The sequence below is a fragment of the Macaca fascicularis genome, chromosome 8 (assembly GCF_037993035.2).
Source record: "Macaca fascicularis isolate 582-1 chromosome 8, T2T-MFA8v1.1".
Lineage (NCBI taxonomy): Eukaryota > Metazoa > Chordata > Mammalia > Primates > Cercopithecidae > Macaca > Macaca fascicularis.
The window spans coordinates 12433827-12578005 of record NC_088382.1 but is presented as its reverse complement, the minus strand read 5'-3'; the positions used below and the strand labels follow the sequence as shown (position 1 = coordinate 12578005).

Below are 144179 nucleotides of genomic sequence, written 5' to 3'. Positions count from 1 at the left end.
CGGATTACTGATTCTAATCCATTGCATATAGCTATAGGTTCTCTCCTCTGTGCCTCAGTCTCCCCATCTGGAAAGCAGGGATAATAATAGTATTCAACTCATAGGACTTCTGTGAGGCTTAAATGAGTTAACAAATGTTTTATGCTTAGAAATATATTTATATAGCAACTACTATGTAATTATTAGCTATTATTATTTTCCCAGCTTTTTCTAATTCATGCTGTCATATCCTGGATTTCATTAGACAACTTAGTAGTTTCCACAGGTGACCTAAATTTGTTTTTATCTTTCTAATTTTTGCCTCCCTACTTCCTGTGTGAGGATTATTATTTTTTTTTTTTCATCCTTCCTGCTTTTGTTGAGCACTTTTGCAAGGATTCCTGACATGGTTGGTTTCTCCGTTCACATAGCTGCTGATCTCATTCAGTTTTTCCTCCCTGCTCTGGGCAAATGGGAGGGTAGGTGGTGCTTCAGGGGCAAATCAAGGACGAGCAGGAGTGAGTCAGGATCCAGGTGAGAGGATGTAGAAATAAATGATCCTGGAAGAGAAGAAGAGGCGGCGGCTGAAAAGAGAGTTCTCGATGCTCTCCACAGCCTCCTCCAGATTCACGGATGGAATGAGGCTTTCAGGACCCCTTGGAGAGCCCGGAAAGGGAAGTCCAGCACTGCGCCCAGCTCACGCAGATTCGGCTTCAGTGCGCTCTGGGCACCCTCAGCTGCCGTTGCTCTCCAAACGCCGCATGCTTCTCAAATTCTGGGCCTTTGTGCAGTTGTTTCTTCTTCCTGGATTGAGCCTCACTTGTCTTTTTGGGAAAACCATACTCCACCTTTCAAGACTCAGCTCAAAGCTTGGGCTTAATCATCCCCTAAGAAGTATCCCCTCCTTCCCGGTGTCCCCCTCTGGTCCCTGTTTCTTGGCCCTCTGTGCTCCCCTCTCATCAGGAGCACAGAACTTAGCTTGGGCTCTTGTGATGATGCGGGGATATTTCCCTAATGCCACTGGGAGCGCATGCAGGCTGGGACTTGGCACCCCTGTCCTAATAAAGGGTTTGGGACATGGTACTTGCTCAGCGGTAATTACATGCTGGATTCAATGAAAGAAGAAGAAAGATAAAGAGATACTTGACAAGAGGAGAGATTGCCAATGTGAAAAGAAAGGGCAATGGGACGCTGGTGAATTCCAGCGTAGTGAGTGGCTCGATGTTATAAGAGGTGAGAGTGGGAGGAGGCAATGGGAAGGTGGAATTCAATGGCTTTCCTCCTGTGAATGAGAGGAAAGGGCCTTTCACTGAGAACTGGGCCACTCGACTGGGCCTTACACTGAGAACCTATGTCTGCCTGGCTGGCGCCCTCCTCCACCTAACCCCCCACGGCTTGACCACGGTTGCGGCCAAGTCCACCACTCTCCATTCACCCCTCCTGATTGACCCTGCCTCTCCCAGTAGCATGAGGGGTGCTGAGAATGGTGTGGACCCAAGTATGTAAAAGCATGCCTGGCACAGTACATCATGCCTGTTACCCTAGCACTTTGGGAGGCCAAGGCAGGAGGATCGCTTAAACCCAGGAGTTTGAGACCAGCCTGGGCAACATAACGAGACCTTAACTCTACTAAAAATAAAAAATAAAAAAAACTTAACCACATGCGGTGGCACACAACTGTAGTTGCAGCCACTTGGGAGGCCGAGATGGAGGGATCTCTTGAGCTTAGGGGTTTGAGGCTGCAGTGAACTAAGATTGTGCCACTACACTCCAGCCTGGGCAACGGAGATATCCTGTCCCTAAAAAAATAAAAATAAAAATAAGATAACATTTGAACAAAAAGCAGTACTGTGAGAATCAAAGGCCGGCAAGCCCAGCTGATGTCCCTGCCTGCTGCAGGCCTGTTTCCCCACCCCTGGGCACCCTCCTGGATGATCTGCCCTGCTCATAGCAGTGGCTTTAGAACCCTGGGCACCGTGCCAGGGCTCCAGGTAGCCTCACTGTTCAGCCGCAGTGTGGGACCCCCACAGCCTCACCCTGGCCTGCGGCCTCAGGTCCATGGCCGTGGAGCCCACTTAGGAAGGGCTGTGCCACCTCTGTGGAAACTACTCTTTTTTGGGTCACAAACCGTATTCCACCATCAGGGTCACCATCATCTTCTCTCAGCTGCCAGAGTCTTCTTTTTGGAAGTGCCTCAAAGGAAAGATGAGGTCAAAGAAAAAAAAAAAAAAAACAGAATAAAATAAAATAAATGGAAGTGCTGAGCCATCGGTGCCATTTCTGAGCCAGCACTTTTTTTAAAAAAATTTTTTATTTCTAACCTATTCTGTTGAGAAAATGTGACTTTGCAAAGACTGGAGAGCGAGATCTCTGGAAAGTGCTTCCAGTGCAAAGCTCCCATTTTTCATGTCCCTGAATCAATATTTGTAGATTGACCCCATGTGCCAGGGGCAGGACGCTGCCTCCCATTGTCCACCTCTGATCGGATGCTCCCTTCCTTATGGAGGCTGCCGGTGCAGGTAAGGGTTTCCTTTCACTTGCTCCCAAGGAGCCCAGAAAGAGTGAACCCATCACAGAGCAGCAGAAAGTTTCCATTTGTTTGAAGAGGAGAATGTTGGACTCGCTGGATGAAGCCTTGCGCCAAGAGCCCTGCCCTGTGCCCTAGAGCGGAGCTGAGTGACTCACCCCCTGTTCTCTGCTGGGAGCGGAGGACCCATGAGGCTTTCCTCCCTTTCTTTCACCTGGTGTGCAGTTTTGCTCACGGCTTCTCTCCTATCCTCTGACTCATCGACCTTGACAGGGAGGGAGGGTTACCCGGAGGCATTCCATGAGGTTGACTTCAGCAGTCACCTCCGCCCTGGGCCACAGGGGCACTGGGGACACCAGTGCATGACCACTCCCGGCTTGCTGCTTTCCTTCTCACACCTACTTTCTAAGGGTAGGCTGTTTTCCCAGGAACTCAGCAAGTCATACCTTTCTCAGAGACTTCTGCAGAGCAGCAAGACAAAGCTTACTCAGAGGCACCCACAGACCAGGGAGGGTGGGTCCCTGGAGCAAGGCTATGGGGATCCTGCTGCACTGTTTGTGTCCTCTGTAGAGCAACAGGACATTTTCTCGCTCCCAGGCCCCTATGTGGTGAAAACAGGCTGCCGAGGGAGCCTCTGCCTTCAGCCAGGCTTGGAAGAACACCAGGAAAGCAAAAGGTGGTGGTGGGGACCTTCTCCATGTTCATGAGTCCACGCTGAAAATCCCAGTATAGATATGAAAAAAAAGAGCCCTCTTACGGGCAACGGAAAGGTTAGATTGATTCAGAGAACACAGTGAAGCCTACTGATTTAAGATGATGCTTTGAATAGAACACTGAAAACTTAGGTCTTTCCTTAGCCTCTGAGTTGTGTAAACCAGATGATGTGGGGACTTTGATGTCCTCCAGTTTCTTTCTGATTTGAAATGGAGCTAATGGTGTCTCCTGCCACCTCCCAGAAGGAAACAGAGGAAATATAAACACTGAAGTGGTGGTGGCATTATAGTAAAAAAAAGTCACGAGGGTTCAGTTCACTAAAGCAAGACTTGGAGTGACCTGATAAATGGCCAGGAAAGACCAGCTGTGGGAAATAAATTCCTCTCCAGACTTTAGCTGTTGGAGTTAGGATTTCCGGTTTGAAGCTTTACTTAGGAAGGTGAGTAGTCTCAGAAAATGCACAGCCGCCTTTGAGAGCTGGCCACCCAGACAGGGCGGCAGGCTCAGCTAGATAAAATTCCTCTGGATTAGGGGAACTCTGGGGGAGGGATTTGAATAGTGGAAATGTCTCCCCACTCATGGAATAATGGGTTCAAACAAAGAGCAGGTGGAAATCAAGAGAAGGCCAAAGAGGGTGAGAGAGAAAGATAATGTGAGAAGAGGAAAGATGAAAGGACCACTATCTACAGCAGAGGGCTCATTGTCAGGGAAAACTCATGCTAAAATTCAAGAAAACCTCCTAAAGTAAGCTGTTTGGCCATCTTGAGAAAGGCTTAGCCTCTGGAAGCAAAGTATTAGCTAAATACAAAGACTTGGTATAGTCTGGATGTGTGTCCAAGCCTCAAGTTGAAATTTGAACTCTAATGTTGGGCATGGGGCCCAACGGGAGGTGCTGAGTCCCGGGGGCAGATCCCTCATGAAGAGATCGATAACCTCCCTGCAGGGGCTTGTGAGTGAGTTCTCTATTAGTTCCTGCAAGAACTGGTTGTTAAAAAGAGCCTGGCACTTCCTCTCTCTCTCTCTCTTCTTCCCTTTCCGCATGATTTCTGCGCCCGCTGGCTCCCCTCTAACTTCCACCAGGAGTGGAAGCAGCCTGAGACCCTGACCGATGCAGGTGCCCAGACTTGGACTTTTTCAGGCATCAGCATTGTGAGCCAAATAAACAATTTTTCTCTATAAATTACCCAGCCTTAGGCCTTCCTTCATAGCAACACTAACTAGACTAAGATAACCCTGTAGATATTTCAGAAGGATGGTGGTAAGGAGAACATGACAGAGACTCTTCAGGAATCTTGATTGCTAGTGGTGACTATTGAAGATCTTACTCATTCATCTATTTGGTCATAGGATCTCTTGAGGCCAGAAGTTCAAGACCAGTCCAGGCAACATAGTGAGACCCTATCCCTACAAAAAATTTTAAAAATTAGCCAGATGTAGCGGCAGGTGCCTGTAGTCCCAGCTACTCAGGAGGCTGAGGTGGGAGGATCACTTGAGCACAGGGGTCTGAGGCTGCAGTTAGCCATGATTGAACCACTGCATTCCAGCCTGGGTAATAGAAGGAGGCCAACATTTCTATAAATAAATAAATAAATAACTTTAATCGTAAGTTAAAAGAACAGTTGCATCCAGTCATTAATAGTTCATCCTGTATCTTCCCATATTTCCCCAAGTCAAGGCCCTCACATCTCCTACAAAGCACAGAAAAAGCCAACTCAGATGCCACCCTGTAACCATCAAAACAAGGGGGCATGTCAGACTCCACCTGCCTAGATCCCAGTGTGAGCTAGCCAGGCTGGGAAGGGATCAACCTTGGTGCAGGCCCTTGGCTGGGTCTGGCTGGGGTTTGAAAAGAATCATCCCATCCAGTCCCTTAGAGGTTGGGCTGAGCCAGTTGTCCAAGCAGATAAACTTCCACATTCTGCCAAACTGCTCATATGAAGAATGCTAAGGGGCTAAAACTTGACAGGAAAAATAAATCTGTGGATCCCCAAGCTCAGTGCTCAGGTAAGATGATGGGACTGCAGCCATGATAAAGTTCTCTAACATCTGTGCAAGGGCAGAAACCTTCACTGCTAAAGAGACAGATGCAGTAGTCATTGATTTTTTTTTAAGGGAAAATAGCCTTAGGAGAATCATAAAACTGGAAATGACATGAAAGATGACCTTCTAATGTAACCCCTGGGCTGAATTTTTCCAAAAAGATATTATAGTAGAGCAATTATTTTTAAAAATTGTATTCATAAGTGATTACAAATACTGAAGTGGTGCTCGAGAGACAAAAAAATAAAAGCTGCAGTTTTAATCAGGCTTTTAGGAACTCCAATTAAATCCTACTCTTGGGCGAAAGCCAGCTCATGGTCTGGAAATCAGCCTTGGATGCTCATAACAATACGTTCCCATTCCCACCACAGTCTGCGTTTCCTCGATCTCTACCACATCAACTCCATCCTACCTTATGCATTGAAATCTTTACCCCTGAAAAGATTCGAGGGAGAGCTGGGGACCACAGTGGAGGCCAACCATAATATCAAGAAACCCCCAAAACCTTTCTTCTCCACACACGCTACCCCAACTGAAGGATGGTACATGGGGCCTTGCAGTATAGGAATTTAGAGGGAAATGAAGGGGATTTTAGATGCGAAGGCCAATAAGATGAAATATTTGGTGGGAAGGTAAACAGAAAGCAGAATTTTGTAAAAAACAATGTATGACATGAAACAAAATATTTAAAATATTTCATATCACCTCAGTGACTCTCTCCCAAAGGAATCACAAGAAATCCTTCCCCCAAACCCACATACAAAATACACACAAATGTGTAAAATTAAAATGATAAAGACTGGTCATGCCGAGTCACATAGAAGAACTGGAACTCTCATAGGCAGCAAGCAAGTATATATAATGGCACAACCACTTCGGAAAACTATTTGGCAGGTTCTAAAAAGTTAAGCTAACACCTACTTTATGACCCAGTCATTCTACTCCCATGTGTTTACCCAAGAGAAAAGAAAGCATGTCTACACAGAGATAACACAGAAATATTGTGGGTTCAGTTCCAGACCACTTCAATAAAGCAAATACCTCAATAAAGCAAGTCAAAAGTTTTTTTGGTTTCCCAGTGCATATAAAAGTTATGTTCACACTGTGCTGTACTCTCTTAAGGGTGTAATAGCATTATGTCTGAAAAAAATATGCACACCTTAATTTTAAAATATTTTATTGCTAAAAAGTGCTAACGATCATCTGAGTCTTCAGGGAGTTGTAATCTTTTTCTGGTGGGGGGTCTTGCTTTGATGTTGGTGGCTGCTGACTGATCAGGATGGTGGTTGCTGAAAGTGAGTGTGGCTATGGCAATTTCTTTAAATAAGACAACACCGCAGTTTGCACCATTGATTGACTCTTCTTTTTATGAAATATTTATCTGTAGCCTGTAAGAATGTTGTGTAGCATTTTGTCTACAGTAGCACTTTCAAAATTGTAGTCAACTCTCTCAAATCCTGCCCCTGCTTTATCAACCAAGTTTATGTAATATTTGAAATATTTTGTTGACATTTCAACAATGTTCACAGCGTCTTCACTAGCAGTAGATTCCACCTCAAGAAACCACTTTCTTTGGTCATCTATAAGAAGCAACTTTTCATCTGTTCAAGTTTTATTTTGAGATTGCAGCAATTCAGTCACATCTTCAGGCTCATTTCTAATTCTGGTTCTCTTATTGCTTCTACCACCTCTGCAGCTACTTCCCCACTGTAGACTTAAGCCCCTCAAAGTCATCTATGAGGGTTGGAATCAACTTCTTCAAAAACCCCTGTTAATGTTGATATTTTTGACCTGTTCCCATGAATAAGAATGTTCTTAATGGCATCTAGAATGGTAAATCCTTTTCATAAGGTTTTCAACTGACTTTGCCTAGGTCCATCAGAGGAATCACTATCCATGGCAGTTACAGTCTTATGAAATGTATTTCTTAAATAATAAAACTTTAAAGTCAAAATTACTTCTTGATCCATGGGCTGCAGATGGATGTTGGGTTAGAAGGCATGAAAACAACATTTATGTCCTTGGATATCTCCATCAGAGCTCTTGGGTAACCAGCTGCATTGTCAATGAACAGTAATATTTTGAAAGGAATCTTTTTCTGAGCAGTAGATATCAACAGTGAACTTAAAATACTCAATACACCATGCTGTTAGCAGATGTGTTGTTACCAGGCTTTGCTGTTCCATTTGTAGAGCACAGGCAGAGAAGATTTAGCATAATTTCTCAGGATCCTAGGATTTTTGCAATGGTAAATAAGCATTGGTTTCAACTTGAAGACTCCAGCTGCATTAGGCCCTAACAAGAGAGCCAGCCTGTCCTTTGAAGCTTTAAAGCCAGGCATCAGCTTTTTCTCTCTAGCTATAAAAGTCCTACATGGCATCTTCTTCCAAGAGAAGGTTGTTTCATCTACATTAAAAATCTGTTGTTAGTGAAGCCACCTTCATCAATGATCTTAGCTAGATTGTCTGGATAACTTGTTGTAGCTTCTATATCAGCCCTTGCTGCTTTCATTTTGGACTTAGATGTTATGGAGATGTTTTCGTTCCTTAAACCTTATGAACCAGCCTCTGCTTTCAACTTTTCTTCTGCAGATTGCTCATCTGTTTCAGCCTCCATAGAACTGAAGAGAGGGAGGGCCTTCCTTTGAATTAGGCTTTGGCTTAAGGAAATGTTGTGGCCAGTTAGATCTTCCACCCAGACCACTAAACTTTCTCCATCTCAGCAATAAGGTTGTTTCACTTCTTATCATTTGTGTGTTCACAGGAATAGCACTTTTAATTTTCTTCAGGAACATTTTCTTTGCATTCACAGCTTGGATGTTTGGTACAAGAGGCACAGTTTTGGCCTATCTTGGCTTTCAGCATACCTTCTTCTACCTATGGCAGTATAGCCTTATTAAATGTATTTCTTAAATAAAAAGGCTTGAAAGTTCTTATTATGAAACTAAGCTTCATGATTTCTAGCTTCTGATTTAAAGTGAGAGACATGTGACTGTTCCTTTCACTTGAACACTTAGAGGTCATTGTAGGATTATTAATTGGCTTAATTTTAATATTGTTGCATCTTTGAGAATAGGGAGGCCTGAGGATAGGGAGAGAGATGGGGGAACAGCTGGTCAGTGGCGCTCTCAGAACACACACAGCATTTATCCATTAATAATATAATATGAGCATGATTTCTTATGCTGCAAAACGATTACAACTGAAAGCATCAAAGATCACAGTGATTACAGATCAGTGTAACAGATGTGAAAGTTGATCGTAAGAATTGGGTCATTCTTGTCATACCCAACTAAAACAGAGCCCAGAAGCCAGGGAGGAAAAGGCACTCAGGGTACAAAAGATTGTTCCAAGAATGCAATTCTCTGCAAGCCTGACTGCTGTAACTGTTTGTGGTAACCTGAAACCAGTATTATCTATACCTCTGGCGATGACTTGCTGCAACTCTAGGACTAATTTCACCCACTGCCATTGCTCACAAATCAGAGTTTGCAATCTCCCCAAACACATACTAGCACCAATAAACTTTGTGAAAAAGCAATATGCAGCATTTCTTCTTTTTAATAAAACTTCTAACCTTCTCTTTGTTTTGTGGACATCCTGGAGACCACCTAGTCTGTGTGTATGCCCTAAACTGTAATATTTTTCTTCCCCAATAAAACTTTAAATTTAGAGAGTTGTCTCTACATTTTTATTGTGACCTCAATGCAGACATAATAATAATGAAAAAGTTTGAAATATTGTGAGAGCTACCAAAATGTGACACCAAGACGTGAGGGTAGCATGTGCTGTTGGAAGAATGGCATCAACAGGCTTGCTCAATGCAAGGTTGCCACAAATCTTAAATATGTGAAGAGCAATAAAGCAGAATGCAATAAAACAAGGCATGCCTATACAGAGACTTGTACGGAAGTGTCCCTAGTGGTTTTATTTATAGTAGCCCCAAACTGACAGCATTCAAATATACACCAAGAAATGATGAATACAGTAAACTATGGTATATTCATACAGTGGAATACCATTCAACAATAAAAAGGAATAAACTTCAGATATACATGACAACACAGGTGAGTTTCAAAATGTTTAATGCCAAATGAAAGAAGTCAGACAAAAAGGATATATATTATATGATTCTAATTATATCAAATTCTAGAGAAATACAAATTAATGTATAGGGAAAGTAAACATATCAGTAGATTTCTGAGGATGGGTTGGCAACAAGGCAAGAGGGAGGAATTACAGAGAACTACAGGAAACCTTTGTGGATGATGAAAATTAGCCAGGCATGGTGGCAGGCGCCTGTAATCCCAGCTACTTGGGAGGCTGAGGCAGGAGAATCGCTTGAATTGGGAGGTAGGGAGGTGGAGGTTGCAGTGAGCTGAGATCACGCCACAGCACTCCAGTCTGGGTGTCAAGAATGAGACTCCATCTCGAAGAAAGAAGAAGAAGAAGAGGAAGAAGAAGAAGAAGAAGAAGAAGAGGAAGAGGAAGAGGAGGAGGAAGAAGAAGAAGAAGAAAATGAAAATGTTCATCATCTTGATTATGGCAAAGATTTTATGGGTGTATATGTATGTCCAAACTTATCAACTTTTTATGTATCAAGTTTATTTACACTTACACATATGCTCTTTATTATGCAAAATAGCTGTTAAAAATAAAAAGTCCCTCCCAATCTTGTCCATCTTGTAGACTTCGAATTATCCTTCAAAATTCACCTTCAAGGCTGGGTGCGGTAGCTCATGGCTATAATCTCAGCACTCTGGGAGGCCAAGGTGGGTGGATTGCTTGAGCTCACGAGTTTGAGACCAGCTTGGGCAATATGACAAAACTCTGTCTCTACAAAAAAAGAAAAAAAAATTAGCCAGGCATGATGGTGAGTGCCTGCAGTCCCAGTTACTCATGAGGGAGGCTGAGGTATGAGGATGGCTTGAGCTCAGGAGGTGGAGGTTACAGTGAGCAGAGATTGTGTCACTGCATTCCAGCCTGGGCGATAGAGCCAGACCTTGTCTCAAAAACACCACCAACAAACAACAAAATTCACCTTCAATACAACTCCCTCTGTGACCTTTCCAGTTCCTCTTCTTATCCACCTCATGAACCAAAATTTGCTTTTTCTTCCTGTGTACTCTCCTTGCACCTTAGATCGCATTTCCATCATAGCACATATTTAAGTCACTAATACTTTTTGTGTTGCCTTTTCTTTTTAGTTACACTGGAACCATTCCTGTTGATGTTCCCATCAGCATTAAGATGCTTAGAAAAGTTTATGATAAAAATAACATCCTAAAGATTATATGACAAGCACCTTAAGCTTTTAAGCAGAAAGGTACAATAGAAATCTCATAAATAAGTCCTAAAGAAATGCTTAAAGCTAATGTTTCACTAAAGATAAGGCAACCGTCAAGACATCCTTGTAATGCCTGGCAGAAAGCAGAGGGAATCATGCAGTTTAATTAGCAAAACAGCAAAAGGAATAAAGAGACTTTGTCTTGTTCTTGGTTTTTTTTGTGTGTGTGTGATTATCTTTAAAAGTGGCTCCCCTTCAGACTGTCTTGTACACTTCAAACATTGATTAGAAATTGAAAGCTATGAAATACTTCATTTTCTGACTTATGTTCAGTCTAAAAGCCAAAGAACTCTATGAGGCTTCCACTTATACTCTAGGACTGGGAGAAAGAATATTGTAAATCCGAGATCATTTTTTTCTTCATTAATCTAAATCTTTGAGGTGATCTTGGAAAGACCAACTAACTTATTCTATTTCAATTTTTCCATCTACCAGTCTAATGAATTAAAAGTCAAAAGACAGGACTAGACCATCACCCCTTATACAGGTAAATCAACCCCTTGAACTTCAGTTTCCTCATCTTTTAAATGTGGACAGCAGAACTTGCTGCCTGGATTACAAGGTGAAAATACTTTAAAAACCTAAGGCATGCCCCAGTAATTCCTCTCCTAGGTATATACCAAAAAGAGATGAAAATAGATGTTTTTTTGTTGTGTTTTTGAGACAGAGTTTCACTCTGTCACCCAGGCTGGAGCACAGTGTTGTGATCTCAGCTCACTGCAAACTCCGCCTCCCGGGTTCAAGCGATTCTTGTGCCTCAGCCTCCTGAGTAGCTGGGACTATAGGCACCTACCACCATGCCCAGCTAATTTTTGTATTTTTTGTAGCGATGGGGTTTCACCATTTTGGGCAGGCGGGTTTCAAACTCCTAGCCTTAAGCAATCTGCCCATCTTGGCCTCCCAAAGTGCTGGAATTACAGGTATAGCCACCATGCCCGGCCGAAAATAGATGTTCATACAAACACTTGTATGTGAATGTTCAAAGCAATTTTATTCATGACAGCCAAAGAGTGGACAACTCAGATGTCCATCAACTGATGAATGGACTAACAGGCTACCCTGTTCCTTTTTAAGGAGACTGGACAGGTGGTACACAAACTGAGATTGAGAGTCTTACCTGGCTGTAAAAAGTGATTTGGGAAATCTTTCTGAGGTTATCATAGCTCTTAATAGCTGCACAAGGTTACAAATTTCTATCAACGAGAAAAGCAATGACTGAGGACGTTGTTTATAGTTGGGGACATTAAACAGTGATCACATTATAGCTCAGTAATTGACAAAGAGAAAGCATGACTTCTCACTCCAGGATTCTGGCTTGTCGTGTTTCACTTACTTTTGAATGCAGACCAATTTCCTGAGGAGGATTATGGATATGAGAACAAGTCAAATAGTAAGACTTACATATTTCTACCTCTTACGTGCTACTTTTAAAAAATCGAATTTTAGCCGACCTCAAGATCCCAGATTTTACACGGAACTAGATATTACCAACTTAGCCAGAGGCCTAATAAGAGGTTCTATGGCCTTTTGCCATACCCAGTAGCCTCAGCCCATTCTCAGAGATTTTCAGTTCTTGTTGATGGCCCTTGGAGAGATGGTTGGATTTCTTGTCTTAACTCCCTCTGATCTTTCTGGATCATGGGAGCCAGGGAAAAGGCATGGCAACCACAAATCTGCCCCGTTGCTGCCAGAAAGAGTCCATTGCAGGCAGCCCCCAGCTCTGGACATAGAAAATATTGTCAGTCACAGCCAAAATAAACAGTTCTCCATCTGGGAGCCCCACTGAACGACAAGTAGCTTTTGATGTCGACATCACTCCCCCAGAGAGCTATTTGTTTGGAGGCTGAGGAGACAGGGAAAAGCTCCTCTGCCAAGATGCTGTGCTATCATGTTTTTACTTCCTGCAATGCAAGCTTCATGAGTCTGGGCAGAAGCGATTACCCTGGCACTTTAACAGGAAAGTTGCTTCAGAAACCAGATTCTTCCTGGCAGAACTCAGACATGCCTTTATTGGAGCTGATGAAATAATCAGCCCAGGGTTTAGTTCACTCTGATAGACCCTTCCGACCAGAATTAAGAAAGAAACTAGGTCAAGGTCTGGGCCCTGCCAACTGTAGCTGTCAGGAATACTGGAGTAGGTTCCATAAGTTCTCAGGAATTATTTTGGAAAACCGAATTCCTGCTATAAAAACATAACATTAGGAAACATCTCAAAAAGAAGGCATCCATGATCCGTGGCCAAGAAGTGTGTCTTTTAAAGCCGATCCAAATTTGGGGAAACCTAGAGAGCGTTTAACCCTACATACATGGAATATTTTGCTCATGGACTTGTGTCACTATTCCCTAAGAATCACTGACAAACTTTTAAGTTATCTGTGTGTGTCTAGCATGCCTGTGTTAGTTCATTTTCACACTGCTGTGAAGATACTTCTTGAAACTGGATAATTGATAATGGAAAGACGTTTAATTGACTCACAGTTCCACATGGCTGGGGAGGCCTCAGGAAACTTACAATCATGGCAGAAGGCGAAGGGGAAGTAAGGACTTTCTTCACATGGCGGCAGGAGAGAGAAGTGTAAGTAGGGGAAATGCCTGATGCTTATAAAACCATCAGATCTCATGAGCATTCACTCACTATCATGAGAACAGTATGGGGGGAACCGCCCCCATGATCCAGTCTCCTCCCACCAGGTCTCTCCCTCAACACCTGGAGATTACAAGTCAAGATGAGATTTGTGGGGGGACACACAGCCTAACCATATCAATGCCTTTCAGCACCAAATCTTGCTAACCTGAGACCCCTGTAAGAGGTTCAGTTCCTAGTAGTGTAGGGACAGCCTCAGCATAAACCTGAGGTGGCTCACCAGGCTGGCGTTTCATTAACACTCAGCCTCAGTTTTTGTTTTTTTTGAGATGGAGTCTCAGTCTGTTGCCCAGGCTAGTGTGCAATGGTGCAATCTCAGCTCACTGCAACCTCTGCCTCCTGGGTTCAAGCAATTGCCCTGCCTCAGTCTCTTGAGTAGCTGGGGCTACAGGCACATGCCACCATGCCTGGCTAATTTTTGTATTTTTAGTAGAGATAGGTTTTCGCCATGTTGGCCAGGCTGGTCTCCAACTCCTGACTCAGGTGATCTGTCCACCTCGGCCTCCCAAAGTGCTGGGATTACAGGTGTGAGCCACTGCACTCGGCCCAGCCTCAGTTTTAAGGAGAAAAATCTTTTAATACAGATGGAAAAATAAGCAGCTTGGGAGGTGTGAGGACTCGCTCCCTTTCTGTCCTGGTAGTTTAGTGTAGAAAATGGAATGTGATGTTTTGTAGCAGTCTGGCAGCCGAATGGTACTATGCCTTTTGTCCACATGTCCTGCTAGAAATTGGACACCATACTGACAAACCTGAGGTGGGGGTCACTTGGGAAGGTGACTGTGGAGGCACAGCCACCTGCCTGCAGGTTTGCTGCCTGGGAGGATTGGGGGTGCAGCAGGTGGGCAGAAGCAGAGACTGCGGCAGGGCCTGGCAGGGGCTAAACTGGGTAAGCACCTCGGAATCCCCCACATGCCCACCTGACTAGCCCCACAAGACCTCTAAGCAGTGGGGCAGCTTGGCATAGTCCAGGCTTGGATGGAGCAGATCATCCATATTCTCCCTCCAGGATACCGGAAGGGCTTCATCAGCCTGGGACTGCCTTTAAGGTATTGCAACTGAAAATGGTTTTAACAAAGTTTGTGTGCATGTGCGACACACTTCATTGCTACATATTGCAGAGAGGTAGATAGTGTTTGGATGACATGCCCAAGAAAATAGAAAATGTCTCCGTGAACCTAAGTGTTAATGTCACCAGTAGAGCACTCACTACATAGTCACTCTTGCAGTGGAAGCCACTCAATATAGGAAAACTAAATACCAGCTTTAGTGCAAAAGACAGAGGCTGTGTGGATCCTGGGGTGATGACCAGGGCACCATTCATCAGAAACAGAGGTGAGGCTGTGCTGGGGTGGACAGAACATTGGGTTTGAATACTGAAGACCTTGGTTGCAATCTGAGTCCTGTCGCTAGCCAGTCATAAGGACTCTCTGGCAAGATGCTTTGTCTCTCAGAAGCTCCCTGTCATGCTGTACAGGTGAGGATGTTGTATGACTTTAGAGGGTTGTTGGGCGATAAGGAACATGAAAGCGTTTTGCCAACTGTAAAGCTCTGTATCATTTGTGGAACATCGTTCTTCTTAAGCGGTTGACACAGTCATTAACTAAAAACCAGGCATCATCATAAATGTCCTCAACACACTTATTAAGCACCTACTGCATACAATGCAGGGGACTAGGGAATGAGGAAGCAAGCGGTGTAGGACATTGTCACTGCTCTCGATCGTCCTACAGTCTACTCAGTGAGAAAGAATATACTTACGTTCAGATGTTTAAAAATCCGCCTGCCTCCCAGGTTCAGAGGGATGCAGTAGTGGACGATGGCAGAGGAGAAAGGGACACTAGCTTTCTTAAGCAGGGGAGGACTTTTTTATTTTTAGTAGTTTTTCTTTTTTATTATTTTTAATTTTGGGGACCACATAGTAAGCGTATATATTTATGGAGTACATGAGATAAATATTATGTGCAACGTGAAATAAGCATAAGCACATCATGAAAAATGAGGTGTCCATCCCCTCAAGCATTTATCCTTAAAGTTACAAACAATCCAGTGACACTCCCTATTTAAAAATGTACAATTAAGTTATTATTGACTATAGTCACCTGTTGTACTATCAAATAGTAGATTTTATTCTTTCTGACTTTTTTTTTTGTCCCCTTTAACCATCTTCACCTCCCCGCTGCATTAAGCCCCCTGTGACCCTTCTCAGCATCTGGTAACCATCCTTCTACTCTCTATATTCTTGAGTTAGGTGTGGCTTGAGTCAAACATTGAAGGACTGGCTGGGTGTGATGAGTCATGCCTGTAATCTCAGCACTTTGGGAAGCCAAGGTGGGCGGATCACCTAAGGTCAGGAGTTCGAGACCAGCCTGGCCAACACGGCAAAACCCCATCTCTACTAAAAATACAAAATTAACCGGCCGTGGTGGTGGGCACCTATAATTCCAGCTACTTGGGAGGCTGAAGCAGGAGAATTGCTTGAAGCTGGGAGGTGGAGGTTGTAGCAAGTCGAGATCATGACACTGCACTCCAGCCTGGGTGGCAGAGTGAGACTCCATCTCAAAAAAAAAATAAAAATAAAAATAAAAATTGGAGGGCAGGCAAGATGCTGATGGGTACCCGGTAAACACTGGGGTATACACATGGAGGTACAGTGTACTTAGTAGAGAATGGAAGGCATACAGCCTAGACTCTAGTCCTGAATTTACACTTCACTTATCAATTCACTTTTCTACACCTTAATTTCTCTTAAAATAGAGATTATCTGTTTAGATTTCTCCATATATCAGAGGAATGTTTTAAGAAGGTAAAATAATATTTCAAACAACAAGAGTTTGAATCTTGGAGCAGAGAAGTCAGGTAAACAGAGACACTCTTATTCTGTCATTCATAGTTTTCCAACATTGTCATCAGACACCAAACTAAAATCTTCTGTTCAAGCAACCCAGGGAGTCTTTGAATGACAGGTCAGTGGCATTAATGAATTCCTTTCTCAGTGTTCAGACCACAAGGATCTGTGAATGAAAATGAGACAGAGGACCCGGATGTAATGCCAGTCTCTGTTTGCTAAACTGAGTAGTGTCCATTTACAGAAACACAGATACCACGCAGAGCCAAGCTGTGGCCATTATCAGGGCTTGTATTATGCTCTTAACATCACTGCAGGAATATTCACTGTCTGTCTCCTGCATTATTTCTTTCCCTTCCAGATAACCTTAGAGTTACCACAAAGGAAACACTCCAGACCTCACTGGGCCTGTCCTACTGAAGGTCATGATTCCAACCCTCCATCAAACTGCTACCAGAAGCCTGTGCCCCAGTGAAAAGCCATTTTATGGGAGCACCTGTGACAGGTGTTATTTAGAAATGGTTATCTTGGGCTGGATGCTCACACCTCCAATCCCAGCACTTTGGGAGATGGAGGTGGGAGGATGACTTGAAACCAGGAGTTCGAGACCAGCCTGGGCAACATAGTGAGACCCCCAAGCTCTACAAAAAATTAGTCTGGTATGGGGGCATGAACCTGTAGCCCCAGCTACTTGGGAGGCTGAAGTCAGAGGATCACTTGAGCCCAGGAAGTCGAGGCTGCAGTGAGCTATGATCATATCATTGCACTCCATCTGGGCAGTGGAGCAAGGCTCTATCTCTGAAGAAAAAAAAAAGAAATGATTATCCTACCAAAAGAATAAATGGCTGTCATTGCCATTTCACGTTGCTCTTGGTTTTCTTCATTTTGACTTTTTCTCCAATGAACTGTTGACTTTTCAGAGATAAAACAAAGCGTTGCTGGGTAATAAGGCAGGGCCCAGCAGCTGGCTCCAGCGAGGCCTATCTGCAGGATGAAGGCTGCGATCAAATGTGTGACTCATGGTTGGGAGGCGGCTGCCAACCCCGGCTGCAGGGCACAGCTGGCACTGGCCGGGAAGGCACGCTGATCTGCACCCTTGTCTGCTTCCTGTGCTAGGATCGCAGCCCCCACCCCACCTCATTCCCCCAACCCTATCTCCACATGGGATTGTTCCACTGGCTGTCACCCAGGGAGCCCCTTCTTTCTACCCGTGTTCAGATGAGTACTCGAAACAGCACATGACTCATGTTGTACTCAGCCAAGACTAAGAGCATCAGGCTTTTATTGTTCAAGAGCTGACTCCAAGTTCCATGAACAATTTCAATGAGTGGAGTCCTTGTTGCTTACATTGCCGCTCTCTAAAGTCATGGAAAGAAATGACCACACTGGAGCCACAGAAAAGCCAAGGCACAGAGTAGCACAACCTTGCTCTTCCTTAAACACCATCTCTGGAAGCTCATTCTGAAGCCTTTTCCTTGGAGAACCAGCCATAGCCACTAGGTTGGGTTTGCTGCAAGGGACCAATACAGAGCTTGTCAAAGAAGTGTTGAGTTGCAAATGCAAAGACTAGCAGAGTCACTCCAGGGACTAGTAAGGTCCTAAGGGTGAATTTTATCATTAACTCAGGGCTCTGCTGCAAATGCTAACTGCATTTTAGAGCAAGCCTCAGGATTTCCACCTGGGAAGAAAAACAGTCTGTATCTCTCAACGAAAATTAAATGAGTTGTCCTAAGACCAATAAACAAGGACCAAAAATAAGGGATCATTAAAATGTTGATGAATTAATGCTCTCCAAGCAGTGTAAATGATATTTTAACACCTGGGTAAAAGGTGATGAAACCTGTCAATTCTCTGACTCGGGGGAGAAATCAAGTCACTTCTTCTCTTTAAGAAAGTTCCAGCTAGGTGCCGTGGCTCACACCTGTAATCCCAGCACTTTGGGAGGCTGAGGCAGATGGATTAGCTGAGGTTGGGAGTTCGAGACCAGCCTGATCAAAATGGAGAAACCCATTTCTGCTAAAAATACAAAATAAGCCGGGTGTGGTGGCACATGCCTGTAATCCCAGCTACTCGGGAGGCTGAGGCAGGACAATTGCTTGAACCCTGGAGATGGAGGTTGCGGTGAACCGAGATTGCACCATTGCACTCCAGCCTGGGCAACAAGAGTAAAACTCCATCTCAAAAAAAAGAAAGAAAGAAAGAAAGAAAATTCCTCTTGACATACTGCTAAGTGAGGAAAGCAAACTGCTCTCCCATCTCAGGCATGGTAACTTCTGTGTAAGAAAGAAGGATACACTTGCATCTGCTCATCTGTGCACAAACACAGGAAGGATCAAGCAGAAATTGGTGAGTCCGATGACCACGGTGGGTGGCTGCTCACAGGGGAAAGGAAGGGAGAATGGCATGGAGTAGAAAGCATGGAGGATTGATACCTGCTCTGAGTATCCTTTTTTTCTTTTTCTTTTTCTTTTTTTTTTTTTGAGACAGGCTCTCTCTGTCTCTCTGTTGCCCAAGCTGGAGTGCAGTAGCATCACTGCAGCTTTGATCATTCAGGATCCAGTGATCCTCTCACCTCAGCCTCCTGAGTAGCTAGGACTATAGGTTTGTGCCACCATGCCTGGCTAATTTTTTTGTAGAGACAGAGCCTCTCAATGTTGCCCCAGGCTGGTCTCCAACTCCTGGCCTCAAGCAATTCTTGGCCACCCAAAGTGTTGGGATTATAGCTTTGGCCTTCAAAAATGCTGTTACAGGCATGAGCCACTGTGCCCAGCCCAGAGTATACCTGTTGGAGAGTTTTATCTCTGAGTGCCATGTTAGGGTTTGCCTACTCAAATAAATAAAACCAACAAAGCTGAGGGGTAGGAAAAAGAAAATCTGTTTCTCTTTTAGGAAAACCAGAACTTGCTTATATCATCGTGGTGATGGGAATGGCCAGTAAATAAAGGATTTAAATAAAAGCCTCAATTGTTAAAGTCTTTCTGACTTTTTTAAGGAATCTGCTATAAGTTCTGAAATTGAACTCTACACAATCTAGAAAAGAGGAAATGGTTATAGCTTCCTCATTCCTGGAAATCTTTGAGAGTAGACATACAAATGTCTGTGTAATCCTAGTAAAGGAAGGAAGGCAAGATTATCCTTTAAGGATTGTGGGAAGTCATCAGGGCTGAATCCATGCATATGATATTAAATTGGTGCAAAAGCTATTGCTGTTTTTGCCATTAAAATTAATTAAAAAGTAATGGCAAAAGCCACAGTAACTTTTGCACGAACCTAATAGTGCAGGTAGTTTGTCTCCGAATCTTGTGTTCTCAATTCCTGCCTTGTCTTCTCTCCTTAGACCTCCACATTCAATTCTCTCAACCTGTCTCCAGGTCTGCTCTGCCCTGATAAGGTAGCAAAGCAGAAGTCTGCAGAGTAAGCTTGAAGTTCATTACAGTGCACGAACATCTTAACAATCTAAGCCCATCTGGTGTCTAGGGCAGTATTTTTTTAGGGAATAGCTGTAATCACCTCTGGTATAGGAGCTGGAAATATTCAAATTTAACATTTAGAATATGTGACCAATGTCTATGTTCAAACCCCACTGGGATAATCCAATACAAAGTCAGCCTGTTGACACGCAGAAAAATCTCGAGTAAACGTGACTTTCCTTCCCCAGTTCCATAAGCTTGGCATGGATGTAGTCAAGTTCTGGGAGAAAAGATCCAGATCAGACAAGACTGAGTATCCTGGATCTGGTAAGGATCCAGATTGGTCACAGATGTTCTGGCCCAACCCCAGAGTCCCCTAAACCAACAATATCACTTTTGAGTGAATTTGGACTCTTTTTCTGAAACCCTAGAATCCATCGGGCTACCTCCTGACCACTTTCCTGGGGTGCAATTCCTCCCCCAAGGATGTCTTTTACAGGGAGGTTGCCCCATTGCCTGCATTAATCAGCACTGGAAAAAAAAAAGAAAGGGTAATTTGTCAAGACAATCATCCCACGGTACTTGTTCCAACCATTTTATTCTTGCCTTTAATTTTTTTTTTTTTTTAATTTTCAGCAATGACACCAGCTGGGTTAAACTTTGATTTCTAATAAATAAATTCCATTCACATCGCCCTCTCTTAAAAATGGCAAGTTGGTTTTATGTTACAAATCTACTACTTTTAGTGAGATTTGGTAAGCTAATCTTTAGATCTCCAAAGATTTTCAGATATTCAACAGAGCAGAAAAGGGCTGCCTCATTTATTGACTGTGTATTTTAAGAGCAAATTTAGAACTCACTAAAGTAACATGTCTTCTCTTTAAAAAATCTTTATAATTATTTTGTGTACATGCGTACATCTCAAAAGAGTTTTTTCAGCCCTAAGCTCTTGGAAACCATGAAGTGTTATACAAAGTGGTAACTACAGCTCCCCAGAACCAGTCTTTTCAGATCTGAGCCATATGTTATGATAAATAAATAATCCCTAAAGCGCTTATCTGGCTTCTGGCAAGGATGTAACTATTTAGATATGAGGCTTTATAATGCCTACATTTAAAAAAATTAGAAGAAAAATGATTCCACATCTTGGCATGAAAATGAGAATGGCTTACAAACAACAAAAATTACATATGTGGAAAACATAATGGGGGTGACTTCACTCAGAGTGGGAGAAAGAAAAACTGGAGATTTAAATACCAGTAGTTGGGTTCAGAGCCAAGAAAAATGGGAGATGAACTCACTGATAACAGGAGTATTAAATTGCCAGATGCCCTGCAACTGCCCTTGTACAAAAGTCCCTGATTATTTCTGAACCCCAGTCCTGCAGAACAAGCTATTGTTTCTGGGCATAATGGATTTCATGCTAGAGCCTTCTGTGAGATAAAGCCATGCAGCCTAGGTGTATTTTGAAGTAACAAAAAACCAGTTATATTGAACCTCTGAATTTAGTGTGACTGAAGTTGTTTGCTAAACCTAGTATTTATAGCCACATGACTAATCGTTTATGGAAAAGGCCAATCCATGGAGAGGAATGGGTGGCAATCATTTCCAGAGAATTTGAGGAAACTAGGTTTTAACACTCCATATTTAAATTTCACCAATGGTAGAGATTTAAAAATGCCCTATTGTATAGAGTACCCTTGACATAACTAACTCCATCTTTGAATAAGTCTCCATTTTATGTTTCACAGGGCACTCTGCCAACAAGGATGTTTTGTTTAATAAAAAGATAAAGACTGCATCCAATCAGATAAAGACACAAACAAGCACACTCATCCATGATCGGTTCTCACCAGAGGACTCTGTGACTTTAAAATGTCAGACTTTCAGCAGCTCAAAACGCAGCTGTCTTAACTGACACTGTCTTGCAGTCACTCACGATACGAACTTAGCATCTGCTTCTGCCACCTCAAACACTCTTCCTTGCAAGACCGACCTGCTTCCGCTGGACTGGTTCCTTAACCCTTTCTCCTATCTCTTTCTCCTCTTGATGTTCAATGCTACTTTGTTTATTGTGGAATGTTTAATCTGTAACGTGTATATTGATTAAGCATACTATTATGTGTGATTTGCCATATTGACTGGCTTGTGGAGTGGCTCAAGCCTGTGTGCCTGCGGCTCTGACTACCAAGAGAACAGGAGGTACTAAAGAGAATTGCCTCCTTGGGAATTCCATGTAACTCCTGGCTTTTGTGACTGAATTAGCATCAACAAAAGCCTGACATTGTGGAAAGACACAAGCATGTGTGGACCTCGTTATTTTTAACCTGGCATCGCTCATGACACCTATCTTCAAAAAACGCTTTTTTTTTTTTTTCTTTTTAAAACTGCTATTGGGGCATTATTCAATGTCTTCAAACAAAGAATCCTTGACAAATTTCCTTCAGAACCAAGCACTGGGCAAAAATTTCTTCCTCCTGACGAACTCTTTCCTAAAATTGCACACAAAAAAGAATTCTGCAGCCAGTTTTCTTTTTCTAGGTTGGTGGGCAGCTCAGAAGTAAGTTTCATATTTAATTGCTCTTATTCCTCTCATTCAGAATTTATTGCTAATGTTTCTTCTTTATCCTTTACTTTTCGGTTCATGTTGGTTCTTAAAACTGTTTTTACAACCTCGTTTTTTTTTTCTCAAGTGGGTGGCATAAAAAAAGTTGCAATTAATTCAGGAATTAAAAATGTGGCTCCTAAGACTTTCTTTCTTTTCCTTCTTTCTTTCTTTCTTCTCCTTCTTTCTTTCTTTCTTCCTCTTTCTTTCTTTCCTCCTTCCTTCCTTCCTTCTTCCTTCTCTTTCTCTCTCTCTCCTTCTTCCTTCCTTCCTTCCTTCCTCTTTCTTTTTTTTTTTGATAGCATCTCACTCTGTCACCCAGACTGGAGTGCAGTGGTATGATCTTGGCTCACTGCAACCTCCATCTCCTGGGTTCAAGCGATTCTCCTGCCTCATCCTCCCGAGTAGCTGGGATTACAGGCATGTGCCATGACACCCGGCTAATTTTTGCATTTTTAGTAGAGACAGGGGTTTCTCCATGTTGGCCAGGCTGGTCTCGAGCTCCTGACCTTAGGTGATCCACCTGTCTTAGCCTCCCAAAGTACTGGGATTACAGGTGTGAGCCACCACACGGGGCCTTATTTTCACTGCATTCCCCTGGCAGAATATTTGCTCCTCCTTCTCCATTGTTTATTTACTTGAAGTGAAAAAGGACAAAAAAGCAAAAGACAGCAAATTGAGGGCAGAAGGTTTGCCTGGAAATTTACGAGGAACAAAGAAAGACCTGGCAAATAATGCCCCCTGAAACAGGTCCTAGGGAGAAATATGATTTCCACGTTTGCAGACTCTCTTTCTCTTGTACAGATGGGTTGGGAGCTGGTTTTGGTTCAGTTCTTTCCTCAATACTCAGGAAACAATTGAAATTACAAATGTGCCCCAGGTGCTGTCTTCACCACCGATGCATGGAAATATGAATGTGTTTACATGTGGTTAGGGGCTGGAAGGTGGAACTTACAAAAGGATTGAAATTAATATGCAGAAGAGGACCTGGGAGAGTTCCCTATCCTTCCTGCTAAGTGCATCCCCAGGTTTCTAAAACATTCATTCAGATCTTTCTATTTGTTTTAATTTGTCCAGAGTTATTAACAAGATTTTAGAAATTAATTAGTTATCTAGTTGGAAGATTACCCATTAGGTAGAAATACAAGAGTCTTGGGGCTATTTCTCTTCAAATAGGTAATTTTTGACTTTTGTGCATGTGTCTAGTTTTGAGGAGGAAAGATCTGATGTCTCCTAATTTTCTTTGTGTGTTTTTAAAGGCATAGTAACAAATATTAACTATAGTAAGTAGTAGGTGCCAATAGATGTGTTAAATGAGGTTTTAGAAAAGGAGACTTGAAGGAGGCCTGAACGGCAGAGGGAGTACTGGCCTGGAAGTTGAAACACCTGAATTCTATTCTTGCCCTGCCAGTATCCAGTACAGTAAGAACAGTGGGCTGTTTGCCACCTGGCATCCCATGCATTCTCTACCTCCTCCCTGCCCCTGGAGGCTGATCCTTCAGACTGCATCACCCAAGGTCCCTTGCTGTCTGGCATCCTATTAGGTTGGAGATGACAGATGGGAAACAGAGACTCCATCTCTGGCTGTAGAGATCTCAGTGCAAATACCTCCTGTATGTTTCCCTGTCCCGCTGTTCTGGCTCTTGCTTTTGTCCTTGTCACTCTTTGTTCTCATAACCCTGATCACACCTAGCTAAGTGGTCCCTTTAAGGTCTTTTCATCTGAGCCATCTGGGGTGGACTCTGTTTTCAGGCACGTCTCTGAATGATACAAATGGCAACCAGCTTTAGCAAACTGGAAATGGGTTTGAATTCCAAACCACTGGGATCACAGCGACTGTGTCTGGATTCTTTCCAGGAGGCTTCCAGGTGGGAAGAGAAACAGGGAAGATTAATTGGTACCCACTTGCCTGGTCCTTTGTAGACTGCTGCTCTATCTCCTGAAAAGCGTAAGACCAAAGACAGGTCCGTTTTACCCACCAAGCATATGAATGCACTCAGGCACTTAAGGATAAAGGGCTTTGCTCATGACTCAACCAAAAAAATTTTTAATGGAGTTTTCTTCTTTTTTTTTTTTTCTTTAAATAACAATTTGACAAAAGGGTGAAGAAATCCTAAACAAGGTATGGAGGCCAGTGTCCAGGCTGCATTCTGTTCACAGAACTGTCCTCAGGACGTTGCATGGAGCTAGAAATGTACATAATTACGGAAGAAAACAGGGAGGACTTGGTGCAGAGAGACCAGTGTGGACGGGCAACAGCATCCTTAGGCTTTCATATTTATATATGGTATATGTATTTTCTATATATATATTTATATATTTTACATCCAGGTATACCAGTCATCTGTACCATTTCCCAGGGAGACATCGGCGCTTCCAAGGCAAGACAGGAAAGGGTTAGGCAGGGAAGGGGCAGCGACAGTGCAGGCTGGGGCTTGGCTCACAAAAGCTGCAGGAGCTTCAGCGACTGTAAAAGGGCCCCGGGCTCCGCGGACGCCAGGTACTGGCAGCAAAGCCAGTCCTCCAGCTCCACGCCCCGCCTGCGATCCACTGCCTTCTCCGCAAACTTCATCATCATCAGGGCCCGCTTCATGTCGATCCAGTTGTGCAGCGTGCCGCACAGCGCCTCCTCCGAGGTGCCCGGCTGCTGCACCAGCTCGCGCCGGGGCCCCCACAGCAGGCACTGCAACACACGCTTGGCCTCGCCGATGCGGATACGCTTGATGGGGTCGGCCTCCAGCAGCAGATGTGCCAGCTGCTGCAGACCGGGTGAGTAGAGGGACAGCGCAGGCAGCGGCGGCAGGTCCTCCTGCCGGTAGTCCCGCTCCCGCAGCTGGGCGCGCACCTCGAACGGGTTGGGCTGGTGCAGCAGCTCGTAGATGAGGATGCCTGTCTGGAACTCATCGAACTTGCGGTACTGGGAGGCAGACACGATCTCGGGGGCCAGCCGGGCCTGGCTCTTCTTCTGCTGCAGGTTTGGAGTGCCGCCTGGCTTCTGCTTGGCCTTCAAAAAGTTGCTGATGATGAGTCTGGGCAGCTGCTTCTCCCGGGGCCCTTCTGGGGAGGCGGGGCCGGCTGCGGGGCTGAGAGTGCCACCAGCGGGCAGGGCGGCAGAGGAGCAGGGAGGCGCGGCGGTGGCGGGGGTGGGCCCAGGGGCGGCCTGGGGGGTGCAGTGCACCAGCAGCAGGTTCTCCAGGCACAGGTCCCGGTGGATGATGCCGTGCTCCTTCAGGTGCTCCAGCCCGTTGCAGAGTTGCAGTAGCAGGAAGCACACGCGCCGCTCGTACGCCTCGGGTTCCGCCTGGTGGCTGGCCGCCGAATCCCGCACGAAGTCGGAGGCGGTCTGATGCGGCACCTCTCGGGTGATGACGACCACGCAATCCTGCTCCTGGGCAGGGGGGTGTGCGGGCAGGGTAGGCACGGGGTCCTTGGGCGCGTCGGGGGAGGTGAGCATGCTGGAGGGCACCGAGGCGACGAAGTGGCCGCAGTCCTGCTGGATGTTAAAGTGCACGGGCACGGACGGGCTGCAGTAGGAGACTGTTTTGGGCTCAGGGGTTTTGCAGATCTGTGGGGAGAAGGAGAAGTGAAATCAAGAGTGGGGCCCATGGTTCTGCCCAACAAAGAGTGTGGAACATTTGAGTATCTATGTGCAATAAACCTATCCACATATGCTTGAGGGTAAGAGCAATCCATACACATGCTAGAAGAAAACATGGGACAGAAATTTTGGGGCCTTGGGTTGGGCAAATATTTCTTAAATACCACACCAATAGCATCGTTCACAAAAGAAAAAAAATCACAAACTTAACCTCAAAGTTCTAAACTTTTGTGCTTCAAAAGGCACCATTAAGAAAGTGGAAAGACAAGTAACAGACTGGGAGAAAATATCTGCCAAAATGTATCTGATAAAGGACTTGTTTCCGGAATTTGTATATAAAAAAACCACTCTTTTACAACTCAATAATACAAACAAAAAAGGATACAGAATCATGGCATAGAGAAAAAAGAAAAAAAAAATGGGCAAGAGATATGAATAGGCAATTCACCAAAAAAATTTGTAAATGGCCACAAGCATGTGAAAAGATATTGGACATCATTAGTCATCAGGGAACTGCAAATCAAAACCACAATGAGATATCAGTCCATGCCCACTAGAATGAGTTCTAATAAAAGACAGTTCCTAGCGTCTATGAGGATGAGCAGAAATGGGAATCCTCACACATTGCTGGTGGGAATGTAAAATGGGGCAGACCCTTTGGAGCAGTTTGTCAATTTCTTAAAAAGTTAAACATAAAATGACCATACGACCCAGTGAGTGGGGTCCCTGCTGAGCAACACACAGTGTGGTAGGGAGGTATTGGTAGGAAACATCCCTTTGTGCACAGTGTGGACAAATTCTCACAAAGCCGAATAGCGTTTATAAGAAAGCAGCCTCACTTCCCACACACTTTTCCTCCAAGGTGAGTCACAGCAGCTGAAAGAAACCAGAAAGTTCTCCAGGGAAGAGGGGACCAGAAGGAACCCTCAGAGGAACCCCAGGGCACCCTCTGAGATGAAGGTAGGAAAAACAAGATGGAAGATCTCAAGCTCCTCTGTGGAAAGGGCAGCTGGGGATCCACACAACTGTGTCTTTCTCGCCTCCTCCATCTCTTCTTACACAAATGACAGTGCCAGCCGCCTGGGGACCTCTAGCAATCCTAGTCCACATCTGGCTGCCACTCAACTAGAGAGTCTTGAACCAGCCATAATGGCCCTCTGTCAGGCCTCAATCTCCCTGTCATTACCCTGAAAGGGATTGAAGTCTCCCTTCTCAAATGAATATTATGATGCAACCTCACCCAGGCTTTGTAGAAAAACAAAGATCAGATGTGAGAAGAAAGGCATCTCACATCTACCCATAAAATATTATCCTGCAAACACTCCCAAAATAACCCTGCCTTCAGCCTGCAGTGTTGGAATGATGATGAAGCAGTGTTTTTGAAGTGCCTCAGTGCTTACAGGCGATACTTTTAGAAGTTCTATTGCAAGCACCTTTTCACGGAGATTTATTTATATTGCAGCTGTACAAACCTTCTCAGCATGAAACCTGGCATACAAGAGCTCAGCCTCCAAGAGATGTTTTTAAAGCTAATTGTGGGGAATGGTGGGTAACACATTAATTTAGTAATCTATTATAAAAGCAGAATGATAATAAAAGGGAAAGACATTTACCCCAGACATTGCTTCCTATTACACTAACAAAAACTATTTTGAAATACATGTCTAAAAGGCATTGTTCAGGCTCTTTCTTATTCTGGCCTACTCAACAGTACTCGGTTTTTATTTATTTTTTACTTTTTGAGACAGGCGGGAGTTCAGTGGTGCAATCACAGCTCACTGCAGTTTTGACCTCTCAGTTTTAAGCAATTCTCCTGCCTCAGCCTCCTGAGTAGCTGGGATTAGAGGTGTGCACCACCATGTCCAACAAATTTTTGGAATTTTTGTACAGACAATGTTATCCCATGTTGCCCAGGCTTGTCTTGAACTCCTGGGCTCAAGTGATCTTCCCACCTTGGCCTCCCAAAGTGCTGGGATTACAAGCGTGAGCCACGGTGCCTGGCCTGCACTTGGTTTTTAAATGGCAGGCTTCTGGAGCACTATTAAACTAAAGGAAATTTGCGGCAATGGAGGGGGTCCTCAAAGAAAGCGTCTTGCATGTATGCAGCTGTGTTGTCAATGGAGATGTGGGAAGGACATCACTGTTATTGTCTCACCCCTAACACATACAGATCGGGCTCTTGCATGTGCAAGGACTGTGCCAATGGTGAGGGCTCCATGCAGCATCCCATTCGATCTCATTAAATCCAAGGAGGAAGATGCTATTACAGAGGAGGAAACTGGGGCTTCCAGCGGTTAAATTATTTGCTCCAGACTATACAATGTAGAAGTGTTCCAGAGGTCAAAAGCACGGGCTCTGCAGTGAAAAAAGGCCTAGGTTGAAGTATTAGCTCTGTAACTGTTGGCAAGTTACAGGGGATTTTCATTATTTGCAGAAGTTATGTTCTATGAAGAAGCCATAAACACTGAATTAGTGAATAGAGAACCATTGCTTAGGGGAAATACAAGGTAAGTTTCCTGGGAACTTCTGGTCACAATATTTTCATTAACTCACCAGTGTTCAACCTTGTTTCACGTGTGCTTCTGTTTAGAGATACCTTGTTTAATACACATTACATGTTTAAAATACATTAACACGTTACATGTACATTAACATACATTAACATGTTAATATTCATTAACGTGAATTCACAGGCAACAGCACTAGAGCTCATCCCTGAACAAAGCTTATTTAACACACACGTTTTTATCCGTGAGGCACATCCCAGCCTTGTGGTGGCTGGGTACGCTAGACAGCACTTCAGCCCTATGCTGGGACCATTTTATTTTATTTTATTTTATATATATATATATATTTTTTGAGATGGAGTCTCTCTGTCACCCAGGCTGGAATGCAGTGGCACGATCTCGGCTCACCGCAACCTCTGCCTCCCGGGTTCAAGCGATTCTCCTGCCTCAGCCTCCTGAGTAGCTGGGAGTACAGGTGCCTGCCACCACACTCGACTAATTTTTTGTATTTTTAGTTGAGACAGGGTTTCACCATGTTGGCCAGGCTGGTCTCGAACTCCTGACCTCAGATGATCCAGCTTCAGCCATTTTAAACAGCAAAATCAACAACACGTAAACCCAAAAATAAAATTCTAAGGCCTTCCAACGATCTGAAATGGACCCTTCCTCTCAGCCAAGGGCATTCCAAAGTTAATCTAAAAAAATGAGTTCAGGCCATGATGGGAAGGGGGAGCTGGGCATGCTCATGCTACCCTCCTCCCTGTTAGAATTACTGATAGAGCAGACTCTTCAAGTCTGATAAAAATAGTTACAATTTGTTCTCACTGAACCCTGCCACCTGGAGGCTTCATCTGTATGATAAAGCCTTGACTCCATAACCCCTTCTCATAGCCCAGACATTCCTTTCTAAGGATAATAACTCAACCAAGTGCCAATCAGAAAATCTTTGAATCCACCTATGACTTGAAAGCTTCCCCTGGCCCCCTCAGCTTCCATGTACATCACACGTGTATTGATTGACACCTATGTCTCCCTAAAATGTACAAAACCAAGTTGTGGCCCGACCACTTTGGGCACATAGTCTCAGGATCTCCTGAGGGCTGTGTCATGGGCCACAGGTGACTTATATTTGGCTCAGAATAAATCTCTTCAAATGTTTTACAGAGTTGGACTCTTTTCATTGACAAACAAAAAGCACATCAATGTGAAAAACAAGACACTAAATAGACTGCAAAAAAACGCCCTTGCTTCCAGGATGAGGGCTGAAACAAGATGGGAGACTGTCGCCTCATTCCCCTTCAGCTGGAAACATGCACGTTGGGTGATACAATTTGGCCATGTCCCCACACGAATCTCATCTTGAATTGTAGTTCTCATAATCCCCACGTGTGGTGGGAGGAACCTGGTGCTGTTCTCATGATAGTGAGTGAGTTCTCATGAGATCTAATGGCTTTATAAGGTGCTTTCTCCGCTACCCCCCACTTTTTTTTTTTTTTTTTTTTTTTGAGACGGAGTCTTGCTCTCTTGCCCAGGCTGGAGTGCAGTGGCACATCTTGGCTCACTGCAACCTCCTCCTCCCGGTTTCATGTGATTCTCCTGCCTCAGCTTACTGAGTAGCTGGGATTACAGGTGCCTGCCACCACACCTGGCTAATTTTTGCGTGTTAGTTTTTAGTAGAGATGGGGTTTCACCATGTTGGTCAAGCTGGTCTTGAACTCCTGACCTCATGATCCACTTGCCTCAGCCTCCCAAAGTGCTGGGATTACAGGTATGAGCCACCACACCTGGCTGCTTCTCCCCTTTTGCTTGGCTCTCCTTGCTGTCACCATGTGAAGAAGGACGTGTTTGCTTCCCCTTCCACCATGATTGTAAGTTTCCTGAGGCTTCCCCAGCCATGCTGAACTGTGAGTCAATTAAACTTCTTTCTTTTATTAAATTACCCAATCTTGGGTATGTCTTTATTAGCAGCGTGAGAACAAACTAAAACATCAGGTGACTCACATTTTTCTTTGCCTTACACATATCCAGAAATCACTGGAAAGTGCTTCGAGTATTGATTTTGGAATTACAAATAAATTTGAGCGGGTAGATGATTTTGCAAACACAGAATCCATAAATAATGAAGATGGACGGTATTTATCTCAAAGCATGTTTTCTCCTCTGAATGACAGGGGCAGGGATAGTACTTCCTCGTGGGGCCATTGTGAGGATCAGATGAAATGATGCAGGCATGGCTCTCAGCGCCAGGCCCAGCCCAGGGCCAGGCCCAGCCCAGGGCGAGCACAATGGGAAGGGTTGCTATGGTGACTGCTCTTGCCATCTCGGCTGTAGCCCTCTGGTGGTGCGGAGGCATCCAGAGCTGGCTTGCAGGTATTGTGCAAACCCGAAGAGCACAGCTGCCCAGGGGCCTGGGAAGAGTTTCCATGGCCCCTTTTTCTCAGGGGTATGAAAGGCCCGGGCCCAGCAAACACTTGAGACCTGGAACTCCAGTCAGGCTGCTGACATTTTGCACAGAGATGTAAATGAAGGAGCAGAGTAAATGGCAACTGGGTTGGATGCATTTCAAAATCAGTGCAGTGGGCCTTTGGCAAGACCCGCAGCTTCCTCAAAGCCCAGCAACGGAGAGGGCTGCGTAGGGCGCATGCTAACCAGCCCTGTGAGTGAGCTCTGGGCCCTCGCCGGAGATCATTCTACAGTACTGGATGGGGGAAGAGGCGGTGGTGGGGGGAGTGGCTGCTTCTCCATCTCCATCTCCCTACTCCCCGCCCCCACCCTCATTTCATTTTCAGGGGGCCCTGCACTCGGATTTTTAGCTCTAGAACTCTACATAGACCCTTGGTTCAGCTCAAGTTTCAAACGTTTTGCTGAGCCAGGACTCATTTAAACTTTGGAGTCAGGGCCTCATTCACAGGCGAAAGTCTGGGCTAAATCATGTCTGTGAAATAAAAAAGGCCCAGCAGCTTAAAACGGGTCCCTAATCACCAAACTAGAATTACTGTCTAGATGGCTGAGAAATGAAACTGCTTCGAAAACGCACACACAGCTAATGGTTTTTTTGTTTTTTTTTTCCCTGTCACCTATTCATGCGGTGGAGCTACAAGAACCAGTTTTATCTCCTCACTGCTGCAGGGTGCTGAGCCCAAGGTAGTAGGTTCCAGTATCAGCAAGGAGCAGGTGTGAGCCTGCTATTGTTAACTGGAACTCCGCAATCGCAAATGAGGCTCCGTCTGCCTTCAGTGCCGGCTCCCTGCTTAACATGCGCAGATGAAATGCGCTCAGTCTCAGACAGGCAGCAGCTCGCTGGCTGGGAAGGGAGACCCACTCCCCCTCTTGCGGATCCCCAGATGACTGTATTTCGTCTAGACTGGAGAGCTAATGAAGTGGAACAGCTGCCCGTGCGAGATGATGCTCCAGGGCCCCCACGGCCCACCCCCCAGTGACCAGGCCAGGCACATTTGCAAATTGATACTGTTCCTGGTAACCTCGTTCCAAGAATTACCATCCTCTGCATATTGGATGCTAGTCTCCAAATTTCCTTTTTCACGTGGCACAGAGATGGTCCTTGAGCTACCAGTCTCCAGCAAATTCAAATAGGAAACCCCTGCAGCTCTTGTTTAGAGGGCTAAGGCTTATCTTTTGGTTTCTGTGTGGCTTCTATTGCTAATGAAATAAGGAGCAACACTTGTTTTTAACATTCTTAAGGAAAATTAAATTTCTTTTGTGTTGTTTATTAGAGAATGCGGCTAATTCTGCATGAATATATGGGGCCCTAGAATCCAAGCTGCACAGCACAATTATTTACGGATGTGAAAAACAAAACTGTGGCGGGGCACGGTGGCTCACACCTGTAATCCCAGCACTTTGGGAGGCCGAGGCAGGCAGATCACAAGGTCAGGAGTTCAAGACCAATCAGGCCAATATGGTGAAACCCCCATCTCTACTGAAAGTGCAAAAATTAGCCAGACGTGGTGGGGGGCGCCTGTAGTCCCAGTTACTCAGGAGTCTGAGGCAGGAAAATCGCTTGAACCCGAGTGGTGGAGGTTGCAGTGAGCCAAGATCACACCACACACTCCAGCCTGGGCACAGAGCGAGACTCTGTCTCTAAATAAATAAATAAATAATAAAAAAGTAAAAACAAAACCATTTGTCCCAAGGGCTCCTTCTTGCAGAAGGATCACCTCATTTTCTATCCCATGAGCAAGAGAGATTCAATCCCTTCCACCAGGCTTTTTCCTCTTCCAAATAGAAAGGCCAGCTCTCTCTTGATACTGAATAATATTATTCAGTACATATTATTTATAATAATACTATTACTACTACTATTGATAATATTCAGTACATATAAATAATAATTATAAATATATAATGAACATTAGTATTACTACTATTAATTATAATTACTATATATTATTTATATATACTGAATAATATTATTAATAGTAGCAATATTATTACTTAAATATCATTTAATGTTATTTTTTAAATGTTAGCAATATTATTTTAGAAAATTGTTGGTAAGCAAGCTGCCCCACCAAGGCCATTTCAAATTAGCTTATTCTTCGCACTTTTCTAACTGGAAGAAAAAGGATGTCTTAGGACAGGGGATGAGAGAAAACAGCTCAGGGTCTCCCTCCTGACTCCCAATAAAAGCCTACATTTATAGAAGGGCCAGGGTCTCAATAGGTAATCAAGGAACAGCAAAAGATGAGAAATAGGGCCACAGGAAGGACTGGAGTTCATGGTAGAGACCCCAGTGGCCCAAATGGGTGCAAATGGCTCAACTAGTTCACACAGAGCTGCACTCTGACAGGGCAACGCAGTGCGGGTAGCAAGAGGCCTGAACCAGCATCAAAGGTTAAAGAGCTGTGCTGCCCTCAGCTAGTCACTTAATGTCTCTGAGCTTCATTTATCTTAACTGGTAGGGACATAACTTAGGCTTTGGAGACAAACACGCCAGAGCTCAAATCCTTTCAGTCACCAACTAGCTATGGGCAAATTACTTAACTACTTTAAGCCTCAGATCCCCCATCTGTAAAACCTACCTAACCTGTAGGATTACTGTTAGGATTAGAGGTAAGAGTCTAGTTGTAGAGTGAAGGCTCACACAAATGATATTATTACTATTATTGTTTAAGATGATTCCTAGGTCGAATGCTCCTTCTGGATCTAACATTAGAAGAACGACCTCATTATCCATCTCCCTCACTACATCATAGCTCTATAAGGAAGCTTATATTCACCCCTACATACTCAGATTATGGCAAAGTACCTGGCATATAGTAGACACTCAATAAAAACCTGGTCAATACATGAATAAACTCTCTGTTGCACTAAAAGGCAACTGTTTTCTTAATTCAGCTAAAGCACAGAATGTGTCTTATATTGATACTACAAATCTCATTGCACCATGTCCTGGGGCAGAGAGAGAGTGAAATTGTTGAGCACTAAGTGTTAAAAGAATGCTTAGGGGTCAGGGGTGGTGGCTCACACCTGGAATCCCAGCATTTTGGGAGGCCAAGATGGGTGGATCATCTGAGGTCAGGAGTTCAAGACCAGCCTGGCCAACATGACGAAACCCCATTTCTACTAAATATACAAAAATTAGCTGGGCATGGTGGTGCACACAGATAATCCCAGCTACTCGGGAGGCTGAGGCAGGAGAATCGCTTTAACGTGGGAGGCAGAGGCTGCAGTAAGCCAAGATTGTGCCACTGCACTCCAGCCTGGGCAACAAAGTGAGACTCCTTAAAAAAAAAAAAAGAAAAAAAATCTTAAAAAAAAAAAAAAAAAAGAATGCTTAGGAATCAACTCCCCTCCTAATGCCCAGACAGGAGAAATGACTTGCTCAAGCCACAGTTCTGCCCAAGCCAGCACCAGCCAGTGGCACAGCAGAATGGAAAGAGGGAGTGGTACCTACTTTCACAGCATAGGTGCTGCCGGGGTCCTCAGAGCAGGTGGCACAGTAATAAATGGCATCCCCCGAGTCACAGCAGGGTTTGTTACAAGTCAGCTTGAAGAGTGACCAGTTATTCTCATTGAAGTGGAGCTCTTTTTTCTGGCCGCCCATGAAGAGGTCCTCACATTTGGCTACAAGGCGGGCCAGGGACTGGGTGTAGAGTCCCCCCAGCTTGGCGTAGGTGCCCTCCTTGCTGCTGATGTTGCTTAGGAGACCGTGCAGCTGAAACTGGGTGCTCCCGGTGGAGGCTTGACTGGACACACTCAGCTGGGAGGACGAGGCGGATGGGGTCCCTTTGCACTGCAGGCCAGGGCTCCCACAGCCACCTGTGTTGCCCGCCAGCCCTGCTGCTGGAACCCAGTGGCCACTGCCTTTGAAAGCTTTCTCCAGAGGATCAGAAGAGGAGAAGACAGCATGGTGGCGGTTCCCGGGGCTCAACGAAGAGCTAAAGTGAGACTCGTCGTGGACGTTGGTTTCTGAGTGGCTTAGATTCAGTTTGGGGCTTGCTGTTTGGGGCTTGGGGGAGCCTTGGGTCCAGAAGAAGCCATCCGGCGAAGAGGCTGCCCGGCTCACTATCTTTTTCTGGGGGAGTGGAGGGGGTTGCCGGGGTCCACTGGGGGACACATCCTCAGTGGAGCCTGAAGGAAATGGAACAGGAGCAAAGAGCTTCTTCCCACTGTTGGTGGGCGAGTGAGCCAGCTCAGACGAGGGACCTGAAGAGGAGAGACAGAAACCATCAGGCCAAGCAATGCCACTCAATTCCAGGATCCTGCAGACTTTTTTTCTTTTATTTATTTATTTGGTCAAAGCAATTGATTTTATTTTACTTCTTTTCTATTTCTCGAATAGACAATATATGCACAGTGGAAAAAGTGAAAATGCAAAAAAGGTATAGATTGACCATTAAGTCTTCCTCCTAGCATGTCCCTCAGCACCCAGCCTCTCTTATCAGAGGAAACCACTGCCAGTAGTGTTTCGTACATCCCTCCAACAATTCAAACAAATGTGCGCACACACACACACACACACACACACACACACACACACACACACAATTACATAGAAAAGAGCAAAGAGCGGCTACTGTTTGGAATAATGCTTTTCTTTCACATCTTGGAGAGACTTTTTAATCAAATATTCAGATCTATTTAATTATTTTAAACAGTCTTACCATAATATATCATCATATGTAAGTATCATAATTTATTTAACCATCCCTTTTTGATGGACACTTAAATTGTTTCCAATATTTTGCAAACAATGCTGCAACAGCAATAACAAACTTGAACATGTGTGGTTTCAGTGGAATTTTTTAACAGTCAGGTTTATAGAGGGTGTAATTGACCAATGGTAAAATTCTCCCTTTTGGCTGGGCATGGTGGCTTATGCTTGCAATCCCAGGAGGCTGAGGTGGGCAGATCACCTGAGGTCAGGAGTTTGAGACCAGCCTGGCCAACATGGCGAAACCCCCATCTCTATTAAAAATACAAAAACTAGCCAGGTGTGGTGGCAGATGCCTGTAATCCCAGCTACTCAGGAGGCTGAGGCAGGAGAATCACTTGAACCCGGGAGGAGGAAGTTGCTGTGAGCTGAGATCGCATCATTGCAATCTAGCCTGGGAAACAAGAGCGAGACTCCATCTCAAAAAAATAAAATAAAATAAAAAGATAAAAAAAAAATTCTCCCTTTTTAGTATGCAGTCACTGGAGATTTCACGCATACCCTGCTGGCTTAGTGAGTAAGGCAGGCCCACAGAGATTTTAGAAAGCAGGAAGGTCATGATTTTAGAAAAAGGAAATGGATCTTAAAGAAAAGTGAGTCTTTTCAAGGCCCCACAGTTTCCGGAGTGGTGCATACGGATAAAGAGTCTGCCTGGGCAAAGGCTCACTCAGGGCCACAGGTGTCTGCAGGGCATGGGGACAGTCAGAAAACCTTTCTAGGTAGCGCACAGAATGGTGAGATGAAGGTCCAGTCTCTACAAAGGTGAGGGCTGACCTCACTCTTGGCATCAAGATATAAAATAGTGGCTTCACAATGAAAGAAGAGTTTAAGTTTATATATATATATATATGAGATATACACTTTTTTATATATGTGTGTGTGTGTATATATATATATGAGATATACACTATTAGAGCCAAGGGCAAACTGAAATAATACTCATTTCCTATATTCTCAGGACAGCTCTAAGGTGTTATCTGCTATTTTAATAACAGCTTTTAGGGGGATAAAAGAAATAATAAATCATATTCATAGTCTGTAAAATGCATCCTATTATCTTGAGGGTTAAAATATGAAAGAAATATGGCTTGCAGACTGGGTGTGGTGGCTCACACCTGTAATGCCAGCACTTTGGGAGGGTGAGGTGGATGGATCACTTGAGGTCAGGAGTTTGAGACCAGCCTGGCCAACATGGTGAAATCCCATATCTACTAAAAATACAAAAATTAGCTGGGCGTGGTGGTGCGTGCCTGTAATCCCAGCTACTAAGAAGTCTGAGGCAGGAGAATCGCTTGAGCCTGGGAGACGGAGGTTGCAGTGAGCCAAGATTGCGCCACTACACTTCAGCCTGGGTGACAGAGTGAAACTTCATCTAAAAATAATAATGATAATAATGGGTTGCAGCCCTAAGAAAATACGTACTTAGGATGTGTACCCCTCATTGAGTTCTCCGTGCCACATCACCCTAATGGCAGAGCATGGAGTGTCTGTATGCCTTTCCACACCTTGGCAGTGGGGCCAGAAAACAAACAAACAAAAAGGCAGAACAAATGCATAGGAGCAGACAAGGGGTAGAAGGCCCCAAAGGAAGCAAATTATGAGTCTTGTGTCACCGCACTCAGGTGCACAGGACATTTCCAGGGCTTCTCCTGAACAGTTAATAACCTTCTAGCTCACACTGAGCCCTTCTCTGCTTTCTCTAACCCAAGAGGGAGCAGAATAGACCCCTGAGGCTCAAACACCAGTTGCAAGCCGCTCAGATGAAGACTGGGTCTCCCTATTTCTGCTGCTGCACAGGGAGGAGGGTCTCTCTAGGGAGCAAGATGGATGGCCATGGGCTGACATTCATGCCCCAGCCTCGGTGACCAAGGCTGCATTAGTGAGCGACGGCAGGGCAAAACCTTGAATGCAACGCTCACAGGAGGACAAACTCAGCACATGCAACCTGTTGAACACAGGAGCTGAGAACCAATGGGTTCAGGCAAAGAAAAGCGCTGGGCAGCTGAACAAGACTGTGGGGTCTCTGCACCAATATCCTCCTGGGCTCTATCATCTATCATAAACTCAAGAGGAACTGGGCACGGTGGCTTATGCCTGTAATCTCAGCACTTTGGGAGGCCAAGGCGGGAGGACCACTTAAGCTCAGGAGTTCGAGACCAGCCTGGGCAACATGGCGAACCCCCAACTCTACAAAAGATACAAAAATTAGCTGGGCGTGGTGGTGCACACCTATAATCCCAGCTACTCAGGAGGCTGAGGGGAGAGGATCGCTTGAACCCAGGAGGCAGAAATTGCAGTGAGCCGAGATTGTGCCACCACACTCCCACCGGGGCTACAGAGTGAGACTGTCGCAAGTGAAAAAGAAATTCAAGAGGGGAGCGCCGTGTTTCTTAAGCTCCCCTTGCCCACTTTCCCATCTGCAGTAAGCAATCTTTGTTTCCCTGTGGTTCATCAAGATCATAGGGAGTTGTCCTTCCCATTTGCTAATGACAGGCGGGGCCCCTGGCAGCAAGGCTGAGTGAATGATTTACACCTCTTCCAGGAGGGCTAAAGTTAATAATAAATCAAGCAGTGATGGTGCAGTCTGGACCAGTCACTTTTATATGTCCACGAATTTTCCCCTCAATAGTCAGAATGGAGGATGCACAAGAAATAGCAAGCCAGAGGAAGGAAGATCCAGATGGCAGTGATTTCAGCAGGTGCTGAAACCCTGCAGTCCACAGGTCTCCCCATCCCACGCTCCCCAGGAAAGCAACGGGGACAAACGGAGGCTAGGGCAGATGATTCACTTCCTCTCCCTCCTCCCTCTAGCAGAAGAGGCTGAGAGGAGGAGGAGGATCACTTGCCATCTCCTAGATAAAAAAGGGAGGGCAAGACCACCTACTTATGGGGCTCTCAAAGGACTGTAAGCCTCAACCACCAAACTCCCAGCCTGATGAGCAGGAGAAAAGGGAGTCGTGAGCACACATCCACTTCCTGACCTTTCTGCATTCTGGGCAGCAGAAACCGTCACCAGCGAGGCGTTTGATTCTCAATTTATCATCAACACGACAGAAGCTGAGGCTGGGGGATGGGAGGGGGGTGTGATCAGAGCCCTGGTCAATGCTTTCATCAGTACCCTCAGAGACAAGGACAACCTGCCTACGTTCAGGACTCCTTCCCATCCCCAGTCCAGTTGGTCAGGGAGGTTCATAACAGATTGGTTTCCTGGCTGGTCTCTTCTTTAGACCTTAGGCTTATCTCCCCATGTCTATTGGTTTTGTCTTCCTCGTCTTTACTACAAGGCTCTCCTGATGCCACCAGTATGCCCCTTTTTGCTTCTGCCCCAATTTGAGGATGAGCAGTGGAGTGAACACTTCCCCAGCTGTCAGCCTGCCCCGCCTGAGTTTCCTCCTTTAGAAAATGGCCAATGACATCATTGTGAAGGCCCCTTGCAGCGCTAATAGTCTATAATTTCAGCTACTCTCTCCATTTTCAACCTCTCTAAACATGCATTTTATCTCAAAGCTGCCCCTGAAATCAAATAGCTCTAGGCAGATCGTTATCTTGCTTCAATTGTTCTTCCTTCTATCTCTAGTTCCCACAAATTGCCACTGGTATATTTTTCCAATCTGTGAGGAGACCAGGGATCTTTTAGCAACATAATCAGTAACACTTCTAATTCCCTAGATGACCAAAGAGAATCAAGAGGTTCTGCTTTAGACTGTATGGTAGGTCTCAGCACAAAAAACCCTTCGTGTGTTCAGGCAGCTGGAAGGAAGCGATTTTCTCCTTCCTTCTGTTTTCTCTTGCTTTCCTGTGGGAGCTGTTAGTCAGTGACTTTGATCAGATCTATACCCTTTCACTACTTACCTATCATTTACTGGGTAAATCTGACAAGGGATACTATGTATTAGGAGGGAAGCTTGACTTCAAGGATTAGCACACGTGCTGATTAATTTTTCTTTATTTCTTAGATGGCTATGAGTTTGGGGCACCAAACTCAGTACTTGCTGCATTATGCACATACTCATCAGGGGCTAGCACTGCATACCCAAACATTCCCTACCCACGCCCTTGCCCAGCAGAAGTAAAGGCATGTAGCTACACAAACCTCATCAGGTGAAATACAGCTCCCTGAAATGTGGACTTTGCAGGGATAACTGGGCATTATCTACACATATTACGATTTTTTTTTTTTTTTGACGAAGTGTTGCTCTTGTTGCCCAGGCTGGAGAGCAATGGTGGGATCTTAGCTCACTGCAAACTCCGCCTCCCGGGTTCAAGTGATTCTCCTGCATCAGCCTCCCAAGTAGCTGGGATTACAAGCACCCACCATCATGCCCAGCTAATTTTTTATATTTTTAGTGGAAACAGGGTTTCAACATGTTGGCCAGGCTGGTCTTGAACTCCTGACCTTCAGGTGATCCACCCACCTTGGCCTCCTGAAGTGCCAGGATTCCAGGCGTGAGCCACTGTGCCCGGCCTATTATGATTTTTGTATTCAGAAAAGATGTGCCTGGTTCTATGACAAGCATACTACATTCCAACCTAATGCATCCTTCCTCTGAGCTTACAGATCCTTAAAGCTCTCCAGGTGTGGAATTACAGCTGATGAGAGGTCAGAATTCACTCTTGGAACCCCCCACCCCTGCCTCACCACCTCCAGGCCACTCCAGGCCTCTGAGGATCCTATAGTTTCTCAGGTATTAATATTCTTGGGGATACTTTGAAATAGATGCCAACATGCAGCCCTTGTAGATGAAACTGATTTCTCCTCTACATGGCAAATGGTAGCTGTCTTCTGTGGAATCTGAAGGCACTCCTAAAGACCTCCTCTGGCTGATTATCTTGACTCGTACCTGGGGAACTATCTCTCCATAAACACGGCCTTAGGCAACACAGCAGCTATGTTCTTACTGTCTGCAGCAGCTGCCACATTCTGGATTAGGAAAGCCGGAAAGAACACGGAACAAAAACACCCTGACACCTAAAGTAGTTCCAAATTCACAGGCAAACCACTGGTTCAGAAAAGTCTGCCTAAAAAATCCATCCACAACTTTAGCCAACAGCCCATATTCTTGGATGTCCCATGGGACATGAGACTAATTCAAACACATCCTGGTTTGATGCTGGTGTTGGACTGCTGTTTCCAAATTCTGCCTTACAATTAAGGGTGTAAAATGGGTAAGAGGGGAGAACATTTTTCTGGGACCTTGGCCTATGTCTCAGTTGCCTCATTTGTAGGTTTTTAATAATTTTGCATGCTAATTGGGCCAGAGGGCTCCGAACCCCAGGTCCTAAATTTTCCTTCCAATTTCCAATTCTGCATATAAAGGAAGTTCCTGGCTATACAGTACAACATGCTCCATGCCTTTAGTGAATGTGCTTCAGGGAAGAGAAAGCGTTTCTAGTGGGAAACTACGTATCACGTATGCTGCACTGGATGGGATCTTAAAAAGACCAAGGGAAGGTGCACTAGTTTGGTGTCATTATATTTAGAAAGCAGAGACGAGAAATCAGGATTTCAGTGGTTGGGAAGAACAGCTTAACCTCTCTGCAGAAATGCAGGCCAGAAGTTCAAAATGGTACTCTGAGGTTTTCCTTATTATAGAGTCCTCTCTTCTCGCTGGGTTTTAATAGGCACTTTCATTATTCTCTGCAGCCAAAATGAGAGCTGAGTTGACAGAGGAAGTGGTCAGTCCCGTTTTGGCTCTTTCTGCGCACAGCTCTGCTGTCTGATAGCAGCTGCGTCAGAACAAATGCAGAGGCAAAGAGCAGTGTCCCAACTAAGTTTCCCCAAACCTTTAGCTTTTGTGTTTGACCATTCTCCAACTTTAAGTAAGGTAAAGCAAGTGGAATATGGATGGAGAAAACTTCAGCCATACCCTGTGCCCTGTGGCCCTAGTGCAATTCCCTCACGTGAGAGGTGCGAAAACTAAAGCCATCTGCACGGGCACCTTCCAATATCACCCAGGAAGTGGCTGTCATGCAGGTTTCTGCCAACCCCAATTAACTATTCCTGCATCAGAGAGTATGAAGGGTGGGGCCGAGGGATGCTTTGGCTTTACATGGACTTGTTCCTCTGAAGGCAAGTGTTGCAACCTCTTATTTGGTTCCACAATCAGAGCAGGCTCAACATTAAATATAGAAAAAAAACAAAAACAAAAAGCAAAGCAGGCCGGGCTCGGTGACTCACGCCTGCAATCCCGGTATTTTGGGGAGCTGAGGCAGGCAGATCACCTGAGGTCAGGAGTTTGAGAACAGCCTGGCCAACATGGTGAAACCCCATTTCTACTAAAAATACAAAAATTAGCTGGGTATAGTGGTGTGTGCGCCTGTAATCCCAGCTACTCAGGAGGCTGAGGCAAAGAATCACTTGAGCTTGGAAGTGGAGGTTGCAGTGAGCTGAGATTGCACCACTGCACTCCAGCCTTGGTGACTGAGTGAGACTCTATCTCACACACACACACACACAAAAGCATTTCTTTAAAAGAAACCTTTGCTTTTTTCAAGAAACTAAACGTGTTCTGAAACTGGAAGCAGGTTATTAGCATTTTACAACTGGATGGAAAATGTGGCATTTGTGAGGAGTCTCTCCAGACCACTTAATCATCCCAGGAAACAATAATCAAGATGTGAATGTGATTTACATGCGAAAGAAGAGAAAGCTCTGCCTCACTTTGGAAAACAGGCTCTCGGTACCTCGAATGCCCTGCCTACAGCTCACATGTGGTCCTGGAATTGTGATCTTTCAATCTCCTGTTATAACATAATCATTAAGGGTTTTCTTCCGAGTTAGTAAAATTAAAAGTTAATTCAAAGCACTTTCCATGCCGGGCGCAGTGGCTCATGCCTGTAATCCCAGCACTTTGGGAGGCCGAGGTGAGCAGATCACTTGAGGTCAGGAGTTTGAGACCAACCTGGCCAACATGATGAAATTCCGTCTCTACTAAAAATACAAAAATTAGCCAGGCATGCTGGCACGCCTGCAGTCCTAGCTGCTGAGGCAGGAGAATTGTTTGAACCCTGAAGGTGGGGCTTGCAGTGAGCAGAGATTGTGCCACTCCAGCCTGGGCAACACAGCAAGACTCTGTCAGAAAAAAAAAAAAAAAAAAAAAAAGCACTTTTCAGATGCTGTGATGGAAAGTACATTGACATTTTTAGAGGATACTTTGGTAATATCTATTTAAAATACACATACAGTTTGATATGTCAGTTCCATTTCTTCTAAGGATTTATCTTATAGATTTGCTCACCAAATCATGCGAATGTATGACACAGAGTCTTACTGTAAGTCTTGCAAAAATCAGCCTAGACATGCATCAGCAAGAGAGGGATTTATAACCAATTCATACAATGAAAAAATAAGCAGCAATTTTGAAAAACGAGGCAGTTCTAGGGGTTCTGATTTGAAAGGCCTCAAGATATGTGAAGTGCAAACATGTGTAGAACTGAATTTTATATTTGACATATGGATACACATTTTTGGGATGATACAGAAAACAATCTTAAAAGTGATGGTAGGAGCTGGGACGGGGTGTCAGAAAACTGACTTTTCATTTTAACCTTTCTCCATTGTTTGAATTTTTATAAGAAATGTATTAACTTTATTGGAGCAATAATATATGATTTAAAATTCAGTTTAATGAGGAAGGTTTAAGTTAGGTTGAAGCTTCACTTCAGTGATATTATGGCTTAGGCCACAGAAAATTTTTTTAAAAATAAATGTTTTTTTCCTTTGGGGCACTCCTATCCCTCCCCACCCTGTTCCTGGCTTGATTTTTCTCCCAGCACTCACTGCCCCTCTGACCAGTAGCTACTTTACATCTTATCTTTCTTATTGTCTATCTCTCCCTACCAGAATGTAAGCCCCTTGAAGGGACTGGGAATTATTTCCATTACTGAAACTTCAGCATCTAAAATTGTACCCAGCACAGAGTTTACACTCAACAGTATCTGTCAAATGAATGACTGAATTAATATACATTTTTAAAAAATTTGCCAGTAGTAGTCAGCTTAGTGAGAAAAACCAGCTGACTACCGTCAATATATTTAATTAGTGTTCTGTATCTCTGGTTTGCCAGCTATAAAAATAAGAATGATGTCACTGCCCTGGTTCATGTATTCATGCAAGTGAGAATATCTATATGAACTGTATTTTCAGACCTCTTATCTATTGCTGGTGCCAATGGTTTCAGTTCAACAGAGAACTCTCTAATCTCCTCTAATCTCCTGGCATTCAGAAATGTTTGCTGAACTGTTGAACTGAATTTTAATGTTATCCTACATCAAAGAGGGAAATTATCTCAATGAGACATTAGGTTTGCATATTTACAAGTAACCACTTAAAGCAGAAGGGTCTCCTGATGACCATTTCTGATCATCATTTCCCTCACACATCCAACCATCCATTCCCTACAAAAACCTTCCCCTTGGCAGCCTTCATGGATCTGTCCTGACACATGCAGTCTGTCCCTCCTAAACCAAGCATAAACCAAACAACTGCTTCGACAAATTTTCCTTGCACTGAGTTGACTGGCTGTTCAATTGACTTGGACAAATGGGATAACAGATGCACTGGAGGAATATGAAATCTGATACAAGTATAAAGAGGTGAAATTAACATTGATACAAAAGTGGCATTTTGCCACTGTAACATTTAGAACAAACACCTGTTTTAAAAATGTAACAAAGTTAGAGATTTTGATTAGGTTTTCCTTACACAACTAAAACCATCCCCCCCCATAAAACTTGAATCACTAACTTTAGCCATTAACCCTGATACAAGTATAAAGAGGCAAAATTAACATTGATACAAAAGTGGCATTTTGCCACTGAAACATTTAGAATAAATACCTGTTTTAAAAATGTAACAAAGATAGAGATTTCGATTAGGTTTTCCTTATACAACTAAAACCTTCCCCGCCCTGCCACCACCCCCACCCTCCACTCCTTTGCCCCTCCCGCCATAAAACCTGAATCACTAACTTTAGCCATTAACGCTATTACATTTCCAAGAAGTTTACACAAACTACTATCATGATATGCCCTGTAATGACGTTTTCCTCCACTCATTCAGGGCAGCCTATACTGTGGATGGAAAAAGTCAATGAAACACAAAGTTTTCACTAGTGGATTCTTACTGACAAAATAAATGTAGAGTCTAATGGTATCTTTTGGCTTAATGTATAATATTAGAAAGGCAGACACTACATGCAAGTTTCAAAGAACTTCAGTGTGAACTGCTTCTGCTTCTATTTGGATCTAATCTCTCAGCTTAGGTGCTACATGCCAAATAGTAACTAAAGTTGCAATGGATAAATATTTCAGTTACAAGATAAAAGTGAGTTAAGGACCCATGGGACTGGAAGATAATTGTGCAATAACAGATCTAAGCTGCCTTGGTAAGCGGTGAGAAGTGAATGAAGGATTTCTCATATTACATGACCAGTAGTTCTGTATATTCTCCAGATTAATGATTAATGTTTAAAAGACATCAAAAAGAAAAGAGAGAGAGAGAGAGAGAGAATGTCATGCCTTTGGTCTTTTGCCAGTTTCAAAACATGGTTCCGGGTACAGAGCCATGCCCAGGGGCAGAAGATAGAAAGGTTGGCTCTCAGGGGCCAGAGTTCAGTGACAAGGTACATATCTTCTTGTTGACCTGGGAGTCCAAGTTTTGAAGTGCATTTCCACTGAACAACTAGCTTGTGATAAAGGAATACCATGGCAATGCATTCATTTTAATTCATGTTATTCAGAAATGAACATGAGAAAATGTCTGAAGAGGTTTCCCCATTGAACTCACAAACCTCCAGCATTGAAGTCACAAACCTCCAGCAGCTCTCTGTCTCCCATCTGCACAGATTGCTGTGAGAGTCATGTACAATTCAGCCCCTGCTTCCCACCAAGCTCATGTCCCATTTCCCCTTGCCAGTGTCTATTGAAGCGCGTCAGACTGGTCTCATCCTTCTCCCACGTGCACTGCCATCCCTGCGGCTTTGTTTCTCTTTTATTGTTTTCTGAACCTCTAAAGCCCTCTCCTCCTCACCCGCTATCTCCCCAGTTCTGGCCACATTTCAGATATGATCTCTAAGTCCCATGTTCTCATAAAGTCTTCCCTAAACCCTCCATCAGCCTTCATCGATTTCTCTCTCTTCTGGAAGCCTTTACAAGAAGCACTCATGTTCTGGGCTGCCCAATTTCCTACCGTATCCCATCCACCCATGTGCCATGTGTTTTAACCCTATCTTTCCTAGTTAGTTCTTAGGAACCCTGCGAGCAGACATCATGATTTACTGGTTTTGAGAAACAAAGTGGTGAAGCCATGAAGTCCAGTTCGCCTGACACCCGCTGGCTGGTGGCTGATGGTTCATTGTAGATCACTCCCCAGAAGTGGTTACAATCCCCAAGAGAGTGGATCAGAGCTGACCAGCACACGGGCTCATGGTCGAGATGCCGTGCGCTCTATGGAATAATCTGCCTGTTGAATTTGTTGGACAATGGGCTGGGAAAAGGAAGAAGATAAGAGCCTAGAAAAATCTACAGAAAAAGAAAATCTGTTGTTGCTACATTCCTCCCAAATCAAGACTAAGATATTTCCTGTTTTTAAGTAAGAACTGTCAGAGGTTTCTCCTCAGAACACACCACAGACTGCTTATAACACACACTTTTGTCTCAGGCAGTACCTATTGTTTAGGCGGAAAAATGTTGCTGACAGTAAATTTGCAATAGAACCCTCCACTGTGTCATTGCCTACTGAGAAGAAATACTTTCATAGAAGTGAAAAAGGAAGCCATGTGAGTACAAGTCTAAATCCAACATGCTAACGCATGCCTGAGAGAAACACAGGAGAGGACACATACACAAAGAATGCTGAAAGGGTGAGAGGGTTTAAATATGACCCATCCAGGCCACAACTATGGAAAAGCAAGAGTTCTTTTTTAGGGATATGCCCGATGGAGGACAGACCCCCCCATAGGCTTTAGAGCTTAATCCAAAAAGCAGACTAGATGGTAGCCTAATGAAGTCTTCATGCTTAATTCAGCAAACATTATGCAAACATCTGCGTGCATGCACATGTAGATGCAAAAGAGAGAGAGAGAGAGAGAGAGAGAGAGAGAGAGAGAGAAATGTGTGGTTTAGGACTAATCCTGAGGACAGAAGTAGAAAGCAGGCCTGTACATAGATGGCTCATTATGGCTCATTACCCAAGCGAACAGGAGCCTTTCAACCTCATCTTCCTCCCACCATGTTGCCACATCCACACACTTATAATTTGGAGAGGGCAATATGGATGGGTTGGCTTGCCATATATTCAGTAGATAATTTACCTCAACAGCTCCCTGGAAGAGTCTGCTTCATTGAGAAAGCAGGACCAAGACAGTAGTCCTTGCTCAGCCCTTCCAAATCCTGCAAGTAACCCACGACTGGTCTGGAAGGTCCAGGAGAATCTAAGCCTCTCCGTCAAGGTCAAGTTTGTTACCTCCATCGCTGCAGGTCCTGGAGTCTGAGGCCAGGCTGTCCGTGGAGCCGGTGGTGAAGCTGACGTGGACACCCCTGAAGGATGGACTGAGGCTCTCTGCAGAGCCCTGGCTCACTTTTTCCAAATCAGAGCTGCTCTTGTTCATTTTTAAAAGGTGCCTGGAAAAGGTAGGAACAAACAATACAAATAACTCATTCAGTTTCCATTCAGAAACCAGGCTGATGGATCATGAATCTACCATGCTCTTGAAACTGGCCAATGTCAGCAAGTTTATTTAAAAAAAAAAAAAAGGTTTTGGGGAGAAGGTAGAGGTTCTCTTCTGAGTCCTTATGTGCAAGAATGGCAGGAGACTTCCTGAGACTCCTGAGAGGTTAGGAGAAGCGAGTCTATTAAATTTAAACAAGCACCAAAATTCTTATATGGATGGAATTGCCTTCACATTCTGACCCCATCTGCCAAAACATTTCTGTCACCTATTATATCCTGTGTAAAATCTCTACAAAGAAAAATCAAGATATTATCATACACACCAATGTATAGAGATATACAGAGATTGGGTTGTTTTTGCAAGATGCCAGGACAAATGAATTGCAAACTAGGCCTTTACAAGTGGGATTTCTTTTTTTACCTGGTACTCTTTTGCTAAAGCTTCAAAGGGTCTAGGTTGTTTCTTGGAATTAAGGAAAACTTTAAATGTGAACCAGACTTCCAGTGACATGCTTAGATAGAACCAAGTTGACATAACCCTTATTCCAGAACAATGGAACCAACCTTTGCTTTTCTATGAAATCTTTTGTTGCATCTCTAAATAGCATCACCGACAGATCAAGGACAGAAATACCAACTTCAAGAGAAAAACACTCGCATTGGAGAAAACAGTTCTATTATTAGGTTGGACGTTTAGCTTATTGATTTCTCCTTCTCACTTTCCAAGGGCCACATGAATATTCATTTCTGATCTGATACTTTCATCAAGAAGGGAGACAGATCACACCAGGTCCAGCTCTTTCCCTGTTGGTGGAAACCCACATTTGTCTGAACTGATATTTCCTGATGACATTCCTGTTCCTACTACAGCAGATCCATATCTCAATATCTGCTATGGGAAATATACAATACAGTATTGATTTGACATCAGAATGGCCTTATTTCATGCACATGACCTTACAGTCAAGAATTTATTGGCTGTTCTTTGTGTTCAACATTGCCAGGCCTTGTTTTAATTTTCATAGGCACAGGAATCCCTTGTTTACTAACAGGAGGGTTTAAAGTTTGTTTGTTACCACAAAAAGTGCTCCTTAGAAAACACGTCCTTCTCCCCACTCCCAATCCTTAGAATTGCATTTTAAAAATGTGTTAAAGCTGTCAAATAAAGTGTGACAGTGACGGCAACGTTACGATGGCAACGTTACAACTAATCTTCACCTTTGTATCTCAGTGTCACTGTGGGAATCTTGGAAATATCAGTTCCTTAGGAAATGCTATGGCAGTAGCTGATCTTTATCTAACCTGCTGGCAAAATAAAATCAAAGACAGTTTCATACAATATTCTTATATCCACATCAGATCTACCACTAATAGTTTTCTCCAAGGGAAGCCAGGATATGAAGTCATGCATAACAACTCCTCAGTCTAGGAGAGAAGTCAGCTCTGTGGTTATCCCACTACGTTGCCCCCTCCAAAGTGGTCTCTAGAGTTTCTTGGTCTTCAGGCCCAGAAAATCACTAAGGGAGAAACTCCAGCACCATGGCTACGGAGCTGGCCCAGCTTCCCACTCCACAAACTTCATGAAATGGATGTAAATAGACAAAACGAAAAAATACATAGATATGTGTATGTATGAGCATATATATTCATATACATATGCACACACACACACACACACACACACACACACACACACACTTATTTAAAGTAACAGCCACGATTAAAAGAAAGAACACTTCTCAGGTGCCAGATACAGAGGGAATGCCACACACAGGCAGTACAAGGGATACTTCAATACTAAGTGTATGTTTACTATAGGTTTCAGTAGACGTTCTTTATCAGGCTAAGGATGTTTATGTCTATTTCAAGTTTTCTAAGGTTTTGTATTTCAAAATCATTTTTGGCTATTAGGGTTTATGAAATGTCTTTTCTACATCTATGGGGAAAAAATTGTATCATGTTTCTCCTTTACTCTGTGAATGTGATGAGTTATGTTAATAGCTTTTCTTAATTAAGCCATGCTTGCACATGTTGTATGAACTTATTTTACTACACATTGCTGGATTCAGTTTTATTAATATTTAGTTTAGGATTTTTACATTTACATTCAAATAGAGGCTAGCCCATAATTTTTCTTTCTTGTCCTGTCCTTGTCCAATTTGGACATAAAGGTTAAATTAGAATTATAAAATGACAGCTGGGTGCGGTGGCTTCCTCCTGTAATCCCAGCACTTTGGGAGGCAAAGGCGGGTAGATCATTTGGGCGGCAGGAGTTCAAGACCAGCCTGCTCAACAGGCCAACCCCATCTCTACTAATCATACAAAAACTTAGCCGGGCATAGTGGTGTGTGCCTGTAATCCCAGCTACTCAGGAGACTGAGGCAGTAGAATCGCTTGAACCCGGGAGGCGGAGGTTGCAGTGAGCCAAGATGGAGCCACTGCACTCCAGCCTGGGTGACAGAGTGAAACTGTGTCTAAAAAAAAAAAAAAAAAAAGAATTATAAAATGAATTGAGTAACTTTCACTTTTTCAATTATCTCATGTAGGTTTTTCTTTTTTTTTTTTGAGATGGAGTCTCACTCTGTTGCCCAGGCTGGAGTGCAGTGGCCGGATCTCAGCTCACTGCAAGCTCCGTCTCCTGGGTTCACACCATTCTCCTACCTCAGTCTCCCGAATAGCTGGGACTACAGGCGCCCGCCACCGCGCCCAGCTAATTTTTTGTATTTTCAGTAGAGACGGAGTTTCACTATGTTAGCCAGGATGGTCTCGATCTCTTGACATCGTGATCCGCCAGCTTACACCTCCCAAAGCGCTGGGATTACAGGCGTGAGCCACCGCACCGGGCCTTATCTCACGTAATTTTTATAAGATAAGCATTATGTGTTCTCTGGAAGATTGCAAAAACTTGCCTATAAAACCATCAAGGACCAGTTGCTGTATAAGTGAGATCAGTAAAGATCTGGTTCTGATAAACCTAGGACCAACATTTTCAAGACAGAGACCCAAGAAACAGACTGGAGGATTAACAAGTCAATTCATGGTACTCACACCAGCTATTTATGATGTGAAGAAAGAAAGTAGAGCCATATCTCATACCATAGAGAAACATGAATTTTCAACAGAAAAGAAACACCCATTAAATTTTAAATTCATCAGAAAAAATAACAGAGAAAACTTTATGAACTTGGGGTAGGAAATAACTTTTAAAATAAGGGCTAAAAACAGCAATATAAAGAAAAAGATAAATCTGACTACTTTAAAACTTAAAACTTCTGCCTGATAACATAAAAGGCACCGTTAAAAAGTGAAAAAAACCAAACCAAAACAAAAAAAAACAAACCTTGGAGTGGCCAACTCACATCTTTGCAACCCACATAACTAATAAAGTATTGGTATGCAGAATAGAAAAAGAGTGCCTATAAATCTAAGAAACAGACAAATGACCCCATATTTAAAGTGGAAATGAACAGGCAACTCACAAATGAAACATGAAAGGCCACTCAACACATGAAAAGATGATTAAATTTATGAATGATCAGATTATAAATAAAACAGGATTTCATTTCATACCCATCAGATCGGACGGGCAACATCAGATTTTGTTAAACATCTAGGGAACTAGGAACTCTCTCACACTGTTTGTGAGACTGTAGATTGGTAAGCTCCCACAAAGGACGACAATGTGATGAATCTTGCGAGGTTAAATACACACATTCCCATAATCCAATCACTCTGTTTTGGGGTATATATATTCTTGAGCAATGTCACTTAAATAACTAGGAATGAATGAATGGCTAAGTCACTTGAGTGGGTCACTAGCAGTTTATTGACCAGCAGTTTATTTTAACAAAATAGAACAGAACAGAAAATATGAAAATATATAGAAAGGATTTGTGAAACTTCGTTTTGTAAAACTTTTGTTTCAGATGTGTGTGTTTGTTGGGTCATGATATTAAATATATTTCTTACTGTTGGTCATGGTTTTTAAAAAAGGTTAAAAATTACTGCTCTAGAATATGAGTCAACAACCTTTTCCTTAAAGGGCCAGATGGTAAATATTTTAGGCTCATGAACCATAAGGACTCTGTTGCAACTACAGAACTCTGCTGTTGTAGCTGGAAAGCCACCATAGAAATTAGTGGCATGAGGCCAGGCGCGGTGGCTCAAGCCTGTAATCCCAGCACTTTGGGAGGCTGAGACGGGCGAATCACGAGGTCAGGAGATCGAGACCATCCTGGCTAACACGGTGAAACCCCGTCTCTACTAAAAAATACAAAAAACTAGCCGGGTGAGGTGGCGGACGCCTGTAGTCCCAGCTACTTGGGAGGCTGAGGCAGGAGAATGGCGTAAACCTGGGAGGCGGAGCTTGCAGTGAGCTGAGATCCGGCCACTGCACCCCAGCCTGGGCGACAAAGCGAGACTCTGTCTCAAAAAAAAAAAAAAAAAAAAAAGAAATTAGTGGCATGTTTTCTAATAAAGCTTTATTTACAAAAACAGATGGCTGGCATGTGGGCAATCAGTTACTGGTTGGTCTTGACCAGCCTTGTCCGGTAGAATTATAATGCAAGTCATATATATAATTTAAAATTTTCTAGTAGCCACATTTAAAAAATATAAAATAAATGGGAAAAAATAATTTTAGTAATATATTTTAACATCATGTATTCAAAATATTGTCATTTTAATCTGTAATCAGTATAACCTATATCAATTATTAATGAGATATTCCATATATTTTTTTCATTCTAAGTCTTTAAAATGTGGCATGCATTTTATATTTACACACATTGCAATTCTGACTAACCACATTTTAAACTAGTGGCTACCACACTGTGCAGTACAGAGCAAGAGAAACTCTTATAAGTGGAGAAAGGTGTTCACAACGTTACAAATAGCAAATAATCTTGTAAACTGTTAAACTGTGCTTCAACAAAAGAATGAACACATTGTGGTATAGTCTTTTAGTGGGATGCTTTATAGCAGTCAAAAAAAATGAACTGGATTTTAGGGTAGCAATATGAAAGAATATCTTAAAATGCTGAGTATTAAAAGTAATTTACTTTTAAAAGGCTCAAGTAAAGTGTGATGCCATTTGTATACAGATTAAAAACATGTAAGGATACATACAGATTTTATGGAGCATGTAATAAAATGTAAATAGTACTCATCAACTTCAAGACAGTGATTGCTCTGGGTAGCAATGGGAGGTTGAAATGGGAATTGGATAGGGAGGGATCTTCCACAGTAGCAGTAATAGTTTATTTTTAAAAATTCTGAGGCAAATGGCAAAATGTTAATATTTGAAAAATCTCAGGGAACACCAGGTCAGTTAAATTATTATCTGAACTTCATTGCATGCTTGGAATATTTGATACACTAAAAATGAAAATTTCTAGTGAGAAAGCAAATCACAGGGCCTGAATGAGGGCAGGGGGTGACTGCTCCTGTTGATCTGTTGTTGTGCCTCTGGGAGGCAAGGAACACACAAAATAACACAGTGGGATTTCCATCAGACCCCTGAGTGGGAACAGGTAGTCTCAACGAGGGTTGGTTTCACTACAGAGCACCGCTGTGGCTGGAAACAGTTGCATCATAGACCTAACTACTCTTTTAAGACTTGGGAGTTAACGCTTCTGTCTATAGTTATTATGAGGCAGAAGTCACCGCTGTCAAAACTCTCATCAAGTGAATGCAGACAAAATTAGTCTATCCCTGTAATTACAGGATAAATTATCCGCAGGGTGTGTGTGTGTGTGTGTGTGTGTGTGTGTGTGTGTGTGTATTAGGGAGGAAGGGAGCCTCCCAAAGTGGACTTTGGTAAATCTTAGTTTCTAAGCCACAACTGGAATTTTCATGACTTTTGGGATCTAACCGCTGCTTCTTTACTGGAAAAGCTCGAGAAATCCAGGTATCCTGCCAGGTCACTAAAACCCAATAGGTGACCAGGCATGGTGGCCCAAGCCTGTAATCCCAGCACGTTAGGAGGCTGAGGTGGGAGGATCACTTGAGCCTGGAAGTTTGAGACCAGCCTAAGCAACATAGTGAGACCCTGTCTCTATAAAAAAAGAAAAAAAGAAAGAAAGAAAGAAAAAGAAAATCAGAAATCAGTAGGCATTTGGAATGCTCTGTTGTAAATGGGGATATAACATGTCTTCTAATACACATGTAGGTGACCCTTTTGCTTAATAGCAAAATCTTAAGGCTGGACACAATGGCTCACACCTGTAATCCCAGCATTTTGGGAGGCAGAGGCAGGTGGATCACTTGAGGCCAGGAGTTCAAGACCACCCTGGCCAACATGGTAAAACCCCATCTCCACTAAAAACAAACCAAAAACTTAGCTGGGCATGGTGGTGCATGTCTGTAGTCCCAGCTACTCAGGAGACTAAGGCAGGAGAATCACTTGAATCCAGGAGGTGGAGGTTGCAGTGAGCTGAGATGATGCCACTGCACTCCAGCCTGGGTGACAGAGTGAGACTCTGTCTCAAAAATAAAATAAAATAAAATAAAACCTTACAACAGATGACTCTTTCCTATGAACTGCATTAAAAAGCATCTGCCCTGGAAACCTGTACAATCTGTACTTTTTGAGAACTGCCACTTTAATGAGGGCATGAGCAAAACCACATCAAATTTAAAAATGAAAAGGAAGCTTGCCATCAAAGCACAGACTTACAATCAAGTTGTTTTTGTGTCTTTACACTGCGTGTAAAACAGACTTCTTAAGAATCCCTGGAAAAGGCTTACTATTGCAAAGGTGACTTCTCTGAGCCCTAATGGATTGTTCTATCAGACGTGAAGCCAAATGACAATGAGTGTACTCAACACGGTATAGCAAGGCTACTTCGTTTTTTTAAAGGCACTTTTCCCTCATTAATAATACTTTGATCTGTCTTTCACAAAACTGGTGCAAACCATCTGCAAAATACTTCCACGGACAAAAACCTCATACTCCAGTCTTTTGTCTCTGGTTGGTGAATAACATTCTTATCAGCTACAGTGAGAGTACAGTCTCCACAGATGTCTTCGCTCACGTAGTGTGATAAAAGCCGTCTTGTGCTTAACCTCAAACTTCCTTTCTGCCTCCCACTGTTGATTACATACAGTCCAGGCGGGCAGGGTGAAATGTACAGGCCAGTGGCACAGCGTCCTCGGAGCCCCAGCCCTGCAGCTGCTGCCCAGTGTTTTGAGAATAGCTTTTCCCTCCATTGTCCTTAGAGAGAGAGGTCTTGCCAGAGTGGTCTCCATACTATGTTGGTAGAAAGCTGGAAAAAAAAGACTCCAGCCGGAAGAGCCATCTGCTAGACTTCCTCATTTGTAGGAACAAGCCTCATCTAAAAATACCCTTGAAGCTTTCAGAATGAGAGCTTTCAGAATGCCCACAATCCTTAACGGATGCCGGGCCCCAGTGTGCAGCAGAGAGTGAATCTCAGACTTTCCGTGGCTGCTAGAATCCTCATATGACAGCAATATTCAAAGTGTGATTGAGGCCAATTTTCATTCTCACTGCCCCTGACTTTTGTTCGGTGCACATACATTTGGCCGAGAGCTTTCTGCCACTGGAGCGGAACCTTTGAAAGCCCACACAGTGCCAGCGTGCAGTTTCAGACGGGCTCTCTAAATCCCAGCATGCATGCACACCACTGGCTCTTGGGATTGGTCAAATGTACTAGTAAGTTTAGCCAAAGGATCTGGAGAAGATCTAAAGGAAAGTTTTAGAGAATCAAATGAATGCTCTGAAAGCACGAACAAGCTTTGAAAAAATCTATACATGCTTTTTCAATTAAGAAGAAGAAAGGAAAAGACTGGTTTTAAACTCAAACAACCAATAATTGTCTTAATCAAAGACTTGAGAACCTCTTACCATTCTAGACTCGGGCCCGTGGTGCCATCCTCATCAGTGAGGCCTCCCCGGCCTTGTGACCAGCTGGGACAGTGACTTCAGGGTCCCAAGGGGCAGCCCTTGGGTGTGAAGAGCGAGCTTCAGAGGCAGCTGGAATGCTTCTCCAGGCTGCTGTGAATTCACCAGCTCAGAGCTCTCTGTTTCCCTTCAGTTCCTCTCTGACTTTTCTATAAAATGCACTTCCTGCAAAAGCACAGGAAAACAGGGACGGCTCTGCCTCTCTGACCTGCAGCTTTCAATCTCCAATTGTCTTATTCGGCTCCATGATTCAAAGCAATTCAAATATGCTCTAGAATACAGTAAGTTTCTCTCCATTTATTCTCTACTATTTAGCCACTCACTAAAGTCAAAATCGTTAAGCAAATCAAGTTTTCTTGGTGGATAAGAACACCCTGTTTTTAACTTATCATATGCCTGTATTACCTGCGGTGGATCTTCCTCCTTGTCTATCCTCAATACCTTTCCCAGATTTTTCAGCATTAAGTCTACTTTGTGCCAAGTACTGTTAGGTGTTGGGGATACAATGGTTAACAGAACTGACAAGATCCCTGTGCTTGAACAAACCTACAGACCTAGAAGAGAAATATTTATCAAGCTCCTCTAGTGAGAGACCAATTAACATCTTCTTTTTAATTTTTTTTTTTTTTTTTGAGGCAGTCTCACTCTGTCACCCAGGCTGGAGTGCAGTGGCATGATCTCAGCTCTCTACAACCTCTGTCACCCAGGCTGGAGTGCAGTGGCATGATCTTGGCTCACTACAACTTCTGCCTCCCAGGTTCAAGATATTCTCATGCTTCAGCCTCCCGTGTGGCTGGGACTACAGGTGCACGCCACCACACCCGGCTAAGTTTTGTATTTTTAATAGAGACAGGGTTTCTTCATGTTGGCTAGGCTGGTCTCGAACTCCTGAGCCGAAGTAATCTACCTGCCTCGGGTTTTCAAAGTGCTGGGATTACAGGCATGAGCCACTGAACCCAGCAAGCCACATCTTCAGAGGATATTTGCAACCTTGGTAAAATCACCCTGACTCAAAATCTTTGTAAAATACTGTTCTCATAATGATGGACGATCCTGTAAGAGTCGTACCTGGCACTCCTATAAGGATTCTCTCTAGCTTGGCCACCATGTTGGATTGACTCAGGTCCTCTGTAGTGGCAGAAACACACATCTCAAATTTTCTTTGACAATCTCAATTTCAAATATTCCCCCTATAGTCTATTCCTTCAATTGTATGCATTCCAACACATTCCTAGATTTCTGGTTTAGAAAACAAAGTATCACCATTTTGGTTAACATACTGCTACTTCCCCTCCTAACTCCTCTGTTCCAAGCAGCCTCGTCTTTGTCTTCTGATTGTCTCCAAAGCACCAAAGTGCTCCTTCTTTTTTAGAGAATCCTAAGCATGGCTCAGAGGAAATGCTCCTGTCTGCCTTTCAAACCATCTCCATCCTCAAGACCCAGCATCAGTTTCACTTACCTACAAATTCCTCCCCAACTATTTCAGTCTTCTCTGACCCTTCTCATCCTTTTGGAACTCACACTGCACTGAGTCTGAATCACATCACTGAGCATTTGGTTATAACCCTGGTTAAATTATTCTAATTGTTTGATGTGAAATAGACTTGTAACCATCCCAAAATTATAAATGGTTTGAGGAGCTGTGTCACAGTCGAGACGTGCTGGAACACAGAGTCATTATTAAATAGTTCTTGATTAAGTTTATCTGCCTCTGTTTTGAGGCCACGGTGACATCTGGGAGAATAAATGTTTCCTTTAAGAAAGAATTACACTTGCCCAGCAAAACTTGCAAAAGGCAGGAACACAGAGCAACTGATAACCATCAAGAATACTGGATTCAACAGCTGAAACTTCCTCATATCTACTTGGTTGGTGCAAAAGTAATTGTGTTTTTTGCTATTACTACAAAAACACCCGTTCTAACATATTCTGAATTTTCACAAATCTTGTAGTTTTAAAATGCTTTTTTATCCAGAAGAGAGGATGAGAAAGGCAGATAACTAAGCTGGGGAGGTTGCTATTATTATTATTATATTTATTTTTTTTTTGAGACGGAGTCTTGCTCTGTCACCCAGGCTGGAGTGCAGTGGCGCGATCTCGGCTCCACCTCCCGGGTTCACGCCATTCTCATGCCTCAGCCTCATGAGTAGCTGGTACTACAGGTGCCTGTCACCACGCCCGGCTATATTTTTGTATTTTTAGTAAAGATGGGGTTTCACCGTGTTAGCCAGGATACTCTCGATCTCCTGACCTCGTGATCCACCTGCCTCAGCCTCCCAAAGTGCTGAGATTACAGATGTCAGCCACCGTGCCTGGCCAGTTTCTATTATTTTTATCATTGGAGATTTTTGATGAAGATGCTAAGGGAGCTATTTTGCAAATGCCTAAATGCCACCTGAAAAAACTGATAGGGCCAATCTGCTCTGGGGGGATGTTTTCTCCCCGCTGATTTATTAGCATGCATAAAAATAGGAAATCAGTTTCATCTTTGGTCAGATGACCTTTGTGGTCCCCAGGGTGCAGGCCTGTTCATTTGCATTTTCAGTTAATGCACTAGTGACTCTTCTGGAGCTCTGCAAGTTTAAAAGCCCTTTGTTTCAACTTCACACTCAGTGGAAACCATTTAACACAGGAATAAAGTCATAGTTACATTAAAAGATAGGAAAATACACACACACACAAACACACACCACACAAACACACATACATGCACACATACACATTTGGGTTACTGGATGGTTTCAGTCAAGGATAAAAATTCTTAAATTGGTCAGATGGAAGTCTGCCCTGACTACATACAGATATACTTTAGCATGAGAGATACAAACAGTTTTTAAAGATGACCATTCAGATTTCAGAAAAGCAAGTCTTTTATTTGTGACCCCAGCCTACACAGTGGTGGAGTTTTCCAAAGAAGCGCTGGGCTGCCTGCTGCAGGAGTGAGGATGGCAGACGTTTAGGGGTATACAGGTGCGGAGGTTTCAGCTGAGGCTGCAGACAGGGAGAGGGAGCTGCTGATGAGCAGGTAAGAGAGTGATGAAGAACTCATAGCTTGGCTCCATCACCCTTGTACAGTACACTTTCATCTCTAAAATGATCACCTAAGAACAACGTGTTCCAACTCATGGCCTGGAGAGTCAAGGAGGAAACTCACATCTGTTCACACAAGAGGAGCAGATGGGAAGAGAAGGAGATGAAAAGAGAAAAAGTGGGAACTAAAGACAGAGTAACTGCAATCCACAAAAGGGCCTCTCCTACCAGCTGCCTTGCCTATAGGCAAGCACAGTGTCCCAGGGCCCTCAGGAGCTACTGGGAAGAACAATGATGCTAGTGGTTGAATAACTTCCTAGACGGATTTCAAAGTCACCAAGGATGGCCAATGGTGTGCTGGTTAAGAGCATGAACACTGCTGCTTCACTGCCTGGGTTCGGGTCCTGACTCACTGCTTACTGGCTGTGTGTTTTGGAAAAGGCCCTTAATCTCTCTCTGTTTCAGCTTCCCATCTATAAAATCTGGATAATGACAATACATACCCCATGCAGTTATGAGAAAGATTCAATGAGTTAATATTTATAAACTGCTAAAAACAGCACCATGTATATAGAAAGTGCTGGTTAAATGGATGGATGGATGGATGGATGAATAGATCAATGGGTGGATAAACAGGCAGACAGAGGACTTCTGCAGTCTCCAGTAAACTGAGTGTATTAGTTTGTTCTCATATTGCTATAAAAAAATACCTGGGACCGGGTAATGTATAAAGAAAATAGGTTAATTGGCTCATGGTTCCACAGGCTGTACAGGAAGCATGATGTTGGCATATGGTGGGCTTCTGGGGAGGCCTCATGAAACTTACAAACATGGCAGAAGGCAAATGGGGAGTGAGCACTTCACATGGCAAGAGTAGGAGGAAGAGAGTAAGGGAGGTGTCACACACTCTTTTGAACAACTGGATCTCATGAGAACCCTACCATGAGAACAGCACTAAAGGGGGAAATCTGCTCACATGATCAAATCACCTCCCGCCAGACCCCACCTCCAATACTGGGGATGATAATTCAACATGAGATTTAGGTGGGGACACAGATACAAACCATATGACTGAATAATCTTTTTGCTATCGACAGAAGCAGAAATCTTCAGATAGTCTAGAGGTTCACCCTACCTTGATGTCTCTACTTTTACTACAACATTTAAAAGATCTGCAAGGAAAGATAAATAGAGTGATGCTTTGAGGACATGCATTATTCTAAAATCACAAGAAAGAGTTGATTTGTCCATTGACCAGACCTCATTTTGAATTTCAAGAACTAGATAATTTATACTATAGCTCTAGATCCAGGAGTTGACATATTCCTCAGCTAATCAGGTTGTTTAGCTCTATCACTTCCCTTTCAGTATATGAAAATCTAGAAAGAGAACAACCTATTTAATTACATCAGCTTGCCTTCCCCTTGCAAAAAAGAATCTCCCATGAGTATCCTTAGCCTCCTAGAATTTTCCTTTCTCCCTTCACACCATCTCCTCATCCCCCAGCACACATCTACTTTGTTTAGTTAAAACTACTTTGTTTAGTTAAACAAAAACACTAGTGAGTTGTTACCCACTTGTGAGTCACTGCAGTCCTGGGCCTGATCGATTCCTATTGAAATCCCACCAAGATCTACTGTGCTTGACCAGAATCTTTGTGTTTCTAGACTAATGGTTTTGGTGACCTTGCTTTCAGAATTCTCAGACCCCACTTTTCTTGATTTGGTGAATATTTCAAATTCACTTTGTTGACCCAGCTTCAGTGTATTTTATAATAGACTTCATTTCTACCCACCTAGCTTGGGAGGCTATTTGGACCAAAGCTCTTAGGATGAGCTACTTTGCCATTCTTCATGCTGGGGCAGACTTTTGCCCAATAAGGACCAGACACCATCACAGGTTCTCTCCACACTCCCTGATCAATTCTTCACTCTCTTATCTGTATCTCAACAGGTCCAGCTCCCAGACTCAGTTGACCTCCCCATTCTGGATATCCCCAAGCATTTTCCATCCTCATTCCTGTACCAGGCAGCCCAGTGCTTCTCCAGGAAAGTCCACAACTATGCAGATTGGGGCCACAATTAATTCATACTAGCTCTCAGGGCTCCCTGGTAATGCTTGTACTTGACCCAAATCAGCTGTTCCAAGCATTCGTCACTTTTATTCATCTTCTTAGTCACCATACTCACCTCTCAGGTAAGTCCTCTCTCTATCTCTCCATGACTCATAGTTTCTTTTCCTGTTAGTTCTTAAGTGCAGAGAAGTGAGATGATCATATGTCTAATTAATGATACATTTTTACATTGGTCTGCATTATTTTAGTTTTTCCCTTCATCTCTAGCCCTACTCTAATTACCCACTTTCCCAATATCTCACTTTTAGGTATACACACTATATTTGGTATATCTGTTTATTTGTTGTATATCTTGAGTTTTTCTTTGAATAAAGATTTTATACCTGCTTACAAAAAATCCATTTTAGCTTTAAGGGCATGCATAAGCTGAAGGTGAAGGAATGGAAGAAGATATTCCATGTAAATAATAACCAAAAGAGAGCAGAGGTGGCAATATTTATATGAGACAAAATAGACTCCAAGTCAAAAATGGTTACAAGAGACAAAGAAGGGGATCATTTAATAATAAAGGGGGTAATTTATCAAGAGGACATAACACTTGTAAATACATATTTACAAACATTATAGTATCTAAATATAAAAGGCAAATATTAATGAACATAAAAGAAGAAATAGATAGAAATATAATTATAGTAGGAGACTTCAACACCTCATTTTCAACAATGTGATTGATCAACCAGACAGAAAATTAATAAAGAAATACTGAACTGGAATTAAACTTTAGACCACATGGAACTAAAAGGCATATATTGAACTTTGCATATAACAGCAGCATTCTTCTCTAACACATAGGGAACATTTTCTAGGATAGACCATATGTTGGGCCATAAAACAAGTCTTATCAAATTCAGGAAAATTGAAATCATATCTAGTATTGTTTCCAACCACAACAGTGTGAAATTAGAACACAATAACATGAGGAATTTTGCAAAAATCACAGATATGTGAGAATAAAACAACATGCTCCCACAATAACCAGTAGTTAAAGAAAAAAATCACAGAAATTAAAAAATTATCTTGAGAAAAATTACAATAGAAACACAATATATCAAAATGTATAAGATGCAAAAAAAGTAGTTCTAAGAGGAAATTTTATAACAATAAATGCCTTTGTTAAAAAAGAGAGAAAAAGCCGGGCGCTGTGGCTCACACCTGTAATCCCAGCACCTTGGGAGGCCAAGGCAGGCGGATCACGAGGTCAGAAGATCGAGACCATCCTGGCTAACATGGTCAAACCCCGTCTCTACTAAAAATACAACAAATTAGCCAGGCGTGGTGACAGGCGCCTGTAGTCCCAGCTACTCGGGAGGCTGAGGCAGGAGAATGGCATGAACCCGGGAGGTGGAGCTTACAGTGAGCCGAGATTGCACCACTGTACTCCAGCCTGGGCGACAGAGCAAGATTCTGTCTTAAAAAAAAAAAAAAAAAAAAAAAAAAAAAAAAAAAAGGAGAGAGAAAGATCCCAAATAAATAGTGTAACATTATATAACTCAAGGAAGTAGAAAAAGGACAAAACCAGTGTTGTGGCTTATGCCCGTAATTCCAGAACTTTGGGAGGCCAAAGCTGAAAGACTGTTTGAGCCTAGGAGTTTGAGTCTGCAGTAAGCTATGATTGATCCACTGCAGTCTAGCCTGAGTGACAGAGTGAGGCCCTGTTTCAAAAGAGAAGAAGGGGAAGAAGAGAAGGAGGAGGAGGAGGAGGAAGAGAAGGAGAAGAAGAGGAAGAGGAAGAGGAAGAGGAAGAGGAAGAAGAAGAAGAAGAAGAAGAAGAAGAAGAAGAAGGAGAAGGAGAAGGAGAAGGAGAAGGAGAAGGAGAAGGAGAAGGAGAAGGAGAAGGAGAAGGAGAAGGAGAAGGAGAAGGAGAAGGAGAAGGAGAAGAAGAAGAAGAAGAAGAAGAAGAAGAAGAAGAAGAAGAAGAAGAACTAGTAGTGGAAGAGGAAGAAGACCATCATTAGAACAAAAATAAATAAAATAATAGAAAAGCCACATAAGGAAAAAAAGTCAATAGAACTGAGAATTGCTTCTTTGAAAAAAACAGGCAAAACCAACAAACCCCTAGATAGACTAAGAAAATAAGGAGTGAAGACTCAAATAAATAAATTCAGAAATGAAAGTGGGGACATTGTAACAGATGTCTCAGAAATAAAAAAGATCATAAGGGACTATTATGAACAATTATATGCCAACAAATTGGATGACAGAGAGAAAATGGATAAATTCCTAGATTCAATATTGAATCAGGAAGAAATAAAAAGGTTGAACAGACCAATAACAAATAAAGAGATTGAAGAAGTAATTAAAAACCTTCCAACGAAGAAAACCCCAGGACCAGATGGCTTCACAGTTGAATTCTGCCAAACATTCAAAGAACAATTATTACCAATACTTCTTAAATTCTTCCAAAAAAGTAAAATAAATAAAGCTAGAGGGAATACTTCTAAATACATTTTATGAGGCCAGCATCACCTTGATACTGAAGCTTGACAAAGATACCACAAGAAAAGAAAAAGTACAGGCCAATATTGCTGATGAATAGTAATTCAATTCTCAATAAAGTATTGCAGACTGAATTCAACAATACATTCAAAAGATTATGCAATGTGACCAAGTAGGATTTATCCCTGGCATCCAAGGCTGGTTTGGCATATACAAATAAATCATTGTGATATGTCACATTAACAGAATGAAGGATAAAAACCACATCTAAATTGACACAGAAAAAGCATTTGACAAAGTCCAGCATCTTTTCTTGAAAAAAACTCTTAACAGCTTGGGTATAAAAGAAAAGTTCCTCAACATAATAAAGGCCATTTATGAAAAACTCACAGCTAATATAATAAGCAATGGGGAACAACTACACGTTTTTCCATTAAGATCCAGTAGTAGGCAAATACACCCACTTCTACCACTTCATATTCATCATTGTATTGGAGGTACTAGCAAGAGTAATCAGACAAGAAAAAGAAATAAAAGGCATCCAAATAAAAAAGGAAGAAGTAAAATTATCTCTATTTACAGATGACATAATCTTGTTTGTAGAAAATCCCAAGAATTCTGCCAAAAAAAAAGAACTAAAATGAATTCAGTAAAGTTGCAGGATAGAAGATCTACATACAAAAACCAGTAGCATTTGTACACACAAATAACAATCTAGGTGAAAATAAAAAATCAAGAAAACAATCCAACTTACAATGGCATAAAAAATTAGGAATAAACTTAACCAATGAGGTGAAAGATTTGTATACTGAAAACTATAAAACATTAAATGCAAGAAATTGAAGAGGACATAATTAAATGCAAAGATATACCATGTTCATGGATCAGAAGAATTAATATTGTTGAAATGTCCACACTACCAAAAGTGATATACAGATTTAATGCAATCTCTATCAAAATTCCAATGGCATTATTCACAGAAATAGAAAAAACAATCCTAAAATTCATATGGAACCACAAAAAAACCCTTCAAATAGTCAAAGCAGTATTGAAAAAGAAAAAAGAAAAGATGAATTTGGAGGCTTCATACTTCCTGATTTTAAATTATATTACAAGGCTATAGTAATCAAAAAGAGTATGGTAGTGGCATAAAACCAGAATCACAGAGCAATGAAACAGAATAGAGAGATCAGAAATTGATCCAGACATATATGGTCAACTAGTTTTTGACAAGAATATCAAAGGGGCACAATGGAAAAAGGATAGTCTCTTTAATAAATGGGTCTGAGAAAACTGTATTTCCACATGAAAAAGAATGAAACTGAACCCTTACCTTATATCATACACAAAAATGAACTCAAAATGGATAAAAGGCCTAAATTTAGGACTTGAAATCATAAAACTATGAGAAAAAAATAGGGGAAAATCTCTTTGACATTGGCCTTGACAATGATTTTTTGAATATCACACCAAAAGCTCAGACTACAAAAGCAAAAATAAATAAATGGGACTACATCAAACTGAAAACCTTCTGCACAGCAAAGGAAACAGTCAAAAAGTGAAAAGGCAACTTAGGAACTGGGAAAAAACGTTTGAAAACCACGTATCTGATAAGGGGTTAATGTCCAAAACTTATGAAGAATTCTTACAATTCAATAGCAGAGCAATAAGTAGTCACAAGTGGGAGAGCTTCATCTGCTTTTTCCAATTCAGGACATTCCCTCTTAAAATGACCTGGTCTCCCACATCTGTAACATCTGTCTTGCCACCCCTCTCTTCCAAGCCCAGGGCACTTTTTCTTCTCCTCTTTATTTTCACATCCACAGCCCCTATGGCACTTACCTTTACCTTCTCCTCTAAAATACTGACCTTGCCTTCTTTCTCTCTGCATTCCTGAATTACCAAACTTTCTCCTCTTGCCTCCTCTAGAAAATCTTACAGGCGCGGGTCTAGACTTAGCCCCCTACATCATCTGTCCTGGTGAATTCTGTCAAAAGATTTTCGCTTTCTGCCTTTGCCTTTCCTCATCTCTCCTCACATATACCTTCTGAGCTTCTCCTAACAGTTCCTCTATTGACTTATTCTTCCCATTCTCTAATTTTTGTAACTTCTTAGCAATGTCTGGCCAACTCTTAGTAACAAAGTGCAGTTTTAATATTCCTTGCCCAAAGGGGCTTTCTGGGTCTAAATCTGCATATTTTCTCATTTGTTCTCTTAGTCTATCTAAGAATCTCATAGGTCCTTCATCCTTTTCTTGTTGTATGTTAAATACCTTGGAAAGATTTTGGGTTCGGGGTGCTGATTCCCGAATCCCCCTAATTATTATTTCCCTTAAATCTTTCATATTATCTCAGTGGGCGGCATTATTGTTATCCCACTGCGCATCCTGAGCGGGGAATTTGTAATCTGCTGCCAGAATATTTTGGCCTGGAGGATGTTCACATTCCCAAATTGCCATAGCAGCTCTGTGGATTATATTTCTTTCTTCCCCTGAAAAGAGGATACCCAGAATGGACATTGAGCATTTACAAAGTCAATGTCCCCCTCACTGAGGAACTTCCCTCAAAGGAAAGAACGCTGAAGTTGACTCCTTAGTGGGGGAGGAAAGTGAGGATTCTGAATATCCTTTTTACATTGCTCTATCTCCCACTGAAGTCCTTTCTTTAAAGAAGGATATTTAGGGCCGGGCGCGGTGGCTCAAGCCTGTAATCCCAGCACTTTGGGAGGCCGAGACGGGTGGATCACGAGGTCAGGAGATCGAGACCATCCTGGATAACACGGTGAAACCCCGTCTCTACTAAGAAATACAAAAAAAAACTAGCCGGGCGAGGTGGCGGGCGCCTGTAGTCCCAGCTACTCGGGAGGCTGAGGCCGGAGAATGGCGTGAACCCGGGAGGCGGAGCTTGCAGTGAGCTGAGATCCGGCCACTGCACTCCAGCCTGGGCTACAGAGCGAGACTCCGTCTCAAAAAAAAAAAAAAAAAAGAAGGATATTTAGAATGCCCAGATTCCTGGAATTCCCAAGAATCTGGGTTATATGGTAGGGGGGAAATAACATGGAAGGGCCTGGAGTGGCAGTCAGGTCTGGGATCAGGTCCGGAAGGGAGTCCAGGGCAGCAGCAGCTGCCTGGGGAGGTGGTGGTGGGTTACTAAGAAACGGGGGAAGGTAGTCTAGAGGGTCCCATTTCTTATCGGATGAAGCAATCTCTGACTCTTTCTTGCTCTCCCGTCCCCCTTCACCTGTTTTCAGAGGGTAAAGAACAGGTTCTTGCCACCAGCATAGAGCATAATCAATTTCTTCTTGTGATACAGGACTCTTGTCATTAACATACATTATTAAAAGTTGACAGACCCAAACTTCATCTGACCCAAATTTTGGCCAAAAAACTGCTGGCTTGGGGATTGGCTCTTTAGTCCAAATGAAGCAACACTACTTAACCAACTACTGCTTCTTTTTGAATTTAGTTATTTCATTATCTTTCCAATCTTTAACGTAAGCCCTCAAGAACAACCAGGGGGAATCTGATCACTTGCATCTTTCTTCACTCCCGATTTACTAGAAACATTTCCCATATTGAATGCTGGGTACACTCAACTTCTTAATTCTGGAGACTTCTTGTCTATCCTGTTTTTCCCTGGCTTGTTTAAATTCTTAACCTCACACACTAGAGGTTTCATTTTCCCTGGGAAGGATCTTAACTCCTCTTCCCCCACCCCCAGAGGTTTCTTACACTCTTCACTCACTTTGTCCTACGTGACTGCTTCCCTCATGGGAATTTAGGCTCCTCTTAGCATTGGCATGCCAATATAAACCCCACGGTGGGATCCACCCTAAACTTATGAGGTGGCCATGGAACCACAGGTAGGACCCACCCACTCCATCCAGCAGGACTTGCCACCATCCACACAAACACCACCACATGGCTTGCGACAATTCACACACACTTTCAACTTCCAGAATATCTGGACCACCAAGGAAGTACTTTATCATGCCCTTGTGACATTTCTTACCTTGTTCTGTGCACAGAGTTTACCTGGTTGCCACAGCAGTGCAAGCCTGTCCATCCTTTCCTGGGTTGCTGAGAGTCTAGGTTTATTCATTACAACAGGTGAGTTCTGATTCCCAACCCCTGAGGCCACCTCAGCAAGGCACTGGGGCACCTCCCCTGGGGGAAAGATCAGAGACCCTGCCCCAGAGGAGAATGGGTGACCCTGGATGAGCCCCCAAACTGTTGGAAATAAATGCTTACTCCTCAGTGCCACAAAGAAGAATCGGCATTCAGACAAAAAGTTTTCTCAGTACTTTCTGCAGAAAGGGTGCTGCCCATCAGCAATCCTGCCACGAGAGCACACTGAACAAAGAGACACAGGAATATTCACCTCTTACATGTAAAGTCCCTATTGCTGTGTCCTGTCTCCATTGGCTGGAGTTGGACCTCACAGTCTAAGCTTAGTCTGACTGACTAACAATCTAAAACTTTCCTAAATAGGTAAAGACAATGTGGAACAAAGGAAAAGAGGAAGTTGCTTATGTAAAGGCTTATAGAAGCAATAACATTTCCAAATAAGGAAGGGACATAAGCTGTGAGCTGGGACATGCCTGAGCAAGCCAAAACTAATATTGTAGTTAAAGTATAAAGATATATATGTGCTTATATATATATATATACACACACATATATAATACGCTTATCCTTTTATACCTAATGACTATGTAAGGTTTAATGAAGAGTTATTGCAAAAAGCTAGTCTTTAAGAGAAACTATTAGTTCTAACACTTAGGATTTATTCCTTAATAAAAAGGAAACTTTGAAGAGGAACTTTTTACTTTTCACAACTTTGAAGATTCCAAAAATTTTAAGAGTTGTTTGCCAGGACAGTGGAAGAAGACAAAATATGTATTTCAGAATAATACAACGGTATATACATACAATGGAATATCACTCAACTTTTAAAAGCAAGGAAATTCTGACACATGCTACAAGATGGATGAACCTTGAGAACATTATGCTAAGTGAAACAAGCAAGGACAAAAAGACAAGTACTGCATGATTCCATTTATATGAGGTACCTAGAGTAGTCAAATTTAGAGACAGAAAGTAATGGTGGTTCCCAGAGGCAAAGGGAAGGAAGAAATAGGAAGTTGTTTAAAGGTGGAGAGTTTCAGTTTTGCAAAATGAAAAGATATATGGAGACTGATTTAATATACAACAAATGGAAAATACTACTAAACTTTATACTTTAAAATGGTTGTGATGGTGAATTTTATGTTATATGTAACATACATACATATTTTATGTGTATGTTTACTTTTAAAAACTACATAAAAGGTTAAGAATGCAGTTTTCCTTAAAAAGAGACATAGCGTTATTTTATGAATCTGTTTATATTTAATTTATATTAACTATATTGTGCTATAGATTTCATTCTCGCAGTTATTTCAGTCAATACCAGTATGAGGTTCACCCATGTTTCTGGACATATTTCTAGTTCATTGCTTCTGACTGCTATTAAATAGTTTATTTCATAATCATAACATTTTACTTACCTATTTCTCTAGAGATGAATACCTGGACTTGCTCTAACTCCCCACTACTATAATGTTGTGACGAACTTCCTTGTTTGTGTCCCCTTACTGACCTGTGTGAATATATACTCAGGAATGAAGGTTGTGGGGACATGATGTAGTCTCATACTTAATGTAATAGCTGTTTAATAGCCTTTTTCCTGTATTTTTGCTGAAATTTGGTATTATCCCACTTTGTAATTTTCATCAATCTGATTAACATAATGTGTTATTTTACTGTTAACTTTATGCTTCTCTGATTATTAATGAAGTTAAGTAGCTCTTCAAATTCTTGCCCTGCATTTAGCTTTTCTCTCCTGTTAACCGCCTATCCATGTTTTTTGCCTGTTTTGCTACTGGTTTCCGCATATTGTTCTGCTTGAATTACGAGAGCACCTTACATGTTAATCCCGTCTCAGTATTTGATACACTGCTTTAATTTCTCACCCATCTATTAACTGCCGATGGCATCCTCCATTTAACAGAAATCCTTAATTTGATGAAGTCAAAGCCATCATTTTATGGCTTACTCTTCTAAGGTCTTAAAAATGCTGTGAATGTTTTTAAATTTGCTGTTTGGTCTTATTTTTCTCATTTGGATCATTATTCCATCTGCAGTCCACTTTTACTACACTATATGACACTGTATGGTAGGATTTCAATTTTGTTTTTTTTTTTTGTTTTGTTTCGTTTTCCCCATATGGTCAACCAGTGTGTCAAAATCATCTCATAAGCAATCTGTACTTTTCCTACCAATATATGGTCATGGCTCCACCTGCAACAAGTCTTCAATATTTAGCGATCAAATGAGTGTCAAGATGGAATCTCAGACTCTGAACTGTAAGGATCTTGTCTATTCTGCATGCAAAGTCTTCCTTATCTTTCTCAGGTTTCTGCTTTTTGTAGGAAACACAGACAAGCATCGAGAGTGTTTGAGATCTTCACGTCTTGAAGATGACATGAATGTAGAGAAGATATTTTGAAAGATTTGAAGAAAGGATACCAAGGAAATACGACAGATCAACAAATGTCTCTGTCCTGGTTTTCTTCTATTTTCTCCTAGGGAGACATGATCTGTTTTCAATCAAGCATCTCTATAAAAACGATGGTCTATCTTTTCACCAGTGGAGAAGATTCAGAAAAACTATAAGTAGCATATGTTATGAAAACAATAGTTTTGTTTTCATTTTCCTAATTTAAATTTATGTTACATCACTGAATTTTCATTGTTAAACTATCCCTCCCAAAGATTCTGACACAGCTCCCGCATCTGCCACCTCACTCCCCAATCCTGGACACTGAAAATCAATACAAATCAATGAAAATCAATACACTGGGCACGGTGGCTCACACCTGTAATTCCAACACTTTGGGAGGCCGAAGCAGATGGATCACCTGAGGTCAGGAGTTCCAGACCACCTGATCAACATGGAGAAACCCCATCTCTACTGAAAATACAAAAAATTAGCCCGGCATGGTGGCAGGTGCCTGTTATCCCAGCTATTTGGGAGGCTGAGGCAGGAGAATCACTTGAACCCAGGAGTTTGAGGTTGTGGTGAGCTGAGATCATGCCATTGCACTCCAGCCTGGGCAACAACGATGAAACTCCATCTCATAAATAAATAAATAAATAAACAAACAAACAAATAAAGCAACAAGCCAAAGAGAATAAGGCTAAGCGGGCCGGGTGCAGTGGCTCACACCTGTAATCCCAGCACTTTGGGAGGCCAAGGAGGGCAGATCACCTGAGGTCAGGAGTTTGAGAGTTTGAGACCAGCCTGGTCAATGTGGTGAAACCCTATATATATATATATACACACACACACATATATATATATGCACACAAAAACTAGCTGGACATGGCATGCCCCTGTAATCCCAGTTACCTGGGAGGCTGAGGCAGGAGAATCTCTTGAACCCAAGAGGCAGAGGCTGCAGTGAGCTGAGATCACGCCACTGCACTCCAGCCTGGGCAACAGAGTGAGACCCTGTCTCAAAACAAACAAACAAACAAACAAACAAACAAAATAAGGCTAAGTGAAAACACATTGCTTAATAAGATTTAAGGATAGAAACAGCAAATTGAAGGCCTATAAAGGAAAATAATCCTTTAAATAACGGGTAATAAACTTAATAGTAACTGTTACTTACTAAAATGCAGAGTTCCAAAAATGGTTAAAATTCATGGGACGTTCATAATCACTCACTAAGAGGAAACAAGACATTTTGGCATTTCAGTCTAAAATCAGAGTCTGTATTCAAAGAGAATGGCCATCATCTGCCAAACAGGAATGGCACAGTGTCCCCCCACCACCCAAAGGTATAGAAATTCTTTTTTTTTTTGAGACGGAGTTTCGCTCTTGTTGCCCAGGCTAGAGTGCAACTGGCATGATCTCTGCTCACTGCAACCTCCGACTCCCGGGTTCAAGCGATTCTCCTGCCTCAGCCTCCCGAGTAGCTGAGATTACAGGTGCCTGGCACAATGTCCAGCTAATTTTTGTATTTTTAGTAGAGACAGGGTTTCACCATGTTGGCCAGGCTGGTCTTGAACTCCTGACCTCAGATGATCCTCCTGCCTTGGTCTTCTAAAGTGCTGGGATTACAGATGAAAGCCACTGAGCCCAGCCGGGAATTCTTAAACTCTTGAATTACTAACAAAAATGGCTATCAACCACTGGAAATTTTGCATTTTATTTTTATCTTTTTTTTTTTTTTTTTTTTTTTTATTGAGACATGATCTGATCTTGTCACCCAGAATGGAGTGCAGTGATGTGATCATGGCTGACTGCAGCCTTGACCTCCTGACTCAAGCAATCCTCCCACCTCAGCCTTCCAAGTAGCTGTGACCACAGGTATGTGCCACCGTGCCCTACTCATTTTTGTATTTTGTTTTAGAGGTAGTGTCTCACTATGTTGCCCAGGCTGGTCTTGATCTCCTGGGTGCAAGTGATTCTCCTGCTTCCCTAAATGGCTAGGATTATAGGTATGAGCCACCGTGCCCAGCCACATTATGCATTTTAGAAGATAAATTTTAAGTTTTATGGCGGAATCAGCAAATATCCAGCATATGACATGTATCTGCACCCCCACCTCCCTACAACCTGGAGACACCACGAATAGATCATGGCCAGCTTTCCTGATGCATGGGCTCCAAATGATCAGAATTGGCATGGAGGATGCAATCAAGTGTCCTCATGGTTCAAGAATATGCAGTCATAAAATCTTACCATCCTTTTGATCTGTACGTATTATAAGAATTACAGGTGGATCACCTGAGGTCAGGAGTTCAAGACCAGTCTGGCCAACATGGTGAACCCCATCTCTACTAATAATACAAAAATCAGCCAGGCGTGGTGGCAGGCACCTGTAATCCCAGCTACTCGGGAGGCCGAGGCAGGGGAATTACTCGAACCTGGGAGGCGGAGGTTGCAGTGAGCTGAGGTCGCGCCACTGCGCTCCAGCCTGGGTGAAAGGAGCAAGACTCCATCTCAAAAAAAAAAAAAAGAATTATATTAAGTGATGCCACCACTCTGACTGCTTTTAAAATTGGACTCTGCCTCCTTTTCTTCTTGACCTTCAAGGTCATAAGATCATATTACTTACTACTGTGTCAATTTATCTCAACTGTTCTTGTATGTATCTAGTGGGGTTTTTTTTGTTTGTTTGTTTTGAGATGGAGTCTTGCTCTGTCACCCAGGCTGGAGCACAGTGGCGCCATCTCAGCTCACTGCAACCTCCGCCTCCTGAGTTCAACCGATTCTCCTGCCTCAGCCTCCCGAGTAGCTGGGACTACAAGTGCCCGCCACCATGCCCAGCTAATTTTTTTGTATTTTTAGTAGAGATGGGGTCTCACCATGTTAGCCAGGATGGTCTCGATCTCCTGACTTCGTGATCCACCTGCCTCAGCCTCCCAAAATGCTGGGATTACAGGCGTGTGCCATGGCGCCTGGCTATATCTAGTGTTTTTTAATATCATTAATTTTGACTGCCATGTGGAGCTCATAAAGAGCAGAAGCTATTCTGAAGAGCTTTCTACAACTCAGGAACATCAAGTAATATCACCACCAGCTATGTGTTTAGGTTTTAGACTTTAGAAAACTTTTCACAGCACACGTATAAATTGCTATGAAATGGCTAAAAACCAAACTACTGGGAAGTCGGGGGGAACATTTAACCGTGATAGGTACTACTGGAGAGAAAATATCTGAGAATAAAAATTTTTAAAGTAGCCTTTGGCCTGGAAGCGCCCCTCTTCATCCAACAAAGAACAGCTGTTTATATAAGTCTGCCTGTCACAGAAGCGCAGACAAGAAGCCGTCCAGTGCATCGGACTGAAGCTAATTAAAGCAGGGAATTTTACAGAGTTGTATGGGAACAGTATAAACACTCCTAACGCCCAACATTTTCAGGGCTCTGCCCAAAAGTCAATAGAAAGAAATAATGAGCAACGCAAGCACACAGGATGCAGACCCTGATCTTTAAACTCTGAAACCTATCACTGCAGAAAGGGTCACAGGGTATTCTGTGTAGTTGGTCTATCAACCCCGATAGAAGGAAATGTAAGATCTTTAATGAGGACATTAACAATCCCAAAACAACAACAACAAACATTCTTTGTGCCACTAACAGAGAAAATTTCCTACCAATTGGTGAGTTTCACAACCAATTATGCAGATCAAATGTAGGCTGGCCATTCTGGGAACAAAGTCCCTCTGACAACGTGAGGGACAGAGGGGGACTGACCACACTGCCTAAGCTTGTATTTTGCAATGCACCTGAGAAAGCACGGAAAATCTATTCTCAGAGAAGCAAAACCACACCTTAGAATTCCTTGTAACTCTCTGGTGGAAAAAAAGGTGTTTAGATGATTACTACCTGAGAACATTATTTTGGCAAGAGAATGCCGGCTCTACACACCTGCTCAGGTTGGAAAAAAAAAAAAGCAGGGTAATAGAGACCAGCAGCAAGAGTGAAATGTATAATCATTGGAGAGTAATTAATCCATGAAAGGATGCATTGTGCCCACATGGTGTTTGCCCACCTTGAATCTTTAATAATGATTAACCTTGGCCTCTTAGCCTCTTTAACTCAAGGTGGTAATGTTCTATTGAGTGAGAATAGTTGCAGAATTACGATGGGTCCCCAGTGAAATATCAGGCCAGGAACTATCACATTTGTAGTTCACTCTGGCTTGCTTTTTTAAAAGAAAAATCAGTAATTCGCCATTGAATATCTACTACATATCCAACTCTGTGCTGAGGTATGCTATGGAGAAGTCAAGGAAGAATGTATGAGACACATCCCTGCACTCCCACGAGTTTATAATTTCTTGAGGAGATGCAAACGTGGACCCATTTTAATGTAATAAAAGATACACTGTGTTAACAGCCAAACCAGAGGCCTGAACAGAGTACACGGGCAACCTGGAAGTCTGGTTTTAGGATACACTGCATTCAAAGCAATTTGCTTTTTTTCTTCAACATTTCTTGAGCACCTGTTATGTGCAAAGCAAGGAGTCAGGTGCCTTTCTGGAAAATGAAATAAACATGGCATTGTCTCTGTCTACAACTGTCCATTTAACAAACATTTCTTGAGCATCTACTACATGCGATGCTTTGAGTTCCACCTTAGGAGTTGCAGATGGTTAAGCAAGCTCTTTACCTTCAAAGTGTATCTGGCCTATTTTGTAAAAAATAAAAGTTTTTTTTTTTTTTTGGTTTGTTTGTTTGTTTTTTACAAGCTTGTACTAATCCTGATCTTGGATCAAGTTGAAACAAACACAGTTAAGGGAGAGGACTATAAGGCACTCCTGGACACAGAGCTGAGCTTACCTTTGTGTTCCCTAAACAGAACAGAGGATGTGGTGAGAATCCAGGTCCTATAAGAACCTGTCTCAACAAAGGGAATCAAAGCAGGGGTCGAGCTTTGACAGTCATACTGCACAGCTGCTGATTTAATTCTTACCAACTCAATCCTGAGGATCGTTAAGGAACAGAATCCCAGTAACTGGCTTTTTAGCGCCTTGCACAGAGCCTAATCTAAAGTAGACAATTAATAGATAGCTGATAAATTAAATAAAGAATCTCTCATTGCCAGCCTTAGTCAAGAATGTAAGCTCAAAATTAGAAAGTCTTGTATGTTGAATACATATCGCTGTCAAATCAGTAATTTTTAAAGAAATTGTAGAACAAGACCCTAGGAATCAATTTCAATGGTCCCTGCTTACAGTATCATTAGATGTCCTGTGTTTCAAAGTTCCATCCCCATACTTATGGGAACAGGCCAACTATGAATTTGCCCCTGGCATGGGACAAAATATAAACATGCATTATTGGTACATATGCTTTGTTCTGTTTGCCATACGCTGTGTATCTGTGGGGGCTACTAAAATACGGCCAGTATTTATTCTCCCCTGACCAACTTGACCTCCAGCCTACTTATTTAAGTTTTGTCAAAACGGCTAAACACAGTCCATGACGATTCTCTAAATATAGTGCTTCCTAATACAAACTGTGATTTTCAAAATGCCACCCAGAAAAGGCAGTTATGCATCAAGAGTATGGGATTTCCTAGTAAAACATTGCCACCCAACTGTCATTCATTATAGTAGAAAGGGTCTGTAGAAGAAAACATTGGAAGCTCTAATCAGATTGGATGTGGAGACTGGAGACAAACACTCGTCTCACTCATGCTACGCCCATCCTCCTGGTTCATGCCCAGAGACCATGTTTCAAGAGAGACCACACAGTGAAGTCATGTCAGTTCCTCTGGTTAGTGATGTGGCCATCTCTGCGGATAGAAACGAACTCCACTCATGACACTGTCACTACCTGTCTACTGAGAAGCAGCTCAGGAGGAGAATTAAGAGTGAGCACAAGACCAGGCGCACAAGACCAGGCACGGTGGCTCACACCTGTAATCCCAGCACTTTGGGAGGCCAAGGCAGGTGGGTCACTTGAAGTCAGGAGTTCAAGATCAGCCTGGGCAACATGGCGAAACCCCATCTCTACTAAAATACAAAAATTAGCCATGTGTGGTGGCGTGCCTATAATCCTAGCTACTTGGGAGGCTGAGGCAGGCAAATAACTTGAACGCAGGAGGTGGAGGTTGCAGTAAGGCAAGGTACCACCACTGCCCTCTAGCCTGAGCAACAGAGATTCTGTCTAAAAAAATAAAAAATAAAAGAGTGAAGGGAGCAAAAGCCCAAGAATAGATTTAACCTCTGCTCCCCAGCAGCCCCACAGAAGAAGGGGTGAATTTAGCAAGTAGTGGGTTAAAATTCAAATTGGCATGAGTGATAACTTTAAAACAAAGACATCAGCTGGGCGTGGTCGCTCATGCCTGTAATCCTAACACTTTGGGAGGCTGAGGCAGGTGGATCATTTGAGCCCAGGAGTTTAAGACCAGCCTGGGAAACATGGTGAAAACCCATCTCTACAAAAATATAAAAATTAGCGGGACATGGTGGCATGCACCGGTAGTCCCAGCTACTCAGGAGGCTGGGGTGAGAGGATCACCTGAGTCTGGCAAGAGGAGTCTGTGGTGAGATGGCACCACTGCACTCCAGCCTGGGCAGCAGAGTGAGACTCTGTCTCAAAACAAAACAACACACAAAAAACAAAGACACGGCCCACTTTCTTGGGGAAATTTTCTTTTGATTAGTCTCACCTGGGGCCAGACCATTAGACACTGAAACCACATAAATCTGTCTTATTTCTTAGTCGCCTGTCACCCTCAATTCCACCTGGGCTCAGGCCTCTTCTTCTAATTTGAGGTTTCTTTGTGAAACGCTTGTCTGCACTAACCAGATGATTCTCTTTCAACTAACCTGGTCACCCAAAACTTGTTAAGTCATTTAAAACTGGGTTTGCATCTGTGAAAAAGCAAAAGGCAGAAAGCAATTTGGTTCTTTCTCATCTTAATTGTTTCCCCAGCTCTGCTGTTCTTGTTAATGTTGGCCAGGCTGGTCTCGAACTCCTTACCCCGAGTGATCCACCTGCCTCGGCCTCCCTAAGTGCTGGGATTATAGGCGTGAGCCACCATGCCTGACCAAATAGCCATTAAGTCTTAAGCATGACATTTAAACTAAGAGTCCACCTTTCTTTCCTGAAGTATTTTTGTTTCCTAACCAGCAGTACTTGTTGATCCTCATCTTATAATTCTGCCTTATACTGGGACAGGGGTGACCCAGAGACTCTGTGAGATCCATCATTCTCAGTAAGTGTGACTTTGCGGGTATAAAATCTTGCCTTGACAGCAACAGGAAGGAAGTATCCAGGCCTTGCCATACCTGCCTGGGGAGGAGGGTTGGGCATCCACTTAAACTCCTCCAAAGAAGAACTGTTCTGTGCATGAAATGAGCATGGAGAGCCTTTGTCCTGCAGGACATTCCAGCAAGAGGTTTCTCAGGAACACGAATGGGAGTTTACAAAGGTCAGTATCTCAAAAAGACAGATGAACTACTGCCAAACATTCAACACAGGACTCCAAGAAGCCAAGTCATTCTTAACATCTATTTTTTTTCCTCCAGGTCAGAATCAGTTTTGCAAAATAGGGCGATAAACAGAACAACAGGTAAAAGAGAAAATCATTCCCTGTTCTTCCATAATGGCCTAAGGAAGCCGACAATCTGTCTTTCTCACACCACGTAAGTGGAAAGGAACAGAGTCCCATATGAAGCAACCCCTTTTTCTAGAGGTTTAAGCATAGGTAACGCACAGAATGAAGCTGATCATTAGAAATAGGATCTATTTCACAAAGGGACCCATGTGAAGAAATCAAGTTGACCTTGTATGTTGCCTGAAGACCTTCCACGTTTTTCTATGTTGGAAAACTGACATCAGCCTGCCATAATTACCAGTGTGTACTGGAATTGGTGCCGGATCAACTGCTGGCTGCATTCTCACTGACACTCTGATTTGCCAACACCCTGACCTACTAGGTTGGAAGACTCTGGGGTTCCTGGCACTATCCCCAGGGGAGGTACGGAGTTCCAGAAGTAAAAGTCAGCATATGTTCCCAAGCCTGCCCTCTTATCTTCTCACAGGGAGATTCCAAAGATAATGTCGGTAATGCTTGAGAAATGAAAATGCTTCCCCAAATGAAAATATATTCTAGCTTATTTTAAATAATATAAGATGCTGTTCTTTTTCTGTGTTCTCTTAAGATAATTTTATTTTCTAGATTTTTTTTTTTTTTGAGACAGGGCCTTCCTCTGCTGCTCAGGCTGGAGTATAGCAGCACAGTCACAGCTCACTGCAAGCTCCGCTTCCTGGGCTCAAGCCATCCTCCCACCTCAGCCCCCAGAGAAGCTGGGATGACAGGTGTGTGCCACCATGCCTGGCTAATTTTCGTATCTTTTTTGGTGGAGACTGGGTTTCACCATGTTGCCCAGGTTGGTCTCGAACTCCTGGGCTCAAGCGGTCCGCCCGCCTTGGCCTCCCAAAGTGCTATGATTACAGGCAAGAGCCACTAACTCCAGCCCTTCTTTTTAATTCTTGTTTCTCCTCTAACTTGTTTATTTTTTAAGAGCTGAAATCTTGAACCTCCGATTCCCACCGAGCTTGAGTTATATGTAATCTAAGGGTTTTATCATAACAAACTGGGCCGAAAAAACTCTGATCTCAACCCAGATGCTAATTAAAACCCTACCTGAGTCATGTTGCTACGGTTACTGGGATTTCTCCAAGCCCTGAGATTCTTAAAGGAGTAAATTTTAGTTACTTCTCCAAGGCTTAGGGTGGAGTTCCTGGGATTGAGCCATGCTAGTTCCTATAGGGTGTGGGTGTCATTGTGCAATCAACAGCCCGGGTGGCTTTTGCCTACATCATAACTAACCTTTGCATTGGATTCCATTGTTTGTCTCATTAGAGGCTTTCAATAGCAGGGTGTTATCGAAGTACTATTATCATCTCATTTTAGAGAAGAGACTCCAGACTCTCAGTTTAGAGACTGACTGACTCTTCTAGAGTAGAGACTGGAGACTCAGTCACAGTGAGTGGCTTATGCAAGGTCACTCTATTTGTAAGTGAGAGAGAGGGAATAGGAACTTGGTCTAGTGCCAATATCTGTGCTTTCCACTAATTTACCCAGGACTGAGGCAGGCAGATACAATTTAGACATTTTACTCTCATGTTCTGCTCAATTTCCATGCTCCTTGATGTCCTATAGGTTCAGGAGGAGCGTAGACTTAGGATTCTTGCGGGTATGGCAGGAACCTTAGGCTGGTTACTCTAGCTCTCCATCTCTGCTTTGTCATCTGTAAACTGGGGCTGGCAATTCCTACCTCTTAGGGCTGTTCTGAGGATGAAATGAGTTGTTATGTCTAACTCTTTTAAATCCATGCCTGACCCATAGTGAGTGCTGTATAAACGGAAGCTCATCTTAGCTGCTGAATCTCTCATTCATTCGGGGAGTTCACGCGGCTGCCAAAGAGTCTGCAATCACCTCAGGATCTGGAAGACGTCTGTTCTGCATGGTGGGCGGCCAATGTAATTCCAGAACAAAGTAGTGGTCATGAGAAAAAAACCCACGTTAGATCCCATCAGTGCCTGAGACGCCTTGATGTTCAAAGTCAAGTGTCCTAACTGCTTCTCTCTGTGGTCAATTTCCTTGTTTCTGACATCAGCCCAGAGGCACATCAGCTGAAACAGAACCACTGGAAATGACATGACTCAAGCAAGTCTGTTCAGAAAGGCTGTAATTTTTTGAAAAACAGTAGGTTTCTCCTTTTCCTAACAGGAATCAGTTTTGTTCTAATCGAAAGAAATTTTTTTCCCCCAGCATTTAAGTCCCATCCACAGCTCAATAGCTTAAAAAAAAAAAGACCATTTATTTTTCTTGAGCCTTTAAAAGGCACTTTAAACTGGTAGGAGATAGCAGGGAAGCAGTAGAGAAAACTGAGTTTCAGCATGCTAACATGAAACTACATTTTTTTTCTCTAAAAACCCACGTCTGAGGGTTCCTAACCATGTGTAAAGCTTCCTATTTTCTGCTTTTGGCCCCAAGACCTAATCACCATTATGGTAACAGTTTATTGGACACACATTTATTTGGCATTAACTGTTTGCTTCCCCAAATCTTTTTTTTTTTTTTTTTTTTTGAGAAGGAGTCTCGCTCTGTCTCCCAGGCTGGAGTGTAGTGGCGGGATCTCTGCTCACTGCAAGCTCTGCCTCCCAGGTTCACACCATTCTCCTGCCTCAGCCTCCTGAGTAGCTGGGACTATAGGCACCTGCCACCGTGCCCGGCTAATTTTCTTTGTATTTTAAGTAGAGACAGGGTTTCACCGTATTAGCCAGGATGGTCTCGATCTCCTGACCTTGTGATTCGCCCGCCTTGGCCTCCCAAAGTGCTGGGATTACAGGCGTGAGCCACTGTGCCCGGCCTTCCCTCCCCAAATCTTTAAAAAATATTTTTTAATATTTTTTAAATCTCCCTAAATCTTATAGCATAACCTCCTTTTGCCCTCTTTTGCATGTTTAAATTAAATGAAAATATTCAGGACTTCCTGGAAAAAAAGCCTACTGAAGACACTTCAGAGAACTGGGCAATAAAAAGAGGACCAGACTATAAAAATGCAGGCACCAAACAAATGGCAACAGCTTGGTGGCGCTTCTTGGAAAGATTGATTTCAAATCACCAATCCCAAGCAGGGCCCCACATGTAGGTTTTTTTGCTGGATACAAAGAGGCCACAACTCCTGCTCTCCTGCTCTCCCAGGGCTGCACTGGGACCCTGGGGGAAATTTACATAAAGGCACAAGGGCCTTTGGGCAGATTCTGGGGCCCGGGTCTGAAAGCTTTCATGAGGGCAAAGGTTTCTGGAAGAGCCCTTTGCCCTGCAGAGAGAGTCCCAGGCAGACAATGGTACTCACCTCGACTTTGGAGGTGGAGGAGGAGGTGAGAATGTCTCAATCCCACTTCTGTCCTTGGGGAACTCAAAGGCAAAAGAGGCCGATTTGCTCATCCCAGTCCCAACTTTGCTGTTCTGCCCAGAGGAGCCATCTGTGGGGTGGAGACGGTGCCAGGTCGTGGAGTTTGAATGGTCCGTGGGGCCATTTTTGGTCTCTCTTCCCCAGCTGTGACTCAGCAATTCCTGCTCCACCTCCTCTTCTTCCTCTATCCGGCACTGACGACTCCAGGTGCCTGCCTGGAACCTGGGCCGCCTCTGGTCCAAGGCTGAGGTCACAGGCTGGGGACACCTGGATGGGTCACTGAGAGTGACACCGTTGGTCCGGCAGGGAGGAATGGGGTCAGCAGGGCCTCGGGATGGAGGCTGGGGCCCAATGCCGCTGCTGCCAGAGCTCCCATCACTGAGGTCAGCCAGCGGTGACACCGGGGGCCCTCCGGCAGATGGTGACACCGGGGACCCTCCAGGGCTACTCTTGGACAACTTGGGGGGAATGGCGGGCCTCTCCTTGGGCTTGCTCTCCTTGGCACTGTGAGTATGGCTTTCCCTGGAGCTCAGCCCCTGCCTAGCCAAAGTCTCCTCTTCACCCACCTCGGAGTTCTGGCTCCCAGGCCCTGGCGGCCACTGCACCCCCACGGCAGAGTCAGGGCTGCTCAGGTAGATCGTCCGATGGTCCTCTTCCGGGTGGGCCGCCATGACGGTGATGGTGGCTGCCACCTGGGGAGTTGGGTCTGGGCTGTCCTGGCCCCAGCCAGATGCTGTTTTCTGGGCCCAGGCATTACCTGTCCATACCTGGCCCTGGCCTTGACCCTGGCCTTGGCCCTGCGCAGCTGCTGCGTGTTCTGTCTTGGCCTGTGGTTTGGAAGGCAACGGAGCTGCCTTCTTCCTCTTGGTACTCTCAGCATAGATGGGTTCAGGCTGTGTAGCCTCCCTGGGGTGGGCCGGGGGCTGGGGCTCCCCCGTCAGCCCAAGGCATCTGCTAGAGGCCACCCCTGGGCAGCCAAGGTCCTGCTGCTTCTCTGGGGTAGGTTCCTTCATGAGGGAGCAGTAATCACTCTCGAGATGGGGGACGAAGGGGTTGCTGGCGCCGCTGCCGCTGCCGCTGCCACAGGCGAGGCCGTCAGAAGAAGTGGCAGCCTCCGAGGTGAAGGACGCTTTCTTGGGGCCCAGGCAGGATGGGTGGGCAGTGGGGCCCTGGCTACAGCACTCCTTGGGGAAGCTCAGGCCCCGCTTCTCCTGCTCTGTGGGCCCTGCACACTTCCCCTGCTCCCAGCACGTGGGTGAGCCGTCCCTGCCACTATGCCTGCCCCGGGAGCCTGCAGCCTGGGAGGCAGCCTTGGCAACAGGGCTCCCAGGGCAGCAATCCAGAATGGAGCAGTACTCTCCGCCCTCGCTGTCCCCGGAGGGCGAGCACCTTTGATCACCGTCATCCTCCGAGGGCAGGGATTCCCGCAGGGGCCCAGGACCCTGGTGACAGCCAGATGTGGTCCCAGCAAAGGCAGCCAGTTTCTGGCGGAAGCTCCCCTGGGTGGAGGGCCGGTCTTGGTAAGGAAATGAGGGTTTTTCTTTGTGCCCAGCCTTGTCGTCAGGGAAGCTCACTGGGTGGAAAGCAATGTTCCTCTCGCCGCGGGGCTCAAGGTTGTGCAGGCCAACCATGGTGTAAGCTGGGGGACAGCGAGGGGAGTTGCCGTCAGGGGAGGTAGAGGGACCAGCAGGCTTCTGTACACCTCGGAAGCTGCCCAGGTAGACAACGGGGGCATCCTCCTGCTTCGGGAGGGGAAGCTTGCCGGGCGCTCGTCTCCAGATGACCTACACACAAGCCCAACGCAAAAAGACTTATATTAGAACTTGTCATAGAAAAAAGAGAGAGAGGAAAAGTGAGAGGGAAGGGCAATGATACTGTAGATTGTCTTCTGTAGTGCAGTGCAGGGGCGCTGGGGCCGGGGATTCAGTGCACGCCCACCTTCTGATCTCCCTACCGCCCTGTGATCATTGCTGGGGCACCCGCTGAGCCATTTGTCTTCCCAGACACTGAGCCGTGCTTCCCACCCATGGATTGTAATGCTTTTGGCTTAAGTCTGTGAAGTAGGAAAAGAAAAATATAACTCTGAAAAAGGACACTTTACCTTCTTCCTCCCTTGCAACTTCTCTCACCCAGTGGAAAATGGAGCTTGGGGTTTTGTTTAATTTTTGCTTTGAGTTTGTGAGTTTTTTGATAACCCAATCACAGCGCATGCCTGAAGAAATCGAAGTCGTTAAGTGTTTTGAAAACACACGGGACACACTGGAGCCAGGCGCCGTGGCTCACACCTGTAATCCCAGCACTATGGGAGGCTGAGGAGGGCAGATTGCTTGAGCCCAGGAGTTCAAGACGAGCCTGGGCAACATGGCAAAATCCCATCTCTACAAAAAAAATACAAAACCTTGCTGGGCGTGGTGCTGTGTGCCTGTAATCCCAGCTACTTTGGAGGCTGAGGTGGAAGGATGGCTTGAGCCCAGGAGGCGGAGGTTGCAGTGACCCAAATCATGCCACCACATTCCAGTCTGGGCGACAGAGCCAGACTCTGTCTCAACAAAAAAAAAAAAAAAAGAAAGAAAGAAAAAAGAAACACATTGGGTGGGTGGGTGTGGGCAGAACAGGAGAGTGAGGGGTGGTTTCTGAACTGGATCAGGGTGAGCGGTGGCTTCTGAACTGGATCTGGGCTTCCTCGCTTCTTTCTGTGCTTTGCTTCCAACTATGCCAGAGGTCCTCTTTCTCCCACCTACAGCAGTGACCTCAGCCTGAGCCTGTGCAAGTGGTTGGACTCGTTGGGCTATGAGACAAAGATGTGGACTGGTCAATACCACCCCTGAAGTCACCGTTTCCTCCTCCTTCTGGTCTAAAGTCCTCCCTTACCCCCACTTTTAGAAGCAGCCTCAAAGCAGGGCCTGCCTCTGGCTTCTTTCCCAGGTGGTTCTGAGCTTAAAGAGTCCCCGGCTCAGGTTGGTGAAGGCTGAAGGTATTGAGAATGGCCTGGAGAATGGGTGTAATCAGTTTAGGAAAAAACAGAGCAGCCCGGAAGGGGACATCAAGTTCATCGCAACTCAAGGAAATGCCTTTCCTTAATGAAGCCTCCCCTGATTTAGAATTGACGTTAGCTTTCATATATACTCACAGCCTTCCTCACCTACTCGCCATATTGGTCAAGAAAACTAGAACAGGCAGAGAGGTCAAACAGGTAGCAAGCAGTTCCTAGAACATGTCTTAGCCACATAGCTTCCTAAATGTGTCTAAAGACAGCAGATGCCAGCAGCCCTGGGTTATGTGCCCTTTGACTTTGTAAAGGTTACCTGTAGAATGAGCAGAATGGTCTGGCCTCTAGGGTGTAACTGTTTTTAGTGACCCTAGAAAAAAAGCTGGTAAAATCCAAGCTTCAAAATTGGAAACAGGAGTACTGGCTGGGTATTAGATAATATTAAGGAATTACTGCTAATATTTCGAAGTGTGGAGCCAGGTATGGTGGCTTACGCCTATAATCCCAGCACCATGGGAGGCTGAGGCAGATGGATTACTTGAGCCTAGGAGTTCGAGACCAGGAATTTAAGACCAGCCTGGGCAACATAGTAAGATCCGATCTCCACCAAAAAAAAAAAGTAACCAAGCATGGTGGCATGCACCTCTAGTCTCAGCTTCCTAGGAGGCTGAGGCAGGAGAATCACTTGAGCCTGGGAGGCGGAGGTTGCAGTGAGCCAAGATCTCAATGCTGCACTTCAGCCTGAGCAACAGTGAGACTGTCTCAACAAAATAATAATAATAAAATAAAAATTAAAAACTAAAAAAACAGGCCAGGTGTGGTGGCTCACACCTGTAATCTCAGCACTTTAGGAGTCCGAGGTGGGTGGATCACTTGAGGTCAGGAGTTAGACACCAGTCTAACCAACTAACCAACATGGTGAAACCTCGTCTCTACTAAAAATACAAAAATTAGTTGGGCATGGAGGTATGCGCCTATAGCCCCAGTTGCTTGGGAGGGTGAGGCAGGAGAATCGCTTGAACCCTAGAGGTGGAAGGTGCAGTGAGCTGAGATCACATCACTGCATTCCAACCTGGGTGACAGAAAAAAAAATTAGTGGTGCCTCACGTCTATAATCACAGCACTTTGGGAGGCCGAGGTGGGCAGATCACGAGGTCAAGAGATCGAGGCCAACATGGTGAAACCTATCTCTACTAAAAACACAAAAATTAGCAGGGCATGGTGGCAGGCGCCTGTAATCCCAGCTACTCAGGAGGCTGAGGCAGGAGAATCGCTTGAACTAGGGAGTCGGAAGTTGCAGTGAGCAGAGATCGTGCCACTACACTCCAGCCTGGGTGACAGAGCAAGACTCCATCTCAAAAAAAAAAAAAAAAAAAAAAAAAAAAAAAAAAAAAAATTAAGCGTGATGATGGTATTGTGGTTATGTTTTTCATAAAGACTTTATCTTTGAAAGGTATGTATTGAAATGATGTGATATCTGGGGTTTGCTTTAAAATCATAAGGAAGAGGGATCAGTGCGGGGGGGAGGTGAAATGAGATTGGTCATGAGTTGATGGTTGCTGAAGTTCATATTGAAGGGTATTGGGTGCATGCGATTCACTTTGCAATTACTGCTACTTGTGTATATATTTAAAATGATCAATTAAGAAAATTTAAAACTTTTTTTAAAAAGCTTCATTTTTTGTCTGCCCTACACAGTCTGCAAATCACAGGAGGAAATTCTGGGGGACTAGATTAGCCTAAAGGGACAGAGAGAAAGGAGAGCAGCTACAGCGAATCCCAGGCAAAAGCCATCTCAGGGCCAGCTGACAGGAAGCCATCCTGCAGGTTTCTTGCTGGAACAGCCCTCCCTGGCTGCCAGCCAGTCACCAAGCGTTCAAACAGGAGCAGCCCCTGTAAAAATACCACGAGTGTTAGTCAGCCTCACCTGCGAGACTTCGGCACTCAGGCCGGCCTCTGTCCACACATCAGAGGCCTCGGAGCTCATCATGGTGGGCTTCACGGCAATTGTGGGCTTGGAGTAAGGTGAGCTGTTCACACCTTCATCTTCCAGGCGGCAGTTCTCAGGCCTGGGAGGCAGGCGCGGTGGAGGGGGCAGGCTGCCCGCTCTGGGCTGGGGAGGGCCGGCCACCAGCTGGTGGTCGCTCCGCAGGCAGAAGCAGTTCTTGCAGGACCCGGGCTTCCAGATGTGCTCCACAAAGTCACTGCACGCAGACATTTTCAGGCTCCCGGGTTTCAGGCGGAGGGTCTGGTGCATCTTGAGCCGACAGGCTGCTGGTTCATCTCGCGCCCGGCTCTCTGGTGTGGTCTTGCGGGATTCAGAGGTGGGTCACAGAGTGGCTTCCTAGAAAGGCAGGACACTTTCCTGATTAGAGATTTGCCATGCCAGACAATGGGTGCACTATCGATTACAATCTCATTATTTGATCAGGGAGGAGAAGGAGGAGAAAAAGGTAAAGATTAGGATCCCGTTTATTTTGTGGCCCTTACCCATCTGTCACAAGGCTCTTAGACATTCTCTGGTGGTGTGGCCTTATCAGAAGCTGTAAAAACTAAACACAGCCTTGTTGCTTTAAAAGAGTACATAAAAGACATTTCAGTCCCCTAAAATCCTGGGTGAGGAGTCCCCTAAAATCCTGGGTGAGGAGTCCCCTAACATCCTTGGAGGTTTGGGGCAGTTATGGGAAGAAATCACATAGGGTTTAAGATGAGAAGCCGGTACCTCATCCATGTATTCCCTGCCACCAGGGGCCTAGAGTCTGGGACGCTGACCCAGAGAAACAAGAACTATCAAGTAGTACAGCAAATAAAAACAATGGCTTTTGGAAAATAACCCACAATTTTTGAACAAGAACTGTGTGAGAGGGGAGGCAGGTCTAGGCCCTGAAATGGTCATTGTATTCCAGACTTCCAACCAGGTGGAGATAGGAAAGGCTGGGAAAGGGGAGAAGTGGGGTGCTGCCCTGTCCTCCAGACCTTGTGGAGAGGTCTGGCATCTTGAGAAATATTCCTTGCTTAATATACATTACTTGACCGTGTGCTGCTGAGGTCCACAATGCTGGGTGCTATAGGCCAAAGGAGCAAACCAATAGCAAGACAAACTCATGGTCAAAGGTGACTGGATAGATGATAAGAGAGAGAAGAGATTAACGAAGAGCTATTTCCCAGTGATGGCTCTGGAGAGAAGGCAATTGGCTTACTCAAAGAGTTCATTGCTTCTGAGAGTAAAACTGCAAGTGACAGTTTACACCATGGTCCCTTGTAAATCCACCATTGAGAAGGAGCTCAAAGGGTTGCAGTCATTAACCGATTACCTTGAAATCATTCCATCAGGTAGCTGTTGTCCCCATTTTACAGGTGGGGAAACTGACAAAAACAAGAACTTGCACCAGCCCATAGACACAGAGAGTTTGCCGGTTCTGGAAACAGAAGCCAACTTTGCAGGCGACTCCTCACTGCAGTGGTGATCTGCGTGTTGCTCCTGGCTCTTCTTAGCCTATTTAAAATGAACTGACTTCCCATAAGGAGAATGTTCAAGAGAAAAATCTTCCTTAAGAACGTAAGTTAAACAGGTTCTCATTATATAGGGAGCATTTTGCCTTAGGATTTGCTCTCCACTTTCCTCCCATAAGGATCTGCATGAAGTTTGATAATCTCTAAACTGTCAACAGGACTAACCAAGTGGAATGAGCCTGGTAACCCCAAAATCATTCCAGAGTGTTTGCGGGAAGTGCTCTCTCTTATCTCCACGCTCACAGACAGGGGCGTTCATTCAACAAGTGCTGAAGCTATAAGTGCCTCTTTTCCCTCCAAAGTGAAAAATGGGTTGGGGCCGGGCGTGGCGGCTCACGCCTGTAATCCCAGCACTTTGGGAGGCCAAGGTGGGTGGATCACCTGAGGTCAGGGGTTCGAGACCAGCCTGACCTACATGGAGAAACCCCATCTCCACTAAAAATGCTGGGCGTGGTGGTGCATGCCTGTAATCTCAGCTACTCGGGAGGTTGAGGCAGGAGAATCGAGGCAGGAGAATTGAGGCAGGAGAATCGCTTGAACTCAGGAGGCGGAGGTCGTGGTGAGCCAAGATTGCGCCACTGCACTCCAACCTGGACAACAAGAGTGAAATCTCTTTCTCAAAAAAAAAAATGGGTTGGAAGTGGTGGCTCACACCTATAATCCCACCACTTTGGGAGGCCGAGGCAGGAGGATCGCTTGAGCCCAGGAGTTTGAGAACAGCCTGGGCAACACAGAGATACCCTGTCTTTACAAAAATAATAATTATTAAAAAAATTATCCAGGTGTTGGAGTGCATGCCTATGGTCCCAGTTACTTGGGAGACTGAAGTAGGAGGATTGCCTGAGCCCTGATCACACCACTGTACTCTGGCCTGGGTGACAAGAGTGAGACCCTGTCTAAAAAACAAAACAAAACGAAAGTTAAGAATAAAGCCCACTGCATCTTTACACCAAATAAATCATCTGAAATAAAAGAAAAGTATCTTTTAGCAATCATCGTTAGGGTCTCACAGGTCCTTTTCTTTAAGAAGACTGTTAGTAGGTTCTTCTCCTCCTCCAAATACGCCCAAGTAGCAGGTTCCTTCTTTGCCAAGTTCTCCAGAAGAGGTCACACTGGGCTTCAACACGCTGAGGAAACAGCCAGGTTTTATAATCTCAGGCCACAGAGAACTATAGGCTTGTTGCTAAGTTTTGGGAGGCGGAAAAAGCAGAGGAAGTATTCTAGCCTTCAGGAACAGGCAGTAGGTTCCTTCCTGGGAAGCTGATGGGTGAACACTGCCTACACCTTCTAGGCCACAGAAAGGACACTGTCCAGCCCACCTCCACTGCAGGCAGAGGCTCCCATGCCTGCTCCATGGGATGGAGGAAGACAGCTTGGAAACCAGCCCTGTGTGGGCTCTACAAGTTCCCACAGCTCCTCCTGACAAGGGGCTATCTGAGGAGGTGGGGGCCCAACCACTTCCTCAGGGGCTACCACAGATTCACAAAGCAGCAGTTTTGCTTGGCGACATGTTGCCTTCTCAACAGGCAAGTAAGAACACAAACTTGTTATTGGGGAAGGGGCGACATTGGTACCACAGGCCCTACTTTCTAAGATTCCCCAACGTTTGCACAGCCCTGGGAGTGTGGAAGGATCTGGATTGCTAGCATGGGGGAAGTTTCCTTGAGAATGTCTCACCAGTTTACGAGCACTCTCCGCTCTGAAATTTCAGAGCATCCTCAGCTCTGAAATTCTTGGATGTTTAGACATGCAACTTTCATCACACGACTGCCGGGGATGGACGCAAAGATTTTTAAAGGGAAGTCATTGAATAAGAAGAGAACAAACGAAGCCCTGGGCTTCCCACTGTCATTGACTCACTGCATCCTGTTAAAACTGGTTTCTCAGTCACAGCAAACAGAATTTACCACCGCATGCAGCCAAAAAAAAAAAAAAAAAAAAAAGGCTGTTTTCCCGTTGCACTTCTGTGCTTGCTTGGAATTATCTCCTATTTGTTTTAAGTAAAAGATGGTGAGAAACACAAGTGGCACGAAGCCTTGCCTCGCCTTGCCTGGTGCAGCAGTGCCAGCTCTCCACAGCATGGGGAAGGCACTTCCCAGCCCACATTCCTTACCTCTGAGGGGAGGCGGCCCCCAGAATTATGCAAATCCCCCCATTTCAGTAGGAGGCTGCAGTGTCAGATTCAAAAAAAGAGCTCAGCATTCTTTCTGATCCAAGTCATGAAAAAAATGTCTTTGCCTCTGCAAACTTCTGCACTAGATTTGTGGCTACAGTTTGCAAGACTGAAGCTGTCAGATACACTCCCACCCCATTTCAAAAAAGAATCTGAAGAATCAAGGTGGCCAGACCTATAAGATTAAATATTTTGGCCCAAAATACCCCCTCAGACTTACATCAGAAGTTGCTTATGCCTTATCCTGAAGTGACAGAATTCCAGAAAACATTCACCTAAATTTTTTTTTTCTACATTTACAGTGAAATGAATGCAACACCAGAAAAAGGAAAGAAATGTGTGTGGAAAGTGTCTGAACTTCAGCACACTCCACTGGCCAGGGTTGACCAGGCAGAAAGGAGAAAGTGACAACTTTACCACCCGCTAGCCCCCTGCCTCCCCACTCACACAGAGTGTAAATTATGATATTCACCCAACTTTTCCTTTTCTTTTTTCTTCCTCCAGTGCTGTGGAATCTAATCTCAGAGGGAGGAATGCGGTTTTGCACCCACTACAGTCGAAACCAACCAGACCTCAGGAGAGCAAAATAACTGCGGAATTCCCTAGGGCTTCCTGTCAAATTTCCTTCTCAGAAAGGGAAGGGGGAGAGAAGTTGTTCAGGATAGTTCAGGCCAGTGATCAGGAAAGCCTTCTGAACCTGACTCCGGACTGAATGCATGGCAAAACTCCTCGTCCCTAGACCATTGGGTTTTGCTGTCGGCTCTGCAAGACCATGTGCAGGGTGAGCTTACTTGAGAGAAACGCACACACCGTGAGCTGGCGCTCTCCGCTGCGAATGCCCGGCCGCCTCCATGCCCAGCAGAGGATTCTGCGTTCTAAGTGTGTGTGTCCCCGGATACCAGCAAAGGTTAAGAACGTGCTCACAGCATGCGTTTCAGAGGGCTCAGCCAGGGCTTGGGGGAAAGGGCATCATCTCGTTGTCTCTGGAGCCCCGCTGCTGCATACCTGGGAGCTACCCTGGACCCCCAAACCATCCCCCCGGGTCCTGGTCCCAGCAGCCAGGCGGCCTTCCGTCTCCGCCCCTTGACAATACTCTATCGGTGGAAAGCAGTCCTCAAAGCGCTTCAGTCTCCCGCCGCAAACAGAGCAGCGAGACCAGAGAAACCATCCTAACAGTCGGTCCTCCCTCCTGGAACTCGTAGGAAAGTTTCCCCGTTTTAAAGAGCGCGATTCTCGAATGGATCGACAACACCCTCCAGCTCCCCGGTCCTCCCGGCCGGGCGCCTCCCTGCACCTCGGGCACCACCCCGGGCTCACGCGGCCCCGGCGCTACCCACTCCCCGAGTGGCCGCCTGTCACCCCAGGGGTCGCCTGCTCGGCGATCGCAGCGCCCCTCCAAAGCTCCCCTCTGCGACCACGCTCGCCAGACAAAAAGAGGCCGAATTTGGAGAGCGCGTCGCGGGCTCACCTCGGGGCTGCGCTTCCTCTGCCCCTCCGTCGGTCTCCAAGCCGCCCGCCGCCCGGCCGGAGCATTGTTCGCTGAAGGTCTGCGCGCGGTGCGTGCCCGGCCGCTGGCGGGTGGCGTCTGCCTGGGCCCGGCGGCCGGGTGGCAGCTGCGAGCGCGGCTCCGCCCCCTCCGCCTCCGGTGACGCCGCCCGCCCCGGCTCTCGCCGCACCTCCGCAGTCCCTGCCGCCGCCCGGCCCCGCCTGGACCGCGCGCCCCGCCGCCCGGCTCGCGCCTGCCGCTTCCACCCGGCGGGCTCCTACCCCCAGGGCCCCGACTCCTTCAAAGTCTCCACGCCCCGGGCCTCCCTCTCTTGCCCACCCTCCCGCCCCCGACCGCCAGGCTCCGCCCCCAGCCCCAGACTTGGTGCTGGCTGACCCCGGAGCTCAGCACCCGTTTGCACCCGCTCCTCAGTGGGGACCCTGCACAGCCCTGCAGAGGCGAGCTCTAGCGTTCCAATCCTCCTTTGGCCACCATGCATGTATAGGTGCCCGGCATCGCTTCATTCAGCCGGCCCTGCGGGACCCTGGGAAGAGAGGGAGAAGGAAGGGGAAACGAGGAAGTGAGGGGTCGGGAGTGGAATACCAGGTCAGGGTCCGAGGCGGGCTCTGAAAGCCACGTGAGCACAGCGAGCCTCAGCTCCCCCTACCCCTGGGAAGAGGGTGGCGCTGGAGGGAGCAGGGCTGGGAGTCCTGGTGGCGGGTTCCAGGTTCCGCTTAGTCCCTGGACTGCAGGCCTCTGCCAAATTGTTTGACCTCTTTGAACTTTAGTTTTCTGGATGTAGAATGCAAGCGTTGCACTGCAGGGAGCTGGCCTTCTACCATGCTGGGACATCCAAGTCTTCCGCAGCCCAGTAATACACCTGTGTTTACACCGTTTCCAGTAAGTGAGTCATTCACTGAGATAGAACGAGTTCGAGATAGTCCTTGAGCTAAAAACTCTTTTAACTGGGAGTATAATAGCTTAAGACCCAGTCAGTCCTGTAGCTTGACCTGGGTGTTTACTCGGGGAGCCAGGGCTACGGTCACCTCCTAGGGCCATGCCAGGTGGGTAGAATTCAGTGAAATGGAACAGGAAGAGGACCCTACCTCCCCCAAAAAATGCAACACCAGCGGCTTCTCTCACCCTTTCCCCCCTCCCCAGAAAGGCAGTTTATTGTGACTCTAATGAAGGTCCTCTGCCAGTGAGCCTGCGAGCCCCCACCTGCTGAGAGGAGGAAGATGGGCCCCCACCCCCACCCCTAGATCCCTGGCTCTCCTCCTTGCTGCTGTGGGTGTGGACAGAGAGGGAAGATGTGTATTTGAGGTTTGGCTTCTGCGTGAGGAAAGGGAAAAAAGGATCCAGGGAATGCTTCCTCATGTTCCAGTGACACCCATTCCTCCTAAGAGGATAGAATCTGGGGGAAGCTGTAGAGGGATGGGAATGCAATAGACATTCCTTAACGACCTACCCAGCGCTAAGCAACCCTATGAGGAGAGCATCATTATCCCCATTCTACAGATAGGAAAACTGAGGCTCAGGAGGCCGCACAATTTGCCAGGGTTCCTCAGTTGAAAAGTAGTAGTACTAAGGTAGGAACCAAAGGCTGTCTGGCTTTGCTGGTAGGCAAGTCTACTCTGCCACTCCGCCCTCGCCAAGTGCAAGTAGTCCAGCCCTATTCTTCTCTCTTCCTAAGTGAAGAGAAATCATTTGAACAAATACTGGCCGGGCACGGTGGCTCACACCTGTAATCCCAGCACTTTGGGAGGCCAAGGCGGGCAGATCACCTGAGGTCAGGAGTTCAAGACTAGCCTGGGCAACATGGTGAAACCCCATCTCTACTAAAAATACAAAAATTAGTCTAGTGTGGTGATGGGTGCCTGTAATCCTGGCTATTCGGGAGGCTGAGCCAGGAGACTCGCTTGAACCCAGGAGGTGGAGGTTGCAATGAGCTGAGATCATGCCACTACACTCCAGCTTGGGTGACAGAGCAAGATCCTATCTTTGGTTACACTTCATCAGCATCCGATAGAGCTGAAGGATCCAGACCCTACCAAGACTCAAGAGGGGAAGGTGTTGATAAACAGGTAGGTACAAAGTGGTCTGCACTGGAGAAATACAAAAGTGGCTTCAGAAAGTATGCAATTCATTTACACTGGGAGAGGGCAAACTAAGATGTTTGAGAAGTTCCTGGTTCTCGGGATTCAGGCTAAATGTTTCACTTCTTTCTCTGTAAGAGAGACACTGACCTCACAGAATAAAGGCCATGCTGAATACGTAAAAGAGGCACTTACTTTTGCACTTTATTTTCTTCTCTTTACCCAATTTATTCTTTTTTTTTTTTTTTTTTTTGAGATGGAGTTTCACTCTTTCGATCATGCTGGAGTGAAGTGGCAAGATCTTGGCTCACTGCAGCCTCCACTCCCCGGGTTCAAGCCATTCTCCTGCCTCAACCTCCTGAGTAGCTGGGATTACAGGCGCCCACCACCATGCCTTGCTAATTTTTCTGTTTTTAGTAGACAGGGTTTCACCATGTTGGCTGGGCTGGTCTTGAACTCCGGACCTCAAGTGATCTGCCTGCCTCAGCCTCCCAAAGTGCTAGGATTACAAGTGTGAGCCACCGTGCCCGGCCTCGGATTTATTCTTATTCTTTTTTTTTTTTTTTTTTTTTTTGAGACGGAGTCTTGCTCTGTCACCCAGGCTGGAGTGCAGTGGCCGGATCTCAGCTCACTGCAAGCTCCGCCTCCCGGGTTCACGCCATTCTCCTGCCTCCTCGCCCGGCTAGTTTTTTTATATTTTTTAGTAGAGACGGGGTTTCACCATGTTAGCCAGAATGGTCTCGATCTCCTGACCTCGTGATCCGCCCGTCTTGGCCTCCCAAAGTGCTGGGATTACAGGCTTGAGCCACTGCGCCTGGCCTGGATTTATTCTTAATATATGAACAGGCTAGAGAGGATAATTATAAGAAGAGAAAGCCATACTGTGGCAAGACTTGTAGTTCTGTGGCATGGGGCAGTACTTGAAGGGTTAATTCACTGTGTCTACGAAATAAACTCTGTTCTCAAGTGGTTTGCTGTGCTCACACAAAACAAATGCATTATACTGTAGTTGCTGACATATAATGTGCATCTTCTTAAAAGCCAGCAACATGGCCATAGAGGTGGCTTCATCTTGCCTAATGAAAAGAATCAAAAAACACTTCAAAAGAGCCACTGAGATGCACATAAAATACCCATACTCTTACGCAGTGCTCTACCAGTGAGTGTTAAGTATATGATATCCTCAGTCAAGCTACGGTAAGCTCATGCATTTTCATAAACAATTCTTGCTTGAACTTCCAAACTGTAGCCTGCAATGCCGTGTAATTTGTGTAGACACAGCATTCTGCTTCTAGCTACTTATCAGCCCATTTTTTATGACACTTTTAACTGCATGGCGTGGGCTCCTTGATACAGACCAGACCTTGAAGAAGAGCAATTCCCTGTCAGCGTTTTAGTCCAGCAGCACCATTCTGTACAAGAGCAGTTATATTTTAGGAAATTGGGACGAGAGGTTAAGGCTGGGAGTGCTTTGGGGCGAGTACAGTAAGGTAGTTTGGAATTAGGCAAAATGGCAGGATTAGGAAGGGCATGCCATTACATTATACTGCAAAAATACAAGCTGGGGTTTTCGAGAGGGGTCAGGGAGTATGAAGATCGAGCCGAAGAAATCCCACACATGTTTTCTCCCCAGCCAGAGAATACGTCTCAAATAATAGAGACGTGCATCTTACCTAAAAGTGAGAAAGATGTTCGGTTTTCTAAATGAATATGTATTGAGTACCTTCTACTTATAAGCACTGCATGAGGTCCTATTGGGAAAAGAAAGACAAGTAAGAGCCAAAAAAAATAAGCTCTATGAGAGGAAGATAAGCCAGGGCAGTGGGGGTTCAAGGGAGAAACAGACAGAAGAAACACAGAAACTGACTTTACAGAGGAGGGGAGCTTTAGAAGATGAGAACGATTTCAATCTGTGGACGATGGGGACTTTCCAGACTGAGACAATAGTATCTGCAAAGGAATGGACGTGGGAGAGGCGGAAGACTTTTCAGAGGTTTTGCATTCTAGCCTGGCTGGATCATGGTTATTGGAGACAGGCCTGGAAACGGAGTGTGGCACTAGAAGAGAAGAACTTGGTTTCCAGGTGAGCCATCAAGAAAGTGTTGACATTTCCGAGCAGCAGAATGACATCACGGAGGCAGTTTTTCATTAGCTTTCTCTGGATCTTGTATCCCAGATGGATTAGGAAGTGGGAGAAGAGATTGGAGACAAGGAGTCTGGCTTAGCATTCCTATCCCTGGTCCAGATGGCAGTTGATGTGTTTTGATAAGGAACATGGCAAGGGAAACAGAAAGAATGGATCGTGTGTGTGCTTTTGAGAGACATGAAGAGGGAGAAATGGGGATTGGTTACTTCACGGATTCACTGTGGGCAATAATCTATTAATGAACAATGGCTTACATTATGGAGCACTTACTCAGCATCAGGCCCTGTGTGCTCAATGATGTACCTGGCTTTTCTCATGTAAGCCTCACAGAAACACTAGGGTAGGTGCTATTACTGAGGGAGAGGAAGGAATCAAAGGTGACCAGTAGAATTTTAACCCCTAGAGACCAGTGGCACAATGGTATCATTCTTACAAACAGGAAAGTCACAGAATTCAGTTTGTGGTCTCTTGGGTTGGAAGTGTGTAGCCACCATTTGGTGAATGAAGTCGTCCTGCCAGAGTGGTGTTTGGAGCCCCCAGAAGAAATGAAGGAGTTGGAGGAGTGTTGTAAAGAAGGAGCAAAAGTGATAGGAAGAGGCGAAGAATTAGGGGACCCAGGAATGTAGAAGAATATAGAATATAGGAATATAAAAGAGGCCATGAGAAAAAAAAAAGAAGCATGGCCCCTTCGCTTCCAGACTTTTAAAATGCAGAGCAGTCTAAAGAGAGATCTCTTGGGGAGGACAAAAAGGAAAGAGATGCTATCGCAGGAATTCCACCTTCCAGTTAATTGCACGAGCCAGGGAGTGTCTGAGACAAGCTTAAGCTCTTAGTGACTTTGTTTATAGCAGCAGGAGGTTCCAAAGGACCCCACGGAAGAAAAGAATTAGATGGGAGGACAAATGGAATGGATAAGGTAAGCTTGATAGGGATGCCGATACAAAAAAGTATTTTGGCCAGGTGTCGTGGTTCATGTCTGGAATCCCAGCACTTTGGGAGGCCAAGGTGGGAGGGTTGCTTGAGCTCAGGAGTTCAAGACCAGCCTGGCCAACAAGGGGAGACCCTGTCTCTATTAAATTAAAAAATTAGCCAGGCATGGTGGCGTGTGCCTGTAGTCCCAGCTATTCAGGAGGCTGAGGCAGGAGAGTTGCTTGAGCCTGGGAGGTTGAGGCTGTAGTGAGCTATGATTGCGCCTCTGCACTGCAACCTGGGCAAGGGTGAGACCGTGACTCCAAAAAACAAAGCAAAACAAAAGGGAGTATTTCACAAGGGGAGGAGGGCAACTGCAGATGGGAGAGGTTGGTGCCCTGGAAGTCCTGGGCATCTGCTCCCTGAAAACCAGGCTTGAAGCTGAACCTGCCGTTGTGGCAATTTGGGTCCCAAAACCACCATGGAGAGGACTGGGTAGGAAGGGAAGGAAAAAGATCTTTCAAAAACTTGCTGTGATGAGTCCTTCTGGCTTCCTTCTGTCCTGCTAGAAGATAACGTTCTCAGTAAGCCAGTTAGAGCTTGGTCTAGCAAACTCGCACAGCCCCACTCCTCTCTTTCCTCTCAGAGTGATAATTGGCTCTTTCATTTGCCACCCCAAAGCTATCTCTTTCTTCTCTGAGGTGTGGAAATTCACATATCTTATCAGTTAATCCCTGTCCTGTGATTACGGGATCACATCCTCGTGTCCCACCTTTTCTAAGAAAAACATATCCAACATCCCATTCTTCTCAGACGTTAATTCTAGTCAGCACTACACAAGATAAAACATTCTAAATAATTTAGAGTATCATCTTCCAAGCACTGAATAGATTACTTTTTTGCCCAAACTGAAAGCTATTATTTAAATAATAACTGCAGATGTCAGAATCTCAAACCACACAGGACTGAGAGCCAAAGGTTCAAGGTTGTTATGATGTTTCTTTTGAGCTCAAGCACAACAGAGCACAGATGTCAGTGCTGAAGAAGGAAAACACTTCTTTCCCCTTTGATATATGTATTAGTCTGCTCTCACACTGCTAATAAAGACACGCCTGAGACTGGGTGATTTATAAAGGAGAGGTTTCCTGGACTCGCAGTTCCGCATGGGGCTGGGGAGCCCTCACAATCATGGCAGAAGGCAAATGAGGAGCAAAGTCATATCTTACATGGCAGCAGACAAAGAGAGCTTATGTAGGAAGCTCCCCTTTATAAAACCATCAGGGCCAGGCCCGATGGTTCACGCCTGTAGTTCCAGCACTTTGGGAGGCCGAGGCGGTGGATCACCTGAGGCCGGGAGTTCGAGACCAGCCTGGCCAACATGATGAAACCTTGTCTCTACTAAAACACCAGGCGTTGTGGTGGGCGCCTATAATCCCAGCTACTCAGGAGGCTGAGACAGGAGAATCGCTTGAACCTGGGAGGCAGAGGTTGCAGTGAGCTGAGATCGCGCCACTGCATTCCAGCCTGGGTGACAGAGCAAGACTCCTCCGTCTGAAAAAAAAAAAAAAAGTCATCGGATCTCATAAGACTTATTCACTATCAGGAGAACAGCATGAGAAAGACCCACCCCCATGATTCGATTACCTCCCACTAGGTCCCTCCCACGACGTGTGGGAATTATGGGAAAAACAATTCAGGATGAGATTTGGATGGGAACACAGCCAAGTCATATCAATATATAGCTATAGGTAGGTGTGCATTCAGTGACAGATACATTGTTAAATTTTTGCAAACCTCATTTTGTCAAAAGGTTACTGTTATGGGCTAAATTGTGTGGCTCCCCCAGTGTGATCCCCCAGAAAATATATCTTGAAGTCCTAACCCCTAATGCTACAGAATGTGACCTCTTAGAAGTAGGGTCTTTACAGATGTAATCAAGTTGAAATGAGGTCATTAGGATGGGCCCTAATCCAATGACTGGTGTCCATCTGTAGAGAGAGATGAAGACAGACATGTGAGGGGAGTGATGCAGCTACAAGCCAAGGAGCACGAAGGACTGCCAACAAACACCAAAAGCTAGGAGAGGCAAGGAAGGCTTCTCCTCTAGGGTCGGCAAAGGGAGCCTGGCCCTGCTGACACGTTGATCTGGGACTTCTAATCCGCAGAACTCTAAGACAATTTATCTTGTTTTAAGCCACGCAGTTTTTGGTACATTGTTATGGTAGCCCTAAAAAACTAATAAAGAGGTCTGGGCATAGTGGCTCATGCCTATAATTTCAGTGCTTTGGGAGGCTGAAGCAGGTGGATTGCTTGAGTCCAGGAGTTTGAGACCAGCGTGGGCAACATGGTGAAACTCCATCTCTACCAAAAATCCAAAAAAAAGCCAGCCAGGAGTAGTGGCACTGCCTGTGGTCCCAGCTACTTGGTAGGCTGAGGTAGGAGGATCACTTGAGCCAGGGAGGTGGAGGTTGCAGGGAGTTGAGAAGGTGGAGGTTGCAGGGAGCTGAGATCACGCCACTACACTCCAGGACAATAGAGTGAGACCTTGTTTAAGAAAAAACAAAAAAAAAATCTAGTAAAGCAGTAAAGGTACCAAAACTAAAGTATGCCAGCCAGGTGCGGTGGCTCACACCTGTAATCCCAGCACTTTGGGAGGCTGAGGCGGGCGGATCACGAGGTCAGGAGATCCTGCCCAACATGGCAAACTCTGTCCCTACCAAAAAATACAAAAAAATTAGCCAGGCATGGTGGCGGGTACCTGTAGTCCCAGCTACTCTGGAGGCTGAGGCAGGAGAATGGTGTGAACCTGGGAGGCAGAGTTTGCAGTGAGCCTAGATTGCACCACTGCACTCCACCCTAGGTGACAGAGCGAGACTCCGTCTAAAAAAAAAAAAAAAAATTAAAGTATGCCAATGATTGATATACACTAATGCTCTTAGTTAGAAAGTTAGTATTTTTCCAAAAATCAACTCATAAGAAAGTACATACAGGAGACATGTTAGTGACTGCTACGGATGCAATGCCAGGCAGTTCACTACAGTAGGAAGGTGGGATGTCCCTTCATTCTCTCTGTGGGGGCTTTGATCTGGCCTACAATGAGAAAGGTCATCCTTTTATCTACAACTCCCTCCTTCTCAAATTTTAGGGTCTATGGTCAGGAGAAAGGGCAGGTTCCTTAGTTGAATGGACATGTGCATGATTAGAAACTCTACCTCTACATTCAGAGAGTATGGAGTGAGACACAGCTCAAAGCCCATCAAGAGACTACTCTCGGTTCACAAACACTTCTAGAGACACTACTAGAGATGCATTAATGGATGGTGGGAACATTAGGGATCATCCAGGTCTGATCCTTCACTTTTTTATTTTTAAATTTAAATTTAAATGTGTTTTTGAGATGGAGTCTCCCTCTGTCACCCAGGCTGGAGTGCAGTGGCGTGATCTCGGCTCACTGCAACCTTTGCCTCCTAGGTTCAAGTGATTCTCCTGCCTCAGCCTCCTGAATAGCTGGGATTACAGGTTCCCACCACCACTCCCAGCTAATTTTTGTATTTTCTTTTTAGTGGAGACGGGGGTTTCGCCATGTTAGCCAGGCTGGTCTTGAACTCTTGACCTCAGGTGATCTCCCTGCCTTGGCCTCCCAAAGTGCTGGGATTACAGGCATAAGCCACGATGCCCGGCCCTGATCCTCCACCTTCACAACACTGTTCTTCAGACTTTTCAAGGTTGTTTGGTTTTAATATGAACTCAGCAATGAGTTAAGAACATGAAAATAAGAAATATTTGAGGAATTAATTCACCACTCCCACTGCTTGGCTTTCTGACTGAGCTGAGGTCAGAATCTAAAAGAAGCAAAGTATTTCACCTTAGGAAGGGTCCCAAAGGGAAAAACTAATCCATCTGAAGAATCTGTTCAGTTACCCCAGAGAAAACCTCTCCATGGTGCGGCCATTTTGGAAAGGCAGTTGGCCAGTTTCATAAAGGTTAAACAGAGATTTGTGGTCTGACCCAGCAACCCCACTCCTGGGCATCCACCTAAGAGAAATGAAAACATGTCCACACTGAGACTTGCACACAAATATTCATGCCACATTATTTATAACAGCCAAAGAATGGAAGCAACCCAAATGTCCATCGATTGGTGTGAATGAATAAACAATTTGTGATGTACCCACACAATGGAATGCTATTCAGCAATAGCAAATAATGAAATACTGATCCGTGCTACAGCATAGATAAACCTCAAAAGCCTTATGCTAAGTGAAAGAAGCCAGACACAGCCGGGCACGGTGGCTCACACCTGTAATCCCAGCACTTTGGGAGGCTGAGGCGGGCAGATCACCTGAGGTCAGGAGTTCGAGACCAGCCCGACCAACATGGAGAAACCCTGTCTCCACTAAAAATACAAAATTAGCCGGATGTGGTGGCACATGCCTGTAATTCTAGCTACTTGGGAGGCTGAGGTAGGAGAATTGCTTGAACCCGGGAGGCGGAGACCGCAGTGAGCCAAGATCGTGCCATTGCACTCCAGCCTGGGCAACAAGAGTGAAACTTCATCTCAAAATAAATAAATAAATAAATAAATAAATAAATAAATAAATAAAAGAAACCAGACACAAAAGACTACTTATGGTATTATTCCATTATATGAAATATCCAGAAAAGACAAATCTAGAAAGTAGAGTAGTGGTTTCCTAGGGCTGGCAGTGGTAAAGGGATATGGGGCTGGAGATGAACACAAGGAATCCTACTGGAGAATAAAAATGTCCTAAAACTAGATTGTTACAATGATTACAGAACTTGGCAAACTTACTAAAAAGTATTGACTTGTACACTTAAAATGGTTGTACTTAGTTTATATGTAAATTATATTTCAATAACACTGTTTATAAAAAGAGAGAGAATGGGGCCAGGCACAGTGGCTCATGCCTGTAATCCCAGCACTTTGGGAATCCAAGGTGGGAGGATCGCTTGCACCCATCCTAGGCAACATGACGAAACGCCGTCTCTACAAAAAATGCAAAAGTTAGCCTAGAGTGATGGTGCTCACCTATAGTCTCAGCTACTTGGGAGGCTGAGGTGGGAGGATCGCTTGAGCCCAGCTGCAGTGAGCCCTGATCATAACACTATACTCCAGCCTGGAAACAGGGGCGAGGAGAGGAGAGGAGAGGAGAGGAGAGGAGAGGAGAGGAGAGGGGAGGGTGAGGGGAGGGGAGGGAAGGGAAGGGAAGAGGGAGGGGAGGGGAGGGGAGAAGGGAGGAAGGAAAGAAGGAAGGAAGGAAGGAAGGAAGGAAGGAAGGAAGGAAGGAAGGAAGGAAGGAAGGAAGGAAGGAAGGAAGGAAGGAAGGAAAAGGAATATTATTCATGCTTAATATGCTACAACATGGATGAACCTTAAGAATATGCCAAGTGAAATAAGTCAGTCACAAAAGAACACATACTGTATAATTCCACCTAAAGGAAGGACCTAGAGTTGACAAATGTATAGAGATAGAATGTTGGTAGCCAGAGGCTGGAGGAGAGGTGAATAGTGAGAGGGGAGTTCATGTTTAGTGGGTACAGAACTGCAGTTTGGGAAAATGATAAGTGTTCTGGTGATGGTTGCATGTACTAATGAATGCACCAATGTACTGTGCACTTAAATGGTTAAAATGATGAATTTTATTATATTATATACACATGCATGCACACATAATTACAATTAGTTGTAATTGTAGTTAATACAATTAAACTATAATTGTAGAGAGAGAGGCCACATATGTTTCTGTCAGTGAACTTTTTAAAGTTCAGACCTATGGCTGCTTGATAAACTATGGATGAAAAATTGTCACATGTTTTCTTGTGGCTCAATAGTCCCATCCCTGAATGTTGCTTTTCCCTCTGTCCCTCCGGAGGCAGCTGTGTATTTTTGGTTTTACTAGGTCAGTAGGCTTCAGTCCGTCCTGACCTCTGGGTGGTTTTTGTTGACTTCTACCGGAAGGCTTCTGTGTGATGTTACCTCTGAGACCTACATGTGCCAAAATCCAGCTGTGAAAATGTCATGACATGGGCCATCTCTTAGGGCGTTTTACTTGCAAAGGTAAACCGATGCTCTAAATCAAGTTTTCCTGAGGCCTGTTCAGTGGCAGGAAAAGGAAAGTTTCTATTTATCTAAAAAGAATGTGTCATTTGCCATTTTTAATAGTTTTATAAACCTGTTGAAAAATGGTGTTTCTTTGACCTATTCATCCTTGAAATGGAGTGGCCTTCTCTCTTTCCCTTTTTTTTCCCCTTATGGTTCTTATAAAAAATAGAGCCATAAAACAAGTTTTTTTTTTTTTTTTTTTTTTTTGAGATAGAGTCTCACTCTGTAGCCCAAGCTGGAGTGCAGTGGTGCGATCTCAGCTCACTGCAACCTCCGCCTCCGGGACTCAAGCGATTCTTGTGCCTCAGCCTCCTGAGTAGCGGGAACTACAGGCACACGCCACCACACCCAGCTAATATTTTGTATTTTAGTAGAGACAGGGTTTCACTGTGTTGCCCAGGGTGGTCTCAAACTCCTGAGCTCAGATGATCCACCCACTTCACCTCCCAAAGTGCTGGGATTACAGGCCATGAAAGGATTTTAAGACAATCTTTTGGACTCTTGGAGCATTTTGCTAATAAAAAGCATTGAGGAAATCCCATTTTGATACAGCACAAGCAACTCTGGGAAAACTTATTTCTCTGCATAGTACACCACACGGTAAAACCCCCCAAAAGACATAATTTGCCTCCTCTTTTTGAGTTTCTGAGAGCACTAATTCGGTCATGAGATAGATGTCTGATCCACATGGGATGGAGTGGGACGAGGTGATAGAGGTGAAAAATAAACCTCCCCTTTAGGGCCTGTGGATATATTGAGTCTTCCTTCAATTTCAGATCCATAGTACCTAATTGACATAGATTAGTTATGACCTACCTATGCCAACGCCAGAGCCTTCTACAAACACTAGCTCTTGTTAGCAAATTACTTCTTCCCCAGTCACGGTGCATAGAACTAACATTGTCATTTTGCATCTCAGAAAATTGAGGCGGGAGGACTAATAGAGTCAAACCAGTCAGTGATCCAACATAGAAGATTGGAAGAAAGTGACTTATTTGTCTTCCAGATCTCCTATTGAAACTCTATAAAGGCACTGCAAAGTGTCACCACTGTTGGGCTTTGTTTAGGCAAAGGATGATCTTGTGGATTTACATTCCTAACTGGTTCTGCTGGGGAAGCCATACAATAATGGCCATGCATGATCGTATGGCCACACCATACAATAATGGTGGCTGAGAGGCTTCCGGAAGGAGACTTGGTAGCATGTCCAGTGGTCACAGAACGTAGCAGGGTCAACAAGTTTTGCAGCCACCAATGAATGGGAGTAGGGAGCACTGTGTCGAGGAAGGAGGAGGGGAGCAAAACTTGGACTAATTTACTGGAAAGCCACAGGCCTTGTTAAGGAGTCTTTAGGATAATAGCCCTTTTGACGGGCTGTTTGGTTTTTTTCTCTTTAAAAGTAGTAGTCGTGGTTGGCTGGGAGAGAGAGACGGAGAAAGCTGGGTAGGAAGGCGGTCAAAAGACACGTGATGGGACTGATTGACAAACAGGCTTTGTAAGCTGGGCTGTGGGGACACCTGCAGCTTGAGGACAGGCTTGCCCAGCAGGGGTTGTTTGAATGAGAAAACAGCTTCCAAAAAGATGTAGCACAAGAGCATAAAAGGAAAAGAAAAATGCGCATTTGGTTTTATCTCGGGATTCTCCTTTAAATGACTCTTTCATTATCTAATATTCTCAACCCTAGGTCAGCATCACAAGATGCATGAAAGAGGGCTCATTGCCAGGGCATGGAGCTGGTGTTTTGATCAAAATGGAATTTGCTTTCAAACAGACATGTATTCACTAATCTCCTTTCTTTTTAAAATAAATAAATAAATAAATAAAACAAACACAAAATCTCTTCCAGCTCAGCTGATTAAGCCCTAGTGGGGATGACAGCAACATTCACTTGCCAGATCCCACAGAGCTAGTGTCCAAAAATGAAAATAAATGTGACTTTTCATATCAATGCATAGTGTTGCTTTGTTTGCAATTCAGTTAAAGAACAGGCACTACAATGCTATTGTACTACAAGAGATGCACATCTCTGGGGCTCTAACACGGTGAAATCTGGGCTCAACAGATTGGCATCAGTATCTTAAGAGAGCCAGAAGGGCACAGTTCTTGGTTCCAAGGAGCTATGTTTGGGTGGGGTGGAAGTGAGGGAGCAAAGAAAAAAAATCCCCATACCTCCCATGGTCAATCAGCTTAGACCAGATCCATTCCAGATGGCTATGTCTCATATTCATTGATATTTCCCACAGTGAACAGAGCCTTGGTAAATAGCAATTGTGTGATCAATTTGTATATATTAAATTCCCACTGAGATAGCTTCGTTACCAGATAAGGTGAACACTTGAATTTTATTTCAGCAGGACTTGGAAGGAATTAGGCAAGGGTGTCATCACTGTCACCTCCTTTGAAACGCCTTCCTGACTCTGGAAACTGAGTTGGATGTTTTTCCTTTTCTTTTCTTTTTTCTTTTCTTTTCTTTTCTTTTCTTTTCTTTCTTTCTCCTTCCTTCCTTCCTTCCTTTCTTTTCTTTTCTTTCTTTCTTTCTTTCTTTCTTTCTTTTTCTTTCTTTCCTTCTTTCTTTCTTTCTTTTCTTTCTTTCTTTCTTTCTTTCTTTCTTTCTTTCTTTCTTTCTTTCTTTCTTTCTTTCTTTCTTTCTTTCTTTCTTTCTTTCTTTCTTTCCTTTCTCTCTCCCCTTCTCCCCTTCTCCCTTTCTCTCTCTCTCTCTCTCTCTCGTCTTTCTCTGTTGCCCAGGTTGAAGTGCAGTGGTACAATCATGGATCACTGTAACCCCAACCTCCTGGGCTCCGTGAACCTCCCACCTCAGCCTCCCAAGGAGCTAGGACTACAGGCATGCAACGCCACATTTGGATAATTTAAAAAAAATTTTGGAAGAGATAAGATTTCATTATGTTGCAGAGGCTGGCCTTGAACTCCTGGGCTCAAGTGATCTGCTAGCCTTGGCCTCCCAAAGTGCTGGGATTACAGGTGCAAGTCATCGCACCTGGCCACCCATGCATATCTGATGACACACTGTGACAGGTGCTCTGAAAGGCCAGTGCACTATAAGGTCATAGACCAGGGGGCTTTGTATTCTAGGAAGTCAAGGCAGTTTTCCCTATCAATGGACATTGGAGCTGAGATTCCAAAAATCAGGGTTGACCCCTTGGAGGATGAGACATGGGAAAGAGGCAGAAAATGGGCAAAGGTGTCTGGTCTGTTAATTTCACACTCCTAGAGGATCAAAATATTGATACCTGTGAACTTGGAAGAACTGAATTCCAGTGCTTTTTCTAGTATGTGAGGAGTAGATATCCTCTGGCATCACAGGGATGGGTTTGGAGGGGACACAGACAGTGCCAGGGAGAACGTTAGGGGTCTGCGGGGAGGACACGTGGCTGGAGGACTATGGAGGTAAGTAGGAAGATGCCAGTGGAATACTGGAGCAAAGTGGCCAAGGAGCACTGGGCTGAGAGTCAGGAGAACAGAATTCTGTCCCTGGTTAGCATTCCTATTTTACAGATGAAACAAACAAACAAACAAAAATGGGTTCACAAAGGTTGTGTATTTACCCAAGATATACACCTAGTAGGCGGTGACACTTAGACTAAAATCTAGGCCTGTTTATTTTAGGTCTCTTGACTATACCACACGGCTGGTCTGTAAAACGGAAAGCTTTAAGAAAACAACTGCTGGCCGGGCACAGTGGCTCACGCCTGTAATCCCAGCACTTTGGGAGGCCGAGGTGGGTGGATCACCTGAGGTCGGGAGTTCGAGACCAGCCTGACCAACATAGAGAAACCCCATCTCTAGCAAAAATACAAAATTCACCGGGTGTGGTGGCACATGCCTGTAATCCCACCTACTCAGGAGGCTGAGGCAGGAGAATCGCTTGAACCCAGGAGGCGGAGGTTGAGGTGAGCCGAGATCAGGCCACTGCACTCCAGCCTGGGTAACAAGAGTGAAACTCTGTCTCAGATCTAAATAAAGTATAATATTATGGAATAGTACCTCCTCAACAGAAGAAAAGAAAAAAGAAGAGAAAGAGAGAAAGAAAGGTAAGGTAAGAGAGGAAGTGAAGAAAGAAACATGAAGGATAAAATAAGAGAAAAAATCCTTAATTTTCTCCATACTCTTTTCCCTTTGGAATATGTCCAATTTAATCATTTCTAGAATATTAAAATCCATGTCAGAGTCACCACCAGTAGAGCATTCTGTCACCATCCTGCTGTAAGGGCAATCGCTAGGAGAGACATGGGACTTCTCCGCCCTATCATTATAATGCTTATTTCAGCCAATGTTTCATTATCTGTGCCAAGCGCAGGCCAAGCCATGGAGACAGGAACCCCTCCGAGAGTTCAGAACCGTTCTGAGTCATTAGCTCTAATATCCTTGCAGCTCCAAAAGCAGCTGCGATGGAGGTGCCCTGCTCAGCGCCATTCCCTTAAGCATTTCCATGTTACTGTTTTGAGCCTATAGGTAAGAGCTTGGAAAAAACACAAAGCAAATAAACCATTCGCTTTGCACCAAGGCCATACAGCAAGTTCAGTCACCTGGCTGAAATTAGGGTCTCCAGGATACCGGACAATGTCTTGCCCTTTTCTGACTTGTGCCAAATCTTCTTCTGGCTGCTCCAGACACAAAACAAATATACTTTTCCCGAAGGCCTTTTTGGCATTTCCTTAATCCCTAAGCCACAGCGACCAAAGACACCGTTCTTCATGCCAGCATGTGCTTTCCTGCCAGCCTCTGCCACCCGCACACAAGTTTTCTGTTAACGCTTTTGTAAAGAATTTAAGTGTGTTGCCAGTTAAATGAGGTATTAAGGGCCCCGGGGTTTTTAATCTCCGGTTTTCTATTAGAAGAAAGGAATCATGGTAAAAATTGTGCTTTGAAGTTCTATTGGAATTTAAATATTTTCTGCATAAAATGTTGGTACCCTCAACATCAAAAAGTCCAAACATCAACATCAACATAAAACCCCTCATTTTATAAAACAAAAGTTTTAAAAAGTGGAATCCACTTTTTCAGTGGAATAGAGGCTCAGGAGTCACACTGAATCCTCTTATTAGTGATAAATAGTGACAGCCCTTGGGCTCTTGTTGTTGAAAGCGAAAGTTAGTGGAGAAGAAATGGAAAGCAAGTAACCAAAATTAAGATACTCTGATGTGCTACTACATAGAAGAATAAATCATCTAAAAGGACAGCATATTAATAGTACACTTATTTTTAGCCAAATCTACAGTAAAACAATCTTTTCAACACTTATCCCAAATTCTATTGTTTAAGACTTTTCTAGGCCTGGCACGGTGGCTCACACCTGTAATCCCAGCACTTTGGGAGGCCGAAGCTTCCCGATTACCTGAGGTCAGGAGTTCGAGACCAGCCTGGCTAACATTGTAAAACCCTGTCTCTACTAAAAATACAAAATTAGCCGAGTATGGTGATTCATACCTGTAATCCCAGCTACTCGGGAGGCTGAGGCAGGAGAATTGCTTGAACCTGAGAGGCAGAGGTTACAGCAAGCTAAGATCGTGCCACTGCACTCCAGCCTGGGCGACAGAGCGAGGCTCTGTCTCACTATTGTAGAAATGTACAGATTAGAAAGTGAGATTTACAAGGCAATCAAGAGAGACAACAAGGGGGCTTGGTGCGGTGGCTCATGCCTGTAATCCCAGCACTTTGCGATGCTGAAGCGGACAGATCACGAGGTCAGGAGATCCAGACCATCCTGGCTAACAGAAACCCCATCTGTTAGATTAGTTAGTAGAGTGAAACCCCATCTCTACTAAAAATACAAAAAATTAGCCAGGCGTGGTGGCGCGCGCCTGTAGTCCCAGCTACTCGGGAGGCTGAGGCAGGAGAATGGCATGAACTCAGGAGGCGGAGCTTGCAGTGGGTGACAGAGTGAGACGCCGTATCAAAAAAAATATATATATATATAATATATATATTTTATATATATATAATATATATATTTTATATATTTTATATATATAATATATATATTTTATATATATAATATATATATTTTATATATATATAATATATATAATATATATATTTTATATATATATAATATATATAAAATATATATATTATATATATATAAAGAGAGATGATACGGTCAGTTTGCATTGGTACACAAATTACTTCAAAGAAAACTGGACACTTCTGAAGGATCAAGTGACCCTTTTTGGGTACTAGGCCATTAGAAAACCTTTCTTTTCAGAAATGCAATCTATGTTCCTTGGAATCTCTAAGACGTAACTCAAGAATGACTCCATGGGGTCTTCTCAATGGGGTTAGTAACCTCCAGGGGTAATTTAAGAATAGGTGTTGCTAATCTTTGTGATGCTTACATGAGTCAGGGTATAGACACATTCCTGGTTTCTCTTAATAACCTACCAGGTGTGTATGAACCATGAGTTTATATTTATGCTTTTTGGAAAAATAAATATATAGTCTGTATCTTTTAAGGTTAAGAAGGTTTTAGAATTTACAGCCTAATAAAAAAGACAAAAAGGCCATAAACGGTGGCTCACACCTGCAATCCCAGCACTTTGGAAGGCTGAGGCGGGTGGATCAGCTGAGGTCAGGAGTTTGAGACCAGTCTTACCAACATGGAGAAACCCCGTCTCTACTAAAAATACAAAAAATTGCTGGCCGTGGTGGTGCGTGCCTATAGTCACAGCTACTCGGGAGGCTGAGACAGGAGAACTGCTTGAACCCGGGAGGTGGAGGTTGCAGTGAGCCAAAATTGTGCCACTGCACTCCAGCCTGGGCGATGGAGCAAAAAAACAAAAAACAAAAACAAAAAGAAAAGAAAAGAAAAAGAATCACAGTAATAAAAAGAAAATAAATAGGTTAAGAAGTACTATAAGGTTTCCACCTACTTTGCAAAGTATTACTGAATTTTATTGAATCCAAATGCTGTCTTTTTCAACCTTCAAAGGGTAATCCTGCTTCCCCTTTGGGGTCCAGGGAAGCAACTCATATTCTCTAATCGCTTCTGTAAGATTTCCTCAAATCTCTCTTGTTCTTCTCTAAGCTTCAGTACATTCTAGATAACATCCCCTTAAACCCGTCACCATTGACGGAATACATTTACCCTTACCAATGGGTATTTCTTCCACATTTTCTATTTTAGTCAGTTCTACCTTTAGAGTTATTTTCACACACACACACACACACACACACACACACACACACACACACCCCATCCCACTTAATTTTATTCATCCTTCAAAGTTCATCTTAGGTCCTTTCTTCCCCTTCTTTCCCCCTTGGTCCAATGCATTCTGAACGTTTATACCATTTACATTAATTTTTTTTTTTTTTTTTTTTTTTTTTGAGATGGAGTGTCACGCTTGTTGCCCAGGCTGGAGTGCAGTGGCCTGATCTAGGCTCACTGCAACCTCCTCCTCCAGGGTTCAAACCATTCTTCTACCTCAGCCTCCTGAGTAACTGGGATTACAAGTGTATGCCACCACGCCTGGCTAATTTTCTATTTTTAGTAGAGACGGGGTTTTTCCATGTTGGCCAGGCTGGTCTCGAACTCCCGACCTCAGGTGATCCGCCCGCCCTGGCCTCCCAAAGTGCTGGGATTACAGGCATGAGCCACCGCACCCAGCCTACATTGATTCTTTAATGTTTACTTCTCTACCTTCTTTTATTGTTCATAACCATTTTACAGGTTTCTCTCTCGCTCTTGTCTCAACAATAAGAGCCCAGAGGTCAGAAATCCTGATTTACAACTCATTTTGTGTCCCTTTTAACCTGTAGAGGTGAGCTACACGATGTGCCATGTATTAGTCTTTGACATTTCCCTGTCAATCTTTGTCAAGACATTGAGTTCAAGTTGATCCTCTTGTCAAGTTCATTTCCTACTCGGATCACTTGTATTGCTGTCTGTGCACACGAGGACATTTGAGATAACTATGGAAGCTGGTTATTTCAGTATGAAGTTGCAGAAAAGGAGTTCAATGGATGATCATGTTGGTGGGTGAAAATGATGCGGTATATAGAACATTGACAGATTTCACGGAGGCATAGACTAAGAATTTCATTTTAACTTTGTGTGATAGAAGGGAAAATAAATATTTGTGTTGAACTGGAGCCATTTCTGGCTGAAGCAGCTGGTTATTACTCATTGCTAATTGATCCACTAGCTCTCTGGACTTTGTAGACTGTATGACTCTCACAGGCTCATCCTCCCACCGACAGCATTACTGACCTTCAGGGTGCCAATACAGCCTGGGTCCTCTGCCTTAGTCAGACTCACCACACACACCAGGCTCTCATCACCACTTTTCTGAGTCACGGGACTTTTTTTTTTTTTTTTTTTTTTTTTTTTTGATGCAATTTCTATCATTACAGGCTCAGTGGTAAGCCAACAACAAGGTGATGGGTACCTAAAATAAGTGAATACAATCTTAGCCTCATTATAATGTTGGGTGTCGAGCTGATGGATGAGGTAATGGATATAGCCAGGAGACTGGACACTGTTGGTAGGAAGCAGTAAGGAACTGGAAGCTGTTTCACACAGAAAAGATGGCTGGAGATGGAGATGGACCTTGTATTTTCTTTTTGTGTGTGTGTGAGACGGAGTCTCGCTCTGTCGCCCAGGCTGGAGTGAGTGGCGCCATCTTGGCTCACTGCAAGCTCCGCCCCCCGGGTTCCCGCCATTCTCCTGCCTCAGCCTCCCGAGTAGCTGGGGCTACAGGCGCCCGCCACCACGCCTGCCTACTTTCTTTGTGTTTTTTAGTAGAGACGGGGTTTCACCGTGTTAGCCAGGATGGTGTCGATCTGCTGACCTCGTGATCCGCCCGCCTCGGCCTCCTAAAGTGCTGGGATTACAGGCGTGAGCCACCGCGCCCGGCCGGACCTTGTATTTTCATCCACACATGTGGAAGTGAGACTTAGTTTATATGAAAGCTAGAACTCGTAAGCGTAGGTTACAGAAAGGCTCAATGTGTTTAAAAATTGAAGGAGCTGTTCCTTATTACTGAAGGAACGCAGCGAGTGAGCTCCAGCTCTTCTAAGATTTAAAGATTTGAGTTCAGATAATTAATTGAGATATAATGGAAGAGATTCCTACATTGCATGTAACTAAAACTTAAACGCTCCCTAATGACACACGCAAATTAATCTGACTCCAAGGTTCTTTAAACCTGTGATGATTTCCAATTCATTTATGTCTTTCATGAGATATAGCAGCTGTAAACAAATAGAATTCCAGCTTCAGATGAATCAAGGTTTTATACAGGGGCAGGATTTGCGGGTCTGTGTATGGGAAGGGGAAAGTCTTGCACCCAATCAGTCTTGATGTCTTCATTCTAGGAATTCTTTCTGAAAAGATGGTAGCCATGCAGAAGACAATACAATACTAATTTTGTTCCTTCCTTCACATCCAGTGCACAACTCAATACATACACCAGGGTTTTAGGCATTCTGCAACCTTTAAAAGTTTGAAAAACATGCGTTGCTTTACACATGTCCAGGCATGTCTATGTACAATGACTGGGAGTAGAAAATAATTTGACTTTTAGGGAATGGTATTATTCTTGGGAGAAAAAGTACCATTTGTTGAGTTAATTTCACACACACTACCACAATCAAACTCTTAAATGATTCTATGAGATAAGCATTGTTATTCTAATTTTACAGTTGATACAGCTGGAAGAACAAGCAACTCACTTGTGTTTACACAACCATTAAGTTGTTGAGCCAGGATTTGAATCTAGGCCAAAGTGATGCTATATCCCTTTCTCGCAGGATCTTATAGCCCCTAATCATAAATCCTTCATATTTTGAAAGATAAAAGGCCATGTTTAGAGATGCCCATGACTTCAGAGAGAAAAAAAAAACCAGCTTGACTTTACAAGGGTGGAGTAGTCTTTGCTGAATGGATGAGAACTCTAGTCTTGTCAATGCACAGGCTAAATATCAGCTCTGCCCTCTAAGTAGCTGAATGCCTTTCAATAAATACCTTCACTTCTCTAGGTCTCTGTGTTCTTATTGGGAAAACGGAAGTGCTAACAGCACCTTCCTTACAGGACTGTTTTTATTTTTTTATATTTTGAGACAGAGTCTCGCTCCATTGCCCAGGCTGGAGTGCAGTGGTGCAATTTTGGCTTACTGCAACCACCACCTCCCAGGTTGAAGTGATTCTCCTGACTCAGCCTACGAAGTAGCCGGGACTATAGGCGTGTGCCACCATGCCCAGCTAATTTTTATGTCTTTAGGAGAGACAGGGTTTCTCCATGTTGGCCAGGCTGGTCTCAAACTCCTGACCTCAGGTGATCTGCCCACCTCGGCCTCCCAAAGTGCTAGGATTATAGGTGTGAACCACTGCGCCAGGCCAGGACTGTTTTTAATAGTAAATAAAATAATATGTGGAAAGCACCTAGCACCATATGAACACAGGAAGTAAGTTTTAGCTATTATGAAGAGTATATATTCTTTTTTATCTCTCTACACCGAAGGTTGCTGGTGGGCTCAAAAGATATTCCTGAAGAGTCAAGTTATGGGGAAGCATCCTAGGAAAGGAGAGGCAGGACAAGCAGACTATTCCTGGGAAGCTAGACTTACTGATAACAGTAGAACTCTCCATGGCTCCAACTGATGTCTTCGCCTGGGGTTATTCTCTATAGGTGACTCTGATAATCTCTCCATCTCTCCCGCAGCATTTAGCACAGGGCTCGAATGCTCGCTGTCTGATTAACACAGGTGTGCACAATGAGTGGTGTCAGGTGAGGGAAGAGAAAAAGCACAGAGCTTGCAAAAGGCAGAGATCTGCAGCTTATTCCCAATGCAAGACGGAGCTGATAAGCAAGCTGGCAGGAATGATGCGGTGCATTTTTCAGAGGATCTTGAGGTAAGGTACAGACAGCAATTCCAGGGCAAGTCAGCAGTATGTCTGGGCGGCACAAATGGCTTTCCAACATTCCCCTGTGGGGAGAATGCAGAGCATGCATTAATGACCGTATTTTGCAGAGAAGAAAACAGATTTAAGGCCCTAGGAAATCAGGGCATATGGCACTAGGAAAGGAGATGTTTAAATGATACAGTATACTTTGGAGATAGCTCAGTAGTTCAAGTCACTGGTGGATGCAATTTGAGATGCCTACTTCAATCTATTAAGACCTACATTCTCTTCTCTCTCTCTCTCTCTTTTTTTTTTTCTGATAGAGTCGGCTCTGTCACCCAGGCTGGAGTGCGGTGGCATGATCTCTGCTCACTGCAACCTCCGCCTCCCTGGCTCAAGCAATTCTCCTGCTTCAGCCTCCCGAGTAGCTGGGATTACAGGCGTGCACCACCACACCTGGTTAATTTTTGGATTTTTAGTAGAGACGGGGTCCTCACCATGTTAGCTAGGCTGTTCTCGAACTCCTGACCTCAGGTGATCTGCCTGCCTTGGCCTTCCAAAGTGCTGGAATTACAGGTGTGAGCCACCGTTCCTGGCCCTCTTTTTCTTTTAACTCTCTCTTCTCACCCGTCAAGGCTTTTATTTCACTACTCCTCCCCTTCTGATGACAGTTAGGATTCAGTCATGCTGTTTCTGCTACCTGTCACTGGCTTTGAGTCCACATGAAACACGAGCTGGCACTTTTAGTGGCACAGCACTGCTCCGAAACTCCTGTGCTGACTTATTCTGGCACCCTCCCCCTATTTTTGGTTGGCTCTTCAAGGCAAATAAAAGACTCCTTTAAAATATATACATATATATATATATATATATATATTTTCTTTTCCTTTTTTCTTATATGCCACCAAAAGTCACAGTCCAGAAACAGAAAGAAGGAAACACAACTAACTCCACTTAATACACCCATGAAGAAAGTGCACCAACTGGAACAGAACACGGCTTCTCTTCTCGGGTGATCACCTCTCCATCACCTTCATGCACCAAGAAGCTTTAAATTGTTGTATATGTTTTCAACCTTCAAATAGGGCAAGTGAGGCCAGGCGTGGTGGCTCAAGTCTGTAATCTCAACACTTTGGGAGGCTAAGACGGGTGAATCACTTGAGCTCAGGGGTTCAAGACAAGCCTGGCTAACATGGCAAAACCATGTCTCTACTAAAAATACAAAAATTAGCCAGGTGTACTGGCGCATGCCTGTAATCCCAGCTACTAGGGACGCTGAGGCCGGAGAATCGCTTGAACCCGGGAGGCAGAGGTTACAGTGAGCGGAGATCACACCATTGCACTCCAGCCTGGGTGACAGAGCAAAAAAAAAAAAAAAAAAAAAAAAGATAGAGTAAGTGTTTGATGAAGAAACAGCAGCACAAGCAAATCTTAGCAGAAGGGTCTAGAATTGCACAGAGAATAGGATTGTGCTCTGTTACTTCCAGTTGCTCAGTGCCCTTCCTTGTTGAATGGAGCTGCAGGAGAGCATGAGGGGTTGGTAATTCATAATTGCCATCTTTTCCGTGCTGAAACCATTTGCTAGAAATCATTGTCTCTCTTTGCAGACATTTGCATCATCCTACATCATGTTTTCAGAGGTCACCTTTATTGAGGTATAATTCATATTCAGTAAATTTACCCTTTTAGATGTTACTGTTTTATAAATTTTGACAAACAAGCAGTCATGTAACCACCACCACAATCAAAATACAGAATATTCTCATAACCCCTAAAAAATCCCTCACACCCCTTATAGGCAACCCCATCCTGCCATCACAAGTCCCTAGCAATTGCTGGCCTGATTTCTGTTCCTACAGTTTTGCTTTTTCCAAAAAGTTATATAAGTAGAGTCATGCAGTGCGTAGTATTTTAAGTCTGGCTTCTTTCGCCTAGCATAATGCTTTTGAAATTTATCCAGTTGTTACAAGTAGTCATGCTTTGTTTCTTTTTATTGTTTTAATTTTAATTTTTTTGAGACAGAGTTTTGCTCTTGTCGCCCAGGCTGGAGTGCAATGGTGCGATCTCGGCTCACTGCAACCTCCGCCTCCCAAGTTCAAGTGATTCTCCTGCCTCAGCCTCCTCATTAGCTGGGATTACAGGCACGTGCCACCACACCTGGCTAATATTTGTATTTTTAGTAAAGACAGGGTTCACCGAGTTGGCCACGCTGGTCTTGAACTCCTGACCTTGAGTGATCCACCTGCCTTGGCCTCCCAAAGTGCTGGGATTACAGGCATGAGCCACCGCACCTGGCTCCTTTTTATTGTTACATGGTATTTTCTTCACGTGGATGAACCAAATTTGTTTATCCATTTGCCAACTGGTGGACAGTTGAGTTGTTCATGGGGTTTGGCAATTTAAAACAAAAATTTACTTTGAAAGTTTTTTTTTTGTTAAATTAAATCAACCTTGTTTTATCAAGCAACATATCAAAACTTACTCATGTAAGAGTTAGCAATTGTGCTTTTAGTTTGATTTGAAATTAAAGAATTTTATTCTGCCCTTTCAGCTAATGCATTCATTCTAAAATATAATCATTACGAGGGCAGCCTTGTCCTAGATGTTCTAAAAGGTATCCCTCTTTCTGCACTTGTCATTCCAGGCCTGTGACTTTCCATGTGGAGAAGAGAACCCTGGTTCTTGTCCACATCTGAACCAGCAAAGCTGCTCTTAGCTGAAGGGCTCAGAAGAAAGCAGGACGATTGCCTGAGATCCAGTAGTCCCTTTTGCAATAAAGCTATGATGTAAGTAATCATATGTAAAAGGTTTTTAAACTTTACCTATAGGAAATTGGGAGCCAAACTTTAATACATCAAACTTGACTTCATTTTAAAAATTGCCTACCTGAGAAGGGAGAAATCTCTATAAAGACATCAAAGTTCTAAGATCCATAAGTGCTGATTTATTATATAGTTAACATGCATCTAAAAATAAAGCTTGTCTTTTAGATACACTTGCCTCAGGCATAATAGTGTTGCAACATGCTACCGTATCACTGCTGCAAAACTATTGCTGTTGAAACTTATCTTTCTTTCTCTAACCTCTTTCTCTGCCCAGCAAAAAGGGAGGTGGAGGGAAAAAAAGAAGAAAATGGGAGTGGGGAGAGTGGAGAAGAAGGAAGCAGAAAGCCTGGGTAATGATACAGCACCTTTTATCTCAGAATCTCAAAAGCTGTTTTCTGGATCAGACTCATTGAACATTACTGGGTGGATAGGACATGGAAAACTAAGTAGGAACTGGAATGAGTTATGGTGGAAAGCCACAGGGTGATGGTTAATTTTATATGTCAGTTTGGCTGGACTGTGGGGCACGCAGGTATTTGGTCAAACCTCATCCTGGATGTTTCTTCTGTGAAGGTGTTTTTTGGATAAGATCAACATTTTTTTTTTTTCTTTTGAGACAGTCTCCTTCTGTTGCCCAGGCTGAAGTGAGTGGTGTGACCTCTGCTCACTGCAACCTCCACCTCCCGGGTTCAAGCAATTCTCCTACCTCAGCCTCCTAAGTAGCTGGGATTACAGGTGCTCGCCACCACGCCTGGCTGATTTTTGTATTTTTAGTAGAGATGGGGTTTCACCATATTGGCCAAGGTGGTCTCAAACTCCTGACCTCAAGGGCTCCACCCACCTTGGCCTCGCAAAGTGTCAGGATTACAGGCGTGAGCCACCGCGCCTGGCCTAGATCAACATTTAAATTGGCGGACTTTGAGTAGAGCAGATTACCCTCTGTAATGTGGGTAGGGCTCATCCAGTCAGTGAAAAGCCAGAATGGAATAAGAGACTGACCTCTCCCAAGGCAAGATGGGAGTTCTGCCTTTGAACTTCAGCAGCAATTCTTCCCTCTGTCTCCAGCCTGCTAGCCTTCTCTGAAGATTTTGAGTTTACTAAGCCTCCATGATTGCATGAGTCAATTCGTCTCTCTTTCTTTTTCTCTCAGTATACACACACACACCCTTCCTAAGAAATCGCAGAACTTCTATATTTGAGAAAGTATTAAAGATAATTTATTCCAACCCTTAACCATAAATTTCTTCTCTAGCATCTGCCTAAGCAAGCACTGAACTGCAGCTGAATATTTTCTGCCCAGTAAACCACTAGCTAAAGAGGCAGCTACTTTTATTTCTGGACAACTTTAATTGCTTCAAGTTCTTTTGCTTTGATTATTTGTTTGTTTGTTTGTTTGTTTTATCTGGCAAGCCCAATCTATTTCCCAATGTCTTCTATCCTTTGGCCCAAAATTGTGTCTGGGAGTCACATAGGCTGTTTGTACACAGGTGTGCATTCCCCTTGTCCAGTTAATCTTAATTAACTAATTATGTTAATTTTTTTGAGATGGAGTTTCACTCTGTCACCCAGGCTGCTAGAATGTGGTGGCGTGATCTCAGTTTACTGCAATTTCTGCCTCCTGCATTCAAGCTATTCTCCTGCCTCAGCCTCATGAGTATTTGGGATTCCAGGCATGCACCACCACACCCAGCTGATTTTTGTATTTTTGGTAAAGAAGGGGTTTTGTCATTTTGCCCAGGCTTGTCTTGAACTCCTGACCTCAAGTGATCCACGCGCCTCAGCCTCCCAAAGTGCTGGGATTACAGGAGTGAGTCACAGCACCTGGCCAGTTAATCTGAATTTGAATAATCTATGTAGCAGAATAATTCTGGAATATTAACTAGTTTCGTTCACATGTTTAGGATGTCATAAAGCACCTAGGACAGTCATGCCTACTGCTCCACGGAAGGGAAGATGGCGGAACATAGAGAACGGAGTCGATTCTGGGTGCCTGGAGGGAGGAGGGACAGAGCAGAAACAGCACTGCATCAGAGGGAATTGCCCAGATGGCAATGGAGCACGGCACACATGGACTGTGCACCTGGTGACCAAGGCTAGGCAAGATGATGGGTCTCTCAGGGATGTGGCTTGGAAATGTGATATCCAAGGACTAGATGAACCCCAGCTCCCACAATGCTGTAGACAAAATGACGGAGCAAGAAAGAAGGAAGAAAACTGGAATTGACTGAGTTTAAATCTCTTCCACTGAATAGGGGGATGAGAGAAAATTTTAGTTGAGTTTATAGAAAAATCTAGCCAGTTACATGTCTTACATTTCTAGTGACATTTCTTCACTACTGAGAGTATAGAATGAGTTCCACAGTGGCTTTTATCCATCACTGAAAAGAAGCTAGAGAAAAACGACTCTTTGCTTTGAGAATAGTCCTGTCCCTGGAAGGGTCTGGATATAGAATGAGAAACCACAGTCTTGGGAAACACGCTGGGAATCACAGACAGGTACTTTTATTTTAAATTGGTTCCTCGTCTCCATTCTATCCTGTTACAAGTATTCCTTCAAAAGACGTTTATTAAGTGCTTGCTGTATTGGGGTTGCTCTTCTCAAGGAGTATCTTTGTAGTGTTCTCTGTATTTCCTGAATTTGAATGTTGGCCTGTCTTGCTAGGTTGGGGAAGTTCTCCTGGATAATATCCTGAAGAGTGTTTTCCAACTTGGTTCCATTCTGTGTGTCACTTTCAGGTATACCAATCAAACGTAGGTTTGGTCTTTTCATATAGTTCCATATTTCTTGGAGACTTTGTTCATTCCTTTTCGTTCTTTTTTCTCTAATCTTGTATTCATGCTTTATTCCATTACGTTGATCTTCAATCTTTGATATCCTTTCTTCTGCTTGATCGATTTGGCTATTGATACTTGTGTATTCCTCACCAGCTCTTGTGCTGTGTTTTTCAGCTCCATCAGGTCATTTATGTTCTTCTCTAAACTGGTTATTCTAGTTAGCAATTCCTCTAACCTTTTGCCAAGGTTCTTAGCTTCCTTGCATTAGGTTAGAGTATGCTCCTTTAGTTCGAAGTAGTTTGTTATTACCCACCTTCTGAAGCCTACTTCTGTCAATTCGTTAAATTTGTTCTCTGTCCAGTTTTTCTCCTTTGCTGGCAAGGAGTTGTGATCCTTTGGAGGAGAAGAGGCATTCTGGTTTGGAACGCAAACATTCTTGTTTGATTGGAAAATCAAAGACAAAGGAGCCTTGTTCCCTGGAAGAGAACATGAAATTGTGAGCAAATGCAATTAAATGACAACATTACATTAATTATAAAAATGTAAAAAGGTCTCATGTCTTTTTGCTATGCAGGCCTGCTTAAAGGCATTTATGATAATTTTTTTTTTTTTTTTTGAGATGAAGTCTCACTCTGTTACCCAGGCTGGAGTGCAATGGCACGATCTTGGCTCACTGCTACCTCCACCTCCCGGGTTCAAGTGATTCTTCTGCCTCAGCCTTCCAAGTAACTGGGATTACAGCTAGCTAATTTTCGTATTTTTAGTGGAGAAGGGGTTTCACCATGTTGGCCAGGCTGGTCTCAAACTCCTGACCTCAAATCATCCACCCACCTTGGCCTCCCAAAGTACTGGAATAACAAGCGTGAGCCAACACACCTGGCCAGGTTACCTTAATTTTTATCCTTAAAGGTAATCATTAGGTGAGACCCCGAAGGAGCTAGTCATGGTATGGAACTTACAGGGAGCCAAAATTTGTGATGGTTGGGAATCACCCTGTAGAATTTAAAATCACTGAGTTCACAGGCAGGCTTGGCTTTCTTGGTGATGAATGTGGCATTTTTTGAGGACATTGTAAATGCATGTCACAGATAACATTTATTTATCTATCTGTCTATTTATTTGTTTATTTATTTATTTTTTAGATGGAGTCTTACTCTGTCACCCAGGCTGGAGTACAGTGGTGTGATCTTGGCTCAGTGCAACCTCTGCCTCCTGGGTTCAAGCAATTCTCATGCCTCAGCCTCTCGAGCAGCTGGAATTACAGGCACGTGCCACGACACCCAGCTAATTTTTGTGTTTTTAGTAGAGACGGGGTTTTACCATATTGCCCAGGTTGGTCTCAAACTCCTGGCCTCAAGTGATCCGCTCGCCTCAGACTCCCAAAGTACTGGGATTACAGGCATAAGCCACCATGTCTGGCTATTTAATTATTTTTATAGGGCTTTATTCTGTTACTCAGGCTAGAGTGCAGTGGTGCAATCATAGCTCACCACAGCCTCGAACTCCTGGGCTCAAGCAGTCCTCCCACCTGAGCCTACTAAGTAGCTGGGACCACAGTCGCGTGCAACCAAGCCTGGCTATGTATTTTTTACTTTTCGTAGATACGGTGTCTTGCCCAGGCTGATTTGGAACTCCTGGCCTCTCGCAATTCTCTCTCCTTAGCCTCCCACAATGCTGGGATTACAAGTGTCAGCGACCATGCCTGCCCACAGATGACATTATTAAGCAGTTATCCTGCTCTGTGCTTGACAGCTATTGTATTTAATCCCCACAACAACCCAATGACATAACTACAAGTGTTAATCTATATTATTGATAAGGAAGTCGAGGCATAGAAAGTTAAATGACATTGCCCAGTGTCACAAAACTAGTTAGGGACAGAGCAAGCATTCAAATCCTGATACTACCCAGATCAAAATTCTTTACCCACTATATGTTATTGCAGCCTGAAATGCAGAGAGGGTATTAAAAAAACACCAAAGAGCAAGAAACCCTTTCTTATACTACTACAATTTTATTGAAACACAGCCATACAAATTTGTTTGCATATTACCTATGGCTGCTTTCACACGACAATGGCACAGTTAAGTCATGGTGACAGAGACAGTGTGGTGTGCAAAGATGAAAATATTTGCCATCTGGCCCTTTCTAGAATAAGTTTGCTGACTTCTGACCTATCATAGGGAAAATGGTGACAGTAATAACTCACAAGTAATTTGACTAGGTAATGTTATTTTTAATCAGGAGTCACATTCTTACATAGCTATCTTTATGTTGGTTTCCCTAATATTAGATTTAAAAGATTTTATTTTTTATTCTTTTTATTTTTTTAACAGAGGCAGAGTCTCACTACATTGTACAGGCTGGTCTTGAACTCCTGGGCTCAAGCACTCCTCCCACCTCAGACTCCCAAAGTGCTGGGATTACAGGCATGATCCACCACGCTCAGCCCCAGTTAGAGACACCAGGCAGCCTTGCTAGACCTCTGTGACCCAGTTTATTATATTTGAACAAAAATTAGTCATCCTTACGTCTTCTTGAGTAGGGTCCTTCTGAATCTATTAACAGTGCCAATACCATGAGTAACAGCCTTCTCATGGATCTCTTTTTTGATAAGGCTGGGAATTAGTAGTGTGGCCTAATCACCTCTGAGAGAAGGACAGAAATAATTACCTTAAAACTTGGAATGTTATCTGGGTTTTGGAGTGACGAGGTAAGTGATTCTGCTGGGATTATCTCATTTGAATTAACGCCAGCCATGGCATGCCCAGAAAATTCCTCTCAAAAGCAAAGGGAAACATGCCAAGAAAGGCTGGCACAAGTGTTTACACTTTCAGTGTAATGTATATGCTGTCTATATACACATGTATCCACACATATGTACACATGCACACATATTTCAGGCACTCCAGCCTTCTCCCTGTTGAGATTTATTTTGTCATAACTCCTTTTTTGCTTCCAAGACAGAGAGAGTTAGTCCTGTCCTCACTCTGTTCCTCTTCTCTTCCAGTCTGGGAGTGACTACACTTGCCTTGGTCTTTTTCCTCTTGTGCTGAAATCCACACTGGTGATTTCAGAGTAGGCTGCATTCTGTCTTGCAAATCATTCTCCTCCCGACCAATTCCCCATCACCCTTCATTATCACATTCTCGCTTCTCTTTAAAGTTTTGTCTGGACAAATGTTCAAGTAGTGACTGGAATTGCCATGTACTGCTGGAGTAGTGACATCATAAAGAGAATTCAAGGGGCGCCCACACACCCTGCAGGTGGTAACTGCTACAAGGTATGGTGGGACCATGGGGGCAACTAAGTTATCCTGGCACACAATATGTCCCCTTCCCTTTCCCCTTCCCCCTCTTTCTTTCTTCTCTTTCTTTCTTTCTTTCTTTCTTTCTTTCTTTCTTTCTTTCTTTCTTTCTTTCTTTCTTTCTTTCTTTCTTTCTTTCTTTCTTTCTTTCTTTCTTTCTCTCTCTCTCTCTCTCTCTCTCTTTCCTTCCTTCCTTCCTTCCTTCCTTCCTTCCTTCCTTCCTTCCTTCCTTCCTTCCTTCCTTCCTTCCTTCCTTCTCTCTCTCTCTCTCTCGACGGACTCTTGCTCTGTCACCCAGGTTGGAGTACAGTGGCGCAATCTCAGCTCCCTGCAGCCTCAACCTCCAGCGTTCAAGCGATTTTCGTGCCTCAGCCTTGCAAATAGCTGGGATTACAGGCATGTGTCATCACACTCAACTTTTTTTTTAATTTTTTTTTATTTATTTTATTTTTTTTTTATGACTGAGTCTTGCTGTGTCACCCAGGCTGGAGTGCAATGGCACAATCTCAGCTCACTGCAACCTCTGCCTCCCGGTTTCAAGCGATTCTTCTGCCTCAGTCTCCCAAGTAGCTGGGATTACAGGTGCCTGGCAGCACACCCAGCTAATTTTTGTATTTTTAATAGAGACGAGGTTTCACCATGTTGGCCACGATGGTCTTGAACTCCTGACCTCAAGTGATCCGCCAGCTTCAGCCTCTCGAAGTGCTGAGATTACAGGCGTGAGCCACCACACCTGGCTATGTTTGTATTTTTTAGTAGAGACAGGGTTTCGCCATGTTGGCCAGGCTGGTCACAAGAAATATTTCCTGGCACAGGTGGTGTCTGGTTAGAATCATAAAGGATGAGTAATGGTTATTCCCAAGAAAGTGAAGGGGAGAAAAGAGAAAAGGAGGAAGGTTAAGGAAGAAGAATAGCAAATGCTCTGCAGACTTGGACAGCCACTTGGCCATGATGTCTGGATAGACTTTCCCGGGAGTTAATTCCTGCCTCAGTCTACTACCCACCACAGTTCTGCAGGACAATGTCCTGAGAGATGAATGAAGCCCAGCCCTGTAACTGAGGAAGTGTCTTCTATTGAATCACGGACCTCAGTGAAGCCCCAACTCCTGTCTGTTTCTTCTTCTGGTCACAGAACCTTACTCAGTATGAAACACTGTCAGGTTTTTCCTCCGCATGCCGGGAAGGGTGCGCTCACCCTGGGTGGTGCCAGTTGCAGCTCCTCCGCAGGGTTCTCCTTACCTACATTTGATTTGAGGCATGATCTGCCAGTGTACTGTTGAATCAAAGAACTGCCTTCAGGACTGTCCTTATTTAGTGCAACTGTTGTTGACAAACCAAAACTGCACCCAGACTTTCACCCACAGTTTATTCAAGTCAGGTAATATACTAAGTGCTTTGTGTAAGCCGTAGTCTCTTTTCAGAAATGGTTGGCTCTCACAAAAGGAGAGTTCAGACGTCAGCCTGGCACTTGCATAAATATCTTCCACTGAGATTCAGCATTAGCAAACTCTCTGCCGGATACAATTTAAACACTCAATAAAGCATGGTGGGGGTATTTCTAATTTACACATAAATAACATTTTTTTATTCTAATGTTCATAAATTAAAACTGTATCTTTCCTGAATTAAGTAATAAATAAGAATTTTAATAAAACATTTTCTACATAAAATCCTTAGAAAGTCTACTGCAAGGTTTGATGGCTGGGAGACTGAGCTGAGAGAGTTTACAGCTCATATGTCAGCATTAGGATTTGTTGGTAGTGCTTATCTATTCTACATAATAAGGTTTTGTGTATTGATGCAGGCACTGCCTTACACAGTAACATAACACGAGACCATGATATTCAGCACATTTTGAAGTAAGTGTGACACTAAGACCCTCTGAAATGTGTCCACTTTGCCCCTTACAACATTACAATGGGGACATTCTTTTTCTGAGACAGTCATTGAGAACAGCACTAACAGATTATGGCTTGATAACTATTTATCACTTTGGATTGCTGTGGAAACCAGGCATCCCTAATCACCAACAACTTTAAAAAGTCAAAATATTATCAGAGAAGACAGTTTTATAGAAATATTCAAAATCATTTCATTAGCTTTCTAAACCTTTAAAAAAAATCTGGCCCTCTATTCAAATATTTAGCTAAATAGTACATGATGCAGTCAAAACCGATCAGTTTTCTAAACCACTTTGCTTTGTGCATTTAATGTGGAAAGGACCTGGAGAACAGAAAGAATTTCATTACCCTCACAAAGATTTGTCAAAAACCTCTTAGTTTTTACTCATAGAAGATGTTGCAAAGAGAAGCTGGAACATAGTAAGAAAGAAGGTTGATTCCGTTACATATGATGCATTTGGAAACTGATTGAAGTGATCACGTCTCAGATACACCTCACGACAGAAGAGGCAATCTCTTGAAAGTGACAGCCAAATTTTGTGTGAGGGGAGGGGACTGGGCAGACAGGATTCCTCCTCTGAGTAACAGCTTTCTGTCCTGTGTTTCATCATGCCTATCTTGGCACTTCTCTAGCCTAAACCTCATCATAATGTGAGGTAAAATTATCTGCCCATTCATCTGCTTCTTGTGCTAGACTGTGAGCTCCCTGATACCAACCATATGTTATTTATATTGATTTTCCTAAATCCTAACCAAAGCAGATGCTCAATAAGCATTTTAATACGAAGGAAGAGAGGGAGTATGGGAGAAGGGAGCGGGGGAAGAAGGAAGGAGAGAAAAAAGTTCACTTATAATGTCTATAATGGTATTAAACAAAATAGAACATGTATTTAGTTTGATGAGACTCTTTTTCAAAACTAAGTATGATTTACTTAGGATTAAAACACAAGTTATAATAGCTATGATGGGCCTTATATAAAGAAAAGTAAGTATAACACGTTTTTAAAGGCTTTTAAGTATCTGTATTAAATATAATTTAAATGGACAAGATTTTTCATCCCCAAGAATTACCTGGGATATTAGCTTTGCAAAGAAAAGCAAAAAGAGGGAAATGAGGTTGAGTGAATTATTTGAATAAACATATGCAGTCACTATAAACTTCCAAAGGACTTTAAAATGAGCGAGGAAATACTGCTAGAAGAAAGCTTTACTTATCACTTTTATGAATTATAAAAACAAAATATTTTAGTAAGTCTTACTGTTAAGTGATTGATTTAATTATTTATACATGAAGTTCTTTCTAAACCTGGATAGTGTAAACATGTTGGTTAATCATTACAGAACTCCAAGTCTTTCTCTTTGTTCCACTCCTTAAACAACAAAAGGATCGTAAATCCTTCAAGTTTCCTTGGAGTTAGCTCAGGCAAAGTCCAAAGTTTAAGAAGGTGTTCCATGAACCATAAACGTTGCCAGCATTGAGGAGTCAAAGCATATCCCAACATTCTGGAGCAGTTCTCACCCAGCCTGCCTTCATCCTATTATCTTTAAAGATTCATATATATTTAGCATTTACTCATGCCCTATCTAGAGATTTAAATACTTTTTTTTTAAGAATAGAGATGGGGTTCTGCCACATTGCCCAGGCTGGTCTCAAATTCCTGGGCTCAAGTGATCCTCCTGCCTTGGCCTCCCATAGTGCTGGGATTACAAGTGTGAGGCACTGTGCCCAGCTTTAAACACTTTTTATTTTAGAATAGTTTTAGATTTAGAGAAAAATCACAAGGATAGTATAGAAAGTTGCCATATACCTTGTACTCAGGTCCCCCTATTATTAGCATCTTACATTAGTATAATATGCTTGTTATAATTAGTGTATCAATATTGATATAATATTATTAACTAAAGTTTATAGTTTATTCAGATTTCCTTTATTTTTACCTAATATTCCTCTTCTGGTTCAGGATACCACATCACACATACATATAGTGTATATATATAATATATGTATAGTAATACTAAATATAGCATATAATATACATACACCATATACATATATAATTTTATATAATATATAAGTATATGAACATTATATACATATAATATATTGTTATATTTTTAAATAATATATTATATTATACGTGTGTGTGTGTGTGTGTATATATATATATATATATAGAGAGAGAGAGAGAGAGAGAGAGAGAGAGACGGGAGTCTCACTATGTTGCCCAGGCAGGTCTTGAACTCCTGGGCTCGAGTGACCCTCCTGCCTCAGCCTCCCAAAGTGCTAGGATTACAGGCATGAGCCACCGCACCTGGCAAGGATATCACATTATATTTAACGGTCAAGTTTTTATAGGCTCCTCCTTGTGGCTGTAACAGTTACTCAGACTTTCCTTATTTTGGATAACTTTGATGGATGGTTAGGTATTTTGTACAGTGTCTCTCAGTTGGGATTTGACTGCTGTTTTTCTCATGGTTAGACTGGGATTGTGGGCTTTTAGGAGGAAGAGGTCAGATAAATTACATCTCTCAGCACATCATATCAAGAGTATGCCAGCCTGAGAAATATGGTGAGACCTTGTCTCTACAAACAATTTTTAAATAAATTACCTGGGAGTGGTGGCACACCTGTGGTCCCAGCTACTGGGGAGGCTGAGGTGGGAGGATTGCTTGAGCCCAGGAGGTTGAGACCACAGTGAGCTATGACTATGCCACTGCACTCCAGCCTGGGCAATAGAGTGAGACCCTGTCTCTTACCAAAAACAAACAAATAAATAAATGTATGTCCCATCAATATGACTTATCACTGTTGATGTTGAACTTGATCTCCTGGCTGAGGTAGCATTTGTCAGATTTTTCCAGGTAAAGTTACTTTTTCCTTCCCTTTCCACACTGTATAGTTTTGAAAGAAGTCACTAAGTACAACCAACACTTAAGAGGTGAGGTGTTATACGCCACCTTGAGAGAAGAGTACATAAATTAGTTGGAATTTTTCTGCACAGGAAATTTGTCCCTTTTCCTCATTTATTTATTTATTCAATCATTTATATTGGTATAGACTTATGAATACTTATTTTATATTTCAGGTTATAATCCAATTCTGGTTTACTTTATTTCATTGCTCCAATTATTCCAGTTTTGGCCATTAAGAGCTCTTTCTATAGGCTCCTTCGTGTTTTTGACGTACTTCTATTATTGTGGGATTCTGTGGTTCTTTTTTTAAAGCACTTTCTTACTTTCTAGCACTATAAGAAACTCCAGGCTGATCTTGGGGATTTCTGGCCCCAGTCCTAGAGTCAGTCAATTTCTCCAAGTAGTCCTGGTTTTTTTAATTGCTGAATGGTATTAGAAACCAATATCCACATGCTAGATATGTGTGATAATTGTTTCTTCTAGTCCTTCTTAGCTGATAGAGCAATGAAACACATCTAAAAATATTTCCATACATACATATCCATTTGTATCTATATTAAATTAACATTCATACAATGTTTCCAATTGAAATCCATTAAAACAGCTATCCCCAACCTTTTTGGCACCAGGGATCGGTTTCATGGAAGACAATTTTTCCATGAACAGGGTGGGGGGGATGCAGAGATGCTTTCAGGATGATTCGAGCACATTACATCTATTGAGCACTTTATTCTATTATTATTATATTATAATATATAATGAAATAATCATACAACTCACTGTAATGTAGAATCAGTGGAAGCCCTGAGCTTGTTTTCTTGCAACTAGATGGTCCCATCTAGGGGTGATGGGAAACAGTGACAGATCATCAGGCTTTTTTTTTTTTTTTTCTTTTGAGACAGAGTCTTACTCTGTTGCCCAGGCTGGAGTACAGCGGTGTGTCCGTGGCTCACTGCAACCTCCGCCTCCCAGGATCAAGTGATTCTTCTGCCTTAGCCTCCCGAGTAGCCAAGATTACAGGTACCCGCCACCATGCCTGGCTAATTTTTGTATTTTTATTAAAGACAGGGTTTCACCATGTTGGCCAGACTGGTCTCAAACTCCTGACCTCAGGACATCCACCCGCCCTGGCCTCTCACAGTGCTGGGATTACAGGTGTGAGCGGCTGCACCTGGCCTAGGCATTAGAGTCTCATAAGGAGTGTGCAACCTAGATCCCTTGCATGTACAGTTCACAATAGGCTTTGTGCTTCTATGAGAATCTAATGCTATCGCTGATCTGAAAGGAGGTGGAGCTCAGGCAGTAATGCGAGAGATGGGGTGTGGCTGTTAAGTACAGATCAAGCCTCGCTCGCTTACCTGCTGCTGGCCTCCTGATGTGCAGCCTGGTTCCTAATAAGCCACAGGACTTCGTGACCCAGGAGCTGGGAACTCCTGCATTAACTCATGGATGCTTCTGGCCTTCTCTCTTTGCTAAACTCTCATTCAGCAATGATAAATCTAACTCCCACCATCTGTCATCCATTTACTTAAATTGTTCATTTCCAGAATACATGTACAGCAGTATCTGAATTATTAGCCCATACCCCACAGGAAACTACTTTATCAACCAGAGTGCAAGGCTTAGGTGCAGCTTCTTTTGCCTTTAGTCTTACAGACGCTACTCATTTCCAAAGTTACTAAGGTCAGCACCTTTTCCCCCAACCTCCTTCAGTGAGGTTGTTTTATACAGTACAGTTAGATCATAATATGGTTAAATCACAATACAGTGAGACTGCAATACAGTGAGATTTGTTTTGTCACTTTCTGCATTCCATCTTGGAATTCCTCAACCTCCTGATTTTAAAAAATCTGTATACATTAAGGCTCGCTCTTTGTGCAGATTTGTTTTAATAGAAAAAATATTTTAAATTACTTAACATCCAGTAAAACTGATTAGCTAGGGGGATTCTTTAATTCAACAAATATTTCCCAAGGGCCTACCTTGTGTTAGGTCCTGTACCAGTGTCACTCTGGGGAACCTTATCTTATAGTTTCTTGTCCCCAGTACATCTTTGCATAATCAGAGCATGGATATGCCAGTTTAAAAAGCACCAACTAAGGAAACTAGATTGTTATATTTATGGCCGCATCTCCGGAATTCTAGAATTCCTTAGATCTGTGACTATGCCTCCCTCAGTGGTTCCAGAATCTGGGAAAATAATCTATTTGTAGAAATGCATTTACATAAGGTTAGAATTGTTTTTCTCCTACTGCTCTTTTGCGCCTAGTAAAAAAGCAATTTAAACTGCAAGGGAGAATAATAACTACTAAAGTCAACACTAGGTTTTGTCTAATACAAAAGCCATCGGCCCAACTTAAATTATAACTCCCTTTGTTAATCTGCGATTGCTGAAAACAACAATTAAGCCACTCTACACTTCCAAGTGATCTACGATATTGTTTTTTTCATTGGCTTTATTTGTTATGCCAACCACATTATCTAAACAGCTAATACAATTGCTTATGTAAAATTATGCCAATAAAGGAAGGAAAGATAGTTGTTTGTTGCTGTTATCATGGGGAGGTGAGGGAGGAGGAATGGGCTTGCTGGCATTAGCAAATCAACCAATAGATTATCTTCCTTAAGAATATTAATGCTTTGTAAATCTTTCCTCCTTCCCCCTGCCTAACTCCCAGGATGGCCACGCATCCTATAGTGCTGTAAGATCGTCTTTTTTTTTCTTCCCCTTCAGACGGAGTTTCACTCTTGTTGCCCAAGCTGGAGTGCAATGGTGCAATCTCAGCTCACTGCAGCCTCCGACTACTGAGTTCAAGCAATTTTCCTGCCTCAGCCTTCCAAGTAGCTGGGATTACAGGCATGCACAACCACACCCAGCTAATTTTGTATCTTTAGTAGAGATGGGGTTTCACCATGTTGTCCAGGATGGTTGAACTCCTGACCTCAGGTGATCCACCTGCCTCAGGCTCCCAAGGAGTTGGGATTACAGGCGTGAGCCACTGCGCCCAGCTGTAAGGCAGTCTTAAATGGGGGAATATCCGTTACTACAACTGCCACAGCAGGTGTATATGATCGAGACAAGGTAGGAGCTGTACTCTGGAATCGTATGTTTGAGTTGAAAAGTTGAACAAAGATTTACTTAAAATCTTAACATTTATGTAATATAATAGGGTGCTCGACTGACACTGGACTGTATCTTTTGATGTGTAAAACACTGCCACACTAGGGGATGTAAACAGTATTTTGGGGGTTGAGCCTCCCCCTGTGATAGGAGGGACTGTTTGGCAAGACATTTTGGAAGATAAATCACAAGGCAAACAACTGCCCCTTATTCTAGGGGAATTTGGAACACGGGAAAGGAAACCAAGGGCAGATGCTTCACTCTGAGTCTGCAGAGATAGAAAAGAGTTTTCCCCAAATCTTTGCAGATTATTATTTTTCTTCATGAGAGGTATGTGTGCTTTGTTATCCAAACAGTTGTTTTTAAAAAGTTGGGAGCAATCAGCAGCTTAGTTGGGAAGACGAGCTTCCCCGAACATCTGTTCCCTCCAGGCTGGAGGAAGGAATGTGAGAGCAAATGGCTGGACCAAGCTCACGCAGCTCGCAAGGCTGCCATTTCCCATATGAGTGGGTGTCAAAGGTGAAATATACCAGGCATTGGGCCGTTCTCATGAATGCTGTGATTGTCGTGCTTGAGCTCTGAGCGTCAGATTATACCTGGTTGGGAGAAGGGCATCAAAAGAGAATGAACAATGATCAATTAATCCAGGAAAAGAGAGGAGTCGATCCAGGGGTTTTGGAGCAGGAAGAGCAGGCTCTTTTTTCTTTTTTGGAGACTGAACAGGGCTTGGGCTCTGAAGTACTGGAGATGCACTGGGGAGGCCCTTGCGTTGGGGGACACCTATGGAAACTCGGCCAGAGTGCAGAGTTGGGTCTGAGCCTGAAAATCTAAGAGCATCCAATTCTAAATGCAGTTGGGAATTACATTAGTTTATGACTAAGTCTTTTGTAAAATCCTACTGCGAGCCTGAGCAAAGATGTACTATATAGTACTTACCGATGTACTAAGGGAAGTTGAAGACACTGTTGCCCTCCTGGAGGCTGGGAAGGGATGCTTGTGATGACCGAGAAGCTTGGCCTCAAAGAGCAGCACTGTTATAAGGGGCAGCAAAGGCTGCAGGCCAAGAAGTAAAAAATAAGCAAACCCCAAAACTTGTCCTTGATAACGTATATTGTAGCAACTTGAGAAACCTCAGAATAGCCGGAAGGCAATGGATGGGGGTGCGCTGTGGGTCACATGCTAGTAACTACACCAGGAAAGGCTCATGCATTAATGTCTTTGGAGTGCAAAGACGGTATGATTTCAGTTGTAAGCCACAGTTCAGAAATGCCAGGGACACAGAGGTTACACTTAGGTTTTACCTTCTCCGTAACACATTTTTATAAATTTTCTACTATAAAAGGTGTGATTACTCATCAGAAACAAATTCAGTACCTACTTTGAAAAAAATAGCATTTAAAAATAGAATACTAGGCTGACCATGGTGGCTCACGCCTGTAATCCCAGCACTTTGAGAGGCTAAGGCAGGTGGATCACTTGAGGTCAGGAATTCGAGACCAGGCTGGCCAACATGGTGAAATCCCATCTCTACTAAAAATACAAAAATGAGCCAGGCATGGTGGTGGGCACCTACAGTCCCAGCTACTCGGGAGGCTGAGGCATGAGAATCACTTAAAGCCGGGAGGTGGAGGTTGCAGTGAGAAAAAGTCACACCACTGCATTTCAGCATGGGCAACAGAATGAATCTCCATCTCAAACAAACAAACAACAACAACAACAAAAACTATGTCAAACATTTTAAGCTAATGGCAGCCCATAAGTGCCACATCTCCCTTTTGTCCTCTTCCCATAGGCCCTGGAGTCTGTGTACTCCCAGGCACACGTACCCTGCTCTCTCTCAAGCATCCTCAGTGCAGGTGGAGGACTTATGTTCTGAGAATCCTAAAACCTTTGATTATAACCCACACTAAAATAACAAAGGTAATCAAATGTGTGGGTGGAAGCTTGCCAGATATTTGTAGAGTTCCGTACCATTCATAAAGTGCTTAAAAATGTTTAATTTCATTTGAATAACACTTGCCATTGTAGCTATATAGATTTTTCTCTTTTTTCTTTTTTAAAAAGCAAAGGCATATAAACAGCTTATTTAAAAAGACTGGACAGACCCTAGCTCCAACTAGTTCTCTAGATTGAGCACGTGGGAGAACTATGTTCCATTCCCTTTTTTGGTATCGCAGGCCTTGATCTCCAAACAAACACATGAAGTAAGTCTCTAAACTCTGGGTGGACGTAAGCTAATCATTGACATTCAAAACACTTTGCTACTTGACACACTTAAACAATAAATGCCCAGCTGCTCTGCAGACTAAAATTCTACTGCTACAAAGAATTATCTCTTTAAGGAGTCCACACAAATCTATGCAGGTGTTTGAAAGACTATAACCTGTCCGAGACTTTTTTCTGCATCTCTGGGAGTGTTCGGCTCAGAGATTGGCACAAAGGAATGATGACTGTGCCTTTGTGGGTGGAGGAAAGATAAGGTAATTGCCACCGAGGGACTTGCTCTGACCCAGGTGGCTGTCAACAAGCAATAGATTGAATCCCTTTAACTCATGGAGCAAATAGATTATTCTCATTTCACAGGTGAAGAAACAGAGGCTCAGAGAGGTTAACTTGTTTAATTTCATACAGCATGAGAGTGGGAGAGGTGAGATTTGAACCCAAGTTCCTCAGATTTAAATTGTATAATATCTTGCTGTTTACTCTTTCTTCTCTCTCTCTCTCTCTCTCTCTCTCTCTGTTGTTGTTGTTGTTGTTGAGACAGGGTCTCGCTCCATCACTCAAGCTGGAATGCAGCAACACGATCATGGCTCACTGCAACCTCCACCTCCCGGGCTCAAGAGATCCTCCTACCTCAGTCTCCTGAGTAGCTGGGACTATAGGCACACACCATCGTACCTGGCTAATATTTGTATTTTTTGTAGAGATGGAGTTTTGCCATGTTGCCCAAGCTGGTCTCAAACTCCTGGACTGAAGCAATTCACCCACCTGTGCCTTCCAAAGTGCTGCAGTTACAGGCATGAGCCATCATGCTTGGCCTACCTTTTTTTTTTTTTTTAAAACAATCAGTTTAACTTCTGAAATGTTCATATTAATCCTGATGCTGCTAAAAATTGTATTTCTAGAGAAACTCACATGGGCACTTCAGAATGGATATTTGTGTAACCTTTACCAAAATACAACAAAGCTTCAGAACACCACTCAATGTCACAGTGATTTGTTTTGCTGGAGAGCTGCCTGGGAATTAAGGCTCAGGTCCCAGGTTCACTATGGAATAAAAATACTATTTCTGATAAGATAGATGGTCTCTCACTTTGGTTCATTTTCTTCCACTCTTTTAAAACAAAAATGACTCTTTTTCTGTGTTTTTGTTTCTGAGATAATATGAAACTTCAGGAAGTCCTGTTTGCTTCAATGGAGCCAACTGGGACAAAGTTGCTACAGAAATCTGAAGAATCAGCCCCTGTAAGGAACAATTTCACAACCACGACCGCAGCCAGCAAAAACATCATTAACACCATCACCATCAATACTACCACAGCCATCACCGCCATGACCACTGTCATCAATATCACCAACACTATCATTGCTTTCGTCATCGTCATCATCATCATCGACTTTTCTAGGATAGGACAGAAGTGGTAGTTTTCTCTTCCTCATGCGAATTTATGATTTTCCAATCATAAATTATCCCCCCGCAAGTTATCCCCCCACAATTACCCACGCCTGTTCAAACTTCAAATATTTTAACCATGACTTTGACAGGATACAGACTTTGTGTAAGTGAAAACAAATATTCAAGCTGCAGGCATGGCAGAGGTCATTTACAAACTTCTCTCTTTGATCAGTCAAATTCTTTTCATTGTTTATATAATAGTGGTCAGCCTTCAAAAGTGTCTTTGAAGTAAGTTTGAATATATGCTTTGCCTTACTAACCCACAAACCCAAAACACACACACACGCACGCACACACACGCACGCGTGCATGCGAGCACATACACACACACTTACTTGCATAACAACTTGCTTATATACTGACGTTCTGTAAGTACTAATGTCCTCCCATGGCCTGTCTCTCAAGGCCCAGATTTACACACTGTGTCACTACTAAACTTGGGATCAGATGTTGCTCTCAAAGTACAGGCGATTCTTTTTTACTTTTTTGAAACAGAGTGGAGTGCCGCCCAGGCTGGAGTGCAGTGGCGAGATCTTGGCTCACTGAAACCTCCGCCCCCCCGGGTTCAAGCGATTCTCCTGCCTCAGCCTCCGGAGTAGCTGGGACTACAGGCACCCGCCACCATGCCCAGCTAATTTTTGTATTTTTAGTAGAGATGAGGTTTCACCATGTTGGTCAGGTTGGTCTCGAATGCCTGACCTCAGGTGATCTGCCCACCTCAGTCTCCCAAAGTGCTGGGATTACAGACATGAGCCACCATGCCTGGCCAAGTACATGTGATTCTAATCTACAATGACATATAACACAAGAACAATATTTATTTTATTATTATTATTATTATTTTGAGATGGAGTCTCACTCTGTCGCCTGCGCTGGAGTGCAGTGGCACAATCTTGGCTCACTGCGAGCTCTGCCTCCCGGGTTCACGCCATTCTCCTGCCTCAGCCTCCCAAGTGGCTGGGACTATAGGTGCCCGCCACCACTCCCGGCTAATTTTTTTGTATTTTTAGTAGAGACGGGGCTTCACCGTGTTAGCCAGGTTGGTTTCGATCTCCTGACCTCGTGATCTGCCCGCCTCAGCCTCCCAAAGTGCTGAGATTACAGGCGTGAGCCACTGCGCCTGGCCCGAACAATCTTTATGTTTAAAAACTGTACCTCATAGATATGAGTATTAAGATTAATTTTTTAAATTAATCTATTGGATTTTGAACACACAAACAGCTATTGTCCTTTTCAGAATATCAATATAAAAAGTCCTTAAGAATCTGTCTGAAATCACCCCTCAAAGTCTGTGACATCTCTTATTTCATGGTGGCAAATTCCTATTCAGATTTTTGAAAACGGCTTTATTCAGAGGCAGGGTATTGAGTAAAGTGAAAACTCAGGCTGAGAGTTAAACTTTTTTGGATCAAGAACATGCTTTGGCTAAAAGGTAATGCTGTGATTCCTAGTGGGTAAGTAAAAATCCTGGTGATAGTATACTGGTGGTGTATTTTAAAAATGTTTTTGCAATTGAAAAATAGAAAAAAGTCGTGCCTTTATTACATAAACAACAGATATGAATTTCAACTTTAAATCTAAGCCTTCACACTTTGGAAGGCCGAGGTGCGAGGATCACGAGGTCAGGAGTTAGAGACCGTTCTGGCCAATATGGTGAAACCCCGTCTCTACTAAAAGATATGAAAATTAGCTGGGCATGCTGGCATGCCCTGTAGTCCCAGCTACTCAGGAGGCTGAGGCAGGAGAATCCCCTGAACCGGGGAGAGGAAGGTTGCAGTGAGCCAAGATTGCACCGTTGAACTCCAGCCTGGGTGACAGAGTGATTCTCTCTCAAAAAAAAACAAAAAACAAAAAACAAAAAAAGGAAACCCTAAGCCTTCTTAGATGATATAAGTCATATGAGGTTTGGGATAGGGAGTAGCTGAGGGTCCTTTTTTTTTTTTTTTTTTTTAACATTTCAAAAAATATATGAGCTTTAAAAAGGTTAAAGTATATTGTAATAAGACTACTTTTCTGGGGTGGCTCCTAACTCAATTTTAAATGCAATTCAAAAATAATTCTCTGAAATATCTTGAGAACTAGCAGTTGCATTGAGCTATAGGCATAACCTTCTAGGTTCTGAAAATTAATGCTCACTTTAATCTTAATATTCTACTATATTCACTTAAAAATTAGGTTAATACTTGATAATCATATCTTTCCCATCCAGCTATTTCCCACAAAGTTGGAGGGCTTTGCAAATTTCAGACGGAAATTTTCCACAATCCTTATGAAAAAATAGCAAGTTATATACGATGGTTAATACTGAGTGTCAACTTGATTGGATTGAAGGATACAAAGTATCGATACTGGGTGTGTCTGTGAGGGTGTTACCAGAGGAGATTAACATTTAAATCAGTGGGCTGGCAAAGGCTGACCCACGCTTAATCTGGGTGGGCACAATCTAATCTAGCTACTAACTCGGCTAGAATATAAGCAGGCAGCGAAATGTGAAAAGAGAGACGTGCCTAGTCTCCCAGCCTACATCTTTCTCCCATGCTGGATGCTTCCCGCCCTGGAATATCAGACTCCAGGTTCTTCAGTTTTGGGACTCGGACTGGCTCACCTTGCTCCTCAGCCTGCAGACGGCCTATTGTGGGACCTTGTGATCGTGTGATTAATACTTAATAAACTCATATATATATATATATATTCCATTAGTTCTGTCCCTCTAGAGAACCCTGACTAACACATTATATAATGTTTTTTTAGTGGGTTCTCAGGTTCTCTGAAATTTCAGATTCTAGAGAAATACAATACCAATATTACAGTTTGGTTGTTGCTGTTTAAGCCAATGCATAGTTCTAGATGTTATATTCACAAAACCACCATACTGCGACTTCTGTCAACGTATCTAAGTATCCTCATGATGTCTTCTGAAGGAAAATGGATCTTGGAACCATCTCCCCAGGTTTTTCCTGCCCTAAGGGAATCACCTGGCTTTACCAACCACCATAAAAACAAAACAAAACAAAACACAGTGTGATAGAATCTAGACAAACAAAGCCATATACATTGGTTCCTGCTCTGTGGTATCTCCAGCATCTAATCGTAGAGATGGGGTGGCCGCTCGAGTGTGATGCGTTCCTACACCCAAGGCGCCAGCAAATGCATTTCCTCCCCTGCACAACTTCCCTATTCGAGACCTAGAGGTTTTGACAATGTTCAGCTTCTTGGACGAGAAAATAGCAAGTCAAATGTTGGGGCACTCGTGACCAGCGTCTCTGAAATGTGAGAGTCTTTGTTTCATCACTGTGGGGCAGTTTTGCATGGCCCCGGGCAGCTGTGCATTCATGGAAATCCACTGAAGACAAATGTCTAGAAGGAATTCTCTGATTGGGCCTCAGACATGGTTCAGCTATTTTTAGGGTTTCAGCTGGTGCCCTGACCAGCACCATATGACCTAGAAGGTGCCTCATTCCTTCGGTTGATATAATTTGGGAAATCAGTGTCAGATGGAATTTTAGTCTCTGCGCATATCACTAATGCTGCTTTAAAATAAACAAGTTCTTAGAATTCTTTATCCCAGCCTGATAAAATTGACTTGTCTCCTCTGATACAGGAGCATAGGAAATTACTGGAAAATCAAGTAAAATGGGTTGAGACTGTTGGGCCTCCATCGCTTTATTGCTAACTCAAAGAGTGAGCCTAACTTTGGATGCCCTTGCATGGCAGTTTTCACTTTGGGCTCTACTGAGACCATCACAGAGATGGCAATACAGGCCTTGGGACTCACAGCCCTTTTAATTTTTTCTGAGATGGAGTCTTGCTCTGTCACCCAGGCTGGGTACAGTGGCATGATCTCGGCTCACTGCAACCTCTATCTCCCAGGTTCAAGCAATTCTCCTGTCTCAGCCTCCTAAGAAGCTGGCAGTACAGGTGCACTCCACCACACCCCGCTAATTTTTGTATTTTCAGTAGAGACAGGGTTTCACCATATTGGTCAGGCTGGTCTTGAACTCCTGACCTCAGCCGATCCACCTGCCTTGGCCTCCCAAAGTGCTGGGATTACAGGCACGAATGCCTGGCCAGCCTCACAGTCTCCACAACCCCTGGGGTACATGTTAAAATTTAGACTCTCAAGCTCCACTCAGACCTTCTAATCAGATTCTCCAGGGGTTAGACCCACTAACCTGCATTTATGGAATCCCAGCTGATTCTTGATATGCTAAAGTTTGGGAACCACTGCTGATTAAGAGCTCATAGAGCTAGAAATTGGAAATTGGGGTTCTCAGATGCCCCACCCCCATTCCACATTTATCTATTTTATATTTCAGATTCCTCCCTATGCTTTCATTTGCAGAAATGCTTTTGTGGCAAGAAAAACAAAAGTAAGAAACAATTATTCCAACATGCATATTTAGACGGGGACCGCTTCAAGCTTATCTTCAATGGCTATTTCTTTCTGTTTAGAATACAAATGAATGCATGAGAAAGTGATTTTGTCCAAATAACTTCAGTACATAGAAAGCTACTTACTTCATCTACCACTAAGATTCAGTTTAGCACCTCCAGCTGCAACTGATCTGTACAACTCAGGGGTCCCTGAAAACTCCATTAAGTGTTGGTTTGGGTATCTAGGATTACTGCTTTACCCCCAGTTCCACACCCAAGACCCTACCCTCAGCTAATACTCAAATCTGGCCTTTAGCCCAACAGATCCCGATTTCAGATAAAATTTAAGAAGGTAACATCTACAAACATGATCATGCAGAACATTCCACATGCAGACTTTTAGGTCACACAAAATGAAGACATTAAGAACATGTCAATATGGTGACTTATAATATAATTTTACATCGTTTTTTTGCTTTTCTAAATGCCTGAAGTAAGGCTTCCCTGTTGTGCCAAATTTAGCAAGCAATCTAGAAGATGCAAGAAACCTGTAAACTTTCAAATTTAAAGCCAAAAAAATTCATCTTGCATTCCATTGCATATCATGTTACAAAAATCTCAATATGATTCAGATAAAATTAATAGCTTAAACAATTTCAAACCCATAAAATACGGCACATAGTAACTTCTATATGTTAATTATTTATTTAGCAACTACTATATGTTATACAAAGTTTTTTTTTGTATTGATACTAGAAATCCTTCCAATATTCAAAGCTTTATACTATATGTTTTATGAGCATGAGAAAGGAAATAATATAATTGAGTCAGGCTTTCAAGAAACGTACAATCAAACAGGGTGCAGAGGAGAGAAGGAGTAATGCTTATACTAGACATCCCAACAAATGCAAGAATTAGAGCTTGGTAATCATATGTGAGAGGAGGGAAAGCGAGAGTGCTTCTTTTAGCTGCTTTTCTCCCACAAAGGTACACTGTTTAAAGATGGAACGTTTTGTCACGGGTTCCTTTATGAATTTATATTTGTGTATGTGTATGTGTGCATGTGTATCTTTCTCTGAGTATTGGTTTCTGTGTGTTTATCTCCTGCATTTTGCTGTTGTTGTTTATTTGATTAGTTTTTAAAAGAAATCTTTCTTTTGAATACATATGCATTAGGAAATTCAAAAGTCAACCCACAGACAATTAGTGTTGTCAGTTTCCTATGTATTTTTAAGGATATCTTATGAAAATACAGGCATCTAAGTATGTGCATACTTTTTTTGTCCCTTCTACTAATTTTTTTTCCACTAAAATTAGTTGCACCTGATATGCACCATTCTGAACTTTGCTTTTACTGTGGAGACTCTTTCAAAGAAATATATGTGTATCTATTGCATTTTTTTTTTTCATTTTTTTGAGACAGAGTCTCATTCTTGTTGCCCAGGCTGGAGTGCAGTGGCACAATCTTGGCTTACTGAAACCTCTGCCTCCCAGGTTCAAGCGATTCTTCTGCCTCAGCCTCCAAAGTAGCTGGGATTACAGGTTCCTGCCACCATGCCCAGCTAATTTTTTGTATTTTTAGTAGATACAGGGTTTTGCCATGTTGGGCAGGCTGATCTCAAACTCCTGACTTCAGGTGATCCGCCTGGCTCAGCCTCTCAGAGTACCAGGATTACAGGCATGAGCCACCGCACCTGGCCTCTACTGCAACTTTAATGGCTGTTTACCATTCTACTGTCATAACATAAATATGTTAACTAATTTTCTATTAATAGTCATTTATAATGTATCAGGTTTGTTGCTATTCTTGTAAGTTCTTAGAAGTAGAATTGTTGAATATGTGCATTGTTTTCCTTTACTGGTTACCCTGGAAATTTTTAATATGAATGCAAGTGATGTCTAAAACTAACCAATATATTTAGCATTCTCACAAACAACTCAATCTATAAACATTTAACTCCAATCACCTCTTTATTATTTCCATGCCATTGGGTAGTTTATATTTTTTGTTTATCCCTGAAAGAAGATACTATTATTGTCTTCCACATTAAAATGTGCTTATGTATACCCACAATTTTAAGAATTTCTTTACTCATCATTTTTTATTTCATCCCAGATCTTATATCTGGGATTTGTTTCTTTCTGTATAAAACACTTATTTAGAAATTCTTATAGCAAAGGTCTGTTTGATGAAAACATTATAAACATTATTAGTTTTTATGTATCTTAAAATGTCTTTATTCTACCCTCAAATAATAGATTTGTTGTATAAAATTCTAGGTTTTGAGCATTTTTTCCCTCTCAGCTTAGTGAAAGTATTGTTCCACCGTCTTCTGACTTCCATTGCTGCTGTAAAGAAGTCAGTTGCCAGTCTAATTGTTACCCCTTTTGTAGCTGACACTTCTTTCTGGTTGCTTTTAGATAAATCTTCTCTTCTCATTATTTTCCTTCTGCAATTTGATTATGATGTGTATAGCTGTAGATTCTTAAAGATTTAATCTTCTTTGAATGTGTTTTAAATACAAGAACTGGAATCTTTCAACAGTAACAGAAAATTCTTAGTCTTTTTTTTTTTTTTTTTTTTGAGACAGGGTCTCAACTCACTGCAACCTCCACTTCCCGGGGTGAAGGGATTCTCCCTCCTCAGCCTCCTGAGTAGCTGGGACTACAGGCGTGTACTACCTCACCTGGCTAATTTTTGTATTTTTTGTAGAGACAGGATTTTGCCATGTTGCCCAAGCTGGCCTCAAACTCCTGGGCTCAAAGTAATCCACCCACTTCAGCCTTCCAAAATGTTGGAATTAAAGATATGGGCCACCATGCCCAGCTGAAAATTCTTAGCCATTTTCAGTTTGAATATTTCTACTTCCCCATTCTTCCTATTATGTTCTGTAATTCTGATTGTGATTCCGTGATTCTTAAACTCACTCCATACTACAAAATTCTTAATATCTTCTTAAAATTTTTAATTTAGTTTTCTCTTTGTGCTGCATTCTGGTTAATTCCTGAAGAGCTTTTTTTTTTTTTTTTTTTTTTTTTGAGACAGAGTCTTGCTCTGTGACCCAGGCTGGAATACAGTGGCAAAATCTTGGCTCACTGCTAGCTCTGCCTCCCAGGTTCATGCCATTCTCCTGCCTCAGCCTCTGGAGCAGCTGGGACGACAGGCACCCACTACAATGCCCAGCTAATTTTTTGTATTTTTAGTAGAGATGGGATTTCACCGTGTTAGCCAGGATGATCTTGATCTCCTGACCTCGTGATCCACCCACCTTGGCCTTCCAAAGTGCTGGGATTACAGGCATGAGCCATCTCGCCCGGCCCTGAAGAGCTATTTTCCATTTCACTAACCTAGTCTTAAACTGTATTTGTTATGTAATTTGAATATTGGGTTTTAAATTGAGTTTACTGTATTTTTGTTTTCAAACATTCTTTTTAGATCTTTTATATTGATTTTATAATCTTTCACTCATGATGCCTTGCGTTTATATATTTGCTATAATTTTGACTGTAGATGCATGTTCCTTGGTGCTTTACCTTTAGTAATTTTTGAAGTCATGTTTGAAGATAAGTTCCTTCAGAGAGAATATGCATTTACTTCTACCTGGCACCAGGAGGGCACTCCCTTCAAAGGGAAACTTTAAAATCAATTCTAGGTTTGAAGTATTTGTGCTAAAAAATTCTCATGAAAATTGGATTATGGTTGTGAGTTCTCAGTAAAGGAAACTAGCTCCAAGATTGAAAAAAGATGTACTTCTTAACAGTTCCTTTGGTGAGTTCTTAGCTTTTTCACATGTTCCTAGATTGCTCATGGGTTTTTCCTTACAGACTCTCCTCTTTGGTTGGACTCAAGGATTTGTTTTATGTCTCTCACACTTCGCACAGTTGTCAAAACTGGAACTCAAATCAATGACATTTTAAAAGATTTTCCCAGTATAAAAGGTGGATTCAGTGCTCAGTTGCCTATAAGTATTTATTCTTTTAACTAACTCATACTCTGGCCAGGCACAGTGGCTCATGCCTGCAGTCCTAGCACTTTGGGAGGCAGATGTGGGCAGATTACTTGAGGTCAAGAGTTCAAGACCAGTTTGGCCAACATGGTGAAACTCCATCTCTACCAAAAATACAAAAATTAGCCAGGCATGGTGGCGTACACCTGGAGTCCCAGCTACTCAGGAGGCTGAGGTGGGAGAATGACTTCAACTCAGGAGGCAGAGGTTGCAGTGAGCTGAGATACCACCATTGCACTCCAGCCTGGGTGACAGAGTGAGACTCTGTCTCAAAACAAACAAACAAAACAAACAAACAAATCATACTCTCCAATGATTTTTCTTCTTTTGTATGTTCATAAATGCATTTAGAAAGAGGTTTATTTACTTAAAAATAAGTAAATGAGACTAGTATCTACTTTTGTTGTTTTCAGTGGAACAGCAGATGAGGCTCTCTCTTCAGAATTATGTCAAGAAAGAGCAGTGCAGAAAATTCTCAAGAGCTGACCTTCAGTTTCTAATTACTTCTCACAGCCACTTTAATTTTTGCCTCTCTGAGGCATATGCTGAAATCAATTAGGACATGGGAGTGGTTACAGCATGGCACAGTGAGGAAGCTGGTACATTTCTGAAACTCCATAAACTCATCAGATTATTTTTACTTTAAATGCTATAAACCTGAAGTATTCCTTTACTCAACACACACACACACACACACACACACACACACACACACACACACACACACTCGTATACATTTCATACTTTCGCATCAAAGTTGGTCATAAAGTTGGTACCAGAAAACAAACTTGGTAGAGTTCACAGAGTTTTGAGTAAAGGAATAATCTGTGTTTATAAAGTTGACACTAAAGATATAATAAGGTAAGTTTTTTTTTGAAGTCTTTTACAAATTCACCTATATACCTGTCAGGTGTTAAGGGACATGCCATGATTAAGGCAGTGACAGTCAGTTTTAAGTATTTTTGGAGGATTTTGCTGTGATGTTTATTTTCTTGATGAAGCACTAGCCCTATGTTCCCAAGCAGGATTCTGAAACCCCAAGGTGGAGTGGACAGTCTATTAAGGGAGAGAACAAAATATTTGAACTCTATTTGTAATGATTTCATCTTATCATTTTACAATTTATTTCAGTGGAATTTTATAACATACGAAATGTGCTTGTTCAATTTTATATGCATGTACTTTATGTAGTTATAAATATGCTCATAACAGGGAACATGTCCAAAATAGTTACTGATGGATGTGTAACCACAAAGGCTCAGAGATCAATGTAAGAAACCAGGTGGCCTTTTCCATGGGTGTAATATAGGAATTAATAAGCACAGTTAAGATACTAAAACTTGATAGCAAGAATAGACCACAAGAAAAAAAATCATCGAAGAAACTGATGAAGAGAATGCTGACAGGAAGGAGCAAAAAAGATAATCCATGCCACTCAACACTAGAGGAAAGGAAAAAAAGAAACAAAAGAAGAAGATATTGCCTTTATCTGCTTTGTTTGGCCTGTGCATTCTTAATAATCAGCTTGGTGGCATGAATCCAACCAACCGCAAATGATAATCATGCAAGTGTTTGCACTTGCTGCTACAATGATTTCTTGCAAAGCACTCTGAATTGCTTACGGGGTTTATCCTGAACCATCTCTGTGCTTCCTTCAAAGGAGAATAATGGTTGGCCTTGGCCAAACGTCTCTCTGCTGCCTGATTAGAGAACTGAGAAGCTGAGTTAATTTCACTTCCATGATTCTCTTCAGTTGCAGGAAAACCCATTAATTGTTTTCTTTGAGAAGATATTTTAAAACTTGAGCTGTTAAATCATTTCCTCCTGAAAGGGGAAAACCCAGTTATGGGATTGTCTACCTTGCAGACATAAAAGGGCTTAGAAAAGGATAAGAGCATCTGTGCTTTCCTACCTGGCTCCTACGAGGCATGTAGAGTTATGGGGGCAATCCCCAAATCATCTAGAACCAGAGTGGCCACTTCTAATCAGTTTCTGCAAAAAGTCAGTGCTTGGCTCTCAGAGACAAGTACACAGACATGCAACACACAAAGAGCAGAGTCTTCTGTTAGTACCAGGCATGCACAGAGAGTCTGAGGTGGACAAAGAAGTGCGGGAAGATTTGCTGTCTCTTGTGGTACTATAGAAAGACATTATCCATGGGCTGGAGGCTGGAGTGGGAGGAGAATGGGTCTACCTCCTTGAGTTTATTCTCCGCTAGGTGTTGAAGGTTCAGGAACCAGTAAAGCAACTTTCTCTCTGAGAAGAATTCAAACACAGCAGAGAGCTCAGTAATTTGCCTAAAATTTTATGACAAATTGCATATGCATTTGGATCTATGCATCTTTTTTTTTTTTTTTTTCTGGGAAGGTGCTTAGAGATTGCAAAAAGGCCTTTGACCTAGAAAATGTTAACAATGATTGCTTTAGAGGAATTAGAAGCACACAATTGTTTCTTGGGCATCTTTTCATTCAAAAAGGATGATGGTTCTTAGATAGAACCTTCAAGGGGCTGAGTATGGTGACTCAGGCCTGTAATCCCAGCACTTTTGGAGGCCGAGGTGGGTGGATCACTTGAGGTCAGGAGTTCGAGACCAACCTGGCCAATATGGTGAAACCCCCTCTCTACTAAAAATACAAAAATTAGCCAGGGCTGGTGGTGTATGCCTGTGATCCCCCCTAGTCGGGAGGCTGAGATAGGAGAATCACTTGAACCCAAGAGGCAGAGGTTGCAGTGCATGAGCCGAGATGGTGCCACTGCACTCCAGCCCAGGTGATAGAGCAAGACTCTGTCTCAAAACAAAACAAAACAAAGCAAAGCCCTCTAATTCTTACCCCACTGCTGAAGGGTCTAATAAATACTTCCAAGCAGATGAAGGCAATGGTGTTGCTCATGGTAGGAGATT

General features: G+C 43.5%; 1 protein-coding gene across 2 annotated transcripts; it reads right to left on the bottom strand.

The window, feature by feature from the left end:
* Positions 1–24141: 24141 nt before the first annotated feature.
* On the bottom strand, positions 24142–90343 carry PRAG1 (PEAK1 related, kinase-activating pseudokinase 1). Of its 2 annotated transcripts, XM_073999959.1 has the most exons (7): positions 90225–90343; positions 84998–85414; positions 82183–82869; positions 80022–81865; positions 46857–47014; positions 34133–34884; positions 24142–25675 (listed from the first exon to the last, which is right to left on the bottom strand). In XM_073999959.1, exons 4-7 carry the CDS (start codon positions 81710–81712, stop codon positions 24551–24553), a joined length of 3726 nt encoding a protein of 1241 aa, XP_073856060.1. In that variant the 5' UTR covers positions 81713–81865; positions 82183–82869; positions 84998–85414; positions 90225–90343; the 3' UTR covers positions 24142–24550. The 2 variants fall into 2 exon arrangements, with proteins under 2 accessions (XP_073856060.1, XP_005562683.3); XM_005562626.5 differs by lacking the exon at positions 82183–82869.
* Between the last annotated feature and the right edge of the window lie 53836 nt (positions 90344–144179).

What these genes read in the sequence shown, in the direction of transcription:
- PRAG1 (XM_005562626.5), bottom strand. Translation starts at nt 85,327, where the DNA reads ATGCACCAGACCCTCCGCCTGAAACCCGGGAGCCTGAAAATGTCTGCG. An exon ending in CCTCCACCTCCAAAGTCGAG is followed by an intron (nt 47,015 to 80,021) that starts GTGAGTACCATT and finishes TACCTTTTCCAG; the next exon opens with GCACCTTTTAAAAATGAACA. An exon ending in GCAGCACCTATGCTGTGAAA is followed by an intron (nt 25,676 to 34,132) that starts GTAGGTACCACT and finishes TTCTCCCCACAG; the next exon opens with ATCTGCAAAACCCCTGAGCC.